This window comes from Hevea brasiliensis, chromosome 5 (assembly GCF_030052815.1).
Source record: "Hevea brasiliensis isolate MT/VB/25A 57/8 chromosome 5, ASM3005281v1, whole genome shotgun sequence".
Classification (NCBI taxonomy): domain Eukaryota; kingdom Viridiplantae; phylum Streptophyta; class Magnoliopsida; order Malpighiales; family Euphorbiaceae; genus Hevea; species Hevea brasiliensis.
This window is the reverse complement of record NC_079497.1, coordinates 427,473-549,368: the sequence shown is the minus strand read 5'-3', so window position 1 is coordinate 549,368 and position 121,896 is coordinate 427,473. Positions and strand designations below refer to the sequence as shown.

General features: G+C 33.0%; 6 protein-coding genes across 7 annotated transcripts; 2 read left to right on the top strand and 4 right to left on the bottom strand.

Moving 5' to 3' along the window:
* The first annotated feature begins 18,814 nt into the window (after positions 1-18,814).
* On the top strand, positions 18,815-32,666 carry LOC110634160 (regulatory-associated protein of TOR 1). The gene is made up of 23 exons (XM_021783083.2): positions 18,815-19,579; positions 20,832-20,934; positions 21,354-21,436; positions 21,519-21,677; positions 21,767-21,883; positions 22,031-22,188; positions 24,357-24,511; positions 24,621-24,765; positions 24,876-24,954; positions 25,076-25,177; positions 25,385-25,468; positions 25,601-25,711; positions 26,294-26,647; positions 26,743-26,959; positions 28,119-28,718; positions 28,936-29,265; positions 29,371-29,494; positions 29,797-29,921; positions 30,026-30,171; positions 30,271-30,372; positions 31,387-31,472; positions 31,701-31,782; positions 31,884-32,666. Exons 1-23 carry the CDS (start codon positions 19,280-19,282, stop codon positions 32,220-32,222), a joined length of 4,101 nt encoding a protein of 1,366 aa, XP_021638775.1. The 5' UTR covers positions 18,815-19,279; the 3' UTR covers positions 32,223-32,666.
* A 1,830-nt stretch (positions 32,667-34,496) lies between these two features.
* Positions 34,497-40,175, bottom strand: LOC110634144 (TOM1-like protein 6). The gene is made up of 9 exons (XM_021783052.2): positions 39,781-40,175; positions 39,061-39,139; positions 38,752-38,850; positions 37,770-37,883; positions 37,266-37,429; positions 37,076-37,157; positions 36,908-36,993; positions 36,461-36,739; positions 34,497-36,198 (listed from the first exon to the last, which is right to left on the bottom strand). Exons 1-9 carry the CDS (start codon positions 39,912-39,914, stop codon positions 35,091-35,093), a joined length of 2,145 nt encoding a protein of 714 aa, XP_021638744.2. The 5' UTR covers positions 39,915-40,175; the 3' UTR covers positions 34,497-35,090.
* Positions 40,176-44,727: 4,552 nt separating this feature from the next.
* Positions 44,728-45,819, bottom strand: LOC110634135 (protein LURP-one-related 15). The gene is made up of 3 exons (XM_021783040.2): positions 45,492-45,819; positions 45,144-45,377; positions 44,728-45,036 (listed from the first exon to the last, which is right to left on the bottom strand). Exons 1-3 carry the CDS (start codon positions 45,726-45,728, stop codon positions 44,896-44,898), a joined length of 612 nt encoding a protein of 203 aa, XP_021638732.2. The 5' UTR covers positions 45,729-45,819; the 3' UTR covers positions 44,728-44,895.
* A 541-nt stretch (positions 45,820-46,360) lies between these two features.
* LOC110634133 (protein LURP-one-related 15) lies at positions 46,361-47,494 on the bottom strand. The gene is made up of 3 exons (XM_021783038.2): positions 47,145-47,494; positions 46,835-47,062; positions 46,361-46,746 (listed from the first exon to the last, which is right to left on the bottom strand). The coding sequence occupies exons 1-3, from the start codon at positions 47,421-47,423 to the stop codon at positions 46,600-46,602; spliced, it is 654 nt and encodes a 217-aa protein (XP_021638730.2). The 5' UTR covers positions 47,424-47,494; the 3' UTR covers positions 46,361-46,599.
* A 43,701-nt stretch (positions 47,495-91,195) lies between these two features.
* On the top strand, positions 91,196-94,300 carry LOC110632091 (uncharacterized). 2 transcript variants are annotated; one of them, XM_021780199.2, is made up of 2 exons: positions 91,196-91,373; positions 92,131-94,300. In XM_021780199.2, exon 2 carries the CDS (start codon positions 92,330-92,332, stop codon positions 94,022-94,024), a length of 1,695 nt encoding a protein of 564 aa, XP_021635891.2. In that variant the 5' UTR covers positions 91,196-91,373; positions 92,131-92,329; the 3' UTR covers positions 94,025-94,300. The 2 variants fall into 2 exon arrangements, with proteins under 2 accessions (XP_021635891.2, XP_058002434.1); XM_058146451.1 differs by having other exon boundaries at positions 92,006-94,300.
* A 13,405-nt stretch (positions 94,301-107,705) lies between these two features.
* LOC110632090 (senescence associated gene 20-like) lies at positions 107,706-108,675 on the bottom strand. The gene has a single exon (XM_021780197.2). It carries the CDS (start codon positions 108,304-108,306, stop codon positions 107,827-107,829), a length of 480 nt encoding a protein of 159 aa, XP_021635889.1. The 5' UTR covers positions 108,307-108,675; the 3' UTR covers positions 107,706-107,826.
* Positions 108,676-121,896: the final 13,221 nt, after the last annotated feature.

Genomic DNA, 121,896 nt, shown 5'->3' with positions numbered 1-121,896 from the left:
AAAGTGAAGGTGTTACAAATATTCTCAAAACCCAAACCTGTACTAAACCCAATTAAAATTTATTCTCAATTATCCAAACTGGCTCCAAACCTAATTATTACTATCTGGCAAATACCCAACTCGTTTAATTTTATATATTTTAATTAATAATTTATATAAAAAATTATTTTTATTAATAATTTATATTTTAAAAATTTTATAATAAATAAAATATTTCATTTTTATTTTATATAAAATAAAAAATATAAAATTTATAAATATTATTATAAAAAATATATATTTTTTATATTTAATTAAATATTTATATAAAACGAATTCGGTTAATGAATACTCAACATGTAAAACTTGAATCATTTATAGGTATAAAATTTCAAACTCAAACTCAAACTCATTCCAAATTCAATTATATACTATCTAAATTCGTTCTATTAGGATTCGGTTGGATCGGGTACCCGCAAAAAATTGACCCGTTGCCATCCCTAGGTGGATCATTAAAAAAATATTATTGACTTTTTTTTAATTTTTTAAATCAAATTTGATATTTAAATAAAACTAATTAAAAAAATAAACGGTTGAATTTGATTATATCAATGTTTTTACAAATAACTGAACTAAATATATTAAATTTTTTAAAATAAAAAATTGAATTGAATTAATTTATTAAGAAAATAAAAATAAAATTTTAAACTAAATAATTAAATTTTCAATTTAAATCGAAAGAATGGCTGACAATATCAGAGAACTCATCCTCATGTTTGTTCACAACTAACAAGATGGCACCCGCGGTGCTGTGTCCTTGACAAAATCAAACTCTCCCCCCTTCAATTCACATGTTCCAATCAAACAGCCAAAAACAAAAAATAATAAGTACGTTATTGTCATCTTCAGGATGATTTATAGTCGAGCGATGTCTTTTTTAAAACATACCTGTTGACAACGTGACCATCCACAAACAAGTCGGACATGAGATGAGACAGTGAGGAACGCGTGGACACTTTGTCCAAGCGGGCGCGGAAATTTAATAAAAGCAATCATTTACCTAAGCCTTGAAATCAAGTGCTTAATCATAGGGTCTTAATTATTATTATCTTAACACCTTATTTAATCCCTAATTGATGATGTCATGACAGATATGTTGCCGCTTATAGCATCGAGTTCGCCACTCTCGGCATTCACATCGATGATAAAGGTCGTTAAGGCCTATATTTGGGACACAGCTGAGACAGATTGGATGCAGCTAGCCTTTCTGATCTCTTTTCAGCAGCCTGCGTTTCTCTGAGAGGTTGAATCTTATATTTTAGATCTTGAATCCTTATTTGTTCAGTGCCCTCTAGCACAAGTAGCTCTTGTTAGTAGGATAGCGATTGAATATGTAATTTGGTTAGGTAATCAGGCACGAGTGGGCAATGTTGATATGCGATGGATTTTTTAATTCTTCATATGATTTGGCTGTTCTCTTGTCAGGAGATTGTCCCTTCATAAATGAAAATATCATTTATCTTAAAAAAAAAAAAAAAATCTGGATCCTCCACAATTTTTTTTGGGGGAATTTTTTCCTAGGGAAAATTAATTGATTTCCTTTTGCTTTTGATCGATCATTTGATAATTTGGGTTGGCCATATTTTTTTAAATTCAGGCAATTTGTTCGTAGAAGATGATTGTAGGTAATGTTCAAAGTTTGCAGTTGTTTGTGGATATATACCGATTTTGATTGTTTTGAAGTCGTGACACTGACAGTTGATAATTTACAAACAGTAAGGAGAGGAGGATTGCCATGGGTGTCATGGATTCAACGGTAGCGCTTCACTGTATGATCTAGGATTAATACTTATTTTATATAAAATTTAAGAGAGATATATATATTAAATGAAATTTATAGTTTAGCATATTATAAATTAATTATGACCCATTAAAATAAAAAAAATAACTTTAATTATAAAGTAAAAAAAAACTTTACTTATTTTTTTTTTGGTATTTACATAAAAATTAAAATCCAATTAAAATATGAAAGTGGAGGCAAATTAGAAAGATTTCCTCCATTTGTGTGTAGACTTTTAAGCCAACTGACATTGAAAAAAATCTTCTTAGTTTTTTTTTTTTTTTTTTTTTGCTTCCAAAGCTGCTATTGTAGAGGATAAAGTAAATTTAAACAAACTAAAATATCAAACTATTTATACTATCAATTTAATAAATTTTTATTACAAATTTATTATTCTATTCACTGTATAATGCACACAATGGAAAAAAAAATCTAAACTGTATTAGCTCAAGGAGTAATAAGGACGAGTCCGCCTCTCAGGAGAAATAAGGATGCCGTGTTTTTAGGCTTGAGTAAAGGAGTGATAAGGTGAATTCTGTAAATATTGTATATTTGAATGAGTCTTTGTGGTTGAGATTCTTTGGGTAATTCGTTCCCTTCCAAGTGATAGTCTTCATTATTTTTCTCCTCCTTTTCAGCAACCTCTGTTATTATTCTTTTTATTTAAGCTGAATGTATACTGTCAATTGGATCATTGAGGTTTCACATTAATAAAATTACATCTTCTTCACTTTATTATCTTGGTATCAGAGCCTCAACGATCTGCTCACCATGGCTTCTTCTCTGAATGTAGCCAATTTTGTTACCTTAAAGCTCAAACAATCAAACTATCCTCTGTGGAGAGAACAACTTTTGAGTTTAGCTGAAAGTCAGGAATTGTCGGATCATTTGGTTAATGGCTTTCTGAAGATCGAAATTGTTACCCTCCCAATCCAATTCCGAAAACTATCAACCACAAAGAATCGACATCTTCAAGGAGTGGCAAAAGTCCGATAGATTACTCGTGGGTGGATCTATGGCACCCTTAGTGAGGAATCACTCGGACTTGTCATCGGACTAGAAACAGATTCATCTTGTTTGGAGTGCATTAAAAGATGCATATGCACAAGATTCTCAAGAGAGGGAATTTACCCTCGACAAAGAATTGACCTATTTTCGCAAAGATGAAAATCGGTCCATCACCAACATCTGCGTTTGTTTAAAGAACTCTGCGGCTTTAGCCGCTATCGGGAAAAAAGTACCCGATGAAGAAAAAGTCTTTTGTCTCCTTACCACTGGGACCGATGCGAAACATTTACTACGACGATGCTTAAACCACCGCGACCCAATTTTAATGAACTGGTCTCTCAACTTAAGAATTTAGACATGACGAGTGTGGTTTTCCACACGTAACGACTGGTCTTGATCAAATTTCGCATGTGGCTTTTTATGGAAATCAACGAGAATTCATCCGAATTCCTCGAATCGGCGTCCTAGATTTAATTCCCAAGGGCGTGGTTTTCAAGCCCGAAGAAACGCAAAAACCCTTTTCCAAACAAAGAGTCGATTCTTCCCAACGGCGACCTCCTACCGGTCGTAGAAGAATGACACCAGGTGAACGAGTGTATAAGAACGGTGTGTCAATACCGCAAGATGGTCACATCGCGAAGATTTCTTGGTGGATTCCACAAGAAAAACAAAGCGACCGCTCAAGCTCTTCGGCACTCACATTGGATCGATGTTGTAGATCTTGTGGGTTGGACTCGGTGCATCGAATCATATGACAGTAACAAAAATCTATTCCATAAACTTATCGACTATTATGGACTGATTCCATAACCATCGGCGATGGAACGCTTTCTATCCATCGATGGTGTTGGAATGACGTCTATAGAATGTATAAAAATTATCACTTTCAAATGTCTTTTCTGCTCTCGCTCTAAAAAGAATTTACTTTCGTAGGCCAATTAATGATGATTATCCCGTGAATTGTGAATTTTCTAATGTTTCTATTTACATTAAGGATCGTGCTACAAGGGCCACGGAAAAATAACCTTTATATCTTGTCGTGAATCAAAGCATATTTTTCCAATCGATTTAGGTCCGAACAATGGACATATGGCATCAACGATTAGGACACCCTCAACCTTCTGCGATTTCTATTTTGTTTAATAAGAACCTTATTGATGTTAAAGGTTCCTTGCATTCTAAATTTTTATGTGATAGCGCCAATTAGGCAAATTGAGCAAATTTCCATTTAGTTTGTCTTCCAATAAAAGTACCCTTGTATTTGAAAAAGTTCATTGTGATTTATGGGGACCACTGCTTTATCTTTTGCCAAATTTAAATATTATGCTTGCTTGGTAGATGACTATTCTAAATACTCTTGGCTTATACCACTAAAGAAAAATCGGATTTCTTTGTTGCTTATAAAGCTTTTGAGCAGTTTGTGCTAAGACAATTTGGGAAGACCATCAAGGTTTTCCATTAGATGGAGGAGGTGAGTTTTGAATAATGCTTTATCTTCACATTTTCTTTCACAAGGTATTAAACATCAAGTGTCGTGTCCTCATACACCCGAGCAAACAGGTGCTGTCGAACGACGACACCGTTTTATTCGTGAATTAGGATTGACGATGATGTATCATAGTCATGTGCCATTGTCTATGTGGGTCGATGCTTTTCAAACTACGATTTTTTTAATAACTAGGTTGCCTACTTCTGTGCTAGGGAATGAAACACCATATTTTAAATTGCATGGAACTCATTTTGATTATAGCTCCCTACGTGTCTTTGGTTCTAAGTGTTTTCCATATATATGGGACACAAGAGGTCATAAGTTTGATCCTAAGTCTTGTTTATGTGTTTTTATAGGGTATAGTGAAAAACACAAAGGTTACAAATGTTTCAATCCCAAAACTAAGAAAATAATAATATCTCGACATGTGAGCTTTGATGAAAATGTTTTTCCGTATAAATCTGCATCTCCGATAAAATGTTTGTTGACAAGCTTATGGATTCTTGGTTACCATCTCACGAGATTACTGATTTTCCACTAAGTTCGAAGAAAGTGCAGTCGGATGTATTACCGGTTCCTATACCAAAGAACACATGACAATCGGACTATAGGAGATCATGAAACAGACCGATCCTACAAGTGAGTCTCCACTAGCGACTCATCATTCACACTCGATCTTTATTCAAGATGACGGGATGCATCTAGAACAGTGAGCAGAGCATTGTCTCCACCTCCATTGTTTTTATCAAATAGAGTTGAAGACACAGTTCAAAATTCCTTAGCGCAGAGGACGTTGTTGGTAAACAAGTTGTCGCAATTGAATCGACTCGGTTTTTGTCATCTCCAACTAATACTCATGTACCGGTACTTCTATGATTGATGGTGCAGAATCGGTCTACCAACAGTTCATACGAGCAAGAAGAGTTGCTTCAAAGTCTGCTCATCATCTTTGGCTGAAATATCACCGAACAAGTTCAGACGAAGCATTGCGACCTCGACATTCGATGGTCACCAGGTCACAGTCCGGAATAGTTAAGCCAAACCCAAAGTATGCTTTACATGTGTCTATATCTCATGATATACCTCCTGAGCCTAAAACTGTTAATAGTGCTCTAGCACATCCAGGTTGGAAACAGGCTATGATAGAGGAGTATCAAGCTTTACATCAAACCACACTTGGGAACTTGTTCCTAGACCAGCATGTAAATATAATAGGGTGTAAGTGGGTTTTTAAAGCTAAAATAAATTCTGATGGGCATTTGGATAGATTGAAAGCTAGACTTGTTGGCAAGGGGTGTCTTCAACTAGATGGTGTTGATTACACCGAAACCTACTCCTCTGTTATTAAACCAGAACCATACGCTTAGTTCTTTACGTGGCTTTAGTGAAAAATTGGCCAATTCGCCAATTAGACGTGAAAATGCATTTTTGCATGGATTTATAACAGAAGATTTATATATGGATCAACCACCTGGAATGAAAGATCCTAATTATCCTAATCATGTTTGCAAATTACAGCGAGCATTGTATGGTTTAAAACAGGCTCCGAGAGCCTGGTTTAATAGGTTGAGTATGTTTTTAATTGATTATGGTTTTTTTTGCAGTTTAGCTGATCCATCCTTGTTTGTCATGCATACATCGACAGTGTATTGGTTTTATTAATTTACGTGGATGATATGTTGTTAACAGGATCGTCTATGGCTCTAGTTCAGAATTTTTTGCAGGTCTTAAGCAAGGAGTTTTCCATGAAAGACCTTGGGCCATTGCATCATTTTCTAGGCATTCAAATTCAATCGACTGACTCTGGGTTACAATTGAATCAAACCCGTTATGCCTATTCAATTTTGGAAAGAGCTCAGATGGTGGATTGTCAACCGATGCCCACTCCACTTGTTCGACACGATCTTATTCTGCACCGACACGATGTGATCCCACCTTCTTTCGAGGGCTTGTGGGTTCGTTACAGTATTTGACACTAACCCGACCGGATTTGTCCTATAGTGTCAACTATATTTCTCAATTCATGCACAGTCCAACTTTGTCTCACTTAAAATATGTTCGTGATATTACGATATCTCAAAGGAACAATACATTTTGGCTTATTTTTTAAAAAAGATACCTCACTTGTTCTTAGTGCATTTTCTGATGCAGACTGGGCCGGATGTCCAACCACACGACGGTCTACTACAGGCTACTGTACTTTTCTTGGTTGCAATATCATTTCCTGGTGTGCCAAGAAACAACATTGCTATGCGTTCTAGCACGAGGCCGAGTATCGTTCCATGGCTCACATGAGCTTACTTGGCTTGGATATCTCTTACAGGACTTGCAAATATATCCCAAGCGTGCCTATTTTATATGGTGATAATCTTAGTGCACTACATTTAATCAATCGAAGATTACATTCACGCAGAAGCATGTTGCTCTTGACTATCACTATGTTAGAGAGCGTGTTGCTCAAGGGGTTTTGATCACAAGATACATTCCCTCAGCATATCAAATCGCTGATATATTTACGAAGTCCATGACAAAGGCTCGCCTAGCACAATTTCGACGCAAACTATGTCTCCACCCTGGACATAGTTTGAGGGGGGATATTAGCTCAAGGAGTAATAAGGACGAGTCCGCCTCTCAGGAGAAATAAGGATGCCGTGTTTTTAGGCTTGAGTAAAGGAGTGATAAGGTGAATTCTGTAAATATTGTATATTTGAATGAGTCTTTGTGGTTGAGATTCTTTGGGTAATTCGTTCCCTTCCAAGTGATAGTCTTCATTATTTTTCTCCTCCTTTTCAGCAACCTCTGTTATTATTCTTTTTATTTAAGCTGAATGTATACTGTCAATTGGATCATTGAGGTTTCACATTAATAAAATTACATCTTCTTCACTTTATTATCTAACTGTCCTACAAAAATTTAATTAGATTTATTAACAATTTTATCTTTTGTTTTATTTATATCTCTCATTTATATTAGTTAGTTTTTTTTTTAATGACAAGAAAATTTATTTTATTAAAAATTTAATTAACATTTTATTCTTTTAACCCCACAAACCTAAATTCTTGACTCTGCCCACTGCATGGATTAGTTTTGTGGGAAAGATGATTGGAATAATAAAGTCTGAGAATACATAGGTGATAAGGGAGAAGAAAGAAGTTTACCATGTAAGAAAGTGAGAAACACGGAGGGAAAGAGTCTAAGAGAGAGGGTGACATGGAGAAGGGCTTAGATAGAAATAGAATGAGAGAGAGAGAGAGATGAGAGAATGGGTATGTGAGGAGATGATTGGGATTTTATTTAAGAATATTTAAGTCTTCTAAGTTTATTTTTTCTTCATAATGTCATGTCATCTCATCTTAAAAAAAATTATTATAATGGATAAAATAAAATTTTATATTACTCAAATTAATATTTAAATATTTTATATTATAAATTAAATTTTACCATCGGACATTATCATAACACCTGAAACCTAAAGACAACAAATGAAATTTACCTCAAATCTTGTATAATAATAATAATAATCTTCAGATCTTTAGATTACATATTCATACCAAAATTTGTACATTATCACCTTGAACCTAAATTACATTGGCTTGTTAGCAGTGGGGATTTTGTTTTGTTCTAGAAAGATGCTTGGATTACCTGCCTCTTGTTGAGTTCGTTAATGTTGCAGCTTGTCTTTCAAATGGTATACGTGGTTTAGATAATATGGCGAACTTCTTTGTGGATGGCGCAGAGAATTGGAACTGGTCTCTTTTTGGTCATCTTCTGTAAAATAAGTCTGAATAGATCATAAACATAATGTGAATCATAAACACAAGATTCAACAATCACTGTAACATCCCTATTTGTATAGCCTGGTATATTTCACTATTCCGGTGAACGGTGTCGGTCCGGATAATTAAGGGGATTAGAATCATGTCTAAGACAACTAGATAAGCCCTGAACACAAATAATTAGTAATTGTCAATTAGTTAAGTATAAATAAGAAAAACAGAACACGAGAAGTTAAATGAGCCGAGAGTCACAGCGATGGGTGACTTTCTCGGGAATGACTTCGAGGTCAATTTAAACTCAAATTTCGAACCGTAAAATATGATGCCGCGGTCCTTAGGATTATTGCAAACATAGTGAAAAAGAGAAAATCACAGAAAAGAATTGTTAAGCAGGTCAAATAATTAGGTCAGGGCTGAAAGAAATATCGAATAACTTGCAAACCGGATTGAACCAGCGAGGGGCAATTTGGTCAATTCACCTCTAGAGCTGACACCTGACCTAACTGTTCAATAAAATTTAAGAAAGAAAATTTTTGGGATCGAGAATTAAATTAAAGAACTATTGAAAAATTTAGGAAAATAGAAAAAGAAAAAGAAAAGAAAATGTTTTATTGCATCACTTTGATGACATCACAAATGATATCAAAATAAAAATTAGTTTTGCCCAATAATTGACCAAGTCAAATAACCAATTAAAGACATAAAAAAAATTAAAAAGGATAATCACTCATCTTCCTCATCAAACCAGCCGGCCAACACTTTCTCCCTCGCTCTCCATTGCAAAACCTCCATCAAAGCTTGATCTCAAGCTTTTGTTTCCTCACTTAACCCTACTTTGCCCCTAAATTATTCCATTAAAGCTTGTTAACTTCACTTGGGAAGGTGATTGAGCAAGAAAGAAAGAGAAAAAAAAGGAGAAGAATTGAAGATTGAAGTGCAAAGTGGAGGTAAGCAATTTACTTTGAAAATTCTAGTTTCTTATTTGTGTATTTAGCTCAAGTAACTTAGATGTTAACTTAAATCAAAAGAAAATAATTGTTAAGGGACCAAATATAAAATTCGTCCATCTAGGGTTAGGATTTGATATGAATATGTTTGATGGTCTTGAATGGTTATTTAAAGTGAATTAAGTGTATAAATCATGAATATACACTTTAAAATTGCACTAGAGTTGAAATGCATGTAACTAGGATTTGGAGATTATGAAAAATTGAAGAAAATTTTGAGAATTGGCCAAATGATGTTATTGACCTTATTTGAGTTGAGAAATGGTCAATTGTGACCATTTGCGGTGTGTATGAATTATTGGAACTAAGTTCCAATTCGGATTGGTGAGGGTGAATCTACAGGCATCTTGACCTAGGTCCCTTTCAGAGACCAAAACTAAAAATTTACCAACTCAATTGGTGTGAGGCTAATTGAGAATGAAACTAGACACAAAATGACACATTTTTCATTTGGGAATCATGCTTAGAAAGTGACCATAACTTAGTAAACAATTAGGCCAAATCCGGAATTGGCAAACTAACCTGTACAAAAATAATCAAATGAACAGTAGTTACGTAAATGGCCATAACTTGGTCTAAGAAGGTCCAAATGACCTAAATTTTTACCGATAGAAAGTTGAGACATAGCCCTACAACTTTCATGAAGAAAACAAACCAAAAATTTGACCATAAGCTGTCCAAAAACTCACCTGCAATCAACCCACAAAAATTGCCATTAACCAGTAAATGCCCAGAATTATGGGTAACACCAAATTCGGCCAGCCATGTTCAAATGGCTATAACTTGTGCTACAAAACTCTAAATGGAGTGATTCAAAAAAGGAAATAAATTTAAGACAATAAGGAACAACTTCTATGAAGAGAGCTTAGCCAAATTACCACAACAATTTGACCAATAGAACAGTGCAAAATAAGACATCAAATCTGAAATTTTGGAAGTTTTACCTAAGAAACTTAAAGTTTGAGAAAACAACCAAAACTAACAAATTAGGTAACCAAAATGTGGTATGTGGGTGAAATTAGAATTCTCATACCTATTAAGCATTAGAAAGTCAATAAATTGACTTGAATAGTGCCATGAATACTAACCCCGACATGAAAATTTTCAAGAACGTAAGTTTAAGCATATTGGGGCTAGAATTGAGCATATATGAATGTAATTATTGGATTTATTATGAGATAAGATATTGAAATACTGTCAATTATGTGTTTCAGCTAAAAAAAAAAAAGACCCGAAAAGTCTAAGGGACTGAGTCAAGACTTAGAGACTACTCATGTCAGGTTTGTGCACAATAAATTATGTAATTATTTTCTAAGTGAAAATTTGACTTGTTATGCTTTATGGAAACGCTGTATTATTTATAAATTGTGTTGCCACTTTGTGACTGCAAAAAAATGATTTTTTGTTGAAATTGTTTGGGATCTTTTCTAAATTATTTGAGAACATTATTTTGAATTGATTTGTGTTCACACTTAGCATGACAGTACCACATTATTCTTCCTCCATCTATGGGGTTTAAATCATTTATTTTCCTCCCTCTCTGACTTACCAGTTGAGGTTGTAGATCGGATGAGTACTCATTAGCTAGCTAGCCACCTCCCTCTTTGATTTCGATTAGTGGGGTTGTAGATTGCTTTGTCGTGATGTACAATGCGGCATTGATCGGAAATTTTATGTCATGGCTTAAGTTGTGTATGAATTAGCAATACTGTGTTTATTAAATTATTTGACCAAAATTATGCTATAATGAGTTTGATAATTTGCAAAATATTTAAATTGTGATTTATCAATAAATGTTATATGTACTGCATTTCAAATTTTTATTGTGTACCACTGAGCATTTTTATACTCAGCAATAATTTATTTTGCTGTCGCAGATAATGGCAAGGAGAAAGCAGCAGGGTGAGCTGCTGAATTGCTAAGGACTTTACTGATATTTTTGTACGGGTATTTGTTTATACCCTTGTAGTTATTTGATGTAAATATTATAATGTTATATGTATTAATGTAAAGTTGAGCAGTTGTAAAGTAAATTGTAATATTGTTATTTTGGATTTTCTTTTGTAAATTAAGATTTGTATTTGTAAATTAAGTACTATATGCAATGTGAATGAATTTATGAAGTATTTGAGATGACAAACTTTGGTTGAATTGTGGACTTAAATTGAATTGTGTTGATTTGAGTTGTTTTGGTGTTGGGAGTTGTGAAAATAAATATTGAAAGTGTTTTTTACAAGTTTTTGAAGAACTCTTTTCTCAAAATATAAACGGCACTCTGCCGAAATTTTTCCAAAATTTGGGGACAAATAAAAATGGATAAAAATTTTTACTAGTTTTGAATTTCAATTAAATATTTTTAATTTCTATCAAAATGCTCACCACTTCCAAAAAGTAAGAAAATGATTTTAAAATCCCTTATAGGTACTTAATGAGTTATCGATAAGTGAAGTTCGGTAGTTCATTAGGTATTCTACGGGATCATGTTATGCCTTACAGAGAGGTAAGGTGTTACAATCACCATAATAATGGATCTTGAATAAATAAATTCTCACAGGTCTACAAAGCGTACCTGATGCGGAGTTTTACTTGAGTCATGACAGTAATTGAGAGAGACCCTTTGATTTAATAAACTGATTTCTCCCTTTTGACCTTTCTTTATTCACACATAATAATTTAGCGATGGAAAACTTTATTGAGATACCCTGTTATCTCTAACTTTATGAAAGAGAATGTGTGTAACCTTATAGATAGAGAGAGAACCAGCTTATATATATATCCAAGACTTAATCTGATACGTCCATCATCCTTATACAATTAGAATTATAATTTACTTTAACGAGAGTAATTCTTATACAATTAGGATTTGTATTAATTAAAATAAATATTAATTGATATTGGGCTAATATTAATTACTGGACAAAATCTTACATCTTCTTGATTATAGTGTCATCCTAAGAATTTCAGCTATTCTTCCCCTCCATCCTGATGCCTCCTAATTTTGGGTCCAGTGTTTTAGTGTGGTCTTTTTCTAAGAATGGGAAATTTTCTATCAAGTCTTCTGTTAGTTTGTTAGAAGTGCATGATGGTAATTCCCCGGATCGAGATTGGGAGCTTGTTTGGTCTTAGAAGGGGCCTCAGCGTATTCAAACTTTTCTCAAGCTTGCCATGCAAGGAAAAATTCTTACTAATTACCAGCAGAGCTATAGAGGCATGACTAATGACCTTTGCTGCTTTTCTTGTGGCCATGTTACAAGATGTTACGCATACTCTTAAAGATGGCGTTGTTGCTAGGCATATTTGGATGGGACTTATTGCCGGAGATAAGTGGTGTTCTTTCTTTAATGGTGGTATTAAGGAGTGGATTTCAGCCAATTTACGTTCAGATTTGGTAGAATTGATGAAGATTGGAGCCTCACTTTTGGAATAGCTAACTAGCTATATGGTGGATTTGGAAGTGGCGGAATGGTTTTATTTTTAGTGGTGATGATCTTCCTATTGATCCCATCCTTATTGTTCTGGCTAAAATTAAAGAAGTTCATAGTGCATGCAAGGTTTGTTAAATAATCTTACTCGGTCCACTTTTGAAATTCTAGTTAGATGGGTTTCTCCTGCTTATGATTAGATCAAGGTTAACTCTGATGGGAGTGTGCTTTAGGGTAGGGGTGCTGCAAGTGGCTTGATTCGAAACTCCTTTGATAACTGGATTTCGGGTTTTTGTTGTAATATTAGCTTCTGTGATGTCTTTTGTTCTGAACTTTGGGGCATTTTTTATAGTTTGAGGCTCACCTGGTGTCTTGATTTTAGACAGATTATTGTTAAAGTTGATAATGTGGTAACCTGCCAAGTTCTCTATAATGGGGAGGAGGTGTTCAGTATTTATGGTTCTATTATTGATGCAATTCATCAGTTGTTGGGTCATGAGGCCAATGGGTGTGTAGACATCATGGCTCATCATGCTCACCACTTTCAGTTTGGTTTGTCGATCCTCACCCATCCCCCTTCCGGTCTCTTGTCTCTTTTTTGGGGTGATGCTTCTGAAACTATTTTCTCGTGCTTAGTGGCGATTTGAGTTTTACTTTTTCCCTTTTATTTTAAAAAAATAATAATAATAATTTTAAAAACTACTAAATTTATTCTTATAAAAAGGTAAAACTTATACCTACAACTTCATTTCGTCCTTGCCAATTAGAAATTAAGCATTATGTAATATATCTCAAATTTTTCGTTCATCTCTTTAATCTTAATTAAAATATCTCTATTATGATAACCATATAGTGTTATTTACAACCGTAGTCATGCATCAACACTAAATTTGGTAATTGCATAGTGTGGAATACGTTTTTCCTTATATATTATGTATAATTCTTATTATATTATAAATTTTACATATTTAATAAAATTATTAAAAATAGAATTAATTTCAATTATATTATAATTCACATTGCAAATTAATTATTCCTATTTTAATATGAGTAAAACTTTATTTATTTCTATACATAATCCTTTTTGAGTGTAACTATATTAATAAGGTAGTGAAATTCTATATAAAAAAATTATCCTTATATATTTTTTATAATTTGAATATAACTGTTCTAATGAGGTAACGGATTTCTATATAAAAAAAAAAATCCTTGTATATTTTGTATAATTCCTATTATCTTGTAATCTTTACATATTTAACAAAATTATTAAAAATAAATTTAATTTCAATCCTATTATAATTTACATTGCAAAATTAATTTATTCCTATTTGAATAGAGTAAAACTTTTTTTTTTTTTTTGTCGATGAATATAACTATACTAATAAGTAGGCAAATTTCTATAAAAAAAAAAATCCTTGTATATTTTGTATAATTCCTTTTTATGTTATAATCTTTACATATTTAACAAAAATTATATAAAAAAAAATTTAATCTCAGTCCTATTATAATTCACACACAAACAATCAAAATTTATACCACAAAATTGTATATTCAATGGGATACGAGTACCATTTACTTGTAATAATATTGATATTCTCTGTTCATTTTTGTTTTAAATTTAAATTTTTAACATTTCTCTTATATTTACAAAATTTATATAAGAGACTATATAAATTAATAAAAAATATATAAAATTAAATTTATATATTTATGAAAATTTTAAAATTATGATGTTATATTTTATTTTACAAAAATAAATCTCATTTTTATTTTTCACTCATAAATTAATAATTTCTTATTTAATTGTTTTATTTTCACCTTTTTAATAACATTTAAAATATCATATTCCTAATTTTATAACAAAATATTCTTATAAAATATATTTATCTAATAATTTTTAATTTTGCAAATTTTCAATGCAAAAAAAAATGTTACTTTTAGACTACTAAAAAACTAAAATATATACAAATCAAACTTATTTTACTTAAGAAAAAAAAAACAGATTTTAGATGATTCTAATTATCATTAGCTAAGTTATATACATTATTGTTTTATCATTTCGATCTTCAAGCAATATTCTTATTTCTAAATGAATTATAATATTTTTTTATTATAAATAATTAAAAAATAAAAGTTATTAGCAAATAACAAATCTTAATTTATAAAATTTAAATATTTATATTCTCAAACCATATTTATAGTATTTTATTTACAATATTTTAATTAATTAAAGTAATATATTTTAATAATTTTATTTCATGTATTTTCTTATAGTATTTTAACCGAATAAAGTATTATATCTTATTCATTTTATTTCCATAAAATTTTTTAAATTAATTTTAATTAAGAATAAAATATAGTCATGATATTTTTATATAGTAAAAATAAATAATTAAATTTAATTGATTATGAAAAATAATATATTATGATAATATTATATTATAAGAGAAAATTAATAAAAAATTAAATTATAAATATTTATAATAAATATGAATAACATATAAATAACATGCTATGTATGTCAAAATAAAACTAATATATTCAAAAACGGACGACAAAATTTTAGAATTTGATAGATATTTTAATTTATCTTTTAAAATTGAAAGAAGTAATAATAAAGAATAAAAATGAAAAAAAGCAATAGTGGAACGGGAAATACAAGGTGAGGAACATCACAACTCATTGTACGCGGGCGCTTTGCCCAGCGGGCCTTTATCTTGGTTCGGGCAACAGGGTGGATACTGTAAAAATTATTATATTTAAATTTAAATTTAAATTTAATTAATATTATTAAAATTTATATTTATTTTAAATTTATTTAAAAATTATTTTTAACTATTTAAAATTTATTTTTAATTATTCAAACTCATCTCAAACTCTATTATTATTACCTGAAAAAAATTTAAATTCATTTAATTTTATATATTTTAGCTAATATTTTATATAAAAAATTATTCTAATTAATAATTTATATTTTAAAATTTTAATAAAAATATTTAAATTCTATTTTATATAAAATATATAAAAATTTATAAATATTATTATAAATATATATATTTTATATTTAATTAAATATTTATATAAATAAATTCGAATAACAAAAATTTAATATATAAAATTTAACTCCAATTTAACCTTACAATAATATTAATTTTTAAATTTAAATTCATTCTAAATTTAATTATATAATATTTAAATATATTTTATTAAAATTTAATTAAATGGAGTACCTATAAAAATGTCACCCGTCGCCACCTCTACCTTTACCATTACACCAGTTCTTCCTTCGGGAGTCAGAGGTCTCCTTCTCTCTTACTCATTTATTTATTCTAATTATTATCAGAAATAGCTACCTCATCGTTCATATCCCATTAGTCGTTACCTATTTCGTTAGACCTTCATTAAAAAAAAAAAAATCTCCAATGTGGATAGGTAAGTGCATAATGGGAATTAAAGAATTGTCCATATTAATATATATAGATATTAATAAATTTAATATTTTTATATTTTTTTAATTTTAATACATAAAAATAATATAATCTCTTAATTTTTTATTAATTATTTTATTATTTTTTATCTCTCAACTTTTTAATAAAGATTTCATAATATAAATAGTTAAAATTTATCTATATGTAATGAAAATATAAATATATATAATTAATATATATTAATAAATTATAATAACTTATTATAGTATTAAAAGAATAATTATTACATAATTTATAATTTAAGAAATTAATAACTAATTTATAATTTAAAGCAATTAAATAACTAATTAGTATTTTATAAATAAATTTTCACTTAAAATAATTTCATAATCTTATGCCATAGCATATATATATATATATTAATTTTCTCTTTTTATTAAAAAATAATATAATAATGTGTAATAATAAATTTAATTATAAAAATTTTGAGTTTTGATAATTAATTATCAAAGAAAATAATCATTTTAATTATAAAATTAAAATTAGATAATGATATTTAAAAAAAATAAAGGACAATTAAATTTAGTATAAAAGTATAATAATTATTAAATAAGATAAATTTTTTATGGATAATATCGTATGATAATACTATAAAAGAACATGCCGCATGATAATAGCATGAAATAAAAAGTCACGTGTTAACTTCTTGAAAATATATTTCTATTTTAATAATAATAATAATAATAATAATAATATATAAATGAGCTAACTAATAATATCACAAAAAAATCGATAACATAAAGGATTAATTATTAAAAAATTGAAAATTATAAAAATTTTAGAATTTAATTATAGAATTTTTTTTTCAATTAACCCTAACATAAATCAAGAGGCAATGCATTCCCATAATTAACTAATGAGTCTGCGCATGCATATAATAATAATAATAATAATAATAATAATAATAATAATAATAATAATAATAATAATAATAATAATAATAATATAGAAAATTGGAACTTCTTAAATTAAGTGTTTGCAATGAGTAATATATTTGCAATTGATTTTGGCATGGAACATAATTTATAGTATACAATAAATTATTACTTTTGAAAATTAAATATAAAATTGTTTTAGTTTTCTAATTTTAAATTTTCATATGATAATACCTCATATGGTTTTCAATTTCAATGCATGTTTGACCTTTTTCTCTTTCACAATTACATTATTTGATTTTAAATTATTATAAATTCAACAAAAAAATATATTTATCATACATAAGTCATTAACAATAATTGTAGTATGAAATTGCATCATTATCATTGACACTTTAAATGGTTATATTAATGCACTGAATTTATTGGGGAAAAAAAAATAAAAACTTATAGAAATAGTGAATTTTTTTAATTTTATTTATTTATTATTAATTTTTAGAGGGAGAGAGTGTCAAATAAATTACATATTAATATAAACTTATATAAGTGATTTGAGGGTTTTTTTTATATATATATCAAAATAATTAATCAATTTAATATTACAATCCAACACCATTTACTTTATATTCTTTTAATGTAGGATTTTCAACATTTGTATATATCATAAACTTTTAAAAGTTTGACTTTCATTGATATTGAATTATTAGTTTAATAATTTTTCTAAAATTTTAACTAATAAAATAAAAGGGTGAGTTTTTAAAGCAATTACTTTTTGCACAATAATATATTCGGGTGAAGATTTTTTTTTAGTTTCAAACTTCGTGGATGAATATAAGCAAATAAAATAAAAATTCAACATAGACTAATGAATGGGTAATAGAAAGCTAATAATTTTAATAGCATAAAGATAGAAAAAAAAATTATAATATATATGAAAGCTAAAACTAAAAAATTAGCTTACAAAAGTATGCCACCTCATTTCATATGATCTTTTAAAAGTTGTCATATGGTAAAAAGTGACTTATAAAAATGTGCAACTTAATCTAATAAGCATTTTTTTTTAATTGTCATGTGACATATTAAAAAAAATTATTAATTATTTTATTTCAAATTTTGAAATTAAATAATATATATATATATTTATATGTTTTATCAAATACAAAATTATATAAAATATAATTAAAATTTATATAAATTATTATTAAAAATTATATTAAATATAAAATTTTATCATTACTATTAAAAATTATATTACAAAATTTTATTATCTACTATTAAAAAATTTATATTACATAGAAAATTATATCAACTATTATTATAAAATATATCAAATATGAGTTGTTAATAAAAAATTGTATTAACTGCTATTAAATAATCACCATTTAACATATTAATCAACTTAAAAATAATAATTAGTATATTAATAACTTGAAAAATTATATAAGTGATTATTAAAAGTTTAATTTATTAACATTAAATTAAATCTATTATTCAATTCTCTTAAATACTGAATATAAGAAATTATTAATTGTTACATTTATCATCGAGAACATGTTTTTATTACTCATACACCATCTTCTTCTAATTGCCATTATATTATAAAAATATTATATTATTAAATTTTTATTAAAGCCTATTTGTAGAATAATAGATAATAATTATTTTTAAAAATAAAAATTTAATTTAATTTAAAAAGGCATATAATTATTTAAAATTTTAATATAAATTAAATTATATTTATCATAGTTAATTAATAAGTGTAATTTAAAATATCAAATATAAAATTAAAAATTAAATTATATTATTAAAATAAAATAATAAATAATTTATGCATTGCCAAGCTAAAATACTAACCTATAAATGAAAATTAAGAAAAGGGTGAAAAGTGAAAATTGCAAAAAATTATAAAAATAAAAATAAAAGAGAAACACGCTCTTTGATCCTCCGTCTTTCACTTGACAAAATCCTAGTTTTATAGCCCCTCTGTTTTTCCCCTTTTCGTTGTGCCGCCACCGTTCTATGCGCCTCCATCATCATCACCATTCTCCTCCTCCTGCCTATACTCGCCAAGAGCTTGGGTTTCCAGGGGTTTCTATCACCTTCCGAGCTGGATTCTCTCTCCTTTATCTGGCGAATCTCTATGCGCCGCTGGTTCAGCGGTTTTGTTGATTAGGCTTTGGTGTATCGAGCCTCTTTCTTCCCCACATACCATCTATTTTCTCTCGATCCCTAAACACATCACTCATCATTTCCAAACCTAGGGTTTAATGGTCCATTTCATTTGGCATGCTTTCTCAATTAGGGCAACGTTGATTGGTTGCTTGCTTGCTTGCTTTGGTTTGATTGCCTTGTATATTATTTAGTTTTTACATTTTTGAGGGTTTTGGGAATTTGGATGGCATTGGGGGATTTGATGGCGTCTCGGTTTTCGCAAACTTCGGTACCTTTGGTGACCAATCACTGTGATGACTATGCTTCCAGTCGTGGCGAGGACGCTGGAGATTTGGCCTCGCAGAGGAGAGATTTGGAGACTGCTAGCAGTAGTTATGGCAATGCTGCCGTCGCCACGACAAGTATGGCCTATTTGCCCCAGACTATTGTGCTCTGTGAGCTTCGTCATGACGCATTTGAAGCTCCCGTGCCCACTGGTCCATCTGACAATGGCCTTGTATCCAAATGGCGTCCCAAGGACAGAGTAAGCCATGAGTTTCACTACATATCCCTTTGTTTTGTTATTATTTCAATTTGTTGTTAATCGGATGAGATTAAGCCTATACTTCCCTTTTTGGGGGTTTTCTTTAGTAGTCGATTTTGTACTGTGTAAATGTATCGCAAAGTTATTCCAACGAGGTTCACTTCAATACAAGTGATTGGTAAATACAACAGCTATCTACCCGAACAATGCAGGGGCTATAGTCAAATGATTTCGATCCTTGGTTATTTTTTTAGCCTTCATACATTAGAGCTTGATGGAACAGACTATGCTGCAGCATGGGTCATTTTCCAATTGGTTTTGCCTTGGTTATTCATATCCTGTACATGAGTATCCATTAGCATCTGCAGAGAAATTGGAAAAGCCAAGATAAATAATTGCATTTATCCAGGAAAATGTGCCCTTGTGATAGGATGGTAAGTTTAATGGTTGAAGGCTTGGATACAGCCTTAACAAGTATGCATGAACCTGAAAGTTCCTCATTGTCTACCAAAAGTACTTGATTGTTTATTCTCATAAACAGGAAGAATGATGCTTTCAACAAAAATTGTTAGAGAGAGCTAATCAATTTTCCATTTATTGTTTTCTGGGAAATGGTAGATTCTTTAATGGCAAGCGAAAGTAGGGACAATAAGTGTTCAGCCTATTTTTTCCCCAAATGCTCTGCTTTGTAGAGTTTCCCAAAAGAGGGTAGTGCATCAGTTAACATGTAAAATCTAGATGACGGTGTGTTGTTGAATGACAATTTGACAGCTTAAGCTTAACGGCATGATACGAGGATAGTGTAATATGATACAGTTGATGTCTTGATTGATTTTGACTCTTTCATATTTACTAGGATTGGTCACGTTGTTTCTTGTGATTTGGAACTGTAACTTTGGGCTTAAGAAAATTTTCAGTAACCATAAGAGAAGGGAGGAAAAAGATTGAAGCTGCTAAGAGTGCTAGTGATCTGGTCTGGCACATGCTAATGCTTCTACAGTATCTCACATCACCAAAGGAACTTCGTTGTTTTACATGGATATGTTTTCTTTTGTTGATAGGGGCTTGTGAAGGAATTTTGTTTATTTTGTTGTGTAATACTGTTTGCTTTGCCTTGATATTTGCTTGTGGTCATGTCTAATTTTGGTTTATAAACATCATAGTTGATTGGTGCTTTTCCTTAAGTGTTATGCTTGTAACTTACATGTTTACATGTATGGATGTTCGGTTTAACTCTGAACTTTCTGTGCAGATGAAGACGGGATATGTAGCTCTAGTTTTATGTTTAAACATTAGCGTTGATCCACCTGATGTCATAAAGATATCACCTTGTGCCAGAATGGAGTGCTGGATAGGTGCTTCTTTGAACTGCTAATTCTTACCTTGGAATTCTTGTATACTTACCATCTCTTCCCTTGTATCTCTACCTCATCTAGTTGTAGTTTCCTATTCAAATTTATTTTTAAATGAAGATGTCAATTGCATAGTTTCTAGAATTGTTTTAGGAGAGTGCTCTGCTCTGTTTCTATTGTCTTGTTTATTTCTGTAACTTGTGGAAAGGGGCGGACGGTAAGCATATTTGAGAATTTTACTTTAATTTTTTTACATTGTCTAACAAGTTTTAAGCTAATTTACTTTTTCTGTTATCTTCTTCACTTTTTGGTGAACAAGTTGAGCATAATAAAAAGTGCATCCATTTTGAAGAAAGTACTCTTTTCGTAGGTAGAATAAATAAATGCTCCTTTGGAGATTGTAACTTCTTCCTCTTGGGCAGATCCATTTTCAATGGCACCTCAAAAAGCTCTTGAAACAATTGGGAAAACCTTAAGTGTGCAGTATGAAAGGTGGCAACCTAAGGTGAGGATATTTTTGTCATGCATTTCTTGTTTGAAAATATGTTTTTGCTTCCTTTTTCAATGTATGTTGTCAATTAATGTAGGCTCGTTATAAAGTTCAACTTGATCCTACAGTGGATGAAGTTAAGAAACTTTGTAATACATGTCGAAGATATGCCAAGTCTGAGAGAGTTCTGTTTCACTATAATGGACATGGTGTTCCAAAGCCAACTGCTAATGGTGAAATTTGGCTGTTTAATAAGGTATTTTTCTTGTACTTATCCAATATTCCTTGTGCAGTGATATTTTTCACATGCTTAAACTTTGTCCACTCTGGTCATAATTGTAGCAGAGCTATACACAGTATATCCCTTTGCCAATCAGTGATCTTGATTCCTGGTTGAAGACACCATCTATCTATGTTTTTGACTGCTCTGCTTCTGGGATGATTGTCAATGCCTTTTTAGAGGTATTCACCAATTTTCATACCATTAATTTTGTTATAATGATGGCCATTGGTCACTGTGATGTTGAATTTTGATGGTACTGTTTCTGTTGTATTATTCTTGCAATTGGTCTGACTTTTAATGTGATTGTTGGATTATTCTTTTGCTAGCTTCATGACTGGAATTCTTCTAGCTCTACTGGATCTGTAAAGGACTGTATTTTGCTTGCAGCCTGTGAAGCACATGAGACTCTTCCTCAGAGTGCAGAATTTCCTGCTGATGTGTTTACTTCTTGCCTCACTACACCTATCAAGATGGCATTGAGATGGTGAAACTTGTCTCTTTTTCTGATTTAAAATTTGAAAAATGCATCAACCTTTCTTTCCTCTTCATATTGTTACTTTTGGCATGAGCATTATGGTCATTTGCTGCTTTCACATAATTTGTAGTGCGGGTATTGCATTTCTGTATATTAGTTTTGGGTGTGTTTTTCCCACTGACTTCCTGGATATGCTCTTTGTTGTGAGTTGTGACATAACTAAACTGTTTTATTCATATTTCAAATTATTTGATCAAGGAGTTAACAGTGTTTGTTGGGTAAGGACAAGATAATTGTGAACTTATAGTTGGTGTGCCATACTTAGGGAAGCTTCTTTGTGACAAGGCACGTGGCTTCTATGAGACTTGTTTTCATGGGCCTTTTTTATATACTGTGCACACACTATATCAGGAAAAAAGTCTTTCCTCTTGATTAGTTCTATTGGTGATGGTTCAATTCAATTGGAGTTGGCTGTATAAATCCTGTTTATTCATTTCATTCTGTTCAAATCTTGTTGATTAGAAAATTTACATTCTTTTATGCGCTAAATGAGTTTTGGATACAGTTGAAAGTTATTGTCCACATTAGCACTTTGATTTGGGATTTCTTTGATAATTTTAATGATAATGGCGTACAGTATGATGAAAAGTAAACAATATGATAGCCCTTAACTGATTCATGATTGATTGACCAGAAGGTGACACCTACGAGAAAAGTTTTCCATTAATGCCCTTATCTGATTAACTCTCTTAGTTTTGTTTTTTGGTACCTCTGATGAATGTTTAGACATTGTCTGTCAGAATGCTACATGAAGTGAGTTTTGTATATTTTATTACTTAATCATGTATAAACACAGTTGTTCTATACATATAACTCAAGAAATGTACTTAGATTAAATTTATCAGAAACTCCAAGTGGAAATCTGTGTTTTTTTTTTGGGTAGCTGATAAGGTGTTTTTTTTTTTTTTGTGGTTTCTATTTTGGTGGGAATGGAGGGGCAACTAAGCTTAATGGGTGCCAATTGGTTTGGCCTCTCAACTTTATTCTTATTATGTTTCTAGATCTTGTAATTTTTGAATCAAATGTGCACCATGAATTTGTAATAGCTAGGCTGCCCATGTTTTTATCTTTCTAGTCAGCCTAGATAGGGTCTTAGTTCATTGGATGCATTGAGGGCTGCATAACAGCCCTCCCATTACCGTTGTCTCTCTCTCTCTCTCTCTCTCTCTCTCTCTCTCTCTCTCTCTCCCATTTTTCTATGTGTATAATTTTCTACTTTTGCCTTGTATTTTACTTCTTTGCCTTCCAACACTTGAAGCATTAGGTTAATTTCATCCCTTTATTTGCATGAATGCATGGCATTCACTAACAAGTGTAGAACTCAATAAAGTGACAAGGACATCACTGTTCCCCTTTTATAAAATTTTGATGGCTGATTCTCTCTTTGGTCATGCCTATTTGAGGGTTATGTAACGTTATAATGTATACTTTGAAAATCTACATAATTTTTTTTTTCCCTCCCCCTTCAAACTCGAGGAATTTATGTTTGTAGCTATGTTGGGACAAGGATGAATTCTTTGTGCTCCCTCTTTGACATGCATAAATTTGCTTACTGGATCCTCATTTTATGCCTGAACATTGTGCCCATTGAAGGCATAAATTTTTGCAAGTCTTTGCCATTCATCTGTTGGTAACAGAAGAAATGCAAGCACATGTTTTCAGAAGTAATTCTCTCCTTGCATTGTTGTTGCCTATAAACAGATGCATCAATTGTTTCTTGGAGTTGCTGAGTTGTTGTCAGATGGTGTGAACATTGCAACTGTAAGTTTTACATGTAAAAGTTTTCTCACTTTCTTTATCATGGGATATCGAATCTTCCAGATATAATCATCATTTGGGTTTGAGTAACTCATATGGGATGCATTGAAAAATTTATTTCTTGCTACTTGTTCTGCTGTTTATGGGCTGATTTGGTAAACACATGCTATGTCTATATTCTGGTATGATTTTACTTCTTTGGGCTGCTGTTTGCTTTATTGGATTTTCTATATGGAGTTGCCTTGACAATGTATTTTTTATATGGTTTGTGTTTTCTTTATTATGTTTATTGATAATCAATTATCAATTCATTTGTCGTGCTTGCTAATTTTTTTGATCATTTGTTCTGTGTTTCCTAGGTTCTGTAAACGCTCATTATTACACGAGTCTCTTGACTATTCATTAATAGATAAAATTCCTGGTCGGCAAAATGATCGTAAAACTCTGCTGGGAGAACTGAATTGGATCTTTACTGCAGTGACAGACACAATTGCCTGGAATGTTCTCCCCCATGGTAAGTTCTTTAAATAAATAAGACTGTTTTGGTCTTTCACATGCACTTTCTTTGAGTTGGTATTTTTTATCAGTTAGGTGGTGCACCAACACCTTGTTTTCCTGTGTAGATCTTTTCCAGAGACTGTTCAGACAAGATTTGTTAGTTGCCAGTTTGTTCAGAAATTTTTTACTGGCTGAGAGGATTATGCGTTCTGCAAATTGTTCACCAATTTCTCACCCAATGTTGCCGCCAACTCATCAGCATCATATGTGGTACTAGAAAAGACATTGGTTGAGCAAATTCTGTTGTGTCAATAGATTTATCTACAATTTTGTTATTTGTTTGTAAATTCATTCCACTATCTTATTCATGTTCACTGCAGGGATGCATGGGACATGGCTGCTGAAATTTGCCTCTCTCAGCTTCCATCTTTGGTTGAGAATCCTAATGCAGAGTTCCAGGTGTGTAATGGGTTTTGATGTAATTATCACAAGCTTCTGAATTTTGGAAAAATGATGCTTCTGTTTTCTTGGCTTGTATCCTTTTATTGTCTGTGTTTAATGTGTGTTTGTTTTGTTTCAGCCAAGTCCTTTTTTCACAGAACAGCTAATGGCTTTTGAGATTTGGTTGGATCATGGGTCTGAAGAAAAGAAGCCGCCAGAGCAGTTGCCTATTGTTCTTCAGGTTTTTTTTTCCCCATGTTATCGTCTGGTTTGTCATTTACTTCTCCTTTCTATGTCATGGTGTATGTGTATATATAGTAGTAGGCAATTAATAGTTAAAGGCACTACTAATTGGTTTTTTACTTTAATCTATATCTTTTCCTGTGATCTATTCTTTTTTTTTGGCATTTCCCTTTTTTTTTTTTTGAATTCTTTATTAACATTACAGGTTCTACTTAGTCAATGCCATCGGTTTAAAGCATTGGTGCTTCTTGGGAGATTCCTTGATATGGGATCCTGGGCTGTAGACCTGGTGCTTCTTAATCTTATCTTTGTTGCTGTTTTTTTTTTTTTTTTTTTTTTTTTTTTTCTTTGCTGAAATATAAGCTTCTTATTCCTGGTTTGTGATATCTTCATTAAATTTAAGTTGCTATGGGACTTGTAGGCCTTGTCTGTTGGAATATTTCCATACGTTTTGAAGCTGTTGCAAACAACGACGCCAGAACTAAGGCAAATTCTTGTCTTCATATGGACAAAAATTTTGGCACTTGATAAGGTATATAACAAAGTGATATTTAACTAGAATGTCATGTATTTTTCCGAGTGCATGTATATTAATAACTTGTCTTCCTTGTGCTGTTTTGCTTTGTTGTTAATCTTGTTGCAAATTCGGGTATTTTATCCAAGTTTCTGTGTTTTATATCTGTCAATCAACAATAAATTTGCGTAGAATTTGGACATGCAAGCTTTGTATAACTTCTCAGGAGCATAATGATTTTCACAAGCTTGTGTTCATGGTGAATTGGTGATAATATTTTTCTGCTTAAGTTTGACAAAATAACATGTAAATTTAGGTGAAAGTGACTTGTTTTCCTGGCAACCAAGAGATACAACGCACGCGCGCACACACACACACACACACACACACACAAGAGAGAGAGAGAGAGAGAGAGAGAGAGAGAGATGTTGGGAGATGATGAATTTGTTGACGTTATCACCATGGGTTATGCTATCTACCCATCTAGGATGCTAAATTGGTTGCAAGGCTTCTTTTTTTTTTTTTTTTTTTTCTCTCTCTCTCTCTCTCTCTCCCCCCCTTTATTGACCATCACTTATGAGTCTGTCTTGTGGTTCTCAGTCGTGCCAGGTTGATCTTGTTAAGGATGGTGGACATGCATATTTTATCAGGTTTCTTGATAGCATGGAAGCATATCCAGAACAGCGAGCAATGGCTGCATTTGTTTTGGCTGTTATTGTTGATGGGCACAGAAGGGGTCAAGAAGCTTGTATTGAAGCTGGTGTAGTCCAAGTGTGCTTGAAACACCTTCAGTGTTCAATGCCAAATGATGGTCAAAATGAGCCTTTATTTCTTCAATGGCTTTGCCTTTGTCTGGGAAAGTTGTGGGAGGATTTCACAGAGGCTCAAATTATAGGCTTGCAGGCAGATGCGCCAGCTATATATGTTCCTTTACTCTCTGAGCCCCAGCCTGAGGTTTTAGTTTTTTAGATTATGTTGCTACACTAGAGATCATATTTATGTTCACATAGATATATCACTTCTTAATTATAGAACTTATTTTGTTCCAGGTTAGGGCTTCTGCTGTCTTCGCATTAGGTACTTTGCTTGATGTTGGAGGTGATGCATGCAGAGATGGTGTTGGAGGTGATGCATGCAGAGATGGTGTTGCAGGTGATGATGAATGCGATGATGACGATAAATTTAGAGCTGAAATCAGTATTGTTAGAAGCCTACTAAGTGTTGTTTCAGATGGAAGCCCACTTGTTAGGGCAGAGGTTGCTGTAGGTATGCAATAATTATCAAATTTTTGTTGGGTGCTTGGATTTTTAATCACTTCCTGGATTTCTGTCTGTTCTTGTAATTATTTATATATTTCAATTGGTTGCTGGTTAAAACAATTCCCCTCCCAGCTTTTTTAAGTATTGAGAAACAACTTCCCACCTTAAAAGCCCTCTTTTTTTACTTTCTTTCCACACAACTTGAAAAACGATATGGGTGTTAAGTCATTTTTTCTTCAATGCAAAAACATATACCCACTGAAGCCTACTAACCCAGAATTTTTTGCCCTTTGTCTTAGCCGCTGCTACTAGAGCTTTCTATGACAGGGTAATCTTATTACCTTTGGCCATCCAGTCTAAGAATGTTTGAAATTCAGTAGCTGGACTGCAGGTTGTTGTCATTAACTATTATTGTTCACCTGAAGAACATAAAAGTGCTGCTTTACCTAAACATTTGATGGAAGTCATTATGTGTTATTTTTCATGGCCTGTTATCATTATTAGTTCGTTCTATGGTAAAAGTTAACTGTAAAAAAGGTGAAAATAGAATTTTGAGAGCTGTAAATTACTATGTTGGCAATATCTTAACTTTTGTACAGGTTTGTTTGCAACTTACAAGCATAGAGACTCTTTATTTTGTGTGAGCTTAGGTTTTTCTTGGTCGGTGTCATTTCTCCTGTCCACATATTTCTTTCTTATGACTGCATGGATAGGAAAAGCTAAAGGAAAAACAAGATGGGAATATGGTTTTTCATGTATTCATTATATACTGTTGTGTTTTCACTACAGTTTCAGTCGTGTGATTTGAGAATATTACAGTTTGATGCTTTATTTTCTTGTCAAAATTGTTTAAAATTCTTTAAAATTTATAACTTAATTGGAAACTTTTTTTTTTTTTTTATCCCCTTATGTTTCCTGTTTCTGAAAGTTGGTGGATGTGTGGAGTGTCAACTTGGAAATGTGCTATATTTGTCTAGACGTGTTTTTAAAATCTTTGTGAGGACCTTTTTCTCTTTTCAAGTTTAGTTTGTTTCTTCAACATCAGGATAATAAGAGCTGTACAGGTGGGTTCAGTGAGGGAAATCTTCATGTCTCTATGTGGTTTAATTTGATTATAATTACAACGTTGAATCTCATTCAAGTTCAATTTCATTGTTTTGTGACAGCTCTAGCACGGTTTGCATTTGGCCACAAGCAGCACCTCAAGTCAATTGCTGCTGCATATTGGAAACCCCAGTCAAATTCTCTGCTAAATTCCTTACCTTCTTTGGCCCATGTAAAAGGTACCATAAACCAGTATATGCCACATACAAGTATTCTTTCATCTCAAATTGGTCCTTTGACGAGAGTTGGAAATGACAACCAATCGGTGGTTCGAGATGGAAGGGTCTCCACTAGTAGTCCTCTCACATCGTCTGGAATTATGCATGGATCGCCTTTATCTGATGATTCATCACAACATTCTGATTCTGGAATGTTGAATGATGTTGTCAGCAATGGGGTCGTCCACCATTCAAGACCCAAACCATTGGATAATGCAATGTATTCACAATGTGTACTGGCTATGTGTACACTGGCTAAGGATCCATCTCCATGCATTGCAAGCCTTGGTCGGAGGGTACTGTCAATTATTGGGATTGAACAAGTGGTGACAAAACCTGTTAACCCTAGTAGTGGTAGTCGTCGGCCTGCTGAACCTACATCATCTCCAACTCCAAGTCTTGCAGGATTGGCTCGTTCATCATCATGGTTTGACATGAATGCAGGTAACTCAAATTTAATCCCCTTTTGTATTACGTCATTTCTATTGTACTGAATGTGTGTTTATATAATCTTGGCATTATTCTTTTGACTTAACATTATTTCTGCTTTGTGTTTCACCTTCCAAATGACGCTTGTTTGCCTTAATATTTGTTTATTTTTTATTTACATATTCTCATAATATCAGCCTCTTTAATATTCTACATGGGCTGTTGATGCCAGGCCATTTGCCTTTAACATTCAGAACTCCTCCTGTCAGTCCTCCTCGACCAAGTTACTTAACAGGAATGCGTAGAGTCTATTCTTTAGAATTCAGGCCTCATTTGATGAATTCACCAGATTCAGGATTAGCTGATCCTCTTTTAGGTTCCGCTGGATCTTCTGGGGTTGCAGAGCGCAGTTTACTTCCGCAGTCTACTATTTATAATTGGAGCTGTGGTCACTTCTCAAAGCCACTTCTTACTACAGCAGATGATGCTGAAGAAATGTTGTTTAAAAGAGAAGGGAGGGAAAAATTTGCAGTGGAACACATTGCCAAGTGTCAACACTCATGTGAGTCTTTTTGTAGTAGCTTCTTTTTTTTTTTTTTGTTGAATTTTTGTGCTAATTTTAGCATGTAGTGATGACATTTGTTTCTTTCTTTCTTTTCTTGGCTAGCTATTAGCAGGTTAAATAATCAAATTGCTGGTTGGGACACAAAGTTTGAAACAGGAACAAAGGCAGCGTTGTTGCAGCCTTTCTCTCCTATTGTCATTGCTGCTGATGAAAATGAGCGGATAAAGTATGCCAATTTTAAATCAATGATTTCTTATACTTTTCTTTTGACTTGATGATAGTTGGTTTGACATACTGTATATGGCCACAAAAAGTAAAATAGCGCATGATAGCATGATAATCTGGTTATGATTGTTGTCTGATAATTTCTCATGAGACACTGATTTTGTCATTGTTTCTTTACTTTTGGTATGTTAATTATAGTAATGTTTTCTGCATGTTGCCTTGTGCATCTGTTAAGAACTCAAAGTTTGAGGGGATTTGTAATGGATTCTGCCTTAATTATTCTTTTTGCTTCTTTCTTCCCAGGATATGGAATTATGAGGATGCAGTCCTTCTCAACGGATTTGATAATCATAATTTTCCTGACAAAGGAATTTCTAAACTCTGCCTTGTAAATGAACTTGATGACAGTTTGCTTCTTGTTGCTTCATGTAATAATTCATTTCTTTTTCTAGTTAGTTTCTAGGTTCTGAGATTGATTTATCAGATTGTAAAATTTTACAAATCAATCTTTTACTACGGCAATTTGATGTAGGTGATGGAAGTATTCGGATTTGGAAAGATTATGCACTCAACGGTAAACAAAAACTTGTTACTGCATTTTCTTCAATCCAGGGTCATAAACCTGGTGTGCGGAGTTTGAGTGCTGTTGTAGATTGGCAACAGCAATCTGGATATCTGGTACATGCTTAGCTTAATATATGATATTGCAAGTTTTTTTATGCTCCAGCTGGTGTTTAGAATGCTCTCATGCATTTTTGTGGTATTGCATCATGCCAGTATGCTTCTGGTGAGATATCTTCCATCATGCTTTGGGACCTTGATAAAGAGCAACTGCTTAATTCTATTCCATCATCACCGGATTGCAGCATCTCAGCATTGGTGAGTTTTGTATTGCTTGGCATTTCAAGTTTGTCAAAATATCTGGATATGATGAGAATTTTCCAGAAGTTGCGAAAATGAAAAAATGGGGCGGTTTTGTTTGATATGCTTTATGTATGATGTGCTTGTTTGTGGATGATCTAATGATTCTTTGCATTTGCTTGTTGAGGTTTTGAGCCATCTCATCGAATGTAGGCTTCTTATGTATCACCTATATGTTTGGTAGTGCTCCTTTTGGCATATTTTCTATGAAACATGACTTATTTAAGAAAAAAAGATTGATGTAAATGCTTGTCGCAAAGCTGAGGCCGATTTATTGCATTTACTTTTGGGGCTTTAAAAAATACCTTTACACTCTCTGTAGCTAGTATTTCTACAAACAATTAAAGCTGTCTTTCAGATTTTTATTATGGAAGATTTTCTGTAACATGTAAATTTTGGAGGGATTTTCTTCCATCTAAATGTACTTGTTGCTAGATCTGTTCAATAGTGTAAAACCTAAAGAGGATGTTGTAAAGAAATTGGTCCAAATTCATATATGTTGCTCCTGTTACATATTATTTCGATCAAGACATTTGTTTACTATTATTTCTGATTGAACTCTCACTATGATTCTTGTGATATGTGATCTATTTTGTACAGCTGTGAGACAGATAATGACTAAAACTTGGATATTTAGTTGTCACATGCTGTTGTAGCAGTACCTCCTTGGATTGACTGTATGAAATGGATCATGTTGGATTCCTGTCTACATTAGGTGGAATATTCATAGTTGTGTCATTTATAAGAATTTATGTACCCTAGTGTTTTCTTGGTTTCTAGTTTCTGTGGGATAATATGTACCTAGTGGTTTCTTGATTTCTAATTTCTATTTGGATAATATGTCAACATCTTAGGTGGTGCTGTTAGGCATCCGTTATGTTATTTTTTCAACTAATTTTTTCTTACATCCGCTGTTATTTATTCTAAATTCTGCATTTTGTTGATGGGGCGTTTTTATATTGGTCTGTGTAGTCTGCTTCTCAAGTTCATGGGGGTCAATTTGCAGCAGGTTTTGTGGATGGTTCTGTCAGACTCTATGATATCCGGACACCTGAAATGTAAGCACCTTACGTAAGGTTTTCCTCTGGAATGATGTTTTGCTAAGCTTCTACTGTTCTACACTGCTGCATTTTGAAGATAAAAGCTCACGTGTTTTCTGAATTTTTGTATGAATTGTGATTCGTGATTCAGTAGCCTACTTTACCTTTTAACTTGTTTGAGACTTGTTAGATGCATTATTTCTTGTTTTCCCTTGTGATTAATTTTGCAATGTCCATGATTCCTAGGCTTGTGTGTGCTAAACGACCCCATACAAGAGTAGAAAGAGTAGTTGGTATTGGCTTTCAACCTGGTCTTGATTCTGGGAAGGTGAGAAGCACAATGAGTGATACAGGACGCTCAGATGACTCATTGATATGTGCATCTTGCCTTGACTATTTTTATTTTTTTTTTCAAATGTTTTCTTTCAGTTTGTCAGTGCATCTCAGGCTGGTGATATTGAGTTCCTGGATATCAGAAATCCCAGGGATACATACCTCACAATTAATGCTCACAGGGGCTCACTTACAGCTTTAGCTGTTCATAGGCATGCCCCTATCATTGCCAGTGGCTCAGCAAAACAAATTATTAAAGTATTCAGCCTGGAGGGTGAAGTACTGGGCACCATTCGGTATTACTCAACTTTTATGGCCCAGACGATTGGTCCTGTTAGCTGTCTCACCTTCCATCCATACCAAGTGCTGCTTGCTGCTGGGGCTGCAGATGCTTGTGTTTCCATATATACTGATGACAATGCTCAAGCAAGATGAGTGACATTCTTTACTGGTGTGTTTGGAGTCGTCTTGATGAGCAGCACAAGGGAATGGGCTTACTATGATCGCCAATGCTGTTTTCTGAGTGCAATTTACTCATCAGATGTGACACTCCATTGAGCCAATCATGCTTGGCTGGAACCTGGGTTTGGCTCGGACTTCTGAAATTGTATGATACATATTCATTAGCCTCCAGTGTAGGGTCAATTCAATCAAGATGAGAAGAAATCCTGCATACTCATCAGTGGGGGCTTTGGCAAATAATTGTTATATTGGTAAATTTGTGTAAATAGCTTCATTTCCCTTTGCATCTTTCCTTTCTTCGTGTGTTTATTGATCTATCCATTCCCTTGTTCGTTGTAAAATCATAATTTAAGCGTTGCAGAATGCAGACAGATGTTGATATGGATGCCATCCCCCTGAATTGCGGGGAATTCAACCTGTTAAATGTCCCTGATTATGTTTATGGTTCGCTGGTCTAAACCCAACTCCCCACCAGAAAAGAAGGGATAAAAAAGAGACGTACCATTTCTGATCTCTCTTTTTAAAACTTCACCCCTAACCATATCGCAGGGATTTGCTAATCATTGAGTAGCTACTTGTTAAATACGTAGCTTAAGCAAATCGAGTTTCGAGAATGTGTTATTCCATGTGTCTGATGTTTTCGTTCAAAGGGGTATTAATTAGGTTGGCAATGGGGTGAATCTCGTTGGCTGCTTTTTTTTTATTTATTAAATTTTCTTTTTAAAATTAATATGCAAACAAACATTCAAAGATTTATATAATTTGATGTACACATGTTGACATTATCGATGTCGGTATGTAAAACCATAGGGCTTGTGAAATTATACCGAGTATAAGGTACGGGAGGCCACCCGGCCACCAAGTGGTGGGCGTTGCAGTGATGGTAAGAAATTTATAAGTATTTAATTTTTTTATTATTATAATTTTTTTTTCTTTTTTTTTTTAATTGTATTAGAAAACTTGCTAGTAGAAATACGTTTGTCATGTATACAGCAACATGATTGAAGAGATTTAATTTGGTTGATTATCAAAAGCTTCTATTTATAATTTTTTAACATTTTATAGCAAAATTAAAATACATAGACATTTTCCTAGTACATATAATGATTTGGGCAATGACAGAATTTCAAATTTTGCGAGTTGTATCAATAAACTTTAGTTAACGACGTCAAAAGTCATATTCAATGTTATGAGGTTTCAATTTAAATTTCAATTGAAATCAAATATATATATATATATAATCAAATTTTTAATTTTTTGGAATTTTGAAAATGATTTTTTTTTGTACGATATTATCTTTTTGGTTTGAGAATGCATCTCGGAGCAAATAGAATAGAATAAAACCAAATGTGGATTCAATGAATACATGTCCACAAATTTTCTACAATTTCGTAAGTGAAAATAAGGCATAATTAATTTCCTTATTACTAAGGAATCCTAATTTTATTTTTTAACAAATAAAAAAGGTACGGGTTTTGACAAATCATCCATTCATTCTTATTATTTAGAATCCTAATTTTAATTTTTAATAAATAAAAAAAAAAGAATGTGCTTGATAATTATTAAATTAAATATTTATATTAAAATTAAAATATATATAATAGTTATTTTATTCTATATAATATCAAACTCATAATAATTGCCCCCACATCTCACTTTTTACCCATCAACACTCTGGAACTTGCCATGCATTCATGCACATATTTTGATCTTCAATAAGCTCCATTTATTTTGCAGACTAAGTGGAGTGTTGATCACCAATGAAAAAAAAAAAATTATTAAAATATCATAAAGTACTATTAAAATATGATATTAATATTTATAAAAAAAAATTAAATATGAAAAAAAAATTCATCCATCTAAAGTTTGTTGCATAACCAATGGCATATCCACTGGTACGAAAAAAGATCAATTCATTTTTTTTTTCCATAGAGTACTCTTATACATTTATATTTTTATCTAAATTAACTCTTAATAAATTTAAGTACTGAACCTTCTTTTTTAATGAAAAATATCAGTTAATTCTATATATTGAGCAAATTATTATGTATTTATATGTAAGTACAAATTCACCCACAAGGGTATAAATCTTATCTTCTTAAATTTAAAACTCAATTGCTGCACTATTTTTTAGTGCATCAAATATATTATATAAGTTACTTATATATTGATCCTAGAAAAATTTTTTAATAGATCCATCAATGCATAACATACTAAAATCTAATAAATATAATGTGCAAGAGAACATAAATAAATATAAACTACCATTGGAATTATTTAGCATGATCCTATTAATATTTATTAGCTAACAACTACCGGCTATCAAGTTATCAACTGTAAACCATTGTTAACAGCATAAATTCTGCCCAAATTATCATCCCATGTACGGAATTTACATGGAAATCATATTTTATGTGAAATTAGATCATCCAGTCCAATCTAATAATTTTCTCCACGCTAGAGAGGCACTTACATTATTTGATCCGCATTAGAGAACCAAGGCATCATATCCAAACAGTAATACTCAAGTCGAGCACGACACACCTAGGAGAATAAATGGCGGCATTGCTCGACTTAATCTGGATACACCCCTTGTGGAAGTAAATGAAAGCCATTTTTGACACTCCACAAGAAGGACGCTCAGAAGACCACGAGAAACAACCGATTGTCATGGGTCGAGAAGAATGGTAGACAAGCACTGTAGCAACTGCTAGAAACCCCAGATGGAGCAATTACCACTCTAAAGAACTCCTTTTACATATATTCCAAACTGAAAGAACACACCAATATTGATCATATTCATAACAATATATCCATTTTATGCTTTCCACCGCTAGCATTTCACTTCCGCCCACCTACCATCCCTTGGCTAGAATGTCCTGACAAGCTGGGTGATGTACTGCCATTCATCTTAAACCTTCCATCTGCATTGCCAAGAACATTTAGATCTTCAAATAATCTGTATGAGGGAATAAAGGGCTTCTGTCCTGGAGGTGCAGGGTTCCTAAGTCCAGAATTCACAATAGGATCACCATTCATGGCTAACCCATTGCTTCCTCTAGGAGTAAAGGAGTTATAATGTTGCATGGGCCTAGCTGCTTGTGAGGGTGCATAAGATGTAGTTGTGTTGGCTTGTGGGGTTGAGAACATGTTAGTAGTAGCAGACATATGACTTTGGCCATTGGCATAACCAGTTGTAGCTGCCCAGGGCGGAGGGGGATAGCCAGATGAGTATTGAGGATATTTTGACTGCAATTGTTGCTGAAACTGAAGCTGGGATTGAGGTCGGAATTGTTGCTGAGGTTGGGTATGTGGTTTTGGCTGAGATTGAGGTTGAAATTGCTGCTGAGGCTGAGCACGTGGTTGTGGTTGTGCTTGTGATTGAGATTGAAACTGTTGCTGAGGTTGAGGCTGAGGCTGTGTTTGTGGTTGAGATTGAGGTTGAAATTGGTGCAGAGGTTGGGGCTGAGTATATGGTTGAGACTGAAATTGAAATTGCTGCTGAGGCTGAGAGTGTGGTTGTGATTGAAATTGAGGTTGCAATTGTTGCCGGATTTGAGGTTGTAAATGTGGCTGAGATGGAACTTGCAACTGGTGCTGGGTTTGAGGTTGGGCCCATGGAACGACATAATTGTTGTAAGTTGCTTGCCCTTGGTTTCCAGGATAATTTTGGGAAATATAAGGATACCCTTGTGTGCTTGAGGTTGAAACTTGAGGCATGCTCTGGTCAACAGATGTTGAAGTATGTAGTGTTTGGGGATGATGGGATGCTGTTGTTGATAAGGTGATACTTAGAAGGTCAATTATTTCCTGTTCTTTTGTCGTACTAACTGGTGTAGGGGTTGAAACAGTGGTTGTAGAAGAAGCCGCATTATTGGTATCCACTGGCACGAGTGCCATGCTGGTTCCACATTTGCTTTGAGATGGACTTGACTGTGTTTTTGAATGCCTGAATTCATAGAGGAGAGAATTGAATATGAATGAAAGTTTCAACTTAACGAAATGCATCATGTAGAACAAATGCCAAGAAAAATAGTTGGATAACTCCTCCACAAAGGTTGAAGAGGAACCAAATAATCCAACTGGATCCGTCATGAATCCAAAAAGTGGAGGTCTATATCCAGCAATTCCGCCATTTATGTTGTGGTTAGATTGCATGGTTTCTGTCAACCTAACACGTAATAACATATAAGATAGAGCTTTTGTGATACCTCCGAGCAAGCTGTGCAAAGTCATCCTCCTCTTCATCTTCTTCGGCAATAGGGCTCCTTGTTACATTTGCAACTGACACAGTGGCATTAGCGCTAGAACTTGGGCAGGAGCCTTTTACTTCAGTCGATATGATATTGGAGGAACCTTCGCTCGGCTTGGCACCTAAATTATTAACTTGAGTTGGCATAAGAGAACCAGAAGCTATAGCATCATGTTTTGCAAGCAAGATTTGCAGGCTGTCATTTAATTCAAGACCCCGATCAAGAAGTTCCTCGTCCCTGCCACATAACCAAGACACTTTCAGACATGCTTCTGCCAGACATGCATATGCCAGACTTGCATAGGCAAAAACACACACTGCAGTAACTAAGGCATTCTGTCATATCAAAAACATGCAAAAAAGCCAACAAGGCATTGCCAACAGAAGACATTTAAAGAGAACTAACCCAGTTGTAGTTAGCATCTGCATCAACTTTTTTTGGTTGGACCGACACCGATTGACAAGATCAACTATAATTTCATCTTTTAAAGCCTAAAAAGGAAAATACACATCATGTCAAACATTTTCTTCAGTGTTTCAGAAAGGGAACAGAAAATATGATCATTGCACATGCCTCACGATCATCAGGGTTCACTGCTTGCAGCATGTCATTCAAGAGCTCCATAACATTCCGCATGGAATCCAAACCTGACAAGCTAAGATAATGAAGAGAAATTATCAGCAAAAGGAAATCAAGAGATTCAGCAATTTTAAGAAATACAGCAGAGATTAATACAATGTACAAACCAAAAGTCAACTCTCACCTTAAGCCTTCAAACTCTGTTGCCATTGTTTCATCAAGCCTTCTAGAAGAATTGCTAGGCATTCCACGTCCAACTTGGGCATGCCTCAATGTTGAATGTGCAACGGGGGGTGTAAATATTGGAGCTGCATCTAAGGAACGCTGGGGGAATACAACTCCGGCACGCTGCCATATGTATAATCCATGATTAGAAGTTCATACTATATAGATTAATGGAACATATTGTTAATAATAGAACAGCAGTGAAATTTCCCAAAAAGAATTTGCCCTCTATTTGATAGAGTGCACTCTTATTAACTTGTATCACAAAATCAAGGTGATCTTAAACCAGGCTAAGACCCCAAGCACAATCCACTGCCAAATCATGGCCAACAACAAAAACCCTGAATTAGTGACATAATTATTGTCCTACCAAATAATAGGGCAATATAACAGAACAAAATCAATAAAATACTTTATGCAAATCTCCAAAGAGAATAGTTGAATATTAAAGATATATGCTTACCCTTAGTTCTTCACATGCCCAATAGTACTGAGGATGTTTTCCTCTTGGCCCTCCAAATGCCTCTTGCCAAGAATCCAACAAGACCAGAATTTTATCTCTTACATGCATATTGGTCTGCAAATCCATCCAAATAATTGTTTCAGGACAAGACTTAAGATCCACACAGAAGATGAAATATTAAAAATCAAGGCCAAATAGCAAGCAACTTGCAAAATAATAATAGATATACCAGGGGGAAAAAGGAAGAAAAAAAAAAAAGGACGGGTGACCAAAAAGCAACACGAAAAGGGAAGCATGAAAGCATTAAACTATGGGAGCAAACACGGAAGTGAGGAACCCAGCAAAATGCGATTTATAATCTCAAATTTGGAATGTAAACTAAACTGTGTGTGTGTGTGTTTTTTTTTTTTTTTTTTTTTTTTGTCCAAAATATATTGATTGCCCATCTAACCTGAAATAACTCACTGATCCTGATGAATTTCTATAAAAAATTGCATCAACTACAATTATTCAAAAAAAAAACAGGCACTTTAGATTATAAAATTTGCAAACTGTGCTTAAAAACAATTACTGATATCTAGTTGACTGTTGAAAAAGGCCAAACATTACTTGTAGTTTGATAAAACATACACGTCCAACTATATATCAATTCCAAACACAAAAGGTTCAACAACACATACACTGACCTCTATTGCACCATCACAATTTTCTTGACACTTTTACTCTTGTCATTGCAAGAGTTAGATATTTAACTTCCCAGAACAGATAGATTCTTGAAACAGAATGGGATTCAAGTCATAAAATTACAAGAGATTCCTAAACAATCAATTATATTGATTTCTAAGAAAATGATTAGTAGCATCTGGTGGCCAAAATAGCAACAAAGAATTCCTGTGGAAATTCTAACAGCTTTACATGCAAGAATCGGAAGCAACATGCACATTATAATGAAGGGCATTCACTGAGAAAATCGAAGAATTACCTTCTTTTTTACAATTTTGACCATCTCTCCCAATATATTCTTTTCAGCAATTTGGAAATGGACATAATCACCACAGTTCTTCACCATTGTTTCTAAAAGCTACAAGCCAGATTTCAAATGCAATTATAATCATTAGAAAAGGAGAAAAATTGTACAAAGTGGCATCATAATATCCAAAATCCCAAACTTACTAAAATTCCAAATCATGACACAGATGATGGGGGAAAAAACCAAAGTTCTTGTATACAGACACAAGAAATGTGCCCAATTAAATTAAAATATAACATAGAATTCCTCCAACAAAAGTACCGTTAAAGCCAGCAGTTGCACTTTAGGGTTCTTGTGTTGCAACCTTTTTTTCACAGCTTTCACAACATCTTTCGCCAGCCTGAGAAATTCAAAACATACTAATAAGCAAACCAGAGCAAAATTCATTTTATCTTCCCAAAAGGCCAGCCTACTTTTTAAATTTTAACAATAATAATAACACTAAAAGAAGAGATGTAATTGAAATCCGAAAGCACCAGCAGACGCTACAACTCTTTTCATCAAGACCCCTCCCCCTTCTCCTCCCAAAAAAAAAGAGAGGGAAATCTCGTGTTGGTTAAATTGATCGTCTCTCTTCAATACAGGTACAATATGCTTGAGGATTCTTATTATGATTTCCCTTGGACTAGCTCCTTGAAAAAGTTGAAAACTTCTGCAGGCAATTTCTTTTCTGTTTTTTTGGTTTCCTATATTCTGAGACTCAATTACATAGAACCAACTAAAAAAAAAAAAAAAGAAATTCCAATTGAATTTATTAAAAAAAATAAATCAACAGTACAACTATTCAATTTCGATCACATATACCAAAAAAATATTAACACATAAACACATAAATACGAATATAGGAACCCCTCATATGTTTATCTGTAACCATACGATAATATATGATTTGCAAGTAATGAATTTGTTAACATAACACAAAAACGTTAAAAAAAGGAGCTTTGCAAATTATAAGAAAAAATAATGGGGAAAAAAGTTTACCAACGATTTGAATTGACAGAATCACAAATATCAATATTCATAGTCCAATCAGGGCCGATTAGAAGATCACTGGTCGCCTTCTCCACTGCAACAGTAGCAGAAGAAGATGAAGCCACAGACATAGCCATAGCCATCTCTATCTCTGCCAAAAAAAAAAAAAAACCCGACCCTTCTTGCGAAATTTGAAGGCAACTGTGGGACGAAAAAAGAAGAAGATAAACACCGAGTCCAAGTCTATCTTGTATTCAATTTCCAGCAAACCACATGGTCATTTTAATGCTCTATTCGCGTATCTTTCCAGGTGGTTTCTTTCCAGCTACGATTATTTTTCCCTTCTTTTTAATCTTAATCTTTCTCTCTCGCATTCATTTATTATTTGTAGTTCAAACCTTCAACCAGGAAAATCCGTTTTTCTCGTCTTTCCTTTTCTTGCTCTATAATAAGCATCCCTTTCCATTCATCTCACTCTCCATCCAAATAATCTAAAAACACGCACAAATACAATGCAAACACGTGGCAGACCAGAAGCCTTTCCTCTCAGTGAAAGCGAGTACAAGTGGCTAGTATGTAGCAGAGAGCGGTAGTTTAAGGTGGAGCTTTTTCTTACAACATTTATGCTAGTTTATTTATAATATAAGACCAGTCAGCGGTGACCAGAGACAGAGAGAAAAGTCATGGTGCGGAAATTGGACAGAAAAAATATAATTATGTGCCACGATCGATTGCTTTGTCTTTTACTACAAGTTGGTCAGTTTTGGCATAAAACATAATGCTGCTTCTATCTTTTGGGAATTTTTTTTTTTTACCATCCATTGGTTAAAAACATATTGTTATATAAATAATTAAGTGATTATTTTAATATATAAATAATTTAATTATTTATCTAAATTCATATTAAAAATAATATATTTATTATTTTATTAAATTTAATATTTTTTTAGATTTAAAATGACAACACTTTTAATGATTTCTTATTATTTCACGTCCATAGAATCTTGAAAATCTTGTCAGAGAGGAGAATTTAAAGCCAAGTGTCTAAGTAAGATATGGCTTAGGGAGGAGCTATACTTCAATGGTCCTAGTTTGTGAAACTTGTTGCTATTTAGGTCCAAGAGAGGTACAATTAATAATTCTCCCTTTAAGATGATAATTGTTTATCACATAAAGATGAGTGTTCAACTTAACTCTTATGCTTGTCATCTATTGGTGGTTGATGATAGTGCCTTCATAAGTTTTCCATTTATACTGAAAATTTTGAGATCAAATTATTTTATTAGGATTCTTGAAAAATGATCGGTATATACTGAGCTATCTACTTGAGTACTTGGATGGCTGTGGTTTGCTCATCCCCCCAAGGAGGGGCCTGTTTCTTTAATATTTTTGAAAGCTTACTAGTATGCTTTGAGACATAAATAATAAAGTCTCTCAAATAATTGATAATGCTAATAAACTGTTGAATTTGCTTTATCGACAAATTTTTATTAGGAAATTTGAACAATTCTTAAGCAATATGCGGACTGGACTAATATTTGCCGCTTTTAAAATTCATGCCAAAAAACTTAATATCATATTGGGACATATAACCCTCTTTTTTTTTTTTTTTTTTTTTTCTAAATGCATTATACCATAATGATAGAAGGGCATGTGGAGCAAAGATCCCACGTCACTTGAATATCTGACGCCAGCCTGACTTATTTATTAATTGAGCACTTATAACTCATAAGTCGACTTTTGGGTTAGGCCCAAAGGCTCAAGTGGTATCAGAGCCCAGGTTTTTTCCTACGGGAGGGTGAAGGGTGTGTGGAGCAAATATTTTATATCGCTTGAATACTTGACGCTAGCCTGATTTATATGTTAACTGAGCACTTTTAACTCAAAGAGGAGATAGGACAAAACCATTCTAAATATTAAATTATAATATTAAATTGATTAATAATTTTAATATATAAGTAATTTAATTATTTATATAAATTAATATTAAAAATAAATTAAATTATAATATAAAGAATATTCTCTTTTCTCTAAATTTAACATTGTGGAGTGCGAATTCATTATTTTGATTAAATATGTAAATGCAAATGGCTTAATAATAATTAAATTGTTATTTTAATATAGTTATTATATTATAATATTATAATTTGCATTAATAAAAATCTCTAATTTATTTTTTAATGAATTAAAATACAAATTTAATTTTTTTTTTCTTTTAAGGGTCAGTTATTGTGCATGCTAGAAGTACTAACTTCACTATTTTTTTGTGATAACCGAAAGATTTTAAAATAAATAAATATTAATTGAATGATCAATTTTCTCCTCTATTACTACGTAAGATTAAAATATAGGTAGGGAGATAATGGATATGTTTTATATCACTCATTAGCATTGCTTATCCTATTATTTTACTAGTAATAATCTTAAGCAAAATTTCTTGAACAATTTGTTTTACGTGATTATAAAAAAAAATCATATTATATATATATAATTGTTTTTTAATCACGATATTTAATTGTTCAGCTTACTTGTTTTTTTTTTTTATATATTTATTTGTTATTAAAAAAGAGCTAGCTACTTGAAAATAAATAGATAATATATAAAAAAAATAGTGAGTGATAAAAAATTGAAGGTATAATGGCCAAGAATTCTCAAAACTTTACTATTTTATAATTGCACCATAAATTTTTAGTTTTTAATAATTGTACTCTAAATTATCAATAATAGTTCAATTGTACCTGTTGTTGACCCGCATGGACATGGAGGAAGTATTGCTCTTCTGTGGCGTGAAAAGAATATGGCAAGTTTATTGAGTTTTTCTTCCGATCACATTGATGTCTATGTAATATTCATTATTTTCAATTTTATATTATATTCATAAATTAATTAATTGAAATTTTATTGTCTCTGTGTATCATTTCAATTCAATTCTATTAATATTTTAACATAAAATTACACATTACCATTGGTTTTAGTGTAGTAAATAATATTAAGTTTTTACCAGAAAAATATGTATAACTAAATATGACAAAATATATATAAAATAAAAATTAAAGCATTGAAAATACATTTTTTATATGCTACATTATAAAGTGTTATACGATTTTAAAAAATAAAATTTATTTATTTTAAAAAAATTAATTAATTTATAATTATAAATAAAATTCTATTTTAAAAAAGACATTATTAAAAAACACAGCATCATGCTCTAAATATATATATTAATCTTTTATAGATTACAAAATAGAAACAGAAAATATCATAATGTAAAAAATAAATAAAGAAGTTGGGAACATACTAAGTGAGATAATGCTCAATTAAGTTGTTGGAAGAGCGACACTTGTCACAGTTAGCTCAAACAGGCCAAAGCTAAAACCCGTTAAGGCATGCTGACGTGGCACTAAAATAATAACTCAAAAAGTTAAAATAAAATTTTTTATATTCTCAAAAGAGAACAAAAATATTTTATTTTTCAAAACCATGAACCATTTTCCTAAATCATCTCTTCCCATCCCTTTTCCAGATTATATGATTGCAAACCACAAAGTATGAGGATCTAAGATGGCTAAAATTTTGATGATGCCGAGTTCGAGGATGCAGATCTATTACCAAGTTTGATCCATTTTTGGCTTTAGTTTTGATTTGGGTTATTGTACGTGTGAAGTTGGATAGGCTAACTGATGAAACAATGGTTGACGCCCTGGCTGAAGCTGCTGCATGAGCTTGAAATGATTTTGTTTTTGCTATTTGTTGAGTTTCTATTGATCTCCTTTTTCAAATTGCAGACAACGCTTTAAATTGTTGCACGTCTTTGTTTAGCATGTTTTTCATTTAACTAATTTAAAGATTAGAATGGTTATTTTGAGGATATGTTTTGGCATTTTAATTAAAAAAAAAAAAAAAGGGATTATTGGGTTCTACTTCCTATGTCTTTTGGGTAATTGCTTTGATGGCTGTGACGATGATGATGGAGGTGGGTCATCTTCTTTAATTGATGGCAATGAGGATCCAGACACAGATTCCAGAGCGAAAAGTATGATACTTCCATTGCCTGTGAAATTTAGCTTTGAATTGCAATTGATTTTGTTAAAGGGTTTTGATATCTTCACTTTGAGATGGAGAAATGAAAACAAAGGCTTTTGACTTAACCATTGCCATGATCAGCTCTGTCGTCTTCTTCTACGCCTGCAGCTCTGTGCATGTCCTTCTGTGACAGCGTTTTGGGAACTAGATATGGATGGAATTCTTCCAATTTCGATGGCCAACTCAATGGATGTGGATGAAGCTTTCCCAATTTGAATGGTTAACTCAATGGTCTTGAAAACTGTGATGTTTACTGAGGATTGTATTAATTTCCAGATTCTACCATGTTGTTTGTTTCGTGAGAAACAACAAGAAAATGAGTGAATTTTTTTTCTAATTTTTATTTGTCATTTCTGGGTTTGAAAAATGATTTATTTTTCCTTTTTTTTTTAATTTTTTAATCACTTAAAATTTAATATTAAAATTGTATTGAATTCTGTTTGTGGGACCCACATATTAAAATTTTTACTTGCTTTAATTATTGTTAAGTTTTTTATTTATCAGTGAAACAAACCATATTAAAAAAAAAACCCACCATGTAAGTGTTAACAGCGACAAACTTAGGGTATCATTTTGACGTAAATTGAACTACGAGGCCTAACTGTCAATAAGTAAAATCATAAGTATTTTTTTTTTTTGTATTTTTCTTTAAAATGAATTTTAATAAACTGTCAAAAATAGATATTGTACTTAATAGAAATAAAAGTGAAAGTAGAAAAAAAAAATTATTAATACTCTTTAATTTTTCTAAGACGAAAAAAATTTTAGAAAATATAATTTATCTTTAAAAGATGGTAAATAGTAGCGAATGGAGGGAGTGTAAGTTAAGATTACTTTGATTTTGAATTAGAATCCCATAGACTGCATAATCCATTTGCATAAGACCTTTTTAATTATAATATATATATATCTCTCAATTTTAATAAAATTACAATAAACGAAAAATCCTGCATGGCAATCACTTATCCAGTGATTTGCATAAAAACATTAATAAAGCAAAGCCCCAGTATGCCTATATCATCTGAAATTCTGAATCATGATTCATTCCTGTGCCTCATGATTGATGTCGTCAAGAATCACAATAAGCGCAACTATGAACGCATAATCCATTTTGGGAAACACTGTCACCATGAACTTGTCCTTCCCTAACAATATACTTTGAGCCGTGTGCTTTTTTTGCATCTGCAATTCATAATAATAAATTTCCACAATCATTATTTCAATTCAACCAATCTTTTTTTCATTTTTAACTTGTATTCTAAATATAACAGTTCATTAAAGGTCCGTACCTGTGCAACGATTGTGGCAGAGTCTTCGTCTCCTTTATAAATGACACATGATCGTTCGAAAAAACTCCCTTTCACCTTGAAATCACACACCTTCTCTTCTGTGTTATGTGCTAAAAAGACGTCTAACTTTGTCTTGAGATAGAGTATGGAATGGGTTTTAGCACTGAAAATCAGATCCTTTGGGTCTGTGCTTTCTCCCCTGAAAACCTGCCATCTGCTATGTGCTGTCAGCGCCTGCATATTCATAATTTATATACAGAATTATATATGATCATGCAAAGTGAAGAATTAATACTGTGAAAAATAATCAACAAATGATCGTTGAGGAACTAGCTAGGCGTTTCATACCTTCCTTCGCAATGTGACGATGGTGTTTCCGGCAGCATCAAGAATGAGCTTCCTCTCATGTACAAAGGTTAGGAGTATTTCCTTAACCTGAAAAATGATGCTGCCATTAAAGTCCTGGACAACAAAGTTGCCATTGGCTAGAGTCAAAACCTTTCTCACAATCGCTAGATCAATAGGGTAAGGGAGGCAGTATCGAGGATCGATGATCGCAAACGGTGCTGCGCTTGGCTGTGTCATGTAGAAAAGAGAAAAATATATAGCAATCTAGGGATAATTAGATTTCTTCGGCGTTGATTCTGGGTTACGCGTATATCTTATAAGAACTCAAGGCTCTCATCGTGGCCTTATATACAGAATTGAAGGACAAAGTCAAGAAGACTGCGTGTGGGATATGCAATATTAATTTGACGGATTACGCGTATGTATTGCATTGTTTATTCCATAGGGCTTTGGTCACAGGTAGAATTGGTCAGCGAAAAAGAAAATTAAAAATTGTGCTTACATGCCAATTGCAGATTTGGTTTATATAATTGGAAAGTGAAGCTATTAGTCTTTTTTGTTGGCTTCCCATTTAATTAGCCTAATTAATCATTATACTATCCCTTTCTGCTAACAACGGTTTGATATTTAATTTTATCAGATGGATAAGCTCCAAGAAAATTTGTACATACATAATTTAAAATTTTATTTATTTGATAAGATTAACAATTTGTTTTTTTAAATTGCTTTTATAGAGGTCGAAGATGAACGAGTCCATCATCTTTGAAACAATGATTACAATTTCTCTTTCGTCAGTAAAATACATTATTATTTGCAAATTTGTTGTTCGGGCTCAGACACCCAAGGTTGCTCTCATTGCTTGAAAGCTATTCAATTCAAGTTAACTTTCTTATTGGAACTTTTCTGCTATCCAGATTACACATAGATTTGAAATATCCACAGAACCAAGCAAGCACTTGATAGATTATCAGGAAATCATGGAAGCTTTTACAACTCAAGGCAGATCAGAAATGCAGCTAACGATCACTGGCGTTCACAAGTTTATCAAATTTATTTCCACACACACAGATGCTAGTTGGACAGTTCCATAATAACACACAAATAATATTTAATCCTCCCCGCTCCGATCATTGTTGATCTCATCAAGAACCACCACAAGAGCCACTATGAAGGCATAATCCACATTAGGATACACAGTCACCGCAAAATTGTCCGCTTCCAACAAAGCAGTCTTCAGAGTGTGTCTCCTATGCATCTGCAAATAATTAACCCATCAATTAGTTTTTGGATTAGAAAAATTAGTTATGTTTAGATATGAAAATGGATCTAGATTAATTAATTACTTGTGCAACGATGGTATTGGACAGTCCAAGATATATAGTGCAGGATCTCTCCTTCCAGGTTCCTTTGACCTTGAAATCAGGAACATCTTCTGATGTATTACTGCCTAAGAATACATCTAATTCCGTCTTAAATTGAAGTATCGATGACTTCTTTGCACTGAAAAGCAAATCTTTAGCGTCTGTGCTCTCTCCTCTGAAAACCTCCCACCTCCTATGGGCAGTCATTATCTGCAAAAATAAAGGTATTTTATCCATCAAATTCATATTCTGAAATAGGAAATCAAGAGATCTAGTTTACAGAGAGACTTACCTTCTGCCGGAGAGTGACAAGGGTGTTGCCAGCGGCGTCTTGCAGAAAACGACGGTCATGGATGCTTAACAGTTTGCTCTTCACCTGGAATATGAGAGTGCCGTTAACGTCAGTGACTGTAAAATTGTTTTCTCCAAGAGTCAAGAGCTTGCTGGCAACAGTGATGTCCACCGGATACTGTGCCAGGAACTGTGGCCCTATCACCACCAACGGTCTCTCCAGTGGCTGATAACTTGTCATCGCCGGAATTGGGTTGGGGTTGCTCTGTACCGAATCCATAAATCGCTCAACAAGACTCAATCACAGAATATGGGACCTGCCTCCTAGGCTTTGTCTAGTCTATTCACAATGGGTTCCTTATATATTGTTGAGAATGGTAGATTTTACCGTTAATTAGTTTTATATATGTATTTTCAATAAAATTTGATATATTAATTAAATAATATTAAAAATAATTAAAAAATAAATTTAACATATTTTAATTATAAAAATATTATAATAATAATTTTTTAATCTAAAATTTAATTTGATACCATACTTAATAAGTTAAATTTATTACTATTATTCTCTTCGTCTATAAATAATAATAATATTTAACTTTTTATTTTATTTAAAATTATTTATAATATTTAAAAAATTAAAGAGAATTAATTTTTTTTAATTTTATTGTTTATTTTTATAAAATATAATAAATAATTATATAATTTTTTAAAATTAATATTATCATATTTTTTTTTAATTAAATCAAATATTTATCACGTTGATATCATTTTCTTAACCACTATAAAAATTTAAAATGTGACTATTTTTAATAAATAGAAAAAATATTATTTTAATTATGTGATATTTTGATTCGCATGTATAAATAGAATATTCAAGTTAAAAGTAATATTTAAATAAAATCTTTTTAATAAGTATAACTTTAAAATTTAAATTTCTGATATTACATATAAAACAAAGTTTTGATGTCAACTTTAATACAACTATTTATTGGTTAATGTTTTGAATTTATATAACAATGTAAAATAGTATCAATTTTTCATTATTTTTCAATATGTGAACCTATTTTATTTTAAATTTACAACAAAAATATCAGCAAACAATACTGCAATGCAGTGAGTATAGTCGGAGGCCAAATCATGGATAAGAGAAATCAACCTGCCTTTTTTTGTTTTTTTTTTTTTTTCAGACGCGGGAAAGCAACCTACCTTAGTGGCATGAGAATATGCGTTCGTGAAATGACACTTTTTCTGCGTAATGTTTCAGCCACTCCCTGTTCAAGATATTTTTCTCAGTTTTGTTATTTTCTGCCTCAACCGTCCTGGACGGCTATCTTACGTTTGCATGACGATTGTCAACTTTAATTTTTCCACCAACATCTATTGTGTTTATAATTTAGTGTTTCACTATTATCGATCCAAAATTTCTCAATTTCTGTTGTTGCGACTAATTGCTTGACTTAAAAAAATTTGACACTTTGAAAAATATTCTTTTGGATTTATATAAAAAAATAAAAATTTGAAATGAGTCAACACTCTTAATTTAGAAATATTAAAAAAATTTTACATTGGGGCCATCTTCACTGATTTTTTTTTAATTTGATTCAGTTTTTTTTTTTTTTGAAAATTTTGATTCAGTTACTTAATGCTTCATTTTTACTTTAATTTAATTTTTCAGTATTTGCGTTAATTTCAACTTAAAATTTTTTAAAAACTTTTGTATAATTATTATCTTAAAGAATCGAATCTAAATTATCATGATAGATTTGAGTTAGCCTACACACACGTATTCTAGATAGATAAGTCTGTTAGGCTAAATTTTATAGAGAGATTATTAAGTGTACATAGTACACATACTATCATTGTAAAAATATAGGTTCCACCTTCCTATAATTAAGAAAAAACTATGTTATAAGAGATAATTAGATGCACTCGATGCACATATACCATTTCTCACAATCATGTGTAACCCACTCTCCATATTATAAATAGGATCTATTTTTCTGTGCAAGAAGAAGCACTATTTTTATGTGCACCAAATTATTTTATAATTTTCTCTATTTAATTATGTCTAAGGGAGTATTATTTTTTAGTACTCTCGATGTATTTAATAATTAGTCAATTTTATATTAATTAGGATTATCATAAAGTAAATTGATGAGTAATTTATTAGGAAATTATTTTTAGTTGACAGAGCCACAACCCAAATAGAAGAAAGGAGAGAGGAGAGAAGAGAGAGAAAAAAAAAAGGGAGAGGAGAAGAGAATTTAGAAAGAATTAAAATTGAATTGATAATCTTCAATACACAAATTACAATTCAATCTTTATATTTATACTATATGCACTCATGTAATTAGTTAACTAGATATAACAATCCTAATACAATCTTGGATAAAAATAGTATTATTTTAGTAGGAAATTAATTATGTGTTTTAGTAATTTATACATATAAGAGATCTGAAAACTTGTATGTTTCCCTCTATTATTCTTTTCTCCATGTACTAAGTATTTTATACCCACCCTTAATATTTACTTTTCCAGAATAAGTGTCAAATTGTGGCAATTGATGGAAGGATAGGCGGGAGCTGAACGTTGAAGATGCCAGCATTGCTTAGTTTGGGCTGGAGGTGAATATTTATTTTGCCCGAATGCGTTCCCGGGGTCAGAATCGGCATAGGTAAACCCGAACCTTACTTTTTCTTAATTATCTAGTGCTTAAATTTGATTAAAAATCTATAAAAATGGTAGACATGGCTTGAGAGACGCTCGTTGGGACTCGTATTTGGTTTATTTAGTGAAAGTCCGGCTTGAGAGACACTTGCTGGCAGAGGTTGGATTAAGAGGGTTGTATAGGAGATCAACTCCCATATATGTATTGCTTAACAGTGTTGGGTGTGTGAGTACTCCAAATTTGCATTTTTACTATTATGATATGAATTGTATGAAAATTATGACGATGTTGCATTTCACTCCACAGGTGCATTAACTTTAGATAACTGTAGAAATTATTGTTAAAATTGGTATTTTACTCTCTGAGTCGAACGCTCACTCATGTTCATCTATTTTTCCAGGCTACAGGAGAATTATTTATTGTGGCTAACCTGCTCTTCTTCTTCGCAGGTCCATTAATAGTATTTAATGTATTTTGTATAATTGAGTTAAATTTTAGACTCCGCATGTGCTAGAAGTACTTATTTTGATTTTGGGCCTGTATTATAAAAGTTATGTTGGACTTGTAAAATTATTAACTGTATGCATCATGGTATTGAATGAGGGAGCTGAGCTCCCATTCGAGTTATGGCATTTTGATTTTATGGAGAGTGAGCTGAGCTCCCCAATTTATTATATATTGTGTTTATAGGTTGGGAGAGTCAAAAACTTCTCGTTGAATGGTCCATTTTATGGCCAGACTCTGTCTGGTTGAATTCTTGAAATTGAGCCCAAATGGGCCTTAGAATTGAGTTGAGGAATAGTTAGGCTTACTACGGGTCTCAAGGGCTTTAAGTTAGCCCAGGTCCTAGTGCCGGTCCAGCCCATAGGTTGGGTCGTGACAAATGTGGTATCAGAGCTTAGGCTCCAGATTCATAGGGAAAATATATCTAAAGTTTTGGGAAGAGTCTAATAGGAGTCACATGCGGAGAATAGGGTCCACATTCGTCTTGCATTATCATCTTTGCTTCTAGTTTATGCTTTATACAATTGTGTGTAAATATGAATCTATAGAGTTGTGTAGCATGCCATTTTGAATTTTGTAGGCTAATGCTGCTGAATTTCAGGAAAATGCGTAGAAGCAAAAGAGCTGCCACTGCACCAAAACAGGATGTGCCAGACGAGATGTCGACACAGGATGAGGCGCCTGCCTCGAGGAGGCGGGGTAGGAGACCCAGAGCTGCTCAAGTAGAAGAGCAGCCACCACCAGTTCAGGAACAGTCTTTTATGGCCCAGGGTCCCATGGATCCAATGGCAGCTACCTTAGCCGAATTGCAGAGAACCATTGATATGATGGCACAGTATATGGTCCACCCTCCCCAACAGCAGCAGTCCACCGCACCAAGAGGGAAACCTTACAAACAGATAATAAATTTTAAGAAGTTAGTGCTTGGTACTTATGATGTATCAGATGATGGCTATCAGTTTTTGGACTCCTGCAAAATAGGTAGGGATGAAATTGTAGTTGACTGATAGGAGGCTTATAGAGTGTGTGCAGCATGTATTGGGGCCAGTGCCAAGACAGTGGATGACAGACTACGTACTATCTTATATTAAGGGATTATCTTGGACCTAGTTTGTGGAACTGTTCATCAACAGGTTTGTGCTAGAAAGCTTCAGAGATCAAAAGCAATGGGCCTTTGAGGCCTTAAGGTAGAATGACAGATTCGTAGATGAATATACTACAAAATTTCTAGAACTGAGCATGTATGCCCCTATAGCAGTGGCTACAAAAAGTATGAAGGTAAAGAGGTTCCTAAAGGGGTTGGACAGGAGGTATGCAAACCTGGCCATGATGTCTGATCAGTCTTTTGATGTGGTAGTTGATCGAGCTCGACAGATTGAAATCAGCTATATAAGAGATGATGGTGGAATGGCATGAAGAGAGACATAGCAGACTTTATGTCCAAGTGCTTGACTTGTCAGAAGGTGAAGTTTGAACATCAGAGGCCATCAGGGAAGTTGCAAGAGCTCCCTATCCCAGAATGGAAGTGGGAAATGATCACTATAGATTTTATAACTGGATTGCCTTGTACCGCGCGGGGAATGATTCGATATAGATAATTATAGATCGTTTGACTAAATTAGCTCATTTCTTGCCTGTGAAAATCACATATTCTATTGCACAGTACGCCTAGCTCTATGTTCGAGAAATAGTCAGATTGCATGGAGTTTCTGCTTCCATAATATCTGACAGAGGGCCTCAGTTCACTTTTAGGTTTTGGAGAAAGCTGTAAGAGGCACTTGGCATGCAATTAAACTTTAGTACTACCTTCCACCCTCAGACAGATGGGTAGTCCGAAAGGACATTCCAAACACTGGAGGATATGCTTCGTATGTGTATTCTGGATTTTGGAGGTCAATGGGATGACCAGCTACCCTTGGTAGAGTTTGTCTATAACAACAGTTATCATTCCAGCATAGGGATGGCACCCTATGAGGCGCTATATGGCAGAAAGTGTAGGTCTCCTCTATGTTGGATGGAAATGGAAGAAGCGAAGGTGCATGATGTAGACCTAGTACAATACACTTCAGAGATGGTTTCTTTAATCAGGGAACAATTGAAAATAGCTTTCAGTAGGTAGAAGAGTTATGCAGATCCCAGACGGAGGGATGTAGAGTTTGCAGTAGGCGATTACATATTCCTGAAGGTTTCTCCAATGAAGGGAGTCAAGAGATTTGGAAAGAAGGGCAAGTTGGCACCTCGGTATATTGGACCTTTTGAGGTTACTGATAAACTTTAGTACTACCTTCCACCCTCAGACAGATGGGTAGTCCGAAAGGACAATCCAAACACTGGAAGATATACTTCGCATGTGTATTCTGGATTTTGGAGGTCAATGGGATGACCAGCTACCCTTGGTAGAGTTTGCCTATAACAACAGTTATCATTCCAGCATAGGGATGGCACCCAATGAGGCGCTATATGGCAGAAAGTGTAGGTCTCCTCTGTGTTGGACGGAAATGGGAGAAGCGAAGGTGCATGATGTAGACCTAGTACAGTACACTTCAGAGATAGTTTCTTTAATCAAGGAACGATTGAAAACAGCTTTCAGTAGGTAGAAGAGTTATGCAGATCCCAGACGGAGGGATATAGAGTTTGCAGTAGGCGATTACGTATTCCTGAAGGCTTCTCCAATGAAGGGAGTCAAGAGATTTGAAAAGAAGGGCAAGTTGGCACCTCGGTATATTGGACCTTTTAAGGTTACTGATAGAGTTAGAGCAGTTGCCCATTGGTTGGAGTTACCCACCAACCTTTCTCATGTTCATCTAGTATTTCATATCTCCATACTCAGGAAATACATACCTAATCCTTCTTATATGTTACAGCCGGATATAGTAGAGCTGAAGGAAGACTTGACGTTTGAGGAGCAACATGTAGCCATAGTGGACTACCAAGTGAGGCAACTAAGATCAAAACAGATCTCTATGGTTAAGGTTTTGTGGAAGAGCCAGTCAGTGAAAGAGTGCACCTGGGAGTCAGAGCAGGATATGCGTAGCAAGTACCCTTATTTATTCAATGTGTAATTATGATATTTTTATTCTGCCTTGTGCTAAATTCGAGGATGAATTTTCTATAAGGGGGGAAGAATGTAATACCTCTAATTTTTAAATTAATTATTTTATGGGTAGATATTAATATTTTATTTTATTAAATTTTAGGAAAATATTTGAATTTTAGAAATTGGGTTCAATTTTCCGAAAATATAAAACTTTGATGATTTTTAAAAATTAATTTAAAGACCACGTGGCAAAACTAAAAATATATTTGGACTCTAGGAATTTTTCTGAGTTTTCTAGAATTTTTTCGGAATTTTTGGGCCTCATTTTCAGTCTTAAGGCAGAGTAAAAAATTTAAATTTTTGTATCATGAATCGGACTAACTGAATCAAACCGGACCGGGTCAGACTGATCGAATCGGACCGGCCATTTCCTTTTTCCCTTCCCCTTCCCCTGCTCGTCCCGACCTCTCCTCTTCTCTCCTTGTTTTCTCTCTCCTCCCTCCTCCTCTTGTCAGCCAGACGCTGCCCTAGCCTCCCCAGCTCGCCCGCGCACCTCTCCTGCCCCTCCCCTGCCACGGGCAAGCCTCCGGGCCACCAGAAATGTCATGCGAAACCCATCTAGAGCGCGCGTGCCGTTTTGCATTCCTGGCCAAAATCCAGCCGATTCGACCACCGATTGGACCGGGTCTTGTGCCAAAATCCATCTACACCTCGAGAGTTTTCCATAGACACTAAGAACACGAAAATCCATTGAGCAGTTTACCCAATTTTTGTCCGGGAAGTTTTAGCCTATTTCGACTTTTGAGCTAAATTTCTCGCAAATCATGAATCTCACGAGGAAACCGAGAGTACCGTAGTGCTCCCCTTGGCGAGAGCTTCGCGGCAATACCAATTTCAAAATTTTCCGACATCATTTTTCGGTGGGTCCTGCGAAACTTCGTAGTATTTTTTCGAGTACTAAATGAGTTTAGAAAATTTCGTAAAAATTATATACTAACCTACGTGTTGTGGGTTTCTTGTAGGTACCCTCAATTCGTGAAAATTCAACGGTTGCCCAGATCTGTAAATTTTAGGCTAGGCAGACAGACTGCCCAAAAAGTCTCGAAATTGGGTCGAGATTTTAGCTACCCCATTGTTTTCAGACATCCCGAACGCGTTCCCAGGGTCGGAATCGGCATAGGTAAACCCAAACATTACTTTTTCTTAATTATCTAGTGCTTGAATTCGATTAAAAATCTATAAAATATTTGTGGTAGCTTAGAAAATTATAATTCCTTTTGCATTAGCTTAGTAATATTGCTAAGGACCGCGGGGCAAAGTTTTAGAATTTTTAGAGCTCATATGGATAGTTTTTGCAAAAGGGGTTAATTATAAGGACTAAATTGTAATTTTTTACATTGTGATTGTTGATTGTTTGGATGGGCTCAGGAGGGGCCATGTGATGTGATTGAGTTGTGGATGTGTGATTTGTGGATATAGAAGTGCATTTTGAACCCTTTTGCAGGTTGAGTAGGTCCTAGGTATGGGGGAGACTCTGTCGGATTTTCGACATGACCTAGGGTGTCTTTAGTCTTTTCCAAGCTTGTATCGAGTCAAATATATTAAATAATTGCTATGAAATTGTCAGGTGAGCAGGGACAATCTTCCCCCTTCGCCCAGCTGCCGCAGTGACTTTGGTTAAGTCTGTGAGTAAAATATTAATTTTAATTATAATTTTGATATTATTATATGTTTAAGTATGCCCATGCATCACTTATAAATATATATATCTATGTAGTTAAATACTAGGCATGATTTATATTGCATTTTAAATGGATGAAGTGTTATGGATGTTGTTTGTGGTAATTTGGAGCAGTGTGTGCGTGCGTTGGCGTGCGTGTGGTATGGTATTGGATATGGACAGGACGGGTAGACACGCTTGAGAGATACTCGTTAGGACTCAGTCCTTTATGGATAAGTTGGGGTAGACACGGCTTGAGAGACACTCGCTGGGATCCCGCATTTGGTTTATTAAGTGAAAGTCCGGCTTGAGAGACACTCGCTGGCAGAGGTTGGATTAAAAGGGCTGTATAAGGGATCAGCTCCTATATATGTATTGCTTGACAGTATTGGGTGTATGAGTGCTCCAAATTTGCCTTTTTGCTGTTATGAGATGAATTGTATGAAAATTATGACGATATTGCATTTCACTCTACATGGTGCATTAGCTTTAGATAGCTATAGAAATTGTGGTTAAAATTGGTATTTTACTCTATGAGTCGAACGCTCACTCTTGTTCATCTATTTTTTCAGGCTACAGGAGGATTATTTGTTGTGGCTAACCTGCTCTTCTTCTTCGTAGGTCCATTAATAGTATTTAATGTATTTTGTATAATTGAATTAAATTTTAGACTTTTCATGTACTAGAAGTACTTATTTTTATTTTGAGCCTATGTTATAAAAGTTATGTTGAACCTGTAAAATTATTAACTGTATGTATGATGGTGTTGAATGAGGGAGCTAAGCTTCCATTCGAGTTATGACATTTTGATTATATGGAGGGTGAGTTGAGCTCCCCAATTTATTACATATTGTGTTTACAGGTCGGGCGAGTAAAAAATTCCCCGTTGAATGGTCCATTTTATGGCCGGACTCTGTCAGGTTGAATTCTTGAAATTGAGCCCAAATGGGCCTTAGAATTGGGTTGAGGAATAGTTAGGCTTACTACGGGTCTCGACGGCTTTAGGCTGATCCAGGTTCTAGTGCCGGTCCAGCCCATAGGTTGGGTCGTGACAATGTCAATCTAGAATGTTGTTTGTTCTCCATCATAGATGAAAGCATGGGTCCAATCCCTTCTGAATGCATCAAGAAATTAAAGCTGTTGTCAGAAAGAGACAGAGGAAGGCCATCAATGCTGGAAGTAGTCCGAGAATTGGAGAATGTATCTTCAATGCTGTTGAATTAAAATGGCTCACATCAGAAGAATTAATAGATAAAGGCTCAGCAAAAAGGGACGTTGTGCACAGGGGTGAGTGGATTTATTATGGGGACACAACATCCTTCATGCACAGTTGCACACACTTAACAAGTTAAGCATAGATAGAATATTTGGTAGCTCCTATTCCGTACGGTGTTTGGCTCTTTTGTAACCTCTTGTCTTATCAAGGAATCTGCAGAAAATGAAACTCGCGAGAGCTGGTAATCAATTTGATCAAGAGGAAATGTCAGAGCCTTATATAATTGCATCTCTTGTTCTATTTATAACCTTGGATGAGAACCATACGAAATATTATTTTTGGGGCAGTCACGACGAGCATTTGTGCAGGGTAGGGCTTCTGTAAAGAATATATCACCTCCAAGAGTAATTAATTAAAAATTAATCTTCTCTGTTGCATCTTCAATATTCTCTTCATCTTTGGTTTTAATCTCATTAGTTCATATGTAATAGTTTTACTATGGAATAAATGGATTAACAAGAGAGTCAATCAAAGTATTGAGAAACAGTGCCCAAAATCAAGGCATGCAGACAGCTTGCATGTGGTGGATGCTGATTGCTGTAAATGGGCACAAGATAATTGGATTAGAGGAAAAGTGGAGCAGGAGCCTCTCTGTGCATCCTGATCTAGCCTGATGGATCCATATAAAATGGGTGACTTTTGCTTGTCAAGCAGCACTGTGTTGCAGCCTTGTGATATATGTGTCTCTCGTTCTTGTTCTTTTTCACGTACATTGAGATGATAATAAATGGGTGTATTAGCACTGTATAATGTTTTAATGGTTCCATCTTTGCTGTGATAAAAAAACAAGAGTGTTCAGCAAATTTAGCGTACATAATCTTGGTTTTAGAATAATAAAGGAGAGTTCTTTTGTGTTTATGTTACTATGATGCTTTATTCAATGGATTAGCTCATTGAACTCGTTTCATACTGCTTACTGGGAGAATAATACCACTCGCCTGATGGCATTGCCCAGTTGCTTTGCCCTCATTTACCACCATTGTGTAGTTGCTATTTACAGAACCTGTTGCCATACTTTCTTTGTTTTAATACTTCGCAACAGAGAGAGAAGAAATTTAAATTGGGTGTCTTCCATCTAAGATTTTGAGTTGCGTAGGATAATTTCAGCGGTGATTATGGATCCATTTACTAGAAAGGAACAGAAATTTTTGCCTCAATCCAGTCTATCACGTACGAAAATGTGAGACCCATATTTCTCATGAATACGGAAAGCCAAACGCGCAGGTGCGTTAGCCAATACAACCACTTGAGAAATCTGGGCTACAGATATCATATTCCAGTCAATCAAGAAAATAGATATAATCAATTTTGGCAGATTGTCGATAGTCAAATGTTAATAGCTTGAGATGAATGATTTTAAGGTTGAAAATCCTAAATTCTAACACTATAGTTAATTTTTTAAAAAAAATTCAAAATAAAATATTGTTAAAAACTCCAAGAGTAACAATGCTAAAACTAATTCTCAACCACTCAAACAATTTAAATAATAAAATCTAATTCCCAAATGAACATAACTTTTCATATTGCTTACCCCACGATAAGGCTATTCAACCAAGTCTATAGGGACCAAAGGTGCACCTAATGATGTCCCGTAAAACAATGATAACGTTGTTACAAATTTCTCACTCTTCTCAATCCTAAAAGAAGAAGCAGCATTATATTAAACGTCAATTTCAGATTACTCTTTTTTTTTTTTTTTTAAGTAGTCTTAATTTTCTAGAATTAATAATTAATATCAAAATTCGAGATAAAACAAAACAAAGCGTTTAAATCAGTCGTTCAAATTAGGCATACCTAAATGGCTCAGGAATTGCCGGCTGCTGCCACCGCCCCTGTTCTGTTTCACCAACCAAACAAAACTGGCTCCACCCACTATCAAGTTTCACCGCCCTAATTAGATTTTTGGATCTCAATTAAAAACGCATTATTATCATCACAAGCAATACCATATTGAGTTTTTTTTTTTCTTCTAATTTTTAAAAATATTTAAAAGAGATAAACATGTCATGATTTGAGCCTTAATTTTGTAGAAAAAAAATATTTCTTCGTATCTCTCTATATCTGATTTAGAATTTACAAAAAATTATTTTATGGTTATTTCTCCTAACAATATCTTATGTAATAATCAAAGTTAAATTTTCTAATGAATATTACCACTGCACTCAATACTTATTAGTAAATATATATTACATTAATATAACTTAGAATTGAAATTTTAGACTAATAAAAACACTTTTGAACTTTACATTTTTAAAAAAATATATCAAATTTTTATAATTTTATCAATATTACCTTAAATTATAAAGTTAATAATAATTTTATCTAATGGATTAAAATTGAAATATATACGTAAAATTTATAAAATTATCTTAATATGTAAAAAAATCTATTACATTCCAATATTCATAATAGAAAATATTATTTTCTTACTTTCAAAAAAAAAAATATTTTCTTAAAAATTTTTATTATAAAAATGAATTGCTTTTGTTTATCAATGACAAGAAAAATTTAAATAATTATTTTTTTTAAAAAAAAGTAAAACACGTTTTGTAAGTATCAGCAATATGAATAATTAAAATCACATAGTTTATTTTTCAATTGATATAATTGCAAAAGGTTTATATGTATATTTTTATTTCTCTTACTTAAATTGGATAAGCTTGTTATCAATATGATAATTTAAGTTAAAATTGATAAAATTATATATATATATATATATATATATATATATATATATATATATATATATATATATATATCTGAAAAAAATATATGAAAACTTTAGAATTTTTAAATTAATTATATATTTTCTTTCATGATAAATAGAGGGAGGCATTAATTTGCTCAAATAAAACTTGTTATCACTATATCATTGGAGTTCCTATTACTTTTTTTATAAAATAAATCTTACTTTTTATATTAATAATAACGATTGGATGAATCGTTGAAATTTAAGTCAATAATAAAAATAAATTAAATAACTTAATATTATGACCCGATTCCATGGGTCGAATCGGTATTAGGATCTGAACCAGTATAAAGTCCTTGAAGTTCGTAGTAAGCCTTACTATTTTCAAACTCCTAACTAGGACCAAAATTAAAACTCAACATACAAATAAAATAAAATAAAATATTATAAATTTATTTGGGCCAGTCCAACTTGATAACTATCAGAAAACCAAAACTAAGGAGCTCAGCTCAATCCTGATACCCATTATGCACAAATCAATTAATCTCCATTAATTAATATAACACATAAATATATTGGTATTAAAGCGAAGTTCTAATAGTTAAATAGATAAATAGATAAATAAATAAAAACTATAAAAACTACTAATTAAGAAGCACCTTAACCTGCGGAGAAAAAATGCATGCTGGACTCGAAAATAAACTTGCTCCTCCTACAACCTGAGAAAAATATTTGAATAGGAATGAGTGTTCAACTCATAGAGTTTAAATATTGATTATAGATGCGATTTCTATAATTACCTATAACTAGTGTAATCCTGCTACGAAATACACATCTAACACATATAACAAATAATTCACATAATATTCGCATGAAAAGATAATTTGGAGCTACTCACATACCCAGTGTATCACATCAATACATAAATATGGTAGTTGATCCTCATATACAGCTCTCTCAATCAAAATCCTGTCAACGAGCTCAACTCAAGCTAGACTTTCACTTAAATCCAAGTGCAAGGGCCAACGAGATCAACTCAAAGTCGTACCTCACTTCGACTTTCCATATTCATAAGGACCGAATTCCAATGAAACTAGCTCAAGTCGTGACTATTCGTCCAATCTATATCCATATATATCATATACAAATAACACACTCAGCTCCAAATTATTCTCAGGGCAGTAATAACAAACAAATAACCATAATTAAATATATAATAATTAAAATACCCTTAATATATTAACTATTTATGAGCATAATTAAATATTTATAAGATGCATGAGCGTGCCAGATATATATTTAATATTGAAATTATAAAAATAATCAATATCTAACTCACAGACTGATCAACTTGATTGTAGCTGATTTAGCTAGAGAGAAGAAAGGCTAGCCGGCACCGGCCATCTATACAGACACAATGACCTCTATCAAAAGACTAACAAAATTAATTAATTAATTCAACCTATAGAATTAAAAATAAATTCTAAGGTCTAGCCAAAATTTAGGCAGAGTCTCTCCTATAACTGGACTAAGCCTTTGTAAGAAAACTCAATCAAAAGTAATAACACAGGGCCTCAGGCCCACAACAACAATTACAATGCCTATCTCTTTTAAACTCCAGATAGAGTCCCTAAATTCTTTATAGTCTAAGTAATTATTTTCAGCACTTCAAAAATTATAAAAATATTCCTGGAGGTCCTTTACATCGTTCTTACATTAATTAAAGTCATTTTACTTAATTTTACTTGGCCAAAAATATTTTACAGATTAATTAGCTAGCTTAATCCTAGGTAAAAATCACATAGCTTGAGTTAGGGACTACCTTTATAAATTTTGCTACCTAAAATATGTTCGAAATGTCTGAAAACCTTAAGATTGACTGTAAGTACCATCCCTTTCTGGCATAGCCTGTTGAACACCCGGAACGGACTGAAAACTCAGTCCCAAGTTCGGTGGGCCATTGTCAATCCGATCACACCTAAAAGAAGTCCATAAATTTTTAATAATTATCATATAATTATATTTAATTTATGGGTATCAAAAAAGCTTGAAAATCTTACTAAGTGATTTGGACCGTCCGATAATCACCTTTTCCAAACAGTGTTTGATCCGAGCGGGGTTAGTCTCATCTTGACGGTCTCGATGAGCTGAGTTCATCGGTGGTCTCGGATCACCAATCTGTCAGTTGGGTCATCCAGAAAATGGCCAAAATGCTACTGCCTTCTCTTTCCTCCACCTCACCGAAAACTCCATGAAATTCGGTGAGATTGGTCCCATTTGAAAGCTCCTACTCCCAGGAGTCTAGTGCCACCTAAAACACTCCGTTTGGAGGTCGTAAATGCCCAAAATGAAGCTTGGAAGTGGAGATGGTGGGTTTTCTCTCTCTTCATGTGGGTGCCAAATTTCTCGCCACCGACTGCTATCGTCATGCCTCTGAGGGTTGCTTGGAGGAGCTGCGACCACATGGGGTGATTGCCAGCCATTTGGTCGTTGGTAAGGTGAGTAAGATGGGAGAAAAGAGAGTAGCAAAAAGAGAGAGAGAGATAGTGTGAAGGGGGGAGCTGACTAGGTATTCGAAAATTCTGGGTTTCTTTTTTTTTAAAACTTTTAATTGCCTTTTCGGGCCTTAAATTTTTTAGATATATTCAAATAGGTCCAAAATTCTTTTCAATAAGGTCCAATAGTACTTTAATTAGTATAAATTGTAACACCCCAAATTTTTAAATTTATTATTTTGTGAGTAATATTAATATTTTAATTTTATTTAAATTTTAGGAAATTATTTGAAATTTTTCAGATTTTAGAAATCGAGTTTGATTTTCCAAAAATATAAAACTTTGATGATTTTTAAAAATTAATTTAAAGACCACGTGGTAAAACTAAAAATATATTTGGAGTCTAAGAATTTTTTTGAGTTTTCTAAAATTTTTTCGAAATTTTTAGGCCTCGTTTTCAGTCCCAAAGCAGAGTAAAGGATTCAAAATTTTAAAATTTTGTCTGAATCGAACCGACCAAATAGAACTGAACAGATCGGACCGATCGAATCGGACCGACCCTTTTCTTTTTCTTCCTTCTTCTCCCTCGCGCGCCCGACCTCTCCTCCTTTCCTTTCCGTTTTCTCTCTCCTCCCTCATCCCCAGGCCACGCCGCTGCCTCCCCACCACCTTTCCACAACCGGCCGACTCTCTAGGAGGCCGGAAAACGCGTGCGAAGACCACCCAACATGAGCTCGCGGTTTCAACTTCCCGACCGAAATTCGGTCGATCCGGCCACCGATTGGGCCGGGTCTTGTGTCAAACAACATCTACACCTCGAGAGCTTTCCATAGACACCAAGAACACCAAAATCCATTGAGCGGTTTGTCCAATTTTTGTCCGAAAAGTTTTAGCCCATTTTGACTTTCGGGCTAGATTTCTCGCAAACCGTGAACCTCACGAGAAAACCGAGAGTACCAAAGCACTCCACTCATCGAGCGCTTCACGGTAATATAAATTTCAAAATTTTTCGACATCGTTTTTCGGTGGGTCCCACGAAACTTCGTAGTGTTTTTCCGAGCATTAAATGAGCTTAGAAAATTTCGTAAAAATTTTATACTAACCCCCGTGTTGTGGGCTTCGTGTAGGTATCTTCAATTCATGGAAATTCGATAGTTGTCCAGGTCTGTGAATTTCCGGTCAGACAGACCGACTACCGAAAAAGTCTTGGAATTGGATCGGGATTTTGGCTACCCCACCGGTCAGACGCCCCGAGCGCGTTCCCAAGATCGGAATCGGCATAGGTAAACCCGAACCTTGCTTTTTTTGTAATTTTCTAGTGCTTAAATGGGATTAAAATTCCATAAAATATTCATGGTAGCTCAAAAAAATTTGATTCTTTTTGCATTAGCTTAGTAATATTGCTAAGGACCGCGGGGCAAAATTTTAGAATTTTTAGAGCTTCTTTGGATAGTTTTTGCAAAAAAGATCAATTATAAGGACTAAACTGTAAATTTACATATTGTGATTGAGGACTGTTTGGATGGGCCCAAGAGGGGCTGTGTAATGTGATTGAGTTATGAGTATATGATTTATGAATATAGAAGTGCATTTTGAGCCCTTTTGCAGGTTGGGTAGGTCCTAAGTATAGGGGAGACTCTGCTGAATTTTCAGCACGACTTAGGACGTCTTTGGTTTTTTTCTCAGTTTGTATTGAGTCAAATTTATTAAATGATTGTAACAAAATTGTCAGGTGAGCCGGGACAGCCTTCTTCCTCCGCCCAACTATCACAGTGACTGCTGTCAAGTCAGTGAGTAAAATATTAATTTTAATTGTAATTTTGATATTATTATATGTTCAAACATGCCCATGCATCACTTATATGCATATATCTATGTAGTTAAACTCTAGGCACGTTTTATGTTGCATTCACAACTGTTAAAGTGCCATAGATGTTGACGTGGTAATTTGGAGCAGTGTGTGTGCGTTGGCGTGCGTGTGATGTGGTGTTGGCTATGGATAGGATGGGTAGACACGGCTTGAGATCTTCGTTGAGACCAGATCCTTCGGGGTAGACACGGCTTGAGTTCTTCGCTGGGACCCTGATTTGGTTTATTAAGCAAAAGTTCGGCTTGAGTTCTTCGCTGGCACAGGTTGGATTAAAGAGAGCTGTATAAGGGATTAGCTCCCATATATTTATGATTTGACATTACTGGGTGTGTGAGTGCTCCAAATTACCTTTTTGCTGTTATGATGTGAAAATATTGCTGATGTTACATTTCACTCTACAGGGTGCATTAACTTTAGATAGTTATAGAGATTATGGTTAAAATTGATATTGTACTCTGTGAGTCGAACACTCACTCCTGTTCATTATTTTCAGGCTACAGGAGGATTTTTGTTATGGTTAACCTGCTTTTCTCCTTCGCAGGTTGTTCATTAACGTTTGTGTAATTCTATTAACTCCTAGAATTTTTGCATGTGTTAAAAATATTTATTTGATTTGGGTCTGTAATATAATTATCATGTTGGACATTTAAACTTATTATTATATGCATGTTTGATGGACTGGATGAGAGAGCTGAGCTCTCATTTATTTTTATGACATTGAGTATGTGGAGGGTGAGCTGAGCTCCCTAGTTTATTATATATCGTGTTTACAGGTCGGGTGAGTCAAAAACTCCCCGTTGAAAGGTTCACTTTATGGCTGGACTCTGTCCAGTTGAATTCTTGAAATTAGGCCCAATGGGCCTTAGAGTTGGGTTAAGCCCAATGGGCCTTAGAGTTGGGTTAAGGAATAGTTAGGCTTACTATGGGCCTCGGGAGCTTTAGGCTGGCCCAGATCCTAGTGCCAGTCCAACCCATAGGTTGAGTTGTGACAAATGTGGTATCAGAGCTTAGGCTCCAGATTCATAGGGAATAATAGTCTAAAGTGTTGGAAAGAGTCTACTAGGAGTCACATGCGGAAAATAGGGTCCACATTCGTCTTGCATTGTCATCTTTGCTTCTAGTTTCTGCTTCATATAATTATGTATAAATATGAGTCTATAGAGCTATGTAACATGCTGTTTTGAATTTCGTGGGCTAATGCTGCTGAATTTCAGGAAAATACGTAGAAGGTGAGAGCCGCTCGCACTGAGAACGGATGTGCCTGACGAGGTGTCAGCACAGGATGAGGCGCTTGCCCTAGGAGGCGGGGTAGGAGGCCTAGAGCTCCTCGAGTAGAAGAGCAGCTGCCACCAGTTCATGATCAGTCTTTTATGGCACAGGGTCCCATGGACCCAATGGCAGCTACTCTAGCTGGGTTGCAGAGAACCATCGATATGATGGCACAGTATATGGTCCACCCTTCACAGCAGCAGCAGTCCACCGCACCAAGAGGGGAACCTTACAAACAGATAATCAATTTTAAGAAGTTGGTGCCTGGTACTTATGATGTGTCAAACGATGCATATCGGTTTTTGGATTCCTACACACAGGCAGGAACAGAGTTGCAGTTGACTGATAGAAGACTTATAGAGTGTATGCAGCATGTCATGGGGCCTATGCCTAGACAATGGATGAATGATTACATATTACCTCAAATGGAAGGTTTGTCATGGACCCAGTTTATGGAACTGTTTATCAATCGGTTTGTACCAGAGAGCTTCAGAGATCAAAAGCAGTGGGCTTTCGAGGCCTTAAGATAGAATGGTAGGTCTGTAGATGAATATGCTATAGAATTTCTGGAACTGAGCAGGTATGCCCCTACAGTAGTAGCTACAGAAATTATGAAGGTGAAGAGATTCCTAAAAGGGCTTGACAGGAGGTATGCAAACCTGGCCATGATGTTTGATCAGTCTTTTGATGTGGTGGTTGATCAAGCCAGACAGATTGAGATTAGCTATATTGTGGATGACAGCGGAAGGGCAAAAAAAAATAGAGCAGAGGGTTCTTCAGGTGTTCCCCACATGGGTGCTCTAGATAGCGGAGGCCAGAGTAATTACAGAGGAAGAAGTAGGAATAAGAAGAGTGATTTTAGACATAAATCTCGAGGATTCAAACTAGGGTACGGATCCAGCAGTGGTCATAGTTCAGGATACAGCAGTTTTGGGTCTGGTTCAGGACCCTCCTTTGCACCTTATGCACAGTGTGGAAGAGGACATTCGGGACCTTGTATGATGGGTTCAGGAGTATACTTCAGATGTGGCCAACAAAGTCACTTTGCTAGGGAATACCCCATGTTCAGCGAGCCACAGATGGGGTCACAAGGTTCTATTGCAAATGTTCCTCGTCAGTTGTATCCTGGTGCTTCCAGCATGGCATGCAGTCAGTTCAGTGGCCAATAGGGTCGAGGACAAGGGGGACGTGGATTTGGAGGTAGATCAGGGGGTAGAAGTCAGTATCAGGTTTCTGCAACGCAGGGTAGGGGTCAACCTTGGGTTTTCACCCTGACCCAGCAAGATGCTCAGACTTCCAATGCAGTTGTGGTAGGTATTCTTCTAGTCTTTTCCTATGAAGCTCGTGTTTTGATAGATTCGAGTGCTACGCACTCATTTGTCTCCCCTGTGTTTGCCATGAAATTGGGTAGAAACCCTACAACTTTAGAATGTCCTTTGTCTATAGCTACCCCGCTTAGTGACAACATAAATGTAGATATAGTTTTTCCGGGTAGCCCAGTAGTAGTGGATGGAAAGATCCTCCCAGCAGACTTGTACCGGGTATAAACCCCATATCAATGCCGCCTTACAGGATGGCACCAGCAGAATTGAAAGAGTTAAAGGAGCAACTACAGGAGCTTTTGGATAAGGGTTTCATACGTCCGAGCACGTCACCCTGGGGTGCTCCTATTCTATTTGTGAGAAAGAAATATGGGTCCTTGAGGTTGTGTATTGACTATAGACAGCTGAACAAGGTGATTGTGAAGAATAAGTATCCACTTCCTCGGATCGATGATCTGTTTGATCAGCTACAAGTGGCTAGATTCTTTTCCAAGATAGACCTGCGATCAGGCTACCATCAGTTGAGAATCAGGAATGAGGATGTGTCCAAAACAGCATTTAGGACAAGATATGGCCATTATGAGTTCTTGGTGATGTCTTTTGGACTGACTAATGCACCAGCAGCCTTCATAGACTTAATAAACAGGGTGTTTAGGCCATTCTTGGACCGTTTTGTCATCATATTCATAGATGAAATTTTGTTATACTCTCAGACCGAGGAAGAACACGTGTGGCACTTGAGGATGGTGTTGCAGACTTTGAGGGAGCACCAGCTATATGCCAAATTTTCAAAATGTGAATTTTGGCTAGAAAACATCTCATTCTTGGGACACATGGTTTCTAATGAAGGCATTCAAGTAGATCCTAAGAAAATTGAGGCTGTAACTAATTGGCTTAGGCCTACAATAGTCACTGAGGTGCGAAGTTTTCTGGGCCTAGCTGGCTACTATAGGCCTTTTGTGCAGGATTTTTCCAGGATAGCAGCTCCCCTAACTAAGTTGACTCAGAAGAATGTTCCATTCATTTGGATAGATGACTGTGAGGAGAGTTTCCAGAAGCTTAAGGAGTGTCTAACCACCGGCCCTGTGTTGACACTACCTATGAGTGGTGAAGGATACACCATATACTGTGACACCTCCAGGGTTGGCTTAGGGTGTGTTTTGATGCAGAATGGAAAAGTAGTGGCTTATGCTTCAAGATAGCTGAAGAGGCATGAGCAGAACTACCCCACCCATGATTTGGAAATGGCGGCTGTAGTCTTTGCACTAAAGATCTGGAGACACTACCTATATGGTGAAGTATGCGAGATATACATCGACCATAAGAGTTTGAAGTACATCTTCCAACATAGAGATTTAAATTTGAGACAGAGGAGATGGATGGAGCTTCTGAAGGACTATGATTGCACCATCCAATACCACCCTGGGAAGGCTAATGTAGTTGCAGATGCTATGAGCAGAAAATCTTCTGGCAGCTTAGCACACATATTAGCGAAGAAGAGACCGTTAATTCAGGAAGTATATGAGTTGATGGATCAAGGTCTAATCCTAGATCTTTCAGATGAGGGGGTATTGTTGGCTCATTTTTCAGTGAGACTAGACCTGCGAGATAGAGTTAGAGTTTCCCAGCACAGAGACCAACAATTAATGAAGATCATAGAAAGAGTACAGCAGGGTGAAGGTGGTGAGTTTGGATTTGCCAATGATGGAACCCTAGTGCAAGGTTCTATGATATGTGTGCCCAATGTGGACAATCTCAGAAATGAAATCATGTAAGAGGCACACTATACATTGTACAATGTCCACCCAGGCTCCACCAAGATGTACCATATTGTGAAAGATAGCTGTTGGTGGAATGGCATGAAGAAAGACAAAGCAGACTTTGTGTCCAAGTGCTTGACTTGTCAAAAGATGAAGTTTGAACACCAGAGACCTTCAGGGAAGCTGCAAGAGCTCCCTATCCCAGAATGGAAGTGAGAAATGATTACTATGGATTTTGTGACTGGGTTGCCTCGTACCACGCAAGGATATGATTCGATATGGGTAATTGTAGACCGCCTAACTAAATCAACTCATTTCTTGCCTGTGAAGATCACATATTCTATTGCACAGTATGCTCGACTCTATATTCGAGAAATAGTCAGACTGCATGGAGTTTCGACTTCCATAATATTTGACAGAGGGCCCCAATTCACTTCTCAGTTTTGGAGAAAGTTGCAGAAGGCACTTGGCACACGGTTGAACTTTAGTACTGCTTTCCACCCTCAGACGGACGGACAGTGCAAAAGGATAATCCAAACACTGGAAGACATACTTCACATGAGTGTTTTAGATTTTAGAGGTCAATGGGATGATTAGCTACCTTTGGTGGAGTTTGCCTACAGCAACAGTTACCATTCCAGCATAGGTATGGCACCCTATGAGGCACTATATGGAAGAAAGTGTAGGTCTCCTTTGTGTTGGACGGAAATGGGAGAAGCGAAGGTGCATGATGTAGACCTAGTGCAGTACACTTCAGAGATAGTTCCTTTAATCAGGGAACGATTGAAAACAGCTTTCAGTAGGCAGAAGAGTTATGCAGACTCCAAACGGAGGGATGTAGAGTTTGCTGTAGGCGCCTACGTATTCCTAAAAGTTTCTCCGATGAAGGGAGTCATGAGATTTGGAAAGAAGGGCAAGTTGGCACCTCGGTATATTGGACCTTTTGAGGTTACGGATAGAGTTGGAGCAGTTGCCTACCGGTTAGTGTTACCACCCAACCTTTCTCATGTTCATCTTGTATTTCACATCTCTATGCTCAGGAAATACATACCTAATCCTTCTCATGTACTACAGCTGGATGTAGTAGAGCTGAAAGAAAACTTGACGTTTGAGGAGCAACCTGTAGCCATAGTGGACTATCAAGTGAGGCAACGCGCCCAACCTCTCCTCCTTCCCTTCCCGTTTTCTCTCTCTTCCCTCACCTCCAGGCCGCGCTGTAGCCTCCCCAGCCACCTCACCTTACCGGCGCACTGCCCCACCACCTTTCCACGGCCGGTCGACGCTCCAGGCGGTCGGAAAACGCGCGTGCGCCATTTCGACTTTCCAGTCGAAATCCAGCCGATCCGGCTACCTATTGGGCCGGGTCTTGTGTCAAACAACATCTACACCTCGAGAGCTTTCCATAGACACCAAGAATACCAAAATCCATTGAGCGATTTATCCAATTTTTGTCCGGGAAGTTTTAGCCCATTTTTGACTTTCGGGCTAGATTTCTCGCAAATCGTGAACCCCATGAGAAAACCGAGAGTACCAGAGCGCTCCACTCGTCGAGAGCTTCGCGGTAGTATAAATTTTAAAATTTTCTGGCATCATTTTTTGGTGGATCCCATGGAACTTCATAGTGTTTTTCCAAGCATTAAATGAGCTTAGAAAATTTCGTAAAAATCTTATACTAACCCTTGTGTTGTGGGTTTCGTGTTGGTACCTTCAATTCACGGAAATTCGATAGTTGTTCGGATCTGTAAATTTCCAATCAGACAAACCGGCTACTGAAAAAGTCTTAGAATTGGATCAGAATTTTGGCTACCCCACCGTTGTCAGACGCCCCGAGCGCGTTCCCGAGATCGAAATCGGCATAGGTAAACCCGAACCTTGCTTTTTTCGTAATTTTCTAGTGCTTAAATGGGATTAAAAATCCATCAAATATTCATGGTAACTCAGAAAAATTTGATTCTTTTTGCATTAGCCTACTAATATTGCTAAGGACCGTGTGGCAAAATTTTAGAATTTTTAGAGCTTATTTGTAACAGCCCGATCCTTCTCCAGTTAGTATTGTCCGCTTTGGCCCATGGGCCTCACGGATTTGTCCCTTGGGAGGTTTCATTCCCAAAAGCGCGCTGACCAGGTGAGGAAGGCTCCCACATATATGGCCCAAATCTTTTCTTCCCGTTTTCGATGTGGGACACGAAGTTTCCACCCCAGTGCGTAGCTGGTTGAACAAGCACGTCCCAACCCCATCCCTGGGTCGTGACAAGCCCACCAGCTTCCGCCTGGTGCATCCTCACACCACACACCGTATTAGAGGGAGTCCAGCTCTGATACCAAATTGTAACAGCCCGATCCTTCTCCAGTTAGTATTGTCCGCTTTGGCCCATGGGCCTCACGGATTTGTCCCTTGGGAGGTTTCATTCCCAAAAGTGCGCTGACCAGGTGAGGAAGGCTCCCACATATATGGCCCAAATCTTTTCTTCCCGTTTCTGATGTGGGACACGAAGTTTCTACCCCAATGCGTAGCTGGTTGAACAAGCACGTCCCAACCTCATCCCTGGGTCGTGCATTATTTGGGTAGTTTTTGCAAAAAGGATCAATTATAAGGTCTAAACTATAAATTTACATATTGTGATTGATAACTGTTTGGATGGGCCCAAGAGGGGCTATGTGATGTGATTGAGTTGTGAGTGTATAATTTGTGAATATAGAAGTACATTTTGAGCCCTTTTGCAGGTTGGGTAGGTCCTAGGTATAGGGGAGACTCTGTCGGATTTTCGGCACGACTTAGGACGTCTTTGGTCTTTTTCTTAGTTTGTATTGAGTTAAATTTATTAAATGATTGTAATAAAATTGTCAGGTGAGCCGAGACAGCCTTCTTCCTCCGCCAATACCACCACAAAGGATCTTTGCAAATCGATGAGTAAAATATTAATTTTAATTATAATTTCGATATTATTATATGTTCAAGCATGCCCATGCATCACTTATATGCATATATCTATGTAGTTAAATTCTAAGCACGTTTTATGTTGCATTCACAACTGTTAAAGTGCCATGGATGTTAACGTGATAATTTGGAGCAGTATGCGTGCGTTGGCGTGCATGTGATGTGGTGTTGGCTATGGATAGGACGGGTAAACACGGCTTGAAATCTTTGCTGGGACCCGGTCCTTCGGGGTAGACACTGCTTGAGTTCTTCGCTGGGACCCCGATTTGGTTTATTAAGCGAAAGTCCGGCTTGAGTTCTTCGCTGGCACAGGTTGGATTAAAGAGAGCTATATAGGGGATCAGCTTCCATATATTTATGATTTGACATTACTGGGTGTGTGAGTGCTCCAAATTACCTTTTTGCTATTATGATATGAAAATATTGCTGATATTGCATTTCACTCTATAGGGTGCATTAGCTTTAGATAGTTATAGAGATTATGGTTAAAATTGATATTTTACTCTCTGAATTGAACGCTCACTCCTATTCATTATTTTTCAGGCAACAAGAGGATTTTTTGTTGTGGTTAACCTGCTTTTCTCCTTCGCAGGTTGTTCATTAACGTTTGTGTAATTCTATTAACTCTTAGAATTTTCGCATGTGTTAAAAATATTTATTTGATTTGGGTCTGTAATATAATTATCATGTTGGACCTTTAAACTTACTATTATATGCATGTTTGATGGACTGGATGAGGGAGTTGAGCTCCCATTTATTTTTATGACATTGAGTATGTGGAGGGTGAGCTGAGCTCCCCAGTTGATTATATATCGTGTTTACAGATCGGGTGAGTTAAAAACTCCCTGTTGAAAGGTCCACTTTATGGTCGGACTCTGTCCTGTTGAATTCTTGAAATTGGGCCCAATGGGCCTTAGAGTTGGGTTAAGGAATAGTTAGGCTTACTACGAGACTCGGGAGCTTTAGGCTAGCTCAGGTCTTAGTGCCGGTCAGGTCCATAGGTTGGGTCGTGACATAAATCTAATTTTTTTTAATAAAATATAGCAGCAACAACAACAACAACAACAACAACAACAACAACAACAATAATAATAATAATAATAATAATAATAATAAATCCCTGTTAACAATACTATTACTTTAATACTTGAAGTAGTATTAAATTTTAAAATACTTTTTATAAAATATGTTTGAAAGAAATAAAAATAAAAATATTAAATTTTTAATTATAAATAAATTTTAAAATTTTTCAAGGCATTATAGTTAAATTAAAAATAAATAAAATACCATTAAAAAAAACTCTAACACCGTTACATATTAAGTTATACTAATCACTTGTGTGCCATATATCATACCCAATAGTTAGAACACTTTTTCAGCGTTTAAAATTTAAGTGGACAACGTTTTATGAACTACTCCCTTAACTTTTAAATATTTTGTTACTAAACAGTATAAATAATAGAGGAAACACTACCTTAAAAACTATTGCGAAACATGGCTTAATTTTTTTTTTTCATAAAGATTAACAAATTGAATAATAATTAATACATTCCACAATAAAAAAATAATTATCTCTCTTTAACGATTCCTACCATAAAAGTAATAAATTTAAAGTAGATAAATGGATAACCTCGAAACATTTTCATTCTTTGCACTTTTAAAGATGAAAAAAGAAAGTAGAATAATATTTTAAAAGAAAATAAATATCATAATATCGTTAATTATTTTCATTCAAATTCTCATATACATCCAAACTTATTGGTAGAAATACAACACAATTGCAAAGTATTTGATGGAACGAATTGCAAAACCAGATCACTTATCAAATTTCTTTCCGACTTAATTATCGTCATTTTTTCATGCCATGGAACACACATGAAAAAGAACAAATTAAAATAATCCCGAAGTATAAGCAAGATTGTCTTTCTGTGCATCTTCTATATAAGCATGTCTAGAGAATTAAAGCATCCCTTGAAAACAGTAAGAAAGAAAGAAAAGAAAGGTAATAATTCATGTTTGCATATATGTAAAGTTGGTTGCAATCCCATCGATCTGAGAAAAATTTGGTGAAGTGTGTGGGCAAACGAAAGAGGCATATTGGATTGTGAATGGGCTTTCATTGTCATTCAGACGTGGGTGAAGTGAAAGGTCAAGAAGGATGAAATAGAGACATGGTTGTTATCATGTGTACTGTCTCCTTGGTGGTGGTACCAACTAGAGATTTCGACGGCTATTGGGGTTTGTACTAAATTAAAGAATTATATTGAATTAAATTTATTTTTTTATTTAAATTTTAATCCTAATTTTTCATTAAAAATCATATTGAAACTGTGTCGGACCAAAAGTTAATTAGAAAATCGATTTTATACAAATATTATTATATATATATAATTAATAAATAGTAAAAATGTATAACATATTTATATTATTCTATTATTATATAATATATTTAATCTTAAATTATATATTTACATTATAATTAAAATTTATATAACTAAGAAATAACTAAAAGTTATATTATATGATATATTGTATATTAACGATCAACTTTAAAATTTAAATGATAATTTAGGTATATCATTTAGTAAAATAATTGCATAAAATTATTTCAAGAACTTAAACTTGAATAAAAATTATTCTGAATTAAAGAATCGAGAACTGAACCAAAGTAAAATTGAAATATCAAAATTGATATTATCTTATTAAAAAAAGTCAATATTTTACCAAATTTCGATTTAGTTTTAGTTTCTAGATAGACTCAAACTGAAATTAGAATCACAAACCCCTAGTACCAACCGCCCCTGTTTTTGATGACAAGCAATCACTTCTTTCCTTTTTCTTTTCCCTCGGAAAATCATACCACATGCACAGTTTGTTGCCTATACTTCTTGCCAAACTCAGAATCATACGTTAATGGCAAACAATGAGAGCAACTACCTATTATGTGACGCACACACACCCACCCAAGTTGTCCAAATGGTCAAGTGATGCCTATTTAGTAACGTTGAAAGTCTTAAGGCTTGGATTTTGATATAGTTCCATTTTCTTTGAAAATATTCCTATTAAGTAGTGAAAAATTAATTAATGACAACACCAATATAGTAGCGTTGATGGTTGTCTGAACATTGGATATCGGCCTGGAGCTTTTTACCGTACGGTGTATCAAACAAAATAATTAATAAAAAAGGGGTGAGCTTGAGAAAAATTACGAAAAAAAATGGTAATATAAGCTGATATAGAAGTGGGATGCTAATTAAATTAGTGTTTTATATTTAATTTATAATTTTTATATTGAGACGCTACATATAATAGTGTTTTGGTATTGGAATATAGTTGAGAAGCTAATAAAAAAAGCGTTTTGCAAAATTTGTTATTAGCTGTTTTGCAAAATTTGACTCTACACCAACAATCTCTTAGTAAATGTTGCTTGGACGCCATTTATAATGGCGTCCCAGGCTTAGCCAAATTTTTTTATATTATTTTTATTTTAATTTTAATTTTAGAAATTATTTATTTAAATTTTATATATTATATATTATTTTATTATTATTATTATATATTTATTTTATAAATTTTTTTATTATATAGATTATTCTATTATATATTATTTTATTGTATTATTTTATTATTATAATATTTGAATATTTTTTATTATATTTTATTTATTATTATATCTTATATATTTATATTTTATTATTATTATTATTACATCCTTTTGTTTTTTTTTTTTTGGCATGGATGCTAGTAAAAGTAATGTCCAGGTAGTAAGAAAAATTTAGGATTGTGCATAGTTCTCGGGTCTAAACTGAATAGGAATAAGAATTGTATCGAAATGGACGGTATTGAAACCGTATCGAATCGAAACCGAACAAAAACTTGAATTTATACATGTGTTTTTCTATTTTTTTTAGATGTATTATATATTTTTAATATAATTATATATATTTATATGTATAAATTTAATTATAAAGTAAATACAACCTAATATTATATTTTATTTCTCTATATTTTTTTAATAATTTTAGTTATAAATACATTAAATTACTTTATAATTCTTAATTATAAATGCACTATTATACTATATATATATGTTAATTTATAATTGTATTGGCATCTTATAGTTAAATATTACACAATTAATAAATAGTTAAAATGTATATCATATCATATACCTATACTATTATATTATATACTATACTTAATTTTAAATTATATATGCACTTTATAGTTAAGAATTATATATTTAGAAATAGTTAAAAGATATATTATATGATATATTATGTATTAATAATTTAATTTAAAACTTAAATGCTAATTAAATATGACTTTTTTGAGGAAATAATTATATAAAATTATTTCAAGAACCGAAAACCGTACTAAACCGAAACCGACATAATGAATAATCGAATCGGAACCGTATCAAAATTTTAGTTCGGTTTCTGTTCCTATGCAAACTCCAAATCAAACCGAAACTGTATACGCTTAATAAAAAAATAATAAAATAATATTCAAATATTATAATAATAAAATTTAATAAAATAATATATAATAGAAAAATCTATATAATAAAACAAATTTATAAAATAAATATACAATAATAATATAATATGTAATATATAAAATTTAAATAAATAACTTCTATAATTAAAATTAAAATAATTTTTAAAAAAATTTGGCTAAGCTTGGGACGCCATTATAAAGGGCTTCCAAGCAATGTTTTTTGAGAGAATGTGATATGAAGTCAAATTTTACAAAATGCTTTTTTATTAGCATTTCTACATTGTTCTAATATCAAATGTTATTATAATTAACATTATAATATAAAAATTATAAATTAAATACGTTAATTTGATTATCGTCTCACTTTCATATTAACCTATATCACCCTTTTCGTAATTTCCACTCACTCTTTTGCTTTTTTTTAGTTAATTATTTTTCTCAATGCACCCATACAATAAAAAGCTTAAAAAGCTTGCTGCCTGCTAGCTAGCCAAGCTAGATTGTTAGAATTCAAAATCAAGGACGGCCTCTTTGGTTGGCTGTGTTATTGATTGGACATGTTTGCTTCAAAACACTGCTTAAGCACAACAAGTGAGCATTAAAGAGGCGTACTTTGTAGTTTGTCTAATTTTTTTTTTTAATCGGATAGGTTGCCTAATAGTTATTATATAAATAAAGAATCATTATATCAATATCTATACATGCAGATAGATAGAAAGCTCATATAACGAAATTTCTGAGAAGGACTTGTCTCACAAAACATAGAGAATATGCTATTCTAATCTAAAAGCATTTAGTTTCTGTTTCTGATGCATCAAAACTCTTATATGTGCAATAAGAGAGAGAGATGGGTTAAGAATTTTGCAATAACTGTTTCTATCACTCATGAAAACCCACCATTTATGATAATGACACTAAGGATCTGTTTGACATTAATGTTGAAACTGCTGATAAGAAAATAATATTGTAAGGTATACTACTTAGAAAGTATTAAAAAATAATTTAAATTAAATTTGATAAGTTTTAATCACAAGAACATTAAAATAATAAAATAAATTTTTTCAAACTACTTTTTTCAACGGCATTTAAAATGATACTTTTATTCAGAAAAGTAGTTTCAGGCCTCCAAACACAATACAAAACAGTCACCAAGCTAGTGAGCAAATAATTCAGTCAAAATTTTATCTTTATCCTCCCCCTTACCGTATGTAGTTGAAATTTAACACTCACTGGTTTGCAAACTACATACAGCATGGACATCTTTAATTTCTTGATCTTTATGCCAATTTTTTGATAAAATTCCTTGTTCTTTTGATGTTTAATTTTTTTTTTCTTCATGGTTATGACTTGGTATTTATATTATATAGAATTCAGATACTATGTTAGAAGACAAATTAAATTTACTCCTTAGACCATGAAGAATTTAGTCACTAATTAATTAACCATCCTCATAAAAAACAAAGATATTATTTAGCATGCAGACACAAGTTCTATGACAAGTGGGTTCCGGAGATTAATATGCATGACTGACCTGAAATGGAGCTTTTTCACCGATTTGAATTGTTTGGATGAGATCTTGTTTGTATTAGGATTCCTTTTCCAGTGGTAATTAATAATAGCCAGTAGATGCACTGGTCATGATGGGGAAGACGGGCACATGAAGAACTAACTCACAGTCACCGCAGCAAAAACAAAATTCTTCAATCAGGTGACTGCAGCCGCGAAAATGTGTGTGTGCATGAGTTAGTAATGCACGTGCCCTGCTTCTCCATCTTGCCCACGCACCCCCTTCTCAACCACAATTCTGAAAAGCTAGCAAGCTAGGTGAGAGAGAGAGAGAGAGAGAGAGAGAGAGAGAGAGAGAGAGATGGTGAAATGGGAAGGGCATCTGCAAATTTTGTGTGATCAGAGACGACTCATATATAATACAAAAGAGGCGAAAGTGGTGCGGTGGGATGGGGATGGACATGGGGCAGGAAATAAAAGGCTTAGTTGGGTGTGGGACCACATGAGCCCTGCGGGTTTGCGTTGCTGCCCAATTGCCCTAAACAGCTTGTCAGTTGTCACAACTCACAACTAGCAATAGGACCACACCATTAGTATATATACAGAATCCATCCATCCCACCATTTTCTCTTAACCAGAAAATGGAATCACACTTTTTTGTTGGTATAGCACCTGAACTCACCAGTTTGCAACTCCATATTTTTATGCTCCCTACCGAAGGCTAGCTTGTTCTAAATTATGCCATTTCACAATTATTTAATTGTACATTTACTCAAGCGTCTATTTTGTTTGACCAGTACCAAGTCACAACAATCAAACAAATATAATGCTCAACTTTTTTTAAGGGGTATGCTAGCTTGGTTCTCTTTTATAATTATATAAATCAAAGCATTTTACATCTTTTCATTATTAGTTTTATTCAATCCCATAATTGTCTTAGCGAAATAGTAAAGAGGGTATATTTAGGGTTAAAATTGTGACAATCATACACATATTCTCATGGGTCAGGAGTGTTCTATGGAAATAATAAATAAATAAATTTAAGCACACCTCGCCCTCCAATCATCAAATCATTATATAGAAGAAGTTCAAGAGAATGATATGTGCTGTGCATACATTTTCTTAAGTTGGTTGTATTTGGGGAGTCTATTGGTCGGTTTTAGTTGGGGATACCTATGCTAAATTTTTCCTGGCTTTCTATTCTATTAAAATACCTGGTTTGTCCAAAAAAAAAAAGGAGAATGATATATGTTGTGCATTTTGAAAGGGTGTAAACTATAAAAAAAAAAAAAATAAAATAAATAAACAAATACACAAAATAATAATATTTACGTAATTCATCATTTCAACATATAAACTATATTCATGGACATATTTTTTTTCACAATCTTCAATAATGATAAAAAATTACAAGTTCAAAACTATCTATCTTTTATCTCAATTACACCTAAGAGAACTCTAACAATTCCTTTATTCCAATTAAATTCAAGAGAACTTTCACAAAAAACTACTCAAAGTAAATACATTAGTTAGTACATTTTATTTTTCTCTATATATAACCCAATATATTTACTATTTTAACTATATTGTACATAATAAAGAATATCTTCAACTATATGGGCAATAGTCCCTTAACAATAAACAAGAATTCATTCCTCTTGAATTTTATGCCATTTTTTCACCCTATATCGAACATTTCTCTCTCCCTCCAAGAGAGGGCAATGTGCAAGTGACACTGTCAATGGGCAAAAGTCTATCCTTCAATGGGCTAACAACCACTCTTATCAGTGGGCAAGGGCCCCTCTCTACAATGGATAAAAGCCAAATAGCATTTTCACAAATATTTCTATTTATAGTATTAGTCCCCTCATTTTTAATCCAATTATAAGAATCTAACTCAATTTAGGAATAACACTATAATGGAAATTCTACTTAATATAGAAAATAATTATCCATCCTATTTTAAAATATTTTCTCTCACTCAAATTAGAAAAAGAAAATCTCCTCCAAATCTCATTAGGATTTTGAGTCACAAATCTAATAATCTCTACATTGACTCAAAATTCATCAACCATTGCATAACTTGAATTCTTGAGTATCTTCAATAATTAATTTTTCATGCTTGAGCTTGAATCCTTTAAATATTCAAATTTTTAATATCCATCTTAGTTGTAATTTGTTTCTTTTTTTTTTTTAAATTTTTACGTCATCAACTTTCTTGATTCTGCATTAATAGCTACATATTAATTTTAACTATCTAACACCTGAGCTTACATCACCATCTCTCAACGTTAACACAGACTTATATTAGGAAATCTACAATTAACTAAACTCACCAAGATCATCCCTTTGCTCTAATATCAATTATTGTGCATTGCGAAAGCGTGCAAACTATAAAGAAGCAAAATAAATACACAAAACAATAATATTTATGTAGTTCATCCTCTCAATATAAGGCTACATCTATGGAGATGCCTTTCTTCACTATCTTCAATAATAATCAATAATTATAAGCTTAAAGCTATCCACCCTTTATCCCAATTACACCCAAGAGAACTTTTATAACAAATTGCTTATAGTAAATACATTAATTAGTTTCTCTCATTCTTCTCTAGTCATAACCAATATATTTACTACTTTATTACATTATATATCACAAATGGTGTCTTCCACTATATGGACAATAGCCCCTTAAACAATTGACAATAATTCTTTTCTCTTGAATTCAATATCCTTCTCCACTTTAGGTAGAAACTTTTCTCTTCCTCTTCATGGGATTGCAATGGCCAAGTGTCACTCTCCTCAATTGGCAAAAACCTTTCTTTTAATGGCTAAAAACCACTCTCATCAATGAGCAAAAGCCTTTCTCTACAATGGACAAAAACTAAATAATCATTCCACAAATACTCCTATTTACAGTGTTATGTCTCTCAATTATAATCTGATTAGGAATATAACTTAATTTAAGAATAACATTATAATATAAATTCTACTTAATATAATAAATAATACTCCATTTTATTGAGGAATATTTCTCTCATTCAAATTAGAAAAAAAATTTTCTAAATCTCATTAGAATTTTGAGTCACAAATCTAATAATATGCATCTTAATTAATGATTAACACCATAAATATAATTAATGGTATCTTAATTTCTAGTCCTTTATAATGAATTTTAATATTTGTACTTCATTCTCCACTAATCCAAAGCTTAATTAAATTGAAGGGGATGGAAAAGTTGTCATTAATTCATTATAATCATTGTTAATACATGGAGTGGTAGGTAGCTACTATACATTTGAAATATGGGTGGTTTGATGTCCATAACTGGACCTCCCAATGCCATGCACAGTCACATCTCCTTGCCTAATCACCATATCTTCTCTTCAAAATATTAGTAAAATATTTAACCAAATGAAAAATAGAAAATTAAATGTCACCCTTCTTCTTCAATTAATTGCAGAAGGTCTGCTTCAGTCTCGGCGGCCCCATTATGCATATATAACTTGATGCTCATAACCCAACCCATCAGAGGTTTACATTCAACAATTATCTCAAAATCAAACTATGCATGGTGATATTTAGAAACCCAATGTGCTGGCCTTGCATGTGATATTTAATTTTCTTTTATCTTCAAAATTGGGGTCATAAAGCTTGAGATTTTCTGGGAACCTTCTTGCCATGTGATTCAAGATTTTGAATCATATGGGAGCTATATTAGAAAAGCGACAATGGAAATTTAATTTAAAGGAGATAGATTCCAAGGCATGGTAGTCCATTCAATTAATTTAAAATTAAGATTTAATTATATTATTATTTATTTATTGTGTATACAACCTAAGACATGGAAAAGTTAAAAACCTGGCTAGCTTGATCCTGCTGTAGACTTATTTTTGTCAAGACTTGTTTTTATCTTGACCATATTCCTGAACGGCTGAGCGCCACAGAACATGCATTTTGTTGTGTCCTACTCTAGTCTGAGTAACTGGGTCTCAGGTTTTGCGACACAATTGATTTTGAATTACTATACATGAAGAGGAGGGTTGATTTTGCTTCAGCAATCCCCAAAGGCAGTTTAAAAGACGTGCAGGTTGGTTGGTGTGTAAAAATTTATAAAGGGATTCAAGCTTTCTGATTGCACTGATTGTCGTTTTCTTACTAGACCCACTTCCCCCACCAGACTCCTTGTCTCTTTCCAACTCCAATTTCTGTACATCATCAAGGAAAAGGGAAATTACAAAAAGTATCATGTGCTTTTACTCATTTTCATTTCAGGTGGTTCACTTTGTGATAAAGTAGTACCTTGAGATTTCCCTCTGTTAGCAAATTACAACTTTCGGTCCATCTCCGTCAAATACATGCTGACGTGGATTGAAAAATGATTTTTAAATAATTTCACTATTTTTTAATGATGTTTATTAATTAAACATTAAAAGAAAAAGGAAAAAAAATCTTTTTTGTTACTGCGAATGAAACCCCCCTTTCACCCTTTATCTTTTGTGGTTGGTATTAATGATCGCGAGGCTTTAGCATTGGGGGTATCTCAACTATATTGTCCATTGACGTACCAAAAAGAAAATAACCAAATTAGATAGCATATGTATTGCATAGGTTAGCAACCATAGATGACATAGAGACACCACTTTGGCTTGCATAACAATAGTATCTATTGTAAATTTACCATGAGAAAGAACTAAGGTTGGCATTCACTAATGTTGTGTCCTTTCTTCATTGTTCAACTGCAGGCTCTCAATGCCCAAAGTTGATCCAAATGTATTTATATTTGAAGAGTTTCTATCATAAGAGGAATGCTTCTATTTTAAAAATAAAATAGGCAAACTTTTTTGAACGCTGAAAATTTTGATCATAGGGTTCATATATATTGTGCGAGAATGAATTGGATCACTCTTAAAAAGCATTGTTTCACTCTGTTATACTCTGTTTTTCTCATAAAAAACAGAGCATGATTATCCTAGCTCATTCTCTTACAAGTTAATTCATCATAATGGATACTTACGAACGTGGAGTATACTTATGAAATCCAGACGATCCCAATGAACTCTTGGAATGCTTCTGTTCTTACCGTAAATGATTCATTATGCTTCTTTGGATTAAATCATGGGAGATGGTACACAGACTAGTGGGTATTTTTTTAATGTACTTATAGGCATGTTTTTTTTTTTTTTTTCTAGCAGCAAGTAGGGAAGTATTGATTCTTCACTGATTGGTGTTACAATGACAAGATGCAAGCAAACATTCATGTATTGGTTTTTGTCCACTTGGTATGGACCTTTTGGAATGTTTTGCCCACGATAACATGTCCACATTATAACTTAAGGTTTTTCGTTTGCACTTGGATTAGCCACATATTATTTAAGTTCTATAATGTCCTAAACCTCATTGTTGAATAGAAACTACTAAGTGAATTGATGTAGATTGGTTTCTTTATGAATGTGCATAGTGTTAGCAAAAGAAGCTGACAAATACCTATTTCTGCATATCTTATATTTTCTGCTGTTGTATTTTTTTCTTAAATTAAAAAAAATAATAATGAAATCAGGAGGTTGGATAAAAGTGTTCAAAAGTGCCTATATACCTTTCTCTTGATGATGAATTGGCAATTGAAATGTTTTTATTTATAAGAAAGAAATAGGGTATATGCCTACCCATTAATCACATTGTCAGATGATGGAAATGATATTCCAACATGGGCACTTGAGTGGCCAATAACTTCTAGGCATGTGCACAGAAGTTGGGACAAGTTTAAAACCTGCACACGAGTGCTATCCCTCCATCGTTTCAAGCACTCAAGTCATACATTGATAAATCATTTCTAGAAGGGATGAAATGTCTAGATGATCTTGAATTCATTAATTGCAAAAATTTTAAAAGAGTTTCGAATTTAGGAGTCATTGATCTTGAGGGGAGGAAACCTCAATAGCCTTCACAAAGTGTCCATGACATTTGGTAAAAATTGAAAGCCTTGGCATGGCTTACTCTTGCCCTAAACTTCAAGTTTCACTAAAGAAATGTTATGCAGTTTCACTAAAGGTCTCGGTGAACCAGTGGTCCGAGGAAGGAGGTGGAGCAGGAGGTGAGTAGATATGGTGGGGCAAGGTAAAAAGGAAACCTGAAACTTCTTTTTTCTTAAATTTTAATTATTAAAAAAAATATTTAAAAATATTTTTAAAGAATTTTTTTAATGCCACGTTAGCACATTTAAACGGCGTTAGATAAAATGACTTGATTTGCTAACGGGGTGATAATATGAGGTACCACTTTACTATAAAGTGAAACACAGATTCTGAAGTAAAAATTGATTGAAACTACAAGATACTTTTTTGTAATTTCCCCTCAAGGAAATCATAGATGCTTCTCATGTCCAAGATCATGTATATCAATCGCCAATTAATTAAGAGAACTAGTCTCAATGATATATAGCCAGGTTTATTTTTTATTTTATTATTTTAAATTTGATTATCATATATACTGATAACATAATAAAATTCCTAAAATTCTAGAAATAAATAATATTTGAATTTGTTTAACTGATGAATTTTAATTCAACATAATGAAATCATTTTCAAGGCTGTAAGATGTTGAGTTTGAACTCCAACCAAAGTTGATTATTAAAAAAAAAAAATTCCTTACAACTTGCTTAATTTTAGCTAAAAGTAAATTGAATAAGGTGCACATAAAGTTAATTCAGACACATCACTTCATTATACCAGTTGTTTAATCAATACATATTTATAATGAAATATGATTGAAAATTTGAAATAAAGAAATAAATGGGATGAAGATGACTTTCGGTTTTATTTAAGATATGAAGACATTTCTGTTGGGTCCAAAGGCTATTGAGATTGAAAGCATAATGAGTAGACATCCATGTTCTCTTCAGAAGGATTGAGGAAATCTGTGGTGGCCTATGAGAAAACAATAACCACCAGTGCCCAATCCAAGCAATGTGCATAAGGGGGTAATTAAATAGATAGATAGTAAATGAAAATGCCGTTTTGTGCTTCATGATTCCTAGGCCCCCCGAATATTTGTCTTAATCAAATATGACGCATCCATTTCATAAGACTTGTGTATATACATGGCAAAATAGTATATGCAATACTCTAACAACATATACATACATGTGAATTCTTATTTCTAATATATAAAGAATAATTAAATTTCATATCTATATATAATAGTGAAAAAAAAATGTGTGTGTGTGTATATATATATGAATCAGAAAATTAATTAAATAATCTCTCGTGTATATTATGGAATTTATGGCTCTAGGCATGCACAATTTGAAATTTCAACCAAATCAATCAAGCATTTGGCAAAATTAAAATCGCAAGTACGTACACTTGTGCTTAAGAACATTGACGACATGGCATTCCACTCTACTCAAAACACTGATAAGGATATGACTAAGGAGCTAAGCATTTAAAATTGGTTCTTTGTGATAGGAAATGATATTTAATTTAGATATGTCAATTTACAATCTATACTTGACATCACATTCAAAAAGAAATATTTTCTCCAAGTGAAAAAGGGGTAGTGGTTCTTGGTGCATGTTATACTTAGTGCTCCCTAAATTAATTACAATAAAAAGCAAGAAGTGGGTAAAGGTGTGATTATGGACATATCACTCATAATTAACCACTATAATCTAACTGTAGTGGAGGCAGATAATTATGGGTGTTTCGCTTAATTTAATTTGGGATCAGCGCCTACACATTAATGATCAATCAATCAAATCATGGGGTTGTGCAATTTTCTTTGTCTCATCTCACTTGTTCACAAGTTGACCTCTAACTGTTGACTATCACAGTATAAAATGCAATGATTAATCATGCACTTAATCTCTCCTTAATTACTTCCCCTTGTATTACAGCGAAAATGATAAGCTTTGATTATCTTGGATATGATATATGGAGCTTTGTCTTCTTCTACTATGTCAGGATAAATTTTAATTAATTTATAGTAACTATGATTATGCACAATCTCATTGATAGTTTCTTTGATTGATTAAAGTTATTGGAGACAGAATTCGCATCATCGATCTGCCCTGAAATGTAGATAGTTAATTATTTTGTAAAATGCAAGGTTTTCCATCGTCATGGTAGCGCAATGCGTAGGTCATGAAATCTAGTAACCCTTCCATCTTTGAATGGGTAGATTGATTAGTTACTGTCAGTAGTGAATCTAGAGAAAAATTTTTTGAGTCAATATGTAGACAAATTATACAATATATTTATTACATTAAAAAATAATGTACAAATACTAATATAAATATAATTAAATATTAAATTTAAGAATATGAAATTCATATTTTGTGGGTGAAATTGTATATACAATACAAGCATATAATAATTTATTCAATATATAAAGCGCAATTGATTTTCAATTAATAAAAAATATATTTTTCACTAAAAAAATATTCAATACTTATAAAGAATCAATTTAAATAAAGATATAATTATGTAAAAAAATTAATAAAAAAGAGGGATCAATTGATCCTCTTTTATCATAGTTACTGTGAATATATATTACTGTTGATTGGGATATTGAATTTTAGCTCAACTCTAGCTGTTGAAACTATTTTTATAATTGAATTTAAGCTTTATTTTCATTGAATAATTTTTATAATATTGAATTTAAATATTCCATTTAAATGAACTCATTTACAATTATTAATGAGAAAAAAAATTATTTTATGTTATCACTTGAGAATATATTTGATTTAATAAAAACTAAGATAAAGTGGTCATCAATAGTCAACGACCATCATTTGAAGAGTTATTTTAAAATAAAAAATAATGTTTGAAAATCGCAAATTTCAATAATATAATTTTAATTTTGAATTGCTAATTTTTGAAGAACTTACGTAAAAACTGTATTTGTTAAACACATCAAATTAATAGTTGAAAAATTGATACAAAAACTATATTTATTAACCACTCTGAATAAATATTGAAAATTAACTTCTAAATAAATATTAGTTTGGTATAGCGTAATCAAAGTTATAATGTAATTGCAATTATATTACTTATTTAATTATATTATTTAGTAACAAAAAAAATTAAAAAAATAAAATAATAATTATATAACGTAATTAATTATACTTACAATAATATAATATTCATTAATATAAAAATAAATATAATCATAATTACTTATTTTAATTTTTTTATTTATTGTCAATACTATCATCACCACAATAACTACTATCACCACCATTATTATCACTACTACTCTTATTCTATCACTACCAACACCACCATCTTGTTACTACTATAGCTATCACCTTCACTTAACCACCGTTATCACAATTTAGATATTGTCATTTGTACTACTAATACAACTTGGCCACTACCATCACTATTATCTGGCTACTATTTAATCACCGCTATCGCCATTATCATTATCACTCAACTACTAATCACTGTAATCATTACTACTTATTATTAACATTATAAATAAATTAAATATTAAAATAAAAATTATAATTATATTACACTACTTATATTTTTATTTTGTAATCAAATAGAGAAATCAAATGACAATTACATTACATTATATTATAATTTTAATTGCATTATATAATTAATTATTTATATTATATTACATTGCGCTCTACTAAACACAATATAAATTCTTTAAAAATTTAATGTTATTATAAATATTATATATTTATATAATTATTATTAATAAAATTAAATTATATTTTTCTATATCTATCAATAATTTATAATCTATCTATCTATATCTATTTATTTATAATCTAGAATGAAAACTAAAAGAATTCTCAATTCAATATATATTAAATTTTAAATCGTATGAGATAAAAACAAAAATATAAACAATGGTGATTATAGTCAATTAAATTAATCTGCATCTTCTTTTATTACTTTTTACTTTATCATGACTATTGATAATTTTTTTTGGCAATAATTGATAAATTTAATTATATAAAAAATTAATATATATAATTTGGTTGTCTACTATATATTTATAATTTATATAATACTATATAATTAAATTTTGTTTATAAAAAAAATTACATTACATCTCCTAATTTAAAAGAAATGGCTGCCAAAAGCAAATTAGATAATTAAATAATTTAAAATCTTTCATAAATCGAAAATTTTCATATAATTTTCACTCCTTCAATTTAAATCTCTTATTTTTAATATTATTTTTTATTCAGTAATATCGAACTTTTTCTTTGATTCAATTGGCTCGGATTGAAATTCAAATTTAAAATCTTAGGTCCCTAAAAACTATTCCAGTACTATTAAATTAAAGCTAATTAGTTAATATTTAGTTTTTTTTTATTCTAAAACAAAGGGACTACTTAATAAACCCACTTCCTCAAATATATATATATATATATATATATATATATATATATATATTTTTTTTTTTTTTTATATGAAGACCTCTTTGGACATGAATTGTTTTTGTCAAATAACTTAAAAATATACTAAATAATAAATAACAAATATAATCATAAAATCTAATAATATATTATAAGAATATTTAATAATTATATCAATATGTATTTATTGCAACCATTTATGATATGGTGGAATCTATCAAAGTATAACATATAATATCTTAAAATTTTTAATGCATATTAAAAATTTTAGTTTTAGGTAATAAAATATATAGGTAGTGATATTTAATTGTTCATATTATAAACATTATAATAAATGTTTTTATATTTTATTATTTATTAATAAGAAATTATATACAGAGATTGAGAGAAAAGATAAAAGGGGAAGAGAGAGGTGGTGGGAGAGAAAAGAAGGTGAGAGAGGTAAAGAAAAACAGAAAGGGTAATTGACAGATGGGTTTTCTTTTTTTTTTTTCAAAATAATTCCCATTTAAGAAAAATATGTTAGAAGATATTATGTTCATGAATAATTAAATATTTAGAAAGTTTTACGTTATCGATTGAAATTTATGAATAATATCGTTAACAAAATTAAAATTAAGAGACAATAGATAAAATTAATTTAAAAAAGTACAAATTCATTGAAATTTTTAATATAAGTAAAAAAAACATAATTTATATATTTGATATTTATGCATGGATTGGATGCTATTAATATATACTATATAAAAAACTCAAATTTAATTCTTGCATCCTGATTATCAATTTATCGTAGTATTAGTAGTATGGCTTTGCTTATTTTTATTATATGTCACTGTTACATTAACATATATTTCAATCTATTTTTGGGTGTTTGGAATTAAAATTAAAAAAAAAATCTCATAAATTTTAGGATATTTAAAGAGTAATCGATGGAAATTTTGTGATATATACTTTGATACATATTTTTGTTTTTCAATTTTATTATTATTATTATTATTATTATTATTTCTTTATTCTTTTTATTTTATTATTTTCTTTTTTTTTAATATATCAATTACTATAAAATTAATTATTTCAATAACTTCACTTCAAGAATATTAAAATGAATGAAGATTAAAGAAAATAAGTTTAGTTTGCTTGTATTTAATATTTTAGGTTATTTAAATTTAATATTAATTTCCTTATGTGCTAAGGTTATATCAAATAAGTCAAAATATTATTATCCATAGAATTATAAATTATAATAATAATTTTTATATATTTTTAATCACCATATCATACTCTTGTAAATGTAACTTAATAAAAAATGTGTGCATGTCAATCGAATAAAACATCATAAATTTGCTAGTTAGTGAAAAAAAAAAGTAAAATTTATTATCAATTTTATAATTAAAATGTAATTTTTAGACCTTCCAACACATACATAAATTTAATCACTTTTCTTTATCAATATCAAAAGTTACATTTAAAAGAAATCTCTCATTAAAACACATTTCTCATCAAAGACCTATAGCAATAATAATAGATAAACAATTATCAATAACAAAAAAGATAAAATTATAAAATTTTGCATATTATATTTTATTATTATTTTTTATTTTTAAGAAATCAGAATATTAGTTATAATATTTATTGCAATAGTGAAGATTTTTTAATCTTTCTTTTTGAAAAAGGGGAGATCTATACAATTACGTGCTAATTATGCATGTAACAAAATTATTTGATATTTTATTTAATATACATGAAAATTTTAAGTTTTTTTGAAGTATGGAAATTTTGATTTATTACATACAGTATATAATTATAAAATATTTAAATTTCTTAATAAATTTTATCTTATAATTTTTTAATATTTAAATTTAATTACTTAAATAAAATATACTAAAATTTGGGGTTAAACTCAATCGAATTTGGAATTTTCACTTCTTTATTAGTTTAATCATATTTTTTTTTTTATTGATCAGGCTCAATGTAAATGAATATATATAATATTTACAAAATAAAAAGTGAATTTTAAAATTAAAATAAAATCTATCAAATTGTAGAGCTATAATGAGGCCTAGTTATGAGATTGTACAAAAACTCAAAGATAGCAGTCATTTTCTGAATTAAAGCAATTGAAATAAAGACCAAAATCTTAGCCACTTAAATTAGTAAGAATGTTTTGCAAGGATTTTCTAATAATTGAGCTGCATTATTCAATAGAAAATAGTGAGTGTAGCCAACAAAATAGAAAGTTGAAGAGGATGAAAGAAACCATGTTTCCATAACCAACGACCACTGACCCACTAAAGGATTTTTCAGCTTTTCGCATCAACCTTTCATCGTCCATATTTTATTTATTATATTTTGCACACACACATATTTATATAGATAAGTGATATATGTGCTAAATTGATACATTTATCCTTAAATATATATATTTATCCTGAAGGTTGAAGCAATACTAAATTGATGGGTCAATCACTCATGGTGGGCCTATATTATAACAAGCTATTGAAAGATGATCCTCTATATAACTTCTGTAGAAAACAATTAAAAAAAAAGTTATACGTGTATTAATAGATACATATAACACTAAATAAGACCATAATGAAGTTGACAATTTTACTGCTGTTTTTTACACAAGCTGTATTTTATTCATCTTTTCTGAAATATAGACACAACCTGTATACATTTGTTCATTTACCTTAGAGCAAAAGACATACGTAAAGAAATCAATAATCGTAAAATATTAGTGTCAATAAGAAAATCCCACAGCCTATTGTAATTGGGTTCAAAAGCTCTAAGCCACAGCTGCCATGCCTGAATGAATTCCAGATTGACTCACATGGAGGCTATATTTCAAGAAGCGCTGCTTGTTATGCCTTATCACTCGCGTGACCTGCGGACAGCTTCCCACTGCTTTTCATATTAAAACAAAGAATACCTCCTCATTTTAAGTCCAATTTAACCTTCTTATCCTAAAACATTTTAAGTGCAATATATAGTCCCGAGGTTGTGAGAGAAAACTGTTGAAAATCGCTGGTTCGGTCATCAAAACATGCCGGTTTCCTCTGTATTTGGCATTACTTGGGTCTTGTGGATCTAAGAGCCCACGAGTCCACCTCTGACTTCTTTAATTGCTCACCAGGTTAATTCAAAGCCCCAAACGAATGGGCACCATGTTGAAGATTTCAGGCTTACTAAAATGCCATAAACTATTTTGGCCTACTTTGATTTGCCCACATTTTTTTTTTATTACAAATAAAGCATGATCCTTCAACTTCAACATACCATGCGATTTCTACACCTTTAAATTGCTCATCTCTAATCGATGTGGTTGTTGTGTTCCAAGTCCATATGGCAACACAGCCCATTCTTGGATCAGAATAATTTTTCTTTTTTATCCTCTGTCAAGATAAGTGCCACAAAGCAATTATAACTTCTGTTCATGTGTTTTATCTTACAAGATTGAGATGCAGAGCCCTCATCCAGAGCTCTTGATCTTTGAACCTTTCATTGAAAGTAATTAGATTGTTGTTTCATCTAAATTGATGAGTTATTAAGGAAAATGTGGATACTGAGGCCTAGTGTTACCCTGAAGAGAAATTTCAATGCATGCCTTATTGTCTTTGCTTGCTACAATTTATACCCTTAAAGATAGATGTGGAATTTCATTTGTATTTACATGAATTCGATTATTTTGTCTTATCTATTATTAGGGGATGTTGAATTTAATTTCATTTAATCAAATTAATAAATAAAAAAAAAACTCTATTGTAAAAAACTCTAAATATTTTAACTTGTTCATATTTTTTTATTTATGAAAGAAGCACACCTTTTGCCAATTTATAAAATGGGGTAAACTTATTGCACGAATTTGAAGGGACAGATCAAATTAGATATCTAATACTGCTCCAATTACATATCAAATTATAGGGAGTAAATAATGGAATTAGTAACATTGAGAGATTTATTAGTAATTATGATCAGATATGAGGTGCAAATAGTAATTTCATCATTAGAGAATGAATGCCCTCTTTTTGACTCATTTTATTTTATTTTTTTCAAGTATGACTAATTTTAAAATTTAAAATGTGAACAAAAGTGAAAGGCATCAAGTGTCCGCACTACATGGCTGCAACGTTTTTTGAATCTTCAACAAAATTCCTGGACTTTACTGTTATTTAATTAATCTTTTGCCGCTTTGCCGGACCTTGTAAAGGTTTGGTCTTTTTTTGTTATTTCTTCGTGGGTTCTGTGTAGTCGCCAACAATGACCTTGTTTTTCCCGATTAGCAGCTGCCTGAGGTAATATTTCTCTACAAGAGATTCATTGTCTACTTTCCTTTCTGAATTATGCTTAAAACTTCTAGTTTGATTGATTTAGCTTTATCTTTTAGCCTTTTGCGTTTCCCTTACTGTGTTTATCTGGAAGCTCATTTCAATATCTTGTGTTCTCCCGTTGCTGATCTTAGTTGAGAGTAATCTTATATAACTTTGGTTTTTAAAAGAAGTTGGTATGTGCTCTGATTTTGGGCTTTCAAATTGTTGCTTTTGGTGGGTTTGTGCGAAATTCAAGCGAAAATGAGTTTAAACTATGTTCTGTTTATATCGCATTTTCACACCAACATAGGAGCTGACTGATTGTTGATTAATTATATTTCTTGGCTTTTTATGTGGGTTCTGGTCACAAGTGTGTTGCATTGTATAACTTTTTCCCCCCTTTGTGGTCTTTTTTTGAAACCAAAGAAGAATATTTCTAATGAGGAAGCTCAGCTTCTTGTGTTTCTTTCTACCTTGATGTGACATAAGAAATTATTTAGGGTCATTCTTTGATACAGCAATTAGTGTAAGCAATTCAATTTCCAATGCTATATATTGCATGTGTTCTTCATATAGCGAGGCAAGAATGAAATTCATAGTTTTCTATGTTTTTTCAGTATCTTGGATTTCTTGGGTTGATTAAATGTTAGTATCCCATTTCTTGAGTTGAGCTGTTATACAAGACAAAGTATTCATTGTTGTTAGCCTAGAGTACTAAGTGTGACACTTGTGGTTTTGAAAGGTATTTGGGGAGCTCTTTCAGTAATCAATTCAGTGGTTTTGCAATTTTTTGTGAAACTGAAGATAATGAGATTTAGTATGGATAGCACTCTAGATGTCAACAGTGGTTAGCATCACAGGATAACAGTGTCCACCTACAGGCTTATAAATTCAGAATTTCTGGAACTATTCAAGTTCTTGAAAACTTGAGCTGTGGTGAAATGGTTATAAATAGTGATGGAGGAGGGGTAGCAGATGTTAAGGAAGATTTCAATCTGAAAACGACTGGAAATGGTTTTGACACTCTTAACATTTCAACTTCTCGGAAGGTGCTGCTTGGTGATGACAATCCTTGCATCGGGAAGCAAGATAAGTTGAAAATAATCTCTACGAGACTAAATATACTGCAATTTAGTTCTGATGGCAGTCTAGTTTCTCCATCAGCTAAATTCAGGCAGATTGCAGAGGAAAGAGATGAAATATCACGTTCTGTGCCTTCTTCAGCTAGCCAAGGTTTACGAGAACGCTTCAATGGAATTGTGGCTCAAAAAATTGATTGGGCATATTTATGGAACATCTCCAGAAACTGGATCAAGAATCCCTTTAACATGGCGCTATTTCTGTGGATCAGTTGTGTTGCAGTCTCAGGAGCAAACCTTTTTCTAGTAATGACAGGAATGCTAAACAGTGTCCTACCAAAGAAATCTCAGAGAGATGCCTGGTTCGAGGTTAACAATCAAATCCTCAATGCTCTCTTTACTCTCATGTGCCTGTACCAACACCCAAAGCGATTCCACCACCTTGTGCTTCTGTGTAGGTGGAGACCAAAGGACATAACAACACTCAGAAAAATATACTGCAAAAATGGCACTTATAAACCACATGAGTGGGCTCATATGATGGTGGTAATTGTTTTGCTTCACATAAATTGCTTTGCTCAATATGCTTTATGTGGCCTCAATTTGGGATACAAAAGATCCAAACGACCTGCAATAGGTGTTGGTATCTGCCTCTCCATTGCAATTGCTGCTCCAGCAATAGCCGGTGTTTATGCGATTGTTAGCCCCCTTGGGAGGGAGTATGAACCTGAATTTGATGAAGAAGCGCAGAATAAAACTGTTACCAATGGCACTAGTCATGCTAGCCGCTGCATGTCACTGGAGAAGAGATTCTCATTTGCATCAAGAGATGAGCAGAGAATTGCTGAGTATGCACCCGTATGGAGAGGGGGATTATTTGACATTTGGGACAACATTTCTATAGCATATCTTTCTCTTTTCTGTAGCTTTTGTATGTTTGGGTGGAACATGGAAAGACTTGGGTTTGGGAACATGTATGTTCATATTGCTACCTTTATCCTCTTCTGCGTTGCTCCTTTTTGGATCTTCAACTTGGCTGCCATCAACATTGATAATGAGACTGTCAGGGAGGTTCTAGGATTAACTGGTATAGTGCTTTGTTTATTTGGTCTACTTTATGGTGGCTTCTGGAGGATCCAAATGAGAAAGAGATTCAATTTGCCGGCTAATAAGGCATGTTGTGGAAAATCAGATATAACAGATTGCACTAATTGGCTTTTTTGTTGTTGGTGCTCTCTTGCCCAGGAAGTCCGAACAGCTGACTTCTACGACATTGTGGAGGACAAGTTTTGCAGGAAGCAAGTAGATGAGAGTAACCGGCCAACACTCTCTCCCTTACCCCATGATGGAGTAGTTCAGTTTAGCTATAACCCAAAATCTCCACTTCAAAACAGCCCTAGACTGTCTAGGCTCAGGGCTGATTACTCTCCAAGTCCAAGCAGATTTTCGAAACATTATAGTCCAGGCAGGCAGCTTCGCAAGGTGGAAGACGAGTTTTCTTCAAAAGATGCTGACAATTTTATGAAGCCACCTGTTTTATCATCAATACAAAGATGAAGAGTTACCAACCAAAATATGTGAAGATAATTACTGTTAGCACATTTGTAGACATACAGAGTACTTTAGCTTAAAATTCGGATAAACCTGCACAATGGTGCATCTGGATTACACGTATTTCATTTTCTTTTTGCATCGTCATACTCCCATGTAGCTTGTATCTTGTATTGTATTTCAATGAGTCCTTTCTGTTAGCTTGTAAGTGCAACTGGATACTGTCAAATTTTATTGCATTGATTGATCTCTTTGGTAACAAGTGTTTGAAATTGACATGGATGTGGGGTGCTCGATACAAGCTATTTCTAAAAGCTCTTACTGAATTGCAATGACAGCCCATAGAATGTCGTCATTGTAAAGCTTTACAGGCAATTTGTTAAAGTGCCTCTCTTAGTAACAAGCAGCCAAGTTGATGGACTGAGATGCCTCTTTCATTACTGGGAAGACAGCAGTCCATTCTCTACTAGACCATTGGATCTATATATATTTCTTTCCCCAGAATGATTCTCCAGTTGGGATTACTAGCATGGTTTCTGACAGAATTACATCGCCCTTATAGCTGTTGTTTTCAGAATTTTTTGTTCCTAACAATCGGGTGTTTCCCAAACCATCCAGGACTCAAATGCCTTTTCGAGGCTGGAATAATGGAACTATGACAACTTGCAGAAGTTCTTCAAGAAGACATTTTCATGATGCAACTTAGAAAGAAAAAGATTTCATTCAACGGCAATTTCCAGATTTTGTTCTTGAGGACAAGAATAAATTTGCAGGGGAGGGAAATGTTGCGACTAAGGGAGGTGATGGCTGAATAAGTAGTTAGTGAGTTGTGAGTTAGCATGAGTGTCAATTAGTAATTGGTTGATTGACGTTAATTAATTGCAACTGAAAATAAGAGGGAATTGTGTTGAGAGAAGTATAAATGCGAGATTCAATGTACAGTTGCTATTCATTGAAGAATAATAATAGAATTCCCTTTCTTAACTCTCTCTCTCTCTCTCCTGTTCTTTCTCGACTCTGCTTCTATCTCTTCTTTTACTTATTCTTCTTCTTCTTTACATCTTTCTCTTCTTCTATCTTCTATTCTACTGTAGATTGGTACTTGGGTCTGGATCATGAGTCTTGGACCAGACAAAGATAACCTCTAATTTCTATCCAACTGCAGGCTGCATTAATTCATGCATAAAAGATGACAGTTTGTGCTGGAATTTGTTTTTCAAAAATTCTGAGAACAGAAATGATAATGTTGTCTTGCTTGATATCATGGAGGTTTCTCGTGGCACATCCAGAAGAGCTCACAAAAAATAAGCTATAAACATCTGTGCCTTGGGATACAAATCACATTAGGAATATATCTTCCCATGTAATCATATGAGCTGCTCAAAAAGTGTACTGATTTGGATTCGATGCTCCTCATGATTAAGCGATTTCTCCTCCAATTGTTTCAAGTCGCACTGTGGCAGCTTGAATCAATAGCGGCGAGCACCTAAAGTGTAATGTTAGAACAGGCTTTCTGGCCTGTACCTTTAGTCACCAAATATTTTATTCGGGTAGCAATGCAAAACTTTTAGGCCAGATCACAATTTGAATTCACCAAAACATATTCAAAATTCAAACCACATAAGATAAACCTACTTAAATTTCTCAGCAATCCCTTCCATTCACGTACTTCGGTAGGTAGGCTTAACTTTCAGCTGGGATTTTAATATAGGATGTTAAAGATTATGTGTTCTTCATTATTGGTCTTCCACAAGCGATATAATGAGGGGTAACTTGGCTTTCTTTTTACCATAAGCCACACATCTCAATCAGCGAGAATTATGTACATGTAATACTACTACTATGTCCAGTTAATTGCTTTCATGAAACAGCCACAGATTTTTTGGACCTAACCATGCATGCAGGTAACTGAATATCTTAATTAAACGTAATCTTGAGGATTTTGATAGGATGTAAGCTGGCAATTTTCAAGTTTTCTGCTAGTGTTAGTTTTAATATTTTTTAATTAGGATTGAACTTTAATCTTTGCCTCATTATCAAGTATTAACAGTTGATCTATTCCTTTTCACCATCTCCTTGTTATTTTTGATGTCCCAAAATATGTCCAAGAGGGAGGTGAATTGGACTTTAAAAACAATTTTCGGTTCTTGCTCAAAACCTTTGAAAATTGCAGCTAAGTTCAACTTAATTAACTAATGCTAAATATGAACAATATAGCTCTATTGACAAGTTGACTCAAGGTTAAGCTGTATGCAATCAGTATACTGATATAACAGACTATATAAGCATTCAGTAAATATATCGATGCCGAATACGTTTTATCACAAAGCAACTAGAGCGATATACGGATATCCTATCCGGACTGTGAGATAACCAACAGAATTTATCAGTTATCAGGAGATTTTGCAGTAAACTATTTTTCTCTGATAGCTGCAAGATCAACACAGATATGATATCAATTTTCATATCGACAAAGCATATCATTCATAAAGCTAAATTGCAAAAATGTAAAGAGCAAGGGTTGAGAAAATGAACATCGGAATTTTTATAGTGGTTCGGCTTTAACTAGCCTACATCCACTCTCTCAAAGATCCCACTTTGAGTCTTCACTCCACTATTCTTCTCTTTTCAAGGCAAGAGACAAAGCCCTTTACAAATCTTCTCAACAAAGCTTTTACAAGTAGCTTCACACTTCTACCAAGTGTTATCCCAAACACTTATCACAACCAAGCTTCAATAGGTGCTTGAATGACCTCTCACAAATGATAATAATGTGTTGAAAAACTCACTCTCACTCAATTACAACAGCAACTATAAAGAAGAGTTGAGTAAATAAGCCAATGATGAGCAATAAATCACTTTGAGCACTTTGAATGAAAGCTTTAAAGATTTTGAACAGTAGAGGGACTTTCATTAAGTGCAAAATGGCCAAAGGAAGGTGTATTTATAGCTTTGGAACGTTTTTTACCGTTGCAGAACTCATTTGAACGTTACAGATACGAATTTCAAGAAAATAGCCGTTATTTTGTCGTTTTCTGCGATGTTGTGCGAGTTGAAACGATTAAGCGTACTTGAGAAAATAGCAAACCAGTTAGCATACTAAAATAGTAGCAAACCAGTTAGCATACCAGGAAAACTTTTCTGCATAACTTTCAAAACTATAAAACTTTTCACCAAATCATAGTCAAACACTTTTTTTAGGCCAATAATAATGATATTTAAAATGAAAAACTTTTGAGGGATTAAAAATAAGCATCATTGACTTTTACTCCTCAATTCTTTTCACAAGTAATTCTAGAAATTAAAACTAATTTCTATACTAGATGTACCTTCAATTCTGATTTTCAATGCAGCCTTGGAAGGTAACCTTTTCTTCTTTTATTTCTTTTGCTTCGTCTTGTGTTATCCTTAGAATGTCATCCTTTCTTCATAAGCATGAATCCATCATGAAATCCTTTTGTCCTTTTTCTTTGAAATACACAACACTTAAAACAATGTTAGTTTGATTCTAGTTGAGTTTTGGTATCATCAAAATCTATGCTCCTTTGAGCTTGTGGGGTCAACAATCTCCCCCTTTTTGATGATGACAAAACTCAATTGAATCACCAAGTAAATGTCAATAAGTGTGAGTATGTGTATGAATGTGTATGTGAGAATAACTCCCCCTATGTATGTGCTTATATCAACAATTAATCACAAATAACTCCCCCTTGATAATTTCAATAAAACATCCATAAGCATTTTCTTAAAGAGTCAAGTGTGACTAAAGATACTAACTAAATATGCACAATATACACACTAATCACAAATTGTATATATCATTCACAAGTGATATCAATAATATGCACACCATAAAATTATATCAACAATATACTATTCACAAACTATATCATGCACCATTAATCACAAACTATATCAAGTATCAAGATTACCATTCATTACTTTTCTCCCCTTTTTGTCAGCATCAAAAGAATATGGGAGAAATCATGCATGTGTGAATAAGTCAAAATTCAGTTTAAGTGCAGTGAATAAACAGTCAAAATAGTAACTGATATAGCAAACTAATTAAAAGTTCAGAAAAACCAAAAGTAGCAGACTAAGTAGCAAACTAACAGACAGACTGTTAGACAAAATTCAATTAAAATTCAGTTCATCCTTTCAGCCTGGAACTTCTTCTGATTGGTTTTGGAGCACCCATTTTCAACTTTTTGGGCTTGATAGGTTTGTCACTCAAAGTTTGAAGAATTGCAGCAGCCAATTCAGTCCCGGGTGTCAAAGGAACAATAGGCCCAGCTGCTAACTCAGTAGTGCCAGACTCAGCTGCAGACTTTTTGCCAGTTTTAGTCTTTTTGCCAGTGGGTTTACCAGTTTCCTCTTTCTGTTTGCGTCTTTGTTCTTGTTGAGCTGTTTTGCCCTTTCCTTTTGCAGGAGCAGCAGGAGCAGGTGTCTCAGGTTCTGCTTCAGACTCTGAGTCACTCATATCTTTCCCACTACCATCTTTGCTGCCTCCATTACCACTTTCATCAGAATCATCATCATCTTTTTCTGCTTCAGCTTTTTCCTCTTCTTCCTTTTCTTCCTCTTTCTCTTCTTCTTCTTCAGTTTCTTTCTCTTCCTCTTCTTCTGTTTCTTCTTCTTCTTCCTCTTCTGTTTCTTCTTCTTCTTCTGTTTCTTTCTCTTTTTCCTTTTCTTTCACTTTCTCGGCTAGAGGAACAGAACCAGTAGCAACCTTACTGGTTTCTCCAGCCTCAGTGGTTGAGATACCCAAATGGACTTTGATTTTAAACAACTCTTCAACAATCTTGTACATCAACATCAAAGATCCATCAACTTTAGAGTCTAGAGCATTCATAAGAATAGTTTGAAAACTTCTAAATTTTTGTAGCTCTCCAAGTTCCATCTCAACAAATTCTCTCAAATTGTTTACTTCCTCCAAAATACCTTCAACATTGAAAGTACCACTTGCACTATCTTTGGAGCTAGCACCTTGCTCAAATCTAAGCTTTCTACCATCATCATCTTTTTGCAAGCTAGTGATTGGGATCATATTGGTCCTAAGTTTCTCAGTTTCCAAAGGTATCCCAAAGTCTCTAAATAGACCATTTAGAAGATGAGCATAGGGTAGCTTATAAGGTGGCTTCCATTTCATGATTTGTTTCAGCATAAAATAGGCAAGATTAAACTCAATTTGGTTCACTATATGCCAAATTATGCAGAGGTCAAGGGTACTCAAATAGTTGGGACTGCCGGTTCTAGGATTCAACACATAAATGATAAAACTATGAAGAATTTTAATGTGTTGATGAGCATGGGTAATGCTAGTCTTATCCTTCACTTCTCCTTTAAACACTTCACCCTCAAAATCCCTTTTGTTGAACCCACCAACAGCAAAAACATCTTTGTGGGAGCAGATTTTGTTTCCACTATTTGGAATTCCTAGGGCTTTAGCTAATCTAGCTACTGTCACTTCATAAATTGTCCCTTTCATTCTCACCTTAAAGGACTCATCTTTTTCAGAATCATCAACCCTCAAATTTTTATAGAATTCTTGCACTAAGTCCACATACACTCCTTCAGTATCAGAACACAGTTTATCCCATTTTTGATACTCAAACAAAGATTGCAAAGGAACGGAAATTTCAACAAAAGCAGGCCAGTGAATATACCTTGGCTCATGAATAGCCCTCTCCATATGCACAACTGGAGCTTTTAAAATCTTTTTCTTTTTGGTTCCCCTTTCTTGAACTGGCTCGCTTGTTCTTTTCTTGGTCTTTTCTTTTGGTTTACCAATTATCAGAGGAGCATCCTTTTGTGGAGGTGGTGACGCAGGGATACTTGCGTCAGTTGAGTTTGATGATGAGTATGTGGTGATTTTGGCTTTCCCTTTTCCTTTGTCTCGTGCCATAACCAATCTTAGAAATAAATTGGGCCGAAATGACAGAAAGAACTGAGATTATAAAATTAGTGATGTGAGCAGCCAATATATATACATTTATATATATAATCAATTTTAAGCATATCAACATCCATTTTTCACAACAGAGCGCAATGACAGAAAAAATTAGAACAGACAGCAAAGAAAAAAATATTCGGGTTCTTACGAATCCATGGCAGTCGATTTATTATTTCACGAAGTGTTAATGCCCAAAAAAAAATTAACAACAGAGCGCTAGAACAGAACAAACAACCGAGAGCAATAAAAAAAAATCAGCACATTACGATAGCAGAACAAACAGGCATAAATAGAATATGAAACACGATTCCATTAAAGGTTTAAACTTTATACCTGAAATATACTGAAACAGAGTGTGCGAATCGACAAAGAAAAAAAAAACACGATTTCTTTCGGCAGATTAGAGAAATAACGGAAACGAAAAATTTTGGGAATTTTCTATCTGCAAACAATCGATTTAATCGATTCACTAACAATAGGTTTCGGAAGAATTTAAAAATGATGAAGGAAAACGATTGCTTGAAGGGGTGCGACCGAAATGGTTTTGTGAATGGAAAGAGAAAGGCGTAGTTCGGGTTACGGGAAACGAGGCGACGGAAAGAAGAGTTTTGAATTTTAAAACTTGAAAGGACACAACTGTAGGTTTTGCGAGGAATAGGTAGCGTGTAGCGAGTAGAGACGGCGAGAAGGCTGATGCTTCAGAAGAAAAAATTAAATCCCGCGCAAATCAAAGTGTTAAAAAGTCCATTTTGCCCTTAAATACATAATGATGCAATACTTTAAGTAGAGGGGTATTTAAGTCATATGGGCTTTAAACATGCAGAATAGGCGCTTCGAAAAAAAAAATAATTTTAGAGTTTTAGAGCAATCGGACGACTTCGGTTGCCAGCGAAAAGTAGGAAGCGATGGTAAAGCGTTTAGCAAACAAGAAAATTAGCAAACGGATTAGTATGCCACTGAGAGCAAATTCTGCAGATTACTGTTCATATCTGATATAATCCAGAATTTTTCAAATTACACCAAAAATATCAGAATGCATTTTCAACACTGCAAATCAACATATATCACTTCATTTTCATATGGAAACATGAGAATACATCAAAATTTAATCAAAAGCATCAATCATACCAAGTTCTCTTCTTATTTTGCAAAAAGTTTCCTCACTAAGTGGCTTTGTGAAAATGTCAGCAAGCTGTTTTTCAAAAGGGACAAAATCGATTTGAATATCACCATTTTGAACATGATCCCTAATGAAATGATGTCTAATTTCAATATGCTTGCTTCTAGAGTGTTGAACAGGATTTTTTGATAGGTTTATAGCACTAGTATTGTCACATCTTATGGGAATGTGATCAAATTTAATTTCAAAGTCTTCAAGCTGTTGTTTCATCCACAAAATTTGTGCAACACAACTTCCAGCTGCAATATATTAAACCTGTGAGAAAGTGCAGAGAAGTTTGCTTTTCTTGTGCCATGAAACTAATGCATGACCTAAAAATTGACAAGTTCCAGAAGTGCTTTTTCTATCCAATCTACTACCAAAGAAAATCTGAATCACTATAACCAATAAGATCAAATGATTCACATTTTGGATACCACAAGCCAATATTGTGAGTGCCAATGAGGTATTTAAAAATTCTCTTAACTGCTACAAGATGAGATTCTTTTGGACATGACTGAAATCTTGCACATAAACATACACTAAAATGAATATCTGGTCTAGATGCTGTTAAGTAGAGTAAAGAACCAATCATACCTCTATAAAATTTGTTATCTACCTCTTTACCTTTTTCATCTTTCTCCAATTTAATTGTTGAGCTCATGGGAGTTCCAATACTCTTCATATCCTCCATTTTGAACTTCTTTAACATATCCTTTATGTACTTGGACTGATTTATAAAAATTCCATCTTTCATTTGCTTAATTTGCAATCCAAGGAAGAAGGTAAGTTCACCCATCATACTCATTTCAAATTCACTTTTCATCATGTTGGAAAATTTCTTACAAAGAGAATGGTTAGTAGCACCAAAAATAATATCATCTACATAAATTTGCACAATAAGCATGTCTTTTCCAATTTTCTTAATGAAAAGAGTAGTATCCACTTTTCCTCTTTTAAAATCATTTTGAAGCAAGAATTTACTAAGTCTCTCATACCATGCTCTAGGAGCTTGCTTTAAACCATAGAGAGCTTTAGTAAGCTTGTAAACATGATTTGGAAAGTGAGGGTCTTCAAAACCAGGAGGTTGAGCTACATAAACTTCTTCATCAATATATCCATTTAAAAATGCACTTTTAACATCCATTTGATAAAGCATGAAATTCTTAAAACAAGCAAATGCACACAACATTCTAATAGCTTCAATTCTAGCAACCGGAGCAAAGGTTTCATCAAAATCAATACCTTCCTCTTGGTTGTATCCTTGAGCTACTAGTCTAGCTTTATTTCTAACTACATGTCCTTTTTCATCCATCTTATTCCTAAATACCCATTTAGTTCCAATAACAGTGTGCTTTTTAGGTTTAGGAACAAGTGTCCAAACTTTGTTTCTTTCAAACTGATTTAATTCCTCTTGCATAGCAAAAAGCCAATTTTCATCATTTTGAGCATCATCATATGTTTTGGGTTCAAATTGAGAAACAAAAGCAACATTACCAAAATATCTTCTAAGTTGAGCTCTTGTCATCATTCTTTGTGATGGACTATCAAGAATGTCATCTTTGGAATGATTTCTATGGTACCTCCATTCTTGTGGAATATCTTGATGTTGAGGTTCCTCAATTTGTAGTTCTTCCACATTTGGTTGGGAGTCATCTTGAATTTCAATATTTGTGGAGCAAGGGAGTTCTTCTTCTTTGTCATTTTGATCATCCTCCACTTGTTCTTTTGATTCAAGCTCATCATTATTCGAATTCTTTGAATTTAGAATCTGCTCAATTTCATCATCACAAGAATCTTTCCTTTGCAAGGAAGTGTTAGCATCATCAAAAAGTATATGCATTGATTCTTCCATGGTCAATGTTTTTCTATTGAAGATCCTATATGCTTTGCTATTTGTTGAATACCCTAGAAATATTCCTTCACAAGATTTAGCATCAAATTTCTTGAGATTGCTGTCTTTGTTATTCAAAATGTAACATTTGCAACCAAAGACATGAAAATATGCAATATTGGGTTTTCTTCCTTTCCAAAGTTCATAAGGAGTTTTCTTTAAAATAGCTCTAATGGAAACTCTGTTTAAAATGTAGCATGCTGTATTTACAGCTTCTGCCCAAAAATATTTTGGTAAACTGTTTTCATTCAGCATTGTTCTTGCCATTTCTTGCAAAGATCTATTTTTCCTTTCAACAACTCCATTTTGTTGTGGAGTTCTAGGAGCTGAAAATGTATGATAAATACCATTTTGAGAGCAGAAATTTTCAAACAAATTATTTTCAAATTCTTTTCCATGATCACTCCTTAAAGATGTAATGCAATACCCTTTTTCATTTTGAGTTCTTTTGCAAAAAGCTTCAAATATATCAAAGGTTTCATCTTTATGAGCAAGAAAGAAAGTCCATGTGAATCTTGAAAAATCATCAACAATTACAAATGCATATGCCTTGCCTCCTAGACTTCTAGGTGTGATTGGGCCAAAAAGATCAAGATGCAACAATTCCAATGGTCTAGACGTAGTTACAACATTTTTTGATTTAAAAGATGATTTTGTATGCTTACCAAGTGCACAAGCTTTGCATTGAAATTCTTTTTCAAATCTTAACTTTGGAAGTCCTCTAACAAGGTTCTTTCTAGAAAGTTTAGCAAGTGTACTCATGCTAGCATGTCCTAATTTTCTATGCCATAACCATGCACTATCATCTGAAGTCATAAAACATGTTTCACAATTTTCTTCAAGACTTGTTAAATCAAGTAGGTAAATATTATTTATTCTAGCACCAGCAAACATAACATTATTTCCATGAATTTCACAATGTGTTGAAGTAAAAATGACTTTAAAACCATTGTCACACAATTGACTAACACTTAAAAGATTATACTTTAATCCTTGAACTAATGCAACATTCTCAATGCAAGGATTTTTACCAATAGTTCCACATCCAACAATTTTAGCTTTACTTTTATCACCAAATTTCACATAACCTTCTTCTTTCAAGGTAAGAGAGGAAAACTTGCCTTTATTTCCTGTCATGTGCCTAGAGCAGCCACTATCAATGTACCAATGTTCTGTTTCCAAAGATACTCCTTAGCGGACATGAAATCAGTTAACTGTTCTTAGGTACCCAAGCAACTTTGGGTCCTTGAATGTTAGTAACATTAGGTAGGGTTCCTTTAGGCACCCATACTTTCTTTGCCTTAAAGGTTCCTTTCCTAATAGGACAAGCATTAATCATATGACCATTGTGATTGCAATAAAAGCATGTAATACTTGGTTGAGAAAAGGATGTAGCTTTAACAAAAAATTGTTTGTATTTTCCATACTTCATAAATCCATCATATCCAATTCCAGATTTTTCATTTGTAAATCTTTGATTCCCAAGAAGTATATCAAGTGTTTCTTTTCCTTTTGTAAATTTAGATAAATCTCTTGTCAAAGATTCAACTTTTTCTTCAAGAATTCTGTTTTTCTCAAGAAGTTGTTCACATACTTCTTTTGATCTTTGAAGCTCATCATTAACTTCCTTAAATAATTTCATTTGAGATTTATAAAATTCATTTTCCTTTGAAACCATACTCAATGAAATATTTTCTGATCTTAAAGCACAATTTTCATGAACTAAAATTTTGCATTTCTTGTTAAAAGTTCTATACTTATCATATGTCTTTACAAATGCAAGTTCTAATTCATCAACATTAGAAAGTTCAAGATTTACCTCATTTTCACTATCTTCGATGTGTGAGCTTTCACCTTTTTCTTCAATTGCCATCATACAAGTATTTGCAGCCTCTTTGTCATTTGTTTCATCATTTGATGAAGAATCACTGTCACTCAAGTTCTTTGCCATTGCCTTTTTGCTTTTGTCCTTTCTAAACTTATTTTTCTTCTTCAATGTAGGACATTTTGGCTTAATGTGGCCTGGTTTGTTACACTCATAACAAACTATTTCACTTGAATGATTTGGAGTCTTTGGAGCATATTTCTTTGTGAACTTCTTGTATTTGCTTCCACCTTTTCTAAATGCTCTTTTGAATCTTTTGACTATCATAGCCATATCTTCATCATCATCACTTGAAGCACTTGAATCATCACTTGAATTAGCTTTAAGAGCAACATTTTTCTTTTTCTCATCTACTTTTTCGGATATGAAAGCTATCCCTTTCTTTTTCTTTTGATCACCTTCATTCTCATCTTTCTTATAAATCATCTCATGTGCAATGAGAGAACCAATCAGCTCATCATAGGTGTATTTTCTGAAATCCTTGGTGTCTTGAATAACAGTAGTCTTTGCTTCCCACATCTTTGGAAGAGACCTCAGAATTTTCTTTACAAGTTCTTGTTCTTCAAATCTCTTTCCAAGAGCTTTAAGTAGATTTACAAGGTCTGTAAATCTGGTACTCATCTCAGCAATAGTTTCACCAGGTTTCATCTCAAATAATTCATAATCACGGATGAGGAGGTTTGCCTTTGACTCTTTTACCACATCAGTTCCTTCATATGTGACTTCTAGTTTGTCCCATATCTCTTTTGCAGTTTGACATCCTGAAACACGATTATACTCATTAATATCAAGAGCACAATGAAGAATATTAATAGCCTTGGCATTTGTAGAAATTTTCTTCCAATCATTATCATCAAATTCAACTTCTGCTTTAGGAATTTATGCAGTTCCTTCACTGGTTTTATAAGGAATATAAGGACCATCTTTAACTATTCTCCAAGCATCAATGTCAACAGATTGTATGAAGTTTCTCATTCTAGTTTTCCAAAAGGAGTAATTTGTGCCATTAAAAAGTGGTGGTCTAGTGATGGAATAACCTTCAGCTAAGGGTGCAGGTATACCATAAGAATTTCTAGTTGAACTAGCCATGTGTGTGGATCACTCTAAGGGTTTAATCCTCAAGCAAGAGAGACAAGCTCTGATACCAAATTGATGTCCCAAAATATGTCCAAGAGGGGGGTGAATTGGACTTTAAAAATAATTTTCGGTTCTTGCTCAAAACCTTTGAAAATTGCAGCTAAGTTCAACTTAATTAACTAATGCTAAATATGAACAATATAGCTCTATTGACAAGTTGACTCAAGGTTAAGCTGTATGCAATCAGTATACTGATATAACAGACTATATAAGCATTCAGTAAATATATCGATGGCTGAATACGTTTTATCACAAAGAACTAGAGCAAGATACGGATATCCTATCGGCGGACTGTGAGATAACCAGCGAGAATATATCAGATATCAGCAGATTTTGCAGTAAACTATTTTTCTCAGATAGCAGCAAGATCAACAGCATATGATATCAATTTTCATATCAGCAAAAGCATATCATTCATAAAGCTAAATTGCAAAAATGTAAAGAGCAAGGGTTGAGAAAATGAACACTGGAATTTTTATAGTGGTTCGGCTTTAACTAGCCTACATCCACTCTCTCAAAGATCCCACTTTGAGTCTTCACTCCACTATTCTTCTCTTTTCAAGGCAAGAGACAAAGCCCTTTACAAATCTTCTCAACAAAGCTTTTACAAGTAGCTTCACACTTCTACCAAGTGTTATCCCAAACACTTATCACAACCAAGCTTCAATAGGTGCTTGAATGACCTCTCACAAATGATAATAATGTGTTGAAAAACTCACTCTCACTCAATTACAACAGCAATTATAAAGAAGAGTTGAGTAAATAAGCCAATGATGAGCAATAAATCACTTTGAGCACTTTGAATGAAAGCTTTAAAGATTTTGAACAGTAGAGGGACTTTCATTAAGTGCAAAATGGCCAAAGGAAGGTGTATTTATAGCTTTGGAACGTTTTTTACCGTTGCAGAACTCATTTGAATGTTGCAGATACGAATTTCAAGAAAATAGCCGTTATTTTGTCGTTTTCTGCGATGTTGTGCAGAGTTGAAACAGTTAGCGTACTTGAGAAAATAGCAAACCAGTTAGCATACTAAAATCAGTAGCAAACCAGTTAGCATACCAGGAAAACTTTTCTGCATAACTTTCAAAACTATAAAACTTTTCACCAAATCATAGTCAAACACTTTTTTTAGGCCAATAATAATGATATTTAAAATGAAAAAACTTTTGAGGGATTAAAAATAAGCATCATTGACTTTTACTCCTCAATTCTTTTCACAAGTAATTCTAGAAATTAAAACTAATTTCTATACTAGATGTACCTTCAATTCTGATTTTCAATGCAGCCTTGGAAGGTAACATTTTCTTCTTTTATTTCTTTTGCTTCGTCTTGTGTTATCCTTAGAATGTCATCCTTTCTTCATAAGCATGAATCCATCATGAAATCCTTTTGTCCTTTTTCTTTGAAATACACAACACTTAAAACAATGTTAGTTTGATTCTAGTTGAGTTTTGGTATCATCAAAATCTATGCTCCTTTGAGCTTGTGGGGTCAACAATTTTTTCTCTTAATTTCCAGCCAAGAAATCCATCATACATTTTTTTGTCATTCATTTTGTTCAAATTGGTTTTGAATTCGAAACCTTATGGTTATAGAGAAACCCATTTTACACACTAAATAAGGTAGGAAATTGATTGCAGAAGCACACCAATCGCTTGCCTTGACAGACTATCTGCTTACCAATAGTCAAACTAAACATCATTCAGAAAAAGATAGATATAGAATATTTAAATTTTCCATTAGACTTTTAAAGTAATCCAACCCACCAACCAGATGCTCTCTATATAGCGACAAGAAGGCCAGGCAGCGAACGGCTAAAGAGGTCTCTGGGATGGCTCTGCCACAAGGTGTGGCGGCTTTCCCGTCCAATTTCCCAACGATGTGGCCTAATGTCCTTCACAGTGAGCCATGTGTTAAAATACTCCCTAAATTGCGTAATAAGACCACCTTTCAGGGTCCATACGTGCACCCAGTATACTTGTGCACCTTCGCAGCTCTCTGCAATCACACAATCGCCGATAACCTCTATGATTCGTGGCTCGAATCTGAAGTCATTGTGACTTACCTCACCGGTCAGCACTCTCATCATGTGCTGACGTTGTGGAGGGCCATGGAACCACCACTCTAGATCACTTGCTAGGAATTTAGCCACGGTATCCATGTGACCTTGTGCTAATGCCTTGTATAGTGCGTCAACTATACTCTTATTCTGCTGCATTTCTGGGTTGTTCACACCGGATTCCGGGACCAGAGATTCCATTTTTGAAAGTGAATTTAGTGAAGTAAGATGTAAGAGGTTGTTATAATGCTTTTAAGCTTAGAATTGGCCTTGAATATTTGTGGACATGGTATGGCTGCTAAGTGGTACCTATTTATAGCAAAAATTGGAGAGGTAAGTTGCATGTTGGGGAAACCTATCTATTTATGGTGATAGAGATTTATGGGGTTATTTTGATGATGTGGGACATCTAAAGGCCTGTGCTCTTCTAAGACTTGGGTGTATTAATATTAATTATTAACTTTACATTATCCAAAGAAATGAACAAATACATTAGTCCAAGTTCCAATTTGAGTTCTCTTCTGGGGACAAACGATGGGTTTGTTTTGTAGATTGCACCACCACCGAATGCATACAAATCCAGTATCTAGACTTGTTTACAATGAGTAATCTGACCTCAATTATATTTGTCATGATTAGAGGTTCCACTCGGAATATTTCTTTATTACGTTTTTCTCTAGGTATTTTGTGCTGGAAAATGGACACTTTTGTAATCTGACAATTGATTGTATTTCTTGACTTTATTTTCAATAGAACATGGACAAGTGAAAGAAATCAACTTACACATTATATTAAATTATTTAGAATTTAAATTGGATTTGTTCAATCCTTGTTGACAGGGACAGGTATGCAAACATGGGATCACAAAAGTGGCTTCAAAATTTTCCAAAAACTAACAAGGCATTCTATGATTATTCCTTTTACATCATGTAGACCACAATTGCTTTTATATCACGGTTCGAGTTTCTGAAATATCCTCCTCACAAGTTGCGTACATTAATCTTTTTCAGAGTCCATAAATATAAGCTGTTTTGTGCATTGATCACAATAGACGAGACAGTGAGAGCTTGGGAATGGTCTTCTCCACTCGAGTAGCACAAAACCTACAGCTGCTAAACCCTCTTCAATGAGTAGCAAAGTAAAAGGGAAGGATATTACTGTAAATTCAGAGAAAAAGATAATTGCCAGGCTGGCGGAATCGCCGACTGTTTGACTATTGTCGTCGTTTTCTTATGAGAATCGGCGAAGGCAGCTACCCTGTCCCTGTCTCTCTCCGAATGCATGCATCCCTAACTGTTGAAACCAAACCGTCACGATTTTAACTCAAATTAAAAGGAAAATAAAAATAACACAATGATATCGATGCATTTGTTAACGTAGAGCCCATGCATTTAAGAACCCAGTTGGATCCAACCAAGAGCCACTAGTGTACATGGGTTTGGACATTCTCCCTGTCAGCCCCACGCACACAAGAAATTAAATTATTTGATGGGAACTGCCCAATCTCGGGTCTTAACCCATCATGGTTTGGATTTTTTAGTGTTGCTGTCTCATGGAATGAATGGCAAATCCACCTTACAAGATTATATGCATTAATGACGCCAATCTCTCACTCCATTTTTCAGCCATTTAACCCATTTCTATCTCTTTGATTGGTCTTCTCGGTAGGAATTGTTATGTGGACAGATTCCCTTTTTAAGTGTTGGCACGTCGCAGTTATCACACAGAATTTATCTTACTTTATAATTATAATAATAATTATTTTTTATAATAAATATTTAATTTTATTATATATATATATTTAAATATTTTTATTATTATCATTGTTAGATAATTAAAAATATTAAATACGTTTAATTAATATTTATTTAATTATTATTTTTTTAAAATTTTTTATTTAAAATTTTTTAAACTTTTTAATAAAATTAAGGATTATATATCTTAAAATTAATAAAAAATATATATAATAAACTTTAGAAAAATGAAATAAGATTTTATTTATGTAGTTATATGAGATATATAATAAATTAAAATTTAAAAACATAATGTATGAGTTATATATATTTGAGGTTATTAATTTATTGATTTTATTATTTAAAATATCAATAAATTTAATACATTTATTACACTTTAATTTTATTGAAATAAAATTTTCTATTTATCTAAATTTTATTAATTTAAAACATATTATATATAACACGATATATTAATATTATAAAATTATTTCTCGAGTTTTATTTTTGCAAATATACACATCAAGCCCATATTAATTTAATTAATTAATCATATTAAATTATTATAATTTTAAAGTAATGAAATATTTTTTAAATAATTTTTTAATTACATTAAAATAAATATTTTTTATAAAAATTAATTTTAATTAATTTATTTAACTTTCTTATTACAATCTCAAAAGAATTTTGTTCACTAACTGCAATTCTATATGTGCCTATATGCATAGTGTTTAGATCTACCATTTTACTACAATGATCATTGGGATATTTTCTTATAATGAGTTAACATTATTTTTTCTATTATTTTATAATGATTAATAATAAATTAAAATTTTAATTTAAATGGCTTCTTTTTTCTTACAAATAGTTGATACCTTATGTCATTTGGGACACACCACCAAATAACAAAAAAATTATTAGAAAAAACTCTTCTTCTCATATTTTGAGCTCAAATTCTTTCTTTGATTTACTATATTTTTATTATTTTTATTCAAAATTTATTGGTCTTATTCTCAAAGCTTATTTACATTTATAGGATGGATATTCTACTGTGTATATGTATATTAAAGCCAAAATTTAAAAATGACTTTATAGGATTGTGCCACCTAATTAAATAAGAATGTGTAAAAAAATTTTATGTGGCACAAATTTTTTTTATTTTTATATTTTTTTATATAATAATTCATTTATCACATTAAAAATTAACTTTTTATTTAAAAATTTTTAAATTTCAACTATTAAAATTTTATTTATTTCATACAAAAATATTAATAATTATTTAAAATTCCTTGTACTATATTTTATAAAAGTTTAAATTTTTTAAGTATTTATTGATCATAATATTTCTAAAAATTATTAATTTTTAATAATGTTTTATTAAATTAGAAAAATAACATATATATATATATAACCTTCAAAATAGTTTTACATGAGTGTGCCACCTAATCAAATAAAGGTGCTTACAAAAGGGCATGTAGCACAATATTTTTATTTTTATATTTTATTATATAATAATTAAATCATCACATTAAAAAACAGTGTTTTATTCAAAGTTACTATTAGTGCAGACTTTTAATAATTAGAATACAATTGATGGAGTCAGGTGGCTTCAATCTATTTTTACTCTTTACGTTTTTAATAAGATTATATTTCTCCTTAGACTCAAAAAAAGACGAATAATCTATTAAAACATAATAGTTCTTTGATCTCTCTCCTTAATTATAACTGAGTTTAATCTTCTTCCATTTCATCAATTATTTTATACATTTTAAATTCCTTTTATAGACCATGGCATATGAATTTTAGAATTTTTAAGCGGGCGTTTATTGAAATTTTAGAATTTGTTAGTTTTGTTCAATTGAAATTGTGGAATTTATTGGAAATTAATTTTATTTATTTATATAGTTAACTCCTTTTTTATTTAATTCCGGCTTATAATTTCTGATTCACTTTAATTTGCATTGTTCATGACATGAGATTGGGCAGTCGAAATTTTGAAAATTTCGACTGAAATGTGGAGTTAATGGGATTATTGTTCAATATTGAGATTACAACTCGGAACGCGTTGTCGTTCATACATTTAGAGGAAGCTGGGGAGAAAAAAAAAAGAAAAAAAAAGAAGATACAAAGCCGAATGAGGAGAGGGATAGAATGGGAGAAATGGAGAGAATAAGAAAGATTATTTAATTAATGTTATTTATTTTATTTTATTTTTCCTTAACAATAATTTCTATCCAATTTAAATAAAAGACGAATTACTTGATAAAATAAAATTTTGGAACCAAATTATCACAGCTTCACACAGTAGGAATCATTCTATAATTTTTGCCAAGCCTAAGAATTGAGTGTTACCAAATTTTTTAAATAAAATTTAGTTACCAATTAAAATGAACATTTAGCATCTATTAGGGATATAACCTATTATCAAACTTGAGCATAACTCGAGATTTAATGGCTCGCCTGCTTTTGTTTTTGTTATTTTTTGTGACTTTGAATTTTGGGATATATTTTTTTCATGAACTCGAATTGTGACCCAACCTAAAAGTTTTCACCCTGCGACCCGATTGGGATAAAAAGTGAGATCTGTGGTGGTAACAGAGGGTACGAGCCGATAGGCTCGGGCTCGAAGCCTACCACTGATCTCCTTGGGGGTGCGGGGGCAATACCCCCGCGGTATGGACCAGTATAAATATTGTAATATTCTACCCTTTGCGGTAGAGTTATGAGATATTCGAGAAATGCGCTGGGGTTAGGGTTTGAGAGTTCTGATTGATTGTATCTTGCTCTGTTCATCATAGTGGAACTTTTTTCTCTTGTCTTGCCCGTGGACGTAGATTTTACGGTCAAACCACGTTAAATCCTATGTTATTCTTCTCCTCTTTTCAATACTGTGTGATTATGTGATTTGTGTGTGTGCCTTAAATTTGCGTGCTTATTATAAAAAACTAGTATTAGAGCTTTGTGCGCAAAACCTAGGGTTTACAGGTGGCGTCGTTTTCAACAAAGTATGAGATGGAGAAGTTTGATGGTGGATCGAGTTTCAGTCTGTGGAAGATTAAAATTAAATCTTCCTTGATCCTACAAGGTCTATGGAAGGCAATCGATGATAACTTTCCAAAATGTATGAAAAAGGCAGAGAAGGCTGATCTAAAGGAGAGAGCCTTGAGTGTGATTTTTATGAGCGTAACTGATAATGTCCTATACAAGATTATTGGTGAAAGCCCAGCATCTGCGGCATGAAAGAAATTAGAAGAGTTGTACTCTCTCAAATCGTTGACCAACCGCCTGTATCTAATGAAAGGCTTTACAATATGAGAATGAGCGAAGGTACGCCCATTAAAGAATATCTGGATGAATTCAATTCAATCATTATGGACCTAAAGAATATTGATATTGAGATTGATAGTGAGGATCAAGCTCTTATTGTGTTATGTTCTTTACCACCCTCCTATGAAATGTTTGTTGATACTCTGTTATATGGGAAAGACAGTATTTCACTAGACGATGTTAGTAATTCTCTAAAATCGAAGGAGTTGAAAAACATATTTCCAGATAATAGAGAAAGATTTGAGAGGGAAGATTTGGTGAGCAAGGGAAGAACACAATCAAGGGAGGATTCTTCTAGCAGGAAGAAATCTAAGGCCAGATCTAAGTCAAAAATGAAAAAGGCCAACTGTTTTGAGTGCGGAGAGCAAGGTCACTACAGGAGAGACTGTCCCAAGTTGAAAAATAAAAAGGGAAAGCAACCAGAAAGTTTTGCGAATGTGGTTGATAGTTTTATTGATTCTAATGGAGATGACAGTGCTGGAGAAATTTTTTTCGTGAGTTCAGATCATGAACAAAATTCTTGGATTCTTGATACTGGTGCTACTTATAAAATGTGTCCACACAGAAATTGGTTTGTCACTTACAAACAGATGAGTGACAAGGTGTTTCCAGGTAATGATCGTGCATTATTTGTTGAAGGAATTGGTAACATCAGATTGAGGATGTTTGATGGCGTTGTCAGAACTATAAAGTGTTGGCATATTCCAGGACTAAAGAGGAACCTAATTTCTCTTGGGACACTTGACTCTCATGGATTCAGATACCATGCAGAAAATGGAGTTCTCAAAGTGTGCAAGGGCTCTATGGTACTCATGAAGAGTAGTTTGATTTCAAGATTGTAGTTTCTTCAGGGCAGTACAGTTTCAAGGGAAGCTGCAGTAGCATCTGGAAGTAATAATCAGAATCAGACTCAATTATGGCATATGCTTCTTGGTCATATGAGTGAAAAAGGATTATTTGTGTTAAGCAAACGGGATTTGTTGGACAGGCAGAAAATATAATCTATGGACTTTTGTGAACACCGTATGTTTGGCAAACAGACCAGGGTGAAATTTGATAAAAAGGCAGTGCGCAAGACCAGAGGAATGGTGGATTATATCCACTCAGATCTATGGGGTCCTAACAGAATCCCTTCCAAGAGCGTGCCAGGTACTTCATGACTTTGATTGATGATTACTCTCGGATAGTGTGGGTGTATTTTCTGAAATAAAAGATGAGAAATTTTCAACCTTTGTAAAGTGGAAGACGATGATTGAGAAGCAGACAAAAAAGAAGGTCAAGCGTCTTAGAACTGATAATGGGTTAGAATTTTGCAATCGTGAGTTCGATGCATTCTGCAGTAATGAAGGTATAGTGAGACATTGCACTTGTACAAAGACACCACAACAGAATGGTACTACAGAACACATGAACAGAATGCTTTGTGATAAAGCACGAAGCATGCTCTCACATTTAGAATTGGGAAAGGATTTCTGGGCTGAAGTAATTAATACAGCCTGTTTCTTGGTTAATAGATTTTCATCTACAGCTATTGAGTGCAAAACTCCTTTTGAGATCTGGTCCAGTTCACCTGTTAATTACTCTCAGCTGAGAGTATTTGGTTGCCCTACTTTTGCTCATGTGAGAGATGGTAAGCTTGAGTCGAGGGCAAGAAAATGCATATTTCTAGGGTATGCATCTGAAGTGAAAGGCTACAGGTTGTGGTGCAATGATCCAAAGTCTCCAAGTTTAATTATCAGTAAGGATGTGACATTTAATGAGTCTACTTCATTGCATAGTTAGAGGGAGAAGTCAATAGCAGAATCAGATCATGGTGTCAGAGAACAGGTGGAGCTTGACATTGATACTTCAGCAGTTCAGTCCAGTGATTTAGAGGATGAGGTGCAAGATCCTGATCAACAAGAGGATGCACCTGGGCAACAACAACAGGAACCATATAGCATTACAACTGGTAGAGAGAGAAGACAGATTAGACCATCGCAGAGATATGCATATGCAGATCTAGTTGCGTTTGCCTTGTCAGTTGCTGAAACAATTGATGTGCATGAACCCAGTAATTATAGAGAAGCTATTTCTTGTTCAGATATAGATCAGTGGGTCAGTGATATGAGTGAAGAAATTGAATCTCTTCACAAGAATCAGACTTGGGAGCTTGTATGTAACGCCCTCACTTTAGGTAGTTTCGTACATTCTACTGTTCCAGTAACCAATAGCTGTCCGAAGAGCCAGAATGTCTGTAATTATATTTAGGCTAGAGTGAGGAGTCATAAATAACTCAAATAATGGTAAGAAAAATCAAGGAAAAATTTTAGAAATAAAATACAATGAAGTTAAATAAGCCGGTGTCCTAGCGATGGGTGACCTAACGGGAAGTTATTGTCTTCACAGCTAGTAGCCCTAAACTCGAGGGAAACCCAGTGAAATAATTTCTGAGATGCCAAAGAAGAGTTATGGTACCCTAGGTAGCATTAGAATGCTAAGAAAATGTTAGGAGAATTTTTGAGATCAATACAGACAGTTTTGGCTCCTTAAGCTAAACGGAAGGCATTTTGGTTATTTCGCCTTCAAAGACAATTTTTGACAAACTTGTCCAGTTGAGTAAGTGAGATTTATGACATAAAATATGAATAAATACTAATAAAAATTTAATTAAAAATGAGTAAAAAAGGGAAAAAAACAAAATAAAATTTAAAACTCAATTATGGCATCATGCACATGTCACCATGATGCAATAAAAAAATTTCTATCCAATTGGAATTTAACAAGCACTCCTAAAAGAGATAAAAAGGATAAAGATAAGGGAAAAATAAAGTCATCTTCTTTCTCCTTATAGCTGGCCGAACCAGCTTCCATGAGAGCTCCACCTTTTTTTTTCCTCCAACAAACCTTCATTTCCCACTTAAACTCACCATAAAAACCCTGCCTCTCTTCAATAAAATTTAACCTTACACTTTGGGCAAGCTAGAAGCAGCAAAAAGAATTGAAAATTAAGAAGTTTTGGAAGTTGGAAATTGCTCACTAAGAGGTTAGTGCTTATTCTCCATTATTTTCTTGATTAATTCTTGGATTTGATTTCTAAGCATGGGAAATAGCAAGAGGAGTTGATAAAATTGGGTATGTATGCATGGGAGAAATTTCATCTAGCCTAGGTATATGGAGGAAATGATGTGTTTAATGAGATTTAAACTTGAATTCTAACTTAGGAGAGGTGCTAGATATGAAAAGTAAGTTAAATTTGCATGTGTAGTATGAATTGTGATTTTAAAGTTAGGGTTTGGTACCAATTTGAGGGAAATGATGTTATGATGCCTAATTGTTGATGTTGAGTGTAACAACCTCACTTTAGCTAGTCCGTACATTTGACTGTTCCGGTGACCAATGTCTGTCCGGACAGCTAGAATGACTGAAACTATATGTAAACTAGAGTGAGGAGTCATAAATAATTGAAATAATGGTAAGGAAAAATTTGGAAAAATTTAAGCAATGAAATACAACAAAGTTAAATGAGCCGGCGCCCTAGCGATAGGTAACCCAGTGGGAAGTTGCGGTTTTGCAGCTAGAAGCCCTAAACTCGAGAGAAAATTCATGAAATAATATTGGGACTCTTGAGAAAAGTCATTGAGGTTTCGATGGCATTAGAATTCTAAGAAAATGCTTCTGGAATTTTATCAATCGGTACAGACAGTTTTGGTTTCTTAAGCCAAACGAAGGGCATTTCGGTCATTTCGTCTTCAGAGACGATTTTTGGCCAACTTATCCAATTAAGTAAATAAATTATATGACATAACTTATGAATAAATATTGTTAAAAATTTAATTAAAAATGAGCAGAAATGAAAGAAAAAAAAATGAAAGAAAAGCTTAATAATTACATCATGCTTGATTAAGCATGATGCAATTAAAAGCCCTCCACCAATCACCATTAGACAATTACTTAATAAACTAATAAAAAGGAGATAATTGAGACAAAAATTGAAAAACAAATCCGCATCTTCCTCTCCTAAACCAGCCAGCAGCCACCTCTCCCATTTCCACCATTGTAATCCTTCATTACACCGTGCTAACTTTGGGTTTTTCACTATAAAACCCCTATATGCCTTCATAAAACTTAGTCCTCACACCTAGAGTAAGACTTGGACAGCAAAAAGAAGAAGAAAAAGTGAAGTTTAAGCTTAGAAAAAATTCTGCTCAAAGAGGTTAGTGCCTTACTTTTGCTTCTTTTCTTTTTCATATGTTGAAATTAAGTTGAATGAAGGTGAAATTCATGAAAAATGATATAAATGATGCATGAATGAAGAATTGGATTTTTGGCTAGCTTTATGGGAATGGTATTTTGATAGTTTTGATGGATTTGAAAGGCTTAGAAATGGTGATTGATGTGTAAACATAAATTAGAAATTGATTAGTTTGCTTAATTTGATAAGTGTTGGGTGAACCTAGAATTGAGAGTTAGGGTTTGGGCAGCAAATTTATGATTTCGCTCATGTAGTGGTGAAAGGAAGATCTAATGGTCAATTAGTGACCATTTGGTTGTATTTGAGTAGGAAATGAAGTGAATTGTGCCATGGGAATTGAGGTTAGAGGTGCTGCCTTGAGTGACCCGCAGGGCTGGGTGTGAGTCCAGCAAGGTTGGATAGCTTTAACTTGAGTTGTGTAGGTTCAATTAGTTCAAGGCTAATTGGAAATGAAACTAGACACATAATGACACAACTTTGATGGAGAAACCTTGCCTAGAAAACAAACTTAGGATACCCTAAAAATTAACCAAATCTGGGTAATCAACCTGCTGGTCCTGGAAATTGACCAAATAAACAGTGTTTGTTCAAATGGCCATAACTCAGTGTAGAAATGTCCAAATGACCTAAATTTTATATCAATGAAAAGCTTAGACAATTTAGGAAAACTTTCATGAAGACCATAACTCTAAATTATGACCAGAACTAAATGAAATTGTCCATCAAAGTCAAGACACCAAAACTGCCAGAATTGATTCTGCTCAGAAATTCTGGAAAAATTGCAATCCTATCAGTTATGATAATTTGGCCATAACTTCTACAAAACTTCAATTGGAGTGATTCAAAAAGGAAATTAAAGAAGACACATAAAGGAATAACTTTGATGAAGAAAATTTTGCCAGATTTCTACTGTAACAATGACTAATGGAACAGTAAACTTAAGATATGAAATCTAAAAATTTTGAATAACATAAAATAAGTTTTGAAATGGTATTGGAAATCAATGCCAACAAAAATAAAATGCAAAATGTGGTATCTTGGTGAACTTAGATTCAAAAAATCTATTATGTATTAAAAAGTCAACTTTTGTGTAGGAATAGTTAAGTGAATAGTAACCTCAATGAGATGAATGCAAAAGACCAAAACTTAAATTACTAATGATACCTCACTTAAATTATTGAAGGTTTGTTTAAATCATGTGATTAGTTTGATGGGATTTGTAGGCTCATCACAAATGGAACTTAGGAGAAATAGTTGATATAATTTGAAATGTGAATTGTAAATTACTATAAATAAAATATTAAATGTATAAATGATGTGTAAACAATATTGGGGGCTTTCCCTTTTTATTGAATAGAAAAAAATGAAAATTTGCTTGAACCTAGATACATGTGAATTGGTGTAATAAATTAGATGAAAAATTATAAGTGATAAATAGATAGTGAGATTGATAAATAGTGAACTATATAAATGAATTATATTAATGTACGAATGACATAGTAATTCTCATTATTGTAGAAGGGAGAAATACTTTGAATACAATGGTATATGAGAACCATTGTTTTGAATTGTGATCATTATGGATAACAGAATGAATATATAAATTACGATGAATGCATAAATTATATAAATATTAGACTTAGAGATTTATGTTTTTATTATGAAAAAGATTAAAATGTTAAAAATTATAATTAGAACCTATAATGAAATAATGAAACTTATGAACATTTAATGGTACTATGTGCCCATGTATTGCCTAGACACATGTGTCAGATTGGATAGATTGGCATGCCAATAGGGTATTGTTTTAGCAGTACTGTGTAAGGCTTTATACCTGTATTCATGGCTTTTATGTCCGTACTCATGGCTTTTATACCCGATTATATGTTATTATGACTTTTAGCCATACTAACTGCATACATGGTTGACGTTCCGTGTCCCATGATATGACGACCCGAGGCGCCGCGGTGTCCAGTGCCAACGACCTGTTATCTAGTTTAGTCAGCCTGTCATAGGTTACTTGGGCAGTGAAATTTATTGAAATAACTTAAGAATATTAGCAACTGAAAATATTAGCAATTAAATAAATGAGTAAGAATATTTAATTATTATGAAAGAATTGAGCGCTTTTGAAGAGGAATAAATTAGAACAAAGGATAGTTAATACTAGAAGTATTATATTAAATTAGATTAAATTTCAGAGTATCCAAATTTTAATCCATTTCTTTTTTTTATTGTATATTATTTTCTTGTTATATTATTGCACCACTAAGCAGCAATGCTTAGCGCGATGGATTTGTTTCCTCGTGCAGGTACTGAAGGTAAAGCCCCGCGAATATTAAATAGAGATTTTGGAATTCTGACCTACAGAAGTGTCTGAAGTATTCAAGGTTATCACCTCCTCAGTAATGCATGTAGATAGGGCTCATATAGGTCATAATTTGTATGTTGTGTAAAATGCTTAGTTAAGTATTGTAATGTAAATTATGAAAATATAGTTAATAGGTATGTGATGTAAATTAATAAATCAGTTAATTCACATGTGATTAAATTGTATATCATGTAAATTAATGAAGATTGAAAATTTTCATATATGAGTTGAGCATGAATGGGAATATATGGAAATGGATATGAATGAAATTGTATAGATTTGAATACGAAATTGAAATATATAGATGATGCATGAAATGATGAGATTTTATTTTATAATATTATTAAAATTTTCAAATAGGTGAATAGTAAAAAACATCAAACGTTAATAAAATAGGAGAAATTCCATTAGTTTCTCCTTCGAAAAATAATAATAACTTGAAAATGATTAAAGGAATAAAGTAAGATAAGATAGGGTGCTCCAGCACCGAATGTAGCACGGCTTGCTCGGCTACACTATAGTCGGATGAGAGGTGTTACATTGAGACCAATTATGGATTAATTGAAGTGCATGGAGTGTGAATTGTGGATGGTAGTAGTGTGGGAAGGAGGTATTGGGAGTGTTGTTCTTGTGCAGAGAATTCTGGACCTATAAGTCTAGTGTGTTTAAATGAATATAAGTAGAGCTAGACAGATCTAATTGGTGTAAGGTCAATTGGAGATGAAATTTAAGACCTTAAGCCACATTTTTCATGTAGAAACCCTGTCCAGAAAATTAACTTAAGTTGACCTAAAAATTGCCTTAATCCGGGTAACACACAAGCTGTCCCTGAAAAATGACTAAATAAACAGTGTTTGTTCAAATGGTCATAACTCAATGTAGAAATGTCCAATTAACTTAAATTTTATATCAATAGAAGGCTTAGATAATTTAGAACAACTTTCATAAAGAACACTAATTCAAATTTTGACCACAACCTATCAGAAATGCTAGCCAAAATTAGGGTTCCAAACTGCCAGCACCCTTTTCTGCCCAGAAATTCTAGGTAAAAAGCAATCCGGCCAACCCTAAAGAAATTAGCATATCTTGAGCCAGAAAACTTCAAATGGAGTGATTCAAAAAGGAAATTAAAGAAGACACATAAAAGAACAACTTTCATGAAGAAAGTTTTATCAAATTTTTACTATAGCCAGGTCCAATGGAACAGTGAATTTGAACCTCAAATTCTGAAAATTTGAAATAAAACCTAGGAGGCTAGGAATTGAGTTTGGCAATCAATGCCAACAAAAATAAAATGCAAAATGTGATATCTTGGTGAACTTAAACTTAACAAATCTATTATGAATTAAAAAGTCAACATTTAAAGGGAAATGGTCAAATAAATAGTAATTACCAAAAACTTAAGTTGCTAATAGGGTCAATGGTACCCACTTAAAGGATTTAATGTATACCTAAATTATAAGAATAGGTAGATGGGAATTGTTTTCTTATCACAAATAGAACTTAGGAGATATTATTAATATATTTTGAGATGTGGTTTGTAAATCAATATAAATGAAAATGTTGAACCTAGGGACATATAAAATGATGCAATAAATTAGATAAGGAATTATAAAGGAAAAAAAATAGATGATATAATTGATAAATTGTGAATTATATAAATGAAATTCATGAATATATGCATTAGATGAAAATGAGTCTAGATATTGTATTTCCCCTAGGACATAAAGTTTAGAATGTTACAACAAATATATATAATGAAATATAAAATGAAATAATAGACCCATTAATATTAAATGGTACATGAGAGAAAATAAGGAGAATTATAAATACCTAGTAAGTAAAGATATCTCTTGAATTATAAATGATAATTCATATAAATTTTGAAATAAATAAATGAATCACATAAATGTGTGAATAGGATTTTAGTTCTCATTAGAAGAGAAAGGAAGAATATTTTGAGTACAATGGTACATAAAGACAATGTTTGTGAATTATGATCAATATGAAAGATAAAATGAATGTATAAATAATGAGAAATGCATAAATTATGTATAATTGTGATTCAAAAAAAATTTATGTTTCCACTGGGAACAGAATTAAGTGATATAAATTGTAATTAAAAC

What these genes read in the sequence shown, in the direction of transcription:
- LOC110632091 (XM_021780199.2), top strand. Translation starts at nt 92,330, where the DNA reads ATGGTTATAAATAGTGATGGAGGAGGGGTAGCAGATGTTAAGGAAGAT.
- LOC110634133 (XM_021783038.2), bottom strand. Translation starts at nt 47,423, where the DNA reads ATGGATTCGGTACAGAGCAACCCCAACCCAATTCCGGCGATGACAAGT. An exon ending in TTGTCACTCTCCGGCAGAAG is followed by an intron (nt 47,063 to 47,144) that starts GTAAGTCTCTCT and finishes TTATTTTTGCAG; the next exon opens with ATAATGACTGCCCATAGGAG. An exon ending in CCAATACCATCGTTGCACAA is followed by an intron (nt 46,747 to 46,834) that starts GTAATTAATTAA and finishes AATTATTTGCAG; the next exon opens with ATGCATAGGAGACACACTCT.
- LOC110632090 (XM_021780197.2), bottom strand. Translation starts at nt 108,306, where the DNA reads ATGGAATCTCTGGTCCCGGAATCCGGTGTGAACAACCCAGAAATGCAG.
- LOC110634144 (XM_021783052.2), bottom strand. Translation starts at nt 39,914, where the DNA reads ATGGCTATGGCTATGTCTGTGGCTTCATCTTCTTCTGCTACTGTTGCA. An exon ending in TCTGTCAATTCAAATCGTTG is followed by an intron (nt 39,140 to 39,780) that starts GTAAACTTTTTT and finishes TGAATTTCTCAG; the next exon opens with GCTGGCGAAAGATGTTGTGA. An exon ending in ACAGAGTTTGAAGGCTTAAG is followed by an intron (nt 37,158 to 37,265) that starts GTGAGAGTTGAC and finishes TCATTATCTTAG; the next exon opens with CTTGTCAGGTTTGGATTCCA.
- LOC110634160 (XM_021783083.2), top strand. Translation starts at nt 19,280, where the DNA reads ATGGCATTGGGGGATTTGATGGCGTCTCGGTTTTCGCAAACTTCGGTA. An exon ending in ATGAAAGGTGGCAACCTAAG is followed by an intron (nt 21,437 to 21,518) that starts GTGAGGATATTT and finishes CAATTAATGTAG; the next exon opens with GCTCGTTATAAAGTTCAACT. An exon ending in TGCCAAGTGTCAACACTCAT is followed by an intron (nt 29,266 to 29,370) that starts GTGAGTCTTTTT and finishes TTTCTTGGCTAG; the next exon opens with CTATTAGCAGGTTAAATAAT.
- LOC110634135 (XM_021783040.2), bottom strand. Translation starts at nt 45,728, where the DNA reads ATGACACAGCCAAGCGCAGCACCGTTTGCGATCATCGATCCTCGATAC. An exon ending in TCGTCACATTGCGAAGGAAG is followed by an intron (nt 45,378 to 45,491) that starts GTATGAAACGCC and finishes ATGAATATGCAG; the next exon opens with GCGCTGACAGCACATAGCAG. An exon ending in CTGCCACAATCGTTGCACAG is followed by an intron (nt 45,037 to 45,143) that starts GTACGGACCTTT and finishes TATGAATTGCAG; the next exon opens with ATGCAAAAAAAGCACACGGC.